The sequence below is a fragment of the Panicum virgatum genome, chromosome 5K (assembly GCF_016808335.1).
Source record: "Panicum virgatum strain AP13 chromosome 5K, P.virgatum_v5, whole genome shotgun sequence".
In the NCBI taxonomy this organism is placed as follows: Eukaryota; Viridiplantae; Streptophyta; class Magnoliopsida; order Poales; family Poaceae; genus Panicum; species Panicum virgatum.
The window spans coordinates 10,830,803-10,959,265 of record NC_053140.1 but is presented as its reverse complement, the minus strand read 5'-3'; the positions used below and the strand labels follow the sequence as shown (position 1 = coordinate 10,959,265).

Sequence of the window (128,463 nt, the reverse complement as noted above, 5' to 3'; positions counted from 1 at the left end):
GACAGAGATATTAGAAAAATAAGTGCCAAGGGAACGCTACATCGAGTCGAATTCATAGGCAACCAGGATTTTGTTTTTGAGGTGACGGTGCGAGACAAGGGGGGTGTGGGGATCGGCAATACTACAGTGACCATGGAATGTCAGCTGTGACTAGAAACAAATCAGTGTGTGTGCACATGCAACAAACCAGTGTTGTTACACCTTCCTTGTTCACATGTGTATGCTGCTCGTGGGAAGGCAGGAATTGAGGGGACATACGTGTCACCGTATTATCTTAAGGAGGCAGTGCTAGCCACTTGGAGTGGCGAACTTCATGGCTGGAGAGCGCTAGCTGACTTCACTAAGCCTCCGGCCAATGGGCCGGATTGGGTACCTGATCCGGACACAAAGATAATTCACCGTGGCCGTCGGAAGAGTCGTCGTATTATAAACAATATGGATGCTTCAGAGGCAAGAGGTGGTGAAAAAATTTGCTTGGCATGCGGTGTAAGGAGTGCGAAAGCTACCCGACACATAGGGTTGCTGGAGGGACGGCAGAAAGGCGTGTTCCACAACGCACCATTAAGAAGAAGTAGTTTCGGGCTCCTGCGTGTATCACTTTGAAGACTATGTGTTTTAAGTTTGCATCAGATATGTAATTTACAATTGAAATATATGTGTTCTTTGTTTGTACTATATGCGTACTTTATGTTTGGACCGTATGTGTACTTTATGGTTTGAACGTTTCAGTCCTTAATTGGTATATTGTAAGTGTTGTACGAATGCTTAATTATTCATATTCTATGTTGTATTGTCTCTAATTCATATGTCCTCGTTGTTGTACTATATTACATCGTTTATGATTACATATCCTTTGTTTTTGAAAATTAAGTATTTTCTTCAATAGCTTACATTTATTCACCACATGTGTTCTTGCTGTAGGTATGGCGAACCTTGAGTTGATCGATCCGGTGGTTGGCGCGAAGCACCATTCGCACTTGGTTGACGGACAACTACCTCCGCCGTTGAGGTTACGGACGCATGACGAGTGCTGGAGGCTAGACGCAAGTTGGCTGCCCAGGTTTGTAAACTACTGCCAATGAGTACTCATTTTCATCTGTATAGTTGTAAGTGATGACCTAATAGACTTGTTTTGTACAGGTTGAGCGCAACCGGGTTGCTACCGTTGTGCCGTTTGGTGGAGCCGACGAGGGCGGGCAGTCTTCGTTTTCCGGTTGATCGCGCACTGCTGTCAGCCTTAGTGGACCGATGGAGACCAGAGACTCACACGTTCCACTTGCCTGTTGGCGAGATGGCTGTGACACTGCAGGACGTGTCTATGCTGCTTGGTTTGCCACACGATGGCCGAGCCTTGGCAGCTCGGGCCATTGGGCCGCACTGGAGGCAGGAGATCTTGGAGCGGTTTGCTGGGGTTGTCGAGCCCGCCGAGGATGAGCCACCTCAGATGGAGTTTACTGAGATCCACGGGCCTATGAAGGTGTAGCGAAAATGGCCTCTCATGCCATATTTCAATATAATGTTTTGGCGGTTGATGACACACACAACACTTGGACTAATGTGATTGTTAAGATGACTATTCTCAGGCTTTTAGGTTCAAGTGATGACAAAGAGAAGAGAGGCGTAGCAAGGCCCGAAGGGCCACCCCTTCGGGGGTTCCGACGTAGGGCAAAATGAACTCACCGGTGCAATCACAGAGAAGGTCTGCGGGCTAGGGTTTAACACCGAATTAACCGACATTGAAGAAAATGTATACGTCGGTGCATTGGCAGATGAAGACCGAGGAAATTACATACACCGGTTGAACCGACGATGCACCGGTCAATTGCATCGGTTCAGTTGTCCAGAGAAGTGGTTTTTGGAGGAACGTGAAGAAGTTACACTCACCAGTTAAACCGACGCTAATATTACATACACCGGTTGATTACATCGGTTAAACCGGCGATACACCGGTTGATTGCTAACGGCTAGTTTTTCAATTAGCAGTTTACATACACCGGTTGAACCGATGATGGCTTTTGGGGTACGTCGGATTAACCGGCGTTACGCAGTTTTCTGGCAGCTTTTCTCCAACGGCTATATTTGCTTGTGCTGCCTATATATACCCCCAAGGCCGGGTTATTTGAAGGTGCTGAAGTTCAAGGAAGTATACAAGAGCTAAAGATCATCTCCAACCACCATAGAGCTTCATTGTACATCATATAGGCTTAAGCACACTTGTGAGAGTGCTTAGTGCTTGTTTAGGCTTAGTTCTTGAGAGAACTAGCTTGAGAGAAAGTCTTGCTGCGGCAAACAACTTGTGTACTCGTCGTGTGACCGTCCGACTTGGTGTGGAGTGGCAACGACACTTTGTGCGGGGAAGGAGGCCCCTACTTGGTGTTAAAGCTCCAAGATAGTGAAGACGGTGCCGTGGTGACGCTTGGAGATAGACGGTGGCGGTGACCTCGTCTTTGTGACTTGATGTCACTTAGCCTTTGCTTGTCGGGAGCCTTGGAGGCGTGGCAAGACGGTGATTAAGCGAAGAGACTCGGCATCACACTTGTTCTTTGTGAGCAAGTGGCCGTGGACGTAGGGAGGGACTTTGGTGTCCTAACCGAACCACGTTAAATCGTGTGTCTTGGTGTCTTCACGGGAGTTTGCATATCCTCTCCCTTACCGCTTTACTTACCACATTATGTTTCCGCATTTACTCTTTCTTACTTACCTTTACTTTCCTAGTTAGTTTGATTAGGATTGGCTATAGGTTGCAAGTCTTTTGGGGTAAGTAGAGGGTAGCATAGATAAATCTTAGTCATAACTAGCATGTGTAGGACGTGTTAGGTTTATCTTATGCAATTAGATTGAGCCCTAGGATAGAAAAGCGATTAGCGACCCTATTCACCCCCTCCCCCTCTAGGGTCGGACACCCCGGTGATCCTTACAGAAGGCTTGGCTCCTTCAGTTTCGACCGGAGGGTTGGCAAGCACCTCGAGGCGTATCTGTTGTGGCTCTTCGGATGGGTTATGTTCACTAGTTCTCACCAGGACAGCGTCGACAAGCACTTGGTTTGGTTTGCTCAGCAGATTGCCGACGCTCCAGAGGACGCAGTTCCTCAGTTCAGTTGGGGATCTGCCCTGCTCAGTGCTACGGAGAGAGCGTTGTGCGACGCGTGCACACGACGCTCGTCCACTGGTACGTTGGCTGGTTGTCCATTGTTGCTTATGTTGTGGTCGTTCGAGATGTTCGACATCGGACGGCCTCAGCTTTCCAGCTACGAGCCGTATGAGAACGCCATGTACCACCTAGACGCGGACGATGCGATCTACATCATCGATCGGCCGACCATGGGGACGCTCTGGACTAAAAGAAACGTAACTATATTTTATTTCATTTTCTTTATCTTAATTGTTTGTAGCTAAGTAAACTCTGCACATTTTAATTCTAATTACTGAAATGTCTGCAGTCTAGGTGGGCTACAAGCACTGGACCCTTGATGTATCCAGCTTTTGTCGCAGCTTTTGACCAGTTGACTGCGGACAGGGTTTGGTGGAACCCTTACACTGCAGCTTTGATGGCGGCACGCGCTCCACATAGTTTGTCCTTCTTGTGCTACCGTGACCAGCAGCACTGGTTCATGAAGAAGCCTTTGGTCTTCGATATTTTTGTGCGTGCACCGAGTGATGCAGTAGTTAGGTGTGAGGTAGGAGTTCCCACTTCCACGAGAGCAGATCGACAGAAGTTCGCACCTGTAAGTCTTTGAATTGGTTGTTATTTATCTACAAACGCACAATATAATATTTCACTGTTTGTTAATTTTGAGTAGTCTCACGAGAAAAGGTCAAGGAATTGCGTATGAGGCTTCTTGGGCGGCAAAGATGGAGACGTGGGGGAAGCAGTGGGATCGCGCTGCCGAGGAGGTCCACTAGACAGCATTACCGTACGACGCGTCCACCTACGCCGCGTACCTCAGATGGTACCACGGCGCCACACGCTGGCGGTGCTTCCCCGTCCCGGAAGACCCCGAGCCCCACCACGCAGAGATTACGGACACGTTTGCGACAGAGCCACCAACAGCTTTTCATGTTCTCGCAAGTGCTCGACAACTTTTCATTTAGAACTAATTGCGAACTGTGTCCTTCTTATGGTTCACTTATTACATCTTTTTAAAATTCATTTTGCAGCCGGATATATGCAGCGATGTGAGCGAGGAGTTGATTGCGTACGCAAAATGTCTCGAGGCCAACCCGCCTCGTGTAGCGAGGATGGAGTTGGCCAGTGGCCTACGTCGACTCGCACATCGCTGCATTCGGGGAGTACGTCGTGCTTCCTGCAGGGGCATGGCGGACGCGGCAGTTCAACAGCACAGGCCCAGTACCGCTCACACCGCCCACGCTGGTACGTCAACACACAACTCCTTCAGCTGGCGAGTATGCTGGGACCTCTATGCCGACTGGATCTGCTGGTACGTAAAATCATTTTGTGTTTCAATTATTTACAATTAATCGGATAATCGGATTCTGTGTCTGACGCAATTTGCTTGAACGAGCAGCTATACATGCAGCTTCAGGTAGCGAGCATAGTTTTTTCGCGGCCGATCTGGACATGTGGGCTGAAGTGGACCTCCTTGGTGGCGACGAGATTGCCGGAGCCCCCTTGCCGGCTCAGCCCCCGTGATCGCCACGCACACCGTAACAAGTTCACGTTTCCTACGGATCAGTTAGCAAAGAGGAAGCGGTAGGATTATATCTTTGTGACTTATCTACTAGTTAATTACAGTAGTATGTACCTGTATCATTAGGATTGTATGTGTTCATATGTTGTTGGGTTATGTGTGTGGCAGCTTTGGATTCGGTGTATGACATGACATTGCGTTGGCATTTAACCTATCCATTGAAATCACAACATTGCATAGGCTCGTACCATTAGGCCAGTGCATGGCTATCATCGCTAGGCCGGTGCAGGGAGCTCAGAGTTAGGCCGGTGCAGGGCTATCAGAGTTAAAAATTTGGAATAATTCGAACTACGCATGTGCCTATATATACATGCAACGCCTGCGATGCAACTTCAAAACCACAACTCAACTGAAGTAGATATGTCTGGAGGGTCTTCTAGTGCAAAGGGTTTCGGCCGCGGTAGCGGAAAGGGGGGCAGGAAGGGTCCTCCTATAGTGTGGGAGGACGGACCTACTGTTGGTCCAGAGTTCTTTGGTGAAGCTGTGTATGAGTTCCCAGTTGAGTGCAAGTCTGATTTCACCAAAGACAGCCCACTGAGGGGATATGATTATCGCAGGGAAGAGTGGCCAAAATATTTGCATGGTGAGGACTGCGTAATGCAGATGATGCATGAAGGATGGAGGACGTCGCTTCTATAGATGCCCGCGAGCATGGTAATTGCTATAACTCTTCGTTTCCACAAACTCTTTCTCATGTTTTCTAAAATTAACACGGGTTTATTTGTTTTAGTCTTCCGAGGCTCCGGAAGGCTGCAAATTTGCTAGATGGGTTGATCCTCCTATTCATTCACACGCGGAGTACATCTACTACCTCCAGAATCATATCTTTGATCTAGAAATGGCAGTGAGCACCGGTGATGTGGAAGATAACATTAACAGTGATGATACTGATTCACAGCAACAACTCTGCACTGATCTCTATTGCAAGTGCCCGTATCACAAGAACAATGGTCCTCCGCCTCCTTCTCCTCTCCCGCCGCCGCCGACAAGCATGAGAGGATACTATAGAGAAGGTGCAACTCAGTTTGCTAGGTGGGATCACTACTAAGTGCATTACCGCTTCCTATAACGACGTTAGATCATTTGTACTCATTTATATTTCCTAAGGCATGTTAGATTTAGTTATGACACCTCTCCCATTACATGCCACTGCAACGTTTGTGTTCTTTAAATTTCACAAGGCATGTTAGGTTTAGTTATGGCACCTCTGCCATTACATGCCACTACACCGGTTGTGTAATTTTAATTCCCTGTGACACGTTCAATTCAGTCGAGTATTCTAAAAACCATATAATGCAGTACCAAAAGATCTATAAATTCCCGACTCTAATTACAAAGTACAAATACTGATGAGATAGATAAACTTGCATCGGACTATTGCATCTCTACTACTACAGTAACATGACACAAAAGGCCTTTGCCCGAAATGGTAAACTTGATGAACGAAATGCAGTGGCATGTGCAACACGATAGTCTCGTGATGAAACTAAACCTAACATGCCTTAGGAAAAATAAAATGCTGGGACTACAACTCTTGTGATTTACTGAGTGCACCGAGAATATTTTCCCTTCCTAATTGCATCGGGTCCTGCTTCCTTTGCACGCCGTGCCCTCTCTTGCTTCCTCTCCTTATCCGCTTCCCGTTCCTCCGCCTCCTGACGCTCCACTTCCTGAATCCTTTTGTGGATCTCTTCTTGCTCTTTCTTGCGCTTCTCCTCTTTTCTCTTCCTTGTGCAATATTCGCTGCCACCTTTCCGTAGCCCACCTTGCTTGAAGTAGAACCCACTTCTTTACTTGCTGGGTCTGCTCCGTGTCTACCCACTGCATGAAATCACAAAGAGGGGGTGGACTCTATGTCCAACGCAAGTTAGATGTAACACCCCTGTGTTAATCGTCTCGCTAAGCATGAGTTAACTCGCTAATTGTGGGCTCAAATTCGTCGTTAACGCTAATCGCGTTCGCCTAGCAAACATCTAGTTAGCAGTGTTCGATCTCGTTTTTGTCCTTGTTCCGAGCTCCAAATCAACTTTCGCCCAAAACGAAAGTTGTAGATCTTCTTTTTCTCTACAACTTTTATTTTGGCCAAATTTCATGTTCCCATATGAAAATTTGAGTTTCAACTGGTCAAACTCGGGCAAAAATCATTTAAACGAAGAAACAGTGCATCTCCTGCTCGCACTGTGTCGCTCGCCGGCCATACCGGCGACTGTGCTCGTCGGCGCCGCTCCACGCGTCGGCAATCGCGCCCGACCTCGGCGTCGGCGTCCTTATCCTCGCGAACACCTCGAAGGTTCCTGTCCCGTCCCGTTCCTCCCTTCTCCTTCCTCGGGGCAGCGAGCGGAAGCGAGCAGACCTCGCCGTCGACGTTCCTCTGGCCGAGCTCGTCGCCCCGATCGATTTCCATGCACCCAGAGCTGCGCAACCTCGTCCTTCACCTCCTACGAACCTCCGCGAGCCCGTTGGAGCTCCACCACGGCCGAATCAGGCACCCCCGCCGCGGCCGCCATTGACGTTCGTCGCCGAGCTTCGACCTCTACGCCGAGCACCCTCTTCCGGCCATCCTCCGCTTCAAATTGGACCACGGTGAGCTCACCTACGACCTCCCCTCGCTCACCGGCCTGTTCTCCACCCGATTTCGCGGCCGCCGCCGTCGATTCGAAACCGCGCCGCCGCGGAACGCGCCGCCGCCTCTGCGCGCCCGCCGCCGGACCCCCCTGCGCGCCGCCGCTCACCGCTGACGCGCGCCCTAGGGCCGCCTAGCCTCCCTGGTGCTTGCGCCGCCCCACCCCTCGGCCGCCGCAAGCCGCCGCCGCCGGAACGCCGTGTGCCGCCGCCGCCATTGGCCGTGCGCCGCCGCTCGCCGCCGCAGAGCGCCTCTGCGCCTCCCCGCGAGCCACAGCCGCGCACCAGGGAGCCTTTCGGCATCCCTGAGCTCCGCACCGCCCGTCCGCTGCCGGCCGACCACGCCGCCGGCGGGGGAAGACCCGCGCCGCCCCGCCCCTGTCTCGGCCCCGCCGCGGGTCGCCTTGAGCGCGCGCCCCTGGGCCGTGCCGCGCGCGCCCCTGCGCCGCGCCATGTGCGCCCGCTCGGCCACGCCGCCCCGCGCCCCGGCCGCGGCTCGACCAGCCGCCGTCGCCGGCCGGCCTGTGCCGCGCCGCCGCGGGCCGCCGGCCTGCCGCGCCTAGACGAAACAGGGGAGGGGGGAGGGGCGATTGGGAGCTGGGCTCCCACTGACGTGTGGGGCCCGGCTGTCAGCGCCCCCCCCCCCTTTATCTTTTATGTTTTCTTTCAATTATTTCAGCTGATAATTCATAATTGTGTAGAAATTCACAGAAAAATGCGAAAAATGCCAAACAAATTTTGTTAGGTTTCTAAAATCAGGATCTTCAGAGGAAAAATACTTAATCATGCATTTTATCACTTTTTCTCTGATGAAAAATTCAATTTGTGTTTAACTTAGTTTATTTTGTACCACTTGTTTTGTTACTCTAAAAATTATGAAAAATTTGCAGTGGATTACTCATTTCATATATAGTCCACTGTAAAAGTTTCAGGGCCTGTTGCTATGCACTTTTAGGTAGATCTGTTTATACTTCGCTGGCTTGCTAGGGTTAGTTTTTTTTGTTTCGTGCATGCAAAGCAAATTCCTGTTAATCCATGCTAACCTAAGTCGTTTTAGTAGTTGTTTTCGAAGGAAACACTTCAGGCTAAATGTTTAAACCTTGTTTTCGCATCGTAAGCTCTTATGCATTGCTCTGTGTCCTATCTGTTGCATGACATATTTTATTCGTGTAGACGCCACGACCGACGCTGTCCACGAGCTAGTTGCTGAGCCGGTCCAGGAGCCACGAGCAGGAGAGCAGCAGGAGGTCGTCGTTGAGCACGCTCCAGCAGACTTTGTTAACCCCGCTGACCTGCAAGGCAAGCCCCGGAGCATAACCGTAATTTAAAATTATTCAATGTTTATTTAAGTATTGTGCATTTATGTTCTAGGAGTTGAATGGAACCATAGTATGCATGTTTTCCCTAGGTACCGTGGGCCTATACTAGTATGCAGGTGTCGATAGAAATGCTTTGCTAAATAGGATTTCGGTAGAAGTCGAGTGATTGCTGTCACTCGCAAGTTTAGGATCTTGATCCCTTAGCTTTGGCTTAGAAATACGTTGATGAGTAAAAAGAATTGGAGACCGGGCGGAAATGAGTTGGTTTATGTGAGAAAATGAACTCCCGCCTGTGTCGATTGAGGACCGTACCGTTGTTGGCCCTGATGACCGAGTTTGAACAGTACTAACCACATACCGGAAGTAGGAGGTAGTCGAAACCGGTAAGCTGTGTACCACATTACAGCGGTGATTTGAATTCCGCCATGCTACGCTGGGCGTGGGAGTTGGCGGGTGTTGGATAGGATGCCGCCTCCGGGTTCTCCGGGAGTTCACCGCGAGGGGCCCATCACCTGGGTTTTAGCAGGCGTAGTTCAGATGCCGTGGTAATGTGGAAACAGTTGACGCGCATGGCCCGGCGGGGTTTACATGTGTCGTGTGAGTTAGGTCCACCTTGCAAGGTTAAATCGGATCGATTCGCCGTCTCTCTCGGTTAAGAGAACCTTGGTCACTGCGTCACATCGTAGTAAGAAGTGGAATAAGTATTGAAAGGTAGCGATGGAATGCTTTACCTGTTGTTCTGAAGGTTTACTCTAATCTACCATGTGTGCTCTAGATGATTAGGCAAACTTAGTTAATACTTGAGATACTAAACGGAGCTAAAGTATTGAAAGTAAGGATTCACTTCTAGCAGCCTTTCAGCAAAAGAGCTCCAGAACCAAAAAGCCTTGCATGTCTAAGTAATGGGCTAAGTATACCCAGAGTCGGGTAAGCCTTGCTGAGTATTAGTATACTCAGGGTTGTTGTTGTAACCCTTCTGAGCAGGTTGTGTCCCGACGGACTTCGAGGAGATCTGTGCGTCCTGGATTGGACAGCCACTCCCTCCAGGTTGGACCGTCGAGTGGGCCCCGTCTTCCCCGTGAAGATTGGGCAGGTTGGCGTCACATCGGTGGGCAGGATGTGGAGCTCACCTTTTATCGTCGTCGTAGCTATCGTATTGTATTTCGAACTCAGTTTTAAACTTCCGCTGTGTGTTTGAACTCTGTTGTTTGTATTTAAACCTTTTATGTAAAACCTGTGTTGTAAATTAATTTGAAGATTTCTGTTGCTGGTAACACCTGTGCTCGTCTTCGTACGGGTCTAAGTGCAATTGTGATCCTGGAATACAGTAGTTTAATCGGGATTTTACCCGACAGCCTGTCAGGTTACACCGTTTTAAGTGCACAGTAACTTGATTAAGTATTAAGATGATGGTTAGTGCATTTAAGCCGGTTTAATTTGGACGGTGCTGCTACAGCTGGCATCAGAGCTCTAAATTGCACTGGGGTGATTACCTGGCAACGATTTCGGGTTTTCGAAAAGTTGACGCTAGATGCGCTAAGGAATAGAATAGATAGTTCGTATGCCCTAATTATGTTATATAAGTTAGGTGGCAACTAAGTATCTATTTTATTCCAGCACTTCCAGCCTTTACTTTTTGTTAAACCTTATTTCGGTAACGACGCACCTACGCTGAGGTAAGCAAGGTAAGCATTCTGGTAGTCCTTAGAATAGCCCACGTGTTTCATACGTGCGCGGGTCCCGTATGTTGAGCATACGAGGAGGTGATAAGGCTCGATTCAAACGAGCCTGTCGCTATCTGCCGCCTGATATGGAGTGCGGATTTCATGCCGTGTGATTGTGATCACGGCCATTTCGTAAGGCAATGTTACGAGATGTAAACCTGTCATGCGGTTGGCCATGACCGTGACCCTTGGGACACGTCTACCCTTGGATGTCCCGTAAGGCGAGTGTACGGGAAGTGAATACGTTGTTATGACGTATGTAGCGCTGCCCATTCAGCGTCGAACGTCTGGGTGCCATCTCTATAGTGGATGGTAATGTATGTGTGAATATGTGGAAAACTGCATATGCGTTACCCGTGTGGCGTAGGACACATGGGGGCCGTTCGTGTGTGCTGGCACGAAGGGTCCAGAAATGGATATTTATATCTGTCTCTGTGTTCTTCTGCAGGAAACTAACTTCGTAAGCGCGTTATAAAATCCTTGATCGTAGGAACGACTAGTCTATATATAGGGAGAGTACGTAATTGTGCCACCAATTGTTCTCGTATACCATATTTTGGTACTTGTTTGGGTGAGATACGCTAGAACGTGGCATGCATCTTGTATTCCTGAGTTGTGTGTTTGTTTTGTTACCTTCGGTTGCGCTTCACAAAAATTTATTTGGATCACCATGTTTTTACTATGTGTTCTTAAAAATTTATTTGTGTTGCGTTACCAAGTTAAACCTGTTTCTTTTGAAAACTGTCACTTACGTCAGCGCTATGTGTTCTTACAGATGGCTAGCTTCACGCACGTGATCGTGGACGCTGAGGGTTGGGCGCACTCCAGTGCCCTCCACACCGGCCACTTTCCTCGTCTGCTGTGGCAGATGCTCAGGGCGTTTGACTACACTGAGCCTCCACAGTACTCCGGACACGAGTCTAGCTTGCTGGGCACCGAGCGCTGTCAGATGGTTGTGAAGATTCCTGCTTGCCCCGCTCGCCTGGACTGGGACTCGTGGCAGCTCACTGTCTATGGTAGGAAGCTGGCAGACTCCTGGGAGATTGCAGCTAGGAGGGCCATTGAGGAGTTCTCAGAAAAGCATAATGCAGAGGTGATAGATACTCCTTACAGTGTGTTTCCTCTGAGGGATGAGACCACTCAGGCCTATGCAGATCGGGTTAACCGCAACCTGAACATCATGATGCCCGACTACAGCGTCAGGACAGCACTCTCGTTCAGCTACTCCTCAGCTTTGAGCAACATGTATGAGCAGCTTCGTGAGGAGAATGCGATATGCAGGAGCAAGGCTCGAGAGGCTCACCTCCATGAGCAGCACATGCTTGGTACCCAGGACAAGATCAAGACCCTGAAGGCCAAGTCTAGAGCAAGGAAGATCAGGATTCAGGAGTTGCAGGAGGAGTTAGAGAACAGGACTCAGATGGTGCAGCACCTTGAGGGGCAGCTTCAGCAGGCCCAGGAGTGGATTGAGGACGCCCAGGCTCAGGTGCAGGCAGCAGCAGAGATGGAGGCTGATGCAGCAGAGGAGGAGCCAGAAGAAGAAGAAGAGGAAGAGGACCCTGAGGAGATCGAGGGAGTGTCTGGAGTCGAGTCGGGACCTGGGACTCCGTGAGGACGTGGATGGATAGTGTTGATTCTCCCCTTGTAGTGTAGCCTTACTGTAGGATAGTTGGGTAGGATGACCAACATAGAGCTTTAGGCTAACCTTGGGTTGAGAATTCTTTTGTGGCTCAGTAGTTTGAGTCATGTAGGATAACCCCTCGCTAGTGTGGTGTGTAGCCGGGTCGTGTAAGACCCCGTAGGGGTGTGTTGTAGGGTCGTTTGTGAACCCTTCTCCCATGTTAGTTTGTTGCCGTAGCACGGCTTGGGTTGTACTGAACCTTGTTCCAGCTGAAGCAGCGTGGCTGCTTATTGTAAATTTTACTTCCGTAATGATCTTTTCTGTCAGTGTGTGAATTTTCAGATTTGAGTTGTGTTTGGATCGTCTTCAAATCTGAAACATTGTTGCGCGAGGTTCAGTTTTGCATACGTTAGAGCTACGTTGGACGAAACTTGTTGTGTTGATGCATTTTCAACCAAAGCAAGTAAATTTTAATTCCCTTGGTGAACCATCTCGCGAGAGAAATGATTCATGCCGTGTGTTCATATTATATATGCACATTCTTTACTTGCATGGATTAGTCCTGATAGCGAAATGGCTAACCAGGGGAATGATTATTTTTGCAGATGGGTGATAACCATGACAATGACAATCACGAGGCACTGCCCCAGCAACCTCCCTCGTTGGCTCAAGCTGTTGCAGCTCTTATCGCTGACCGCAACGAGCAGACGGAGTTGATAAGACAACTGGTGCAAGCCCAAGTCAATGCCGGCAGAGGTCGACATGCTCCCCCGCTAGCACCAGCAGAAACGGACTATGTCGGTTTTCTGGCCACCCAGCCACCTCTGTTCCATAAGGCCGATGATCCCCTTGAGGCTGATGCCTGGATTCGCACCATTGAGGATAAGTTCAGCATCCTCAATTGCACAGAGATGGACAAAGCCGCCTTTGCAGCGCAACAGCTGCGAGGACCTGCGAAAATATGGTGGGTCAATCACAAGGCTCTACTTCCCGCTGGTACACGTCTCACTTGGGATGAGTTTGTGGCAGCGTTTAAAGCTCACCACATCCCTACAAGCTTGATGAGGAGAAAGATGGCAGAGTTCCTAGCCCTGAAGCAAGGGAACAACACCGTGCTCCAATATGCTCAGGCCTTCAACCAGCTATCCCAGTATGGTGGTTTTCATGTGGACACTGATGAGAAGAAGCAAGATTGCTTCAGAAGGGGACTTAGCACAAAGCTTCAGGACAAGCTAGCCCTCACCACATGCAACAACTTTACCGATCTGGTTAATAAGGCCATCACGCAGGAAGATGCCACGCTGGCACACAAAGCTGACAAGAAGAGAAAAGCACCTGTTGGATCCTCCAGCAATGCGCCCCAGAGATATAAGCTGGTTCAGACAGGGAATCAGCAGGTTTCAAACCGTCCTCCACAGCAGGGCCGTTGGGTCGCTAGGCCACCCCAGCAACAGCAGCCGTGGGTACCTCGTTTCCCGACACAGCAGCAGAGGCCCCTAATGATACAAGCTCCACGCCCCACCAACTACCCTTGTTACAATTGTGGTAACCTGGGGCACTTTGCACGAGACTGCCGTCTGCCACCTCGGCAGAATATCTACAAGACTCCAGCACTGAGTCAAAGTTCCAGCCAGAAGGATCATAAAAAGAAGGTTGTACCTGCCAAGACTGGTCGTGTGAACTACACCACTTTGGAGGAAGTCCCGGAGGGCACTCAAGTGATGGCGGGTACGTTCTCCGTTAATCACTGCCCCGTTACTGTGCTATTTGATTCTGGAGCATCTCATAACTTTATCAGTGAAGCATGTGTGACACGACTTCACTTACAAGTAACATGCCTAGAGAAACCCTACGTTATTCAGACACCTGGCACCCGGTTAAATGCTGGCCAAGTAGTTCGAAATGTTCCCCTTACCTTGGGTGGGAAAAATTTTCCACTCACTCCCATTGTCCTTCCAAGTCAAGGGATAGATATCATACTTGGAATGAATTGGATGAAGAAGCATGGCGTTATCATCAATACCTCTTCTCGTATCCTTCAGTTCAACTCTTCCATGTATGGTTCTATGGAAATCCATCTTTCCCAGCATGCAATTCCAGCCACTGTCATATACCATCTTGAGGGAAAAATCCTAGAGGTAATTCCAGTGGTTTGTGAATACCCCGATGTGTTTCCGGAGGACTTGCCAGGCATGCCTCCCGATCGGGATATTGAGTTTGTCATTGAGTTACAACCTGGCACAGCGCCTATATCTCGAAGGCCATATCGAATGACTCCGAATGAGTTAGCTGAATTAAAAATCCAGTTACAAGAGTTGCTGGATAAAGGCTATATCCGACCGAGCACCTCACCTTGGGGTTGCCCGGCTCTGTTCGTAAAGAAGAAAGATCACGGACTGAGGCTATGTGTGGATTATCGACCGCTGAATGCAGTCACCATCAAAAACAAATATCCACTTCCTCGTATTGATATTCTTTTTGATCAACTAGCCGGAGCTAAGGTATTCTCAAAAATAGATCTGCGATCTGGCTATCATCAGATAAAAATCAGACCGGTGGACATACCAAAAACAGCTTTCTCTACTCGTTATGGTTTATATGAGTATTTGGTGATGTCTTTCGGATTAACCAATGCTCCCGCTTATTTCATGTACCTCATGAATTCGGTATTCATGCCGGAGTTAGACAAGTTCGTCGTGGTCTTCATTGATGACATCTTGATCTACTCCAAGAATGAGGAAGAACATGCCCAGCATCTTCATATAGTACTTCAGCGTCTGAGAGAGCACCAGCTTTATGCCAAATTCAGCAAGTGTGCCTTCTGGCTGAAGGAAGTACCATTCCTCGGTCACGTCATATCTGCTGAGGGCATCTCTGTGGATCCCAGTAAAGTACAGGATGTACTCGATTGGGAAGCTCCCACTTCAGTTCCTGAAATCCGCAGTTTCTTGGGCTTAGCTGGGTATTATCGCCGATTCATCCCAGAGTTCTCCAAAATTGCGAAGCCAATGACTGAACTTCTTAAGAAGGGTGTCAAATTCTATTGGAATGCTCAATGTGAGGAAGCTTTCCAGAAATTGAAAACACTTCTCACTTCTGCTCCAATCTTGGCCCAGCCTGATACTACAAAACCATTCGATGTCTACTGTGATGCCTCAGGCACAGGACTTGGCTGTGTTCTGATGCAGGAGAACCGAGTGATTGCTTATGCATCTCGATCGCTCAAGCGTCACGAAGAAAACTATCCCACTCATGATCTTGAATTAGCAGCTGTGGTCCATTCACTGAAGATCTGGCGACACTATCTCTTAGGTTCATTGTGCAACATCTATACCGATCACAAGAGCCTCAAATATCTGTTCACTCAAGCTGATTTGAACATGCGTCAAAGAAGATGGCTTGAGTTGATTAAAGATTATGAGCTCGAAGTGCATTATCATCCTGGCAAGGCAAATGTAGTTGCTGATGCGCTAAGTCGCAAAGCTCACTGTCATTGCATCTCAGCTATACCATTAAGCGAATCTCTTTGCTTTGAAATGGAAAAGCTGAACTTAAGTATTGTACCACATGGCACATTGGCTCATCTAGAGCTTACTCCTACTCTTCGTGATCTCATCATAGCGGCACAAAAGCAAGATAAAGGGGTGAAGGAAATTCAGAGAAGACTGTCAGAAGGAGACCCTAAAGTGAATTGCTTCCACCAGGATACTGAGAATGTACTATGGTTCAAGAACCGACTAGTGGTGCCTAAAAATTTTGAGCTTAGAAAACAGATCCTTGATGAAGCCCATACTTCACGACTATCAATTCATCCGGGTAGCAACAAGATGTACCAAGACCTGAAGCAACGATTTTGGTGGACTCGGATGAAAAGGGAAATAGCCAAGTATGTGTCGGAGTGTGATATCTGTCGGAGGGTTAAAGCCAGTCATCTCAGACCAGCTGGGACTCTCCAGCCCTTGAATATTCCAGAATGGAAATGGGAAGATATAAGTATGGATTTCATCGTCGGCTTACCTCGAACTCAAAAGGGTTATGACTCTATTTGGGTTGTGGTCGACAGGCTAACCAAATCAGCACATTTTCTTCCAGTCAGTACTCGTTATTCCACAAAAAGATATGCTGAGTTATATGTTGAGCATATCTTAAGCCTGCATGGTATACCCAAGACTATCATCTCTGATCGTGGTAGCCAATTCACTGCTCGCTTTTGGGAGCAATTGCATACTTGCTTAGGAACTCGGGTGATTCGCAGTTCTGCTTACCACCCTCAAACAGATGGCCAAACAGAGAGAATTAATCAGATTCTGGAAGATATGCTTCGTGCATGTGTCTTGACCTATCCACAGAAATGGGATCAATGTTTGCCATTAGCTGAATTTTCTTATAACAATAGTTATCAAGAAAGCATCAAAATGGCTCCATTTGAAGCCTTATACGGTCGTCGATGTCGTACACCTCTGAATTGGTCTGAAACTGGGGAAAGAACAATCTTTGGGCCCGACATGGTTCAAGAGGCCGAAGAACAAGTCCGCCTTATCCAAGCCAACTTAAAGATTGCACGGTCTCGACAGAAGAGCTATGCGGATAAAAGAAGGGATCCACTCGTCTTTAAAGTCGGTGATCACGTCTATCTGAAAGTATCACCATGGAAAGGCGTGCAAAGATTCGGAATAAAAGGGAAGTTAGCTCCCCGCTACATCGGTCCATATCAAATTGTAGAACGATGCGGTCCTGTGGCTTATCGGTTGGATCTTCCAGCGAATCTTTCTGCAGTTCATGACATCTTCCATGTGTCACAACTCAGACTGTGCCTTAGAATTCCGACGGAAGCTATTGAAAGTGACTCGATTCAATTAGAGTCTGATCTCACTTATTCTGAGCATCCTATCAAGATTATCGATCGCAAGGATCGAGTTACTCGTCGCACAACCAACCGATTCTACAAAGTTCAATGGAGTAATCACTCCGAAGATGAAGCTACTTGGGAGAAGGAGGAGTTCCTGAGATCCAAGTATCCGGAGTTTTTAAACGCTCATGCAGGTACTACATCTTCGAACCCTTTCCGCCTGTTTGAATTCTCTCATGCTTGAATCTCGGGACGAGATTCCTTTAAGGGGGGAAGGCTGTAACACCCCTGTGTTAATCGTCTCGCTAAGCATGAGTTAACTCGCTAATTGTGGACTCAAATTCATCGTTAACGCTAATCGCGTTCGCCTAGCAAACATCTAGTTAGCAGTGTTCGATCTCGTTTTTGTCCTTGTTCCGAGCTCCAAATCAACTTTCGCCCAAAACGAAAGTTGTAGATCTTCTTTTTCTCTACAACTTTTATTTTGGCCAAATTTCATGTTCCCATATGAAAATTTGAGTTTCAACTGGTCAAACTCGGGCAAAAATCATTTAAACGAAGAAACAGTGCATCTCCTGCTCGCACTGTGTCGCTCGCCGGCCATACCGGCGACTGTGCTCGTCGGCGCCGCTCCACGCGTCGGCAATCGCGCCCGACCTCGGCGTCGGCGTCCTTATCCTCGCGAACACCTCGAAGGTTCCTGTCCCGTCCCGTTCCTCCCTTCTCCTTCCTCGGGGCAGCGAGCGGAAGCGAGCAGACCTCGCCGTCGACGTTCCTCTGGCCGAGCTCGTCGCCCCGATCGATTTCCATGCACCCAGAGCTGCGCAACCTCGTCCTTCACCTCCTACGAACCTCCGCGAGCCCGTTGGAGCTCCACCACGGCCGAATCAGGCACCCCCGCCGCGGCCGCCATTGACGTTCGTCGCCGAGCTTCGACCTCTACGCCGAGCACCCTCTTCCGGCCATCCTCCGCTTCAAATTGGACCACGGTGAGCTCACCTACGACCTCCCCTCGCTCACCGGCCTGTTCTCCACCCGATTTCGCGGCCGCCGCCGTCGATTCGAAACCGCGCCGCCGCGGAACGCGCCGCCGCCTCTGCGCGCCCGCCGCCGGACCCCCCTGCGCGCCGCCGCTCACCGCTGACGCGCGCCCTAGGGCCGCCTAGCCTCCCTGGTGCTTGCGCCGCCCCACCCCTCGGCCGCCGCAAGCCGCCGCCGCCGGAACGCCGTGTGCCGCCGCCGCCATTGGCCGTGCGCCGCCGCTCGCCGCCGCAGAGCGCCTCTGCGCCTCCCCGCGAGCCACAGCCGCGCACCAGGGAGCCTTTCGGCATCCCTGAGCTCCGCACCGCCCGTCCGCTGCCGGCCGACCACGCCGCCGGCGGGGGAAGACCCGCGCCGCCCCGCCCCTGTCTCGGCCCCGCCGCGGGTCGCCTTGAGCGCGCGCCCCTGGGCCGTGCCGCGCGCGCCCCTGCGCCGCGCCATGTGCGCCCGCTCGGCCACGCCGCCCCGCGCCCCGGCCGCGGCTCGACCAGCCGCCGTCGCCGGCCGGCCTGTGCCGCGCCGCCGCGGGCCGCCTGCCTGCCGCGCCTAGACGAAACAGGGGAGGGGGGAGGGGCGATTGGGAGCTGGGCTCCCACTGACGTGTGGGGCCCGGCTGTCAGCGCCCCCCCCCTTTATCTTTTATGTTTTCTTTCAATTATTTCAGCTGATAATTCATAATTGTGTAGAAATTCACAGAAAAATGCGAAAAATGCCAAACAAATTTTGTTAGGTTTCTAAAATCAGGATCTTCAGAGGAAAAATACTTAATCATGCATTTTATCACTTTTTCTCTGATGAAAAATTCAATTTGTGTTTAACTTAGTTTATTTTGTACCACTTGTTTTGTTACTCTAAAAATTATGAAAAATTTGCAGTGGATTACTCATTTCATATATAGTCCACTGTAAAAGTTTCAGGGCCTGTTGCTATGCACTTTTAGGTAGATCTGTTTATACTTCGCTGGCTTGCTAGGGTTAGTTTTTTTTGTTTCGTGCATGCAAAGCAAATTCCTGTTAATCCATGCTAACCTAAGTCGTTTTAGTAGTTGTTTTCGAAGGAAACACTTCAGGCTAAATGTTTAAACCTTGTTTTCGCATCGTAAGCTCTTATGCATTGCTCTGTGTCCTATCTGTTGCATGACATATTTTATTCGTGTAGACGCCACGACCGACGCTGTCCACGAGCTAGTTGCTGAGCCGGTCCAGGAGCCACGAGCAGGAGAGCAGCAGGAGGTCGTCGTTGAGCACGCTCCAGCAGACTTTGTTAACCCCGCTGACCTGCAAGGCAAGCCCCGGAGCATAACCGTAATTTAAAATTATTCAATGTTTATTTAAGTATTGTGCATTTATGTTCTAGGAGTTGAATGGAACCATAGTATGCATGTTTTCCCTAGGTACCGTGGGCCTATACTAGTATGCAGGTGTCGATAGAAATGCTTTGCTAAATAGGATTTCGGTAGAAGTCGAGTGATTGCTGTCACTCGCAAGTTTAGGATCTTGATCCCTTAGCTTTGGCTTAGAAATACGTTGATGAGTAAAAAGAATTGGAGACCGGGCGGAAATGAGTTGGTTTATGTGAGAAAATGAACTCCCGCCTGTGTCGATTGAGGACCGTACCGTTGTTGGCCCTGATGACCGAGTTTGAACAGTACTAACCACATACCGGAAGTAGGAGGTAGTCGAAACCGGTAAGCTGTGTACCACATTACAGCGGTGATTTGAATTCCGCCATGCTACGCTGGGCGTGGGAGTTGGCGGGTGTTGGATAGGATGCCGCCTCCGGGTTCTCCGGGAGTTCACCGCGAGGGGCCCATCACCTGGGTTTTAGCAGGCGTAGTTCAGATGCCGTGGTAATGTGGAAACAGTTGACGCGCATGGCCCGGCGGGGTTTACATGTGTCGTGTGAGTTAGGTCCACCTTGCAAGGTTAAATCGGATCGATTCGCCGTCTCTCTCGGTTAAGAGAACCTTGGTCACTGCGTCACATCGTAGTAAGAAGTGGAATAAGTATTGAAAGGTAGCGATGGAATGCTTTACCTGTTGTTCTGAAGGTTTACTCTAATCTACCATGTGTGCTCTAGATGATTAGGCAAACTTAGTTAATACTTGAGATACTAAACGGAGCTAAAGTATTGAAAGTAAGGATTCACTTCTAGCAGCCTTTCAGCAAAAGAGCTCCAGAACCAAAAAGCCTTGCATGTCTAAGTAATGGGCTAAGTATACCCAGAGTCGGGTAAGCCTTGCTGAGTATTAGTATACTCAGGGTTGTTGTTGTAACCCTTCTGAGCAGGTTGTGTCCCGACGGACTTCGAGGAGATCTGTGCGTCCTGGATTGGACAGCCACTCCCTCCAGGTTGGACCGTCGAGTGGGCCCCGTCTTCCCCGTGAAGATTGGGCAGGTTGGCGTCACATCGGTGGGCAGGATGTGGAGCTCACCTTTTATCGTCGTCGTAGCTATCGTATTGTATTTCGAACTCAGTTTTAAACTTCCGCTGTGTGTTTGAACTCTGTTGTTTGTATTTAAACCTTTTATGTAAAACCTGTGTTGTAAATTAATTTGAAGATTTCTGTTGCTGGTAACACCTGTGCTCGTCTTCGTACGGGTCTAAGTGCAATTGTGATCCTGGAATACAGTAGTTTAATCGGGATTTTACCCGACAGCCTGTCAGGTTACACCGTTTTAAGTGCACAGTAACTTGATTAAGTATTAAGATGATGGTTAGTGCATTTAAGCCGGTTTAATTTGGACGGTGCTGCTACATTAGAGGCTGCTGTCAAATCCGTAACTACAAATATTACATTCATGTCGTACCTTAGGTCTATCCTGGCCGCGACGCTTCGACGGGTCGTGTGTGTAGTTCTCGCACATAAAAAACCTCATTCCGAAGAAGTCGCCCAAAACCTTTGACTTCATGAGCTTGCATAAGGAACCGCAGAAGCACATAGGCACCTGCATTCCTTTAGGCGCTGGTTCCCTCACCTTGTTCCATGGGATCTCGGTTGATCCTGAGGAAGACATCGTGCAGAGATGTGGTGGTTGTGCTGTGTGGCTGCGTGCTTCCGGGGACTGTCTTGTGGGGTGGAGGCTCTATCGTGCTGATATTTGTACAGAGTTTAGAGTGGTCATTGCATTGCCTGGCGTGAGAGCGGTGTAGTGCACGGCAGTGACTAGTCACGTCCACGAAAGTGGATTGGCAGTGAGCGCGGCAGTGCGAATCAATTAGTGGTCTCGTCCGTGCAAGACGTGCGAGCAGTAGTGCGCGGCAGTGACTAGTCACGTCCACAAAAGTGGTTGGGCAGCGAGCGGGGCAGTGCGAATCAATGATTGCTCTTGTTCGTGCATGGCGTGCGAGCGCAGCAGCGCGGATCAGTGACTTCTCACGTCCGAGCCTGGGCAATAAGAGCGTCGGTGCGAATTAGTGACTGCTGTTGTCCGTGCCTAGCGTGCTAGCGCAACAATGCCGAGCAATGAGTGGTCATGTCTTTGCCCGCACAACGAGCACCACTAAATCATCCAATGCTAAGTATCCGACAAGATACTGTTGATGTGAAACGTCACTGGTATTCCTACATGATAGACTCCGGCGTGCTTCAACTCATGACTCTGTCGCTCTTTGAAAGGACATCACTATATGGGAAGTCACTATTTACAATACTGTTTCGATATGATTACATCTTGAGGCCTTCTTTCGTGTAGTCATCTCGTGACTCTATCGTTATTTCAAAGGGCGATGCAGGGAGTGTTGCGTCTATAAAAGAGAGGATGCCGTTGTCGAGAGTAGAGACAATTTACCTTCCAACATATTGGAACCGTTATGAGCTCCTCATCTAGGGCAGCTTTGCGTCGGGAAATGGAGGCGCATTTAGGAGGCCCTCCTAACGATCCAACAAGATGTGTTACAGATTGCAAGGTCTGGCCTAAAGGTGTAGAGCCACCCTATTGCTACTGGCAGATGTGTTGTGTTCCCAACATATCTTGTGAGTACGAGACTTTTGACTAGAGGTATTGGTCTTGTAAGAATATTGAGGAAGTCCAAAAGGCAGGTGCAATATCACATGTATAGATGTTTTTTAATATGTTTGTCTAGTTTTTTTTTAAAATTTTTTCTAATAATTTTGTTTTGTTTTTTGTTTATGAATGCACGCATTTCAGGAGACAAATACTCAATTTTGTCATTTCCATGAGTGGATTGACACATTTATCAGTCATCATGATCAGGGATATGTGGCGTGGTTGAAGAAGGTGGATGATGATGTACGCAAGTCCGGCATTGACAAAGCAAAACGTGGCAATGGTAGTGGCCGTGAATGATGGATGTCGTAGTGGTCCGTTTCATTCTGATCAGTCCTACTGTCTTGAATAAATTACGTTCCTTCATAACTAATATGTTGCGTGTTTGTTTCGGAAGCCTCTTCTGGCTCCCTATGTAATATTTTTTCTGCGGCCTTTGTATGCGTACTTGTACTTCTAGAAGTTGTTCTCGTTCATAATAAAACCGTGCATCATTTGCTGAATAGCCGGTTGGAGCAAGACGGTAACACATAGCGCCGTTTCAGCAATAATGAAAATTAAGAAATATATTTTTGATCAACTGTCCAAAAAAATCGCAGTATAAAATAAATTCGTTTACTGGGAAGTTAAAATCTAAATTAGGGGACCCGTCGGCTCCCCAATAGCCGATAGGTCCTGTCGGCTTCCCAATAGCCAATAAGTATATTGGGCCGACTGGGGAGTCATATCGACTGGGTTGTCGGACAAAAAAGTCTAGTCGGCTTGTCAAAAGTCGACGGATCTACTCGGCGCCGACAGCCCCCCGTGGACGCGGTCAAAATGGCCTCGGGCGAGCCACGTTGGAAGTCGGCTATTGAATAGCTGATAAGTTGCTAATCAGCTACTCAATAGCCGACATTCACCTATTTTTACAATTTTTCTATTTCAGCATTTAATTCTGAGATTAACTATTAAAATAATATTATTTAAAAAAAAGTTCGTCCGAAGTGGAAACAAACATAAGGATGGATCTAAACATTCGAATTCTTAGAACAAATTTGATATTTTAAAATAGATATGTTTAAAATTTTATGCTAATCTTTTTTTATATTATAAAGCATATTATTACATATAAGAATAAAATTTTGTATAGATTTTTTTATGTATTATTTGCTCCCTACAATTAAAAAGGTGAAAAAAGATTCAAATCCATATCCGATCTGTATTCGAATTTTTATATCTATTATTTGAGAATATATATGATAAATTTGAGGTTTAGTTTTTATGAATCTTTACAAGATCAATGTTAAATACAAGGCTATGAATTTACATAGTAAATTCTATATCTTATTTGTCCATAATCGAAGAAAAATGACAAAAAATCTGACATTCGAATAAACATCCGAATCCATCCTTAAGTTACAAACACACCCTGTTCCGGCCGACTATGGCCCTATTTAGTTCCCACCCCGTAAATGAAAAAACCGTAAACGCATTAAAGTGAAAAGGAATCTTGCTAATTTGAAGTACTAAATGAAGTCTATATACAAAACTTTTTGCATGGTTGGGCTGTAAATCGCGAGACGAATCTAATGAGACTACTTAATCCATGATTTGCAACAGTGATGCTACAGTAACCATCCGCTAATTATTGATTAATCATGGATTAATTAGCATCATTAGATTCGTCTTGCGATTTACAACCTATCTGTGTAAAAAGTTTGTAAATAGACTTCATTTAGTACTTCAAATTGGCAAGATTCCACGCAAATTTTTTTTGCGTTTACATGTAAAACGCCTATCTCTTCTCCCATCCCCGCCCCCTCCTCTCTCTCTCTCGGTCTCGGCCTTTCCTAGCGGCGACGACAGGGCGAGTGGCGCCGCCCGCCAGTTCATCGCCGGGCGCTTCGCCGGCGACGAGTATCCGACAGGGGTATGCCCGCCCATTCCCTTCCCATCCCGTGCTTCTTCCCGAAATCGAACACCCAAAACCCTAACGTCTGGTATTTGCATTCGGATCTGACCATGTCCGCTACTGGCTACTGTGTCCGCCCCTGTCTTCAGTTCGCGAGATTGATCCGTCCAATTTTGTTTTGTTGGAATAGTAAAGTAAGTTCAAGGAAGCAAGGAAAAGGGGGAGTGCCATGGAGAAAGGGGACGTGCTAGTGGACCTCGACAAGCTTCCCATCAAGCGCCTCGAGGCCATCGACGAGGCTGGCAACGAGCACTATCCACCGTAAGCTGGCCTGCCAACCTCTCAGCTATTCCGCTCAAATCCACCTAGAATTGACTCGCTTTCCCATTACTCTGTGCTTGCCGGGGGTGTATGCTGCTGCAGGGATACCAGCAACGAGGAGCAGCGCCTTGCAGCCATCCGCCGGATTGACTTCTCCTGGGTCATCGAGAAGGATGCCAAGAAGGCCAAGAAAGCAGCTGAGGCCGACACCACTCAGCAGGCATGGCCGTGGCAGGGCCTCATGGAGAGCCTGCAGCAGGCGCAGCAGGAGCTCTCCGTTGTCATTGACCTCATTGGCACGGTTGATATATGCATACTCGCAAATTCCAATTTCAGTCTCTGTGAATGCCATGCAGGTAACTGTTTCTGACTATGCTTGAAATTATGCTGCAGGTTGAGGCAAATGATGCTGTGGCAGTCGCCTCGACAACGAAGCCAAAGCCGCAGCCTAACGAAATACTAGTTGACATGGCAGTCTCTGCTGCCACCAAGCTCCAGCGCCTTCGGGTATGCTCTCCATGCCATCTCTATCCCATGTAATTAGATAGCATGTTTCGACTTTTTCAAATAACAAACTAGAGTTGAAGGAACTGTAGTAGAGAATGTCTCTGTATTGACATTTGAAGATCTGCTGTTTATTATTGTGCTTACTGATGCAATTTTCATTTGTGCCTTTTGGGATCTCTCAGCATTTGTCAAGGTACTTCAAACAATCTGCCAAGACCATGGAGCAACAATTTCAGAAGGAGACTAGGTTCTATAATTCATTGATAAGGTACATACTGTTGTTGAATTTTTGAATCTAAAAACTCTTTAAAATTGAAGCTTTTGACATTTGTGCTGATGGATCCACAGACTGCAGCAGAACTGGAAAGTGAAGCGACAACGGGTTGTTGGGAGCGGTCCCGGAAGCGAGGGTTTCATGTTTGATCTAGTTGATAGTTATCAGTTAGACACAACAACAATGCCTCGAATATCCCCGTTATCTTTAGTTCCAATTGATCAAGATTCTTCAGGCACTTTATCTGTACAAATTCCACAGAAGTCTTTCCGTTCCTTGAGCCTTCAATTTTATGGAGATAGCACCAATAGTGCAGAAGGCAGTGCCAGCAAAAAGAAAGAAGGTACTTTAAGCAGCACTTCTTCTGAAGCTAAAATGTATGCTTTGGAGAATGATGATGTCAATAAGTCTGTTAAACAAGCACATTCCATCCTTCGTGACATCCACAAGACCATATTTGAGGAGCAGGTGGGTTAAATGCCTATGAGTTCTTGCATATTCCTCTTCTGGCTAACTGGAGCAGCATGGATAGAAAAGAATCATTGAATCTCCTTTGTGCTGTCTGGCTTTATTTATGTATCTGTACCATCATACTAAATATAGTACATATGTCATGTAGGTTTTTGATATGGTGATCCGCGAGACATTTACCCAATCTCAAGGCATCAATGTTACTGGAATGTGCGAAGATTTTCTCCAGTTAGCAATTGGCCAGGAGTGTTCTTTGTGTCTTTCACTTGTGCCCTCTGGACAGAATAGCGACTCAGAAACAGTAGGTAAGGAAGATCATAAGGACTCGGAGTATTCTGGAAATCTTGCAGTAGACACTGTGAATGGGAAGCATGATTCTTCAAACAAGGATTTGAGAGGATTTCCTAACCCAAAAAGTTTAGAAATTTACTTATTACATATGTTCCATGAGAACATTGTAAGAAAAATCAGGGAGAAATCACGTCTTGTTGTTCGCTACCAGAGTCCTGCTCAGGCTGCTCCTGAAGAATGTGGCCTGCTCGGTCATTTCTGCATGACAGTGTCTCACAAGATATTTTCTAATAAAGTACATTTGGAACTCGAGAGTGTGGTACGACTACTCTGCAGTTGTTAACTAGTAGTGACATAATTTGAGTTTAGACTGGCATTCTTTCTAACTTCCTTTCTCTAATGCAGGTTAGTAGGGTTCCTTATCTTCATCTCTGTTCTCTTCCTACGTGGCATTCTCGAACATCTTCCTGGTCTCTCTGCTTGAAAGTTCCTCAGCCTATCCTGGCTGCTGATCGAATCACAAAGCCTTCAGATAATAACGAGCCTAAATACAAATCGAGGTTGCAATTTAATACAAAGGTGATCTTGAAAGATGGCCAAATTAGTTTAATGGGAGAGGGCTCTCCAAGCATTGCTGGATCATTGACTGGGAAGCCATCAGATGGACGTTTAATAAATAGTTACAATTGTGACTTGGAAGACCTCCCAACGATGCTTCTGCAGCAGGTACATGTGTGGTAACAATCTTTTGGGTCATCCTTTTTTCTTTGTTGTAGATTGGTGTGATGAAATTATCCTGTAGAGTATCATTGGAATTATCTACTGTTGACGAGCTAAAAACAACAAATATTAATTCATTTGCCCATGAGTCTGGAGCAAACTCTGCCACATAACTCTATGCATAGTTATAGTAATTGAATCATGGCGCTTAAAATCTTACCTTGTGCCCCATCTGAAAATCGTTATCCATTGTCAGTATCATGCCATTCTCTGCAATCTATTTCCAGTGCTATTGTATACCTTATTTTGCAACAGTTTGATAACTTATTTTGTGTTGGCAGGTCGCCAGCCAAGTGATCCACTGGCTTCATGAAGAAGCGATGGTCCTCGGGATGAATGTGACCAGAGATTTCCTGTGCCTTTACTTTGATCTTGACCAAGGTGAAACGCTTTGCCTAGTGGCACATGTTGATCCGGATGATGCCTATGGGTGCATCTCCTGGTACCTCACCGTTGATCACCCGACGGAGGAGGGAAAGATGTCAGCTGATAATCCGGAGTTGGAGTTGGAGAAGCGTAGGTTTTTGGGGTCCCTTTCTCTGGAAGTTTTGTACTCTACCCTGATGGACCTGATAAAATTGTGCAGCACAGGTGTCCAGCACTAAGCAGATTTTTGCCCCTTGATCTACTTATGCTAATTAAGTGATGTGTATTCGTGTTGTATTTGAGCGCATGTAGAGCTTTGGCATTTTGTGCGCCTGATGTGTGCCTTTATTAAGTGATAGTGGCAATGTATTAGCCTTTTTTATGCTATACGTGGTATCAGTCAACTGGAAAATGAAGAGGAAAACGAAGAGCCCTTCGCGATGTGTTTTTCTTGATGCAGTTTTACCCAAAAATATACTTAACCCTAAGAAATTATCAATAATCAAGAATTTGCATAAATCGAATATAAATACAGGGAATTAAAATGCTACAATTATAACAAAGATACTCAAATGCCAACGGAATTCAGAAAAGACTTTCAAGTAAAAAATTAAAATTTCACAAAAGACTTTAAAGTGAGGCCAAAGTTTCAAGGATCTTTGATTCTTTGTCGCGTAAAAAGGCGAGAACAATTGAATATTTCCTTGGAATAACTACTATTTGGTAAAAGCGACAGCACACGTCCCCATCCCCACTCCCCCGTGTCCTTCGATTTCGATCGCTTTCCTCAATTTTTCTCGGCAGTTTCCTTCGCGTCCCCCAAAACCCAACCAAAACCCTCCCTCCCTCTCTCTCTCTCTCCGCCATCTCCATCCCCTCTCGCCGCTCCCGCTTCCCCCATGCCCTCGGCATCCGCCGCGGTCTCCCCGCCGAAACCCTAGCTCCGATTCCCTCAACGATGGCGGGCGTGGCGACGGCGCGCGACGTGGAGGAGGTCATCCAGAAGCTTCACTCCGACCGGGCCAGAGTCCGCGATGTGAGTACCCCTCGTCCCCTCCTCTTGCAGAAACAAACAACTGTTCCGGCCTGCTTTCCGGCTGAACGTTTCCGTCGTGTCCATCAGGAGGGGGTGAAGCTGCTGGGGACATGGCTGCAGGGCGACCGCGCCGCCTCGTTCTGTCGCCTCCTCGGCCGCAACACCGCCAGGGTCAAGCCCGGCCACGGCCACCTCACGGGAGGTCATCAGTTCGTGCATTTCGCTTCGCTTTTGTCGCATCATTACCACATGATCTCTCGCTTTTTTTTTTCTGATGATCGCTGGTGCTGTTTGTTTGCAGCCGCCACATGGCCACTCCTCATCCTGGCGCTCCTCAACTGCGTCAAGGAGGACATCTCGGGTAAGAAGCCTGGTGCCACCAAAAGCGCCGCTGCCCGGATGCTCCGTGTCACCATCCAGTGCGCTGAGGATGTCAAGCTATCAGGTTTGCTCTGATTTGAAGGGCTTCCCGTCTTCTGCAGTTCTGTATAATTTGCTGGTATTTTGCCATGCTGTGATTATTGAACTTCACCAACATGTGTTTGTAGTTCAATAGAGATGATGATATGTATTTTTATCTTCCCAGTTTTGTATAGTTTGTATGGTATGCTTGTATGTCAGTATGTGGTTATCTGAATTCTGGCATGTCACTATCACTTCAGATCAAAACCATTTCCTGACCATGCTTGAATGTCAGTTTTTCCGGATCATGGTATGATTTACACAACAAACACATGTATTTTCTTTTGGCCATGTTATGCATGAATTGTGTCAGATAATGTATCAGAAATGGCAGGTGATAAATTCTTGCTCTAGATGTATATTTTTCCACTTTCTAGCATCATGTTTCTGGGTTATCCAGACGCCTTATGTGCACACTTTCATTTTTTCAAATATCTTTAAAGAAAAATATATTCTGCATTTCATTAAAGAAGAGGTTACCTGTCATTGCAGGGCATTCCTTACTTTTGATCTCAGTTGCTAGGCAACTTTTCAGTCATGTATGGGAGGTCGTAAAAGATGGCCCCAGCTTTCAGTTAGAGTACAGTATGATTCTCAGACAACTTTTAGCTGTTAAGGAGTACCGATATCAGATGAAACCTCGAACATATATCAGTGAGTTTCCTTATCAAGGTGCTGTATGCTCATACAATAACACCCATTTATTTTATATATTTCCCACATGCTGCTCAGGTTTTGTAGCGCACTACATGAAGAAGGTCACTACTGTGCTTGATGCAAAATTCAGCAACCAGGCGAGCTCCAAGGATGAATCCTTCCGTTGTACATTAACACTTCATGTCCTACTCGAAAACCCGCCAGGCGATTACCCTGATATCATGAGGGATGAGGTTATTAACGGATTTAGTGCAATCTTCCCACATATTAGGCGAGTAGTCCTTGCCCAAGTTCTTTTATTACATCCCTTGACTTCCTAAGACGATGGCATGGTTGTTTGGTCGTACTGTCTCTTTTTACTTCCATATTGTGAATTACCATCTCTGGTCCAAAGTAGATTTTTGTCTTAGAATAGGGGCAGTCCAACTTTTAAAACTTTGGGCACCGAGGCACATATTAACAACTTCGTCACAGAAAACACTTAAGTATTGATTCTAATATTTTTTAGTTACTATTTTACACCTTAGGTGTAGCAGTTTATTCTACACCAATAGCTCGCCGGTTACTGAACTACTGAAAATTTGTTCAGTAATTCTGCTCAGTTTAATCTAGAAAACTTTATTATAGTCAAATATGTGCTTTGGAGACTGGTCATCCTAAACCACAAATAATCATACAGGAGTTAATATATAAATTGATTCTGTGAAATCAGGGACGAGGAGGGGAAACTGACCCGCAAACTTATTGAATGCATCAACACCTTTTTGCTGAAGGATGGCCCAAACCTGGGATACAAATGTGTGAAGATTCATAATGCAGTTCAAGAGTTTATATTTCGTTGTTGGCCGGTGACTCTTGATCAGGCTTTGAAGGTTCTGGTGACCTGACTTGCACTATTGTTACTTTGTTTGGATTGCAACTTTGTTACATCTTTGTGCTTCATCTATTTGATTGTAATTTCTGTTACAGAGTTTGTTCATTACCTACGCAAAAGTTCAGCTGAAGCTTGCCAGGGCTATTCCAGAGATTTTGGAGAAACTTGTTGACATCATCATTAAGGAACTGGACAAAAATGTTAACACCGGACCTGGTTTTCTGTGGTAGTGCAATTTTTTTTTGTTAACAGCACTTTATGATTTTGAATTCTTCATTGATCAAATTCAATTAATGCAGGTGTGAGGCACCTCGAGATGAGAAAGCTGTGTCGTTAAGATGCTTCCAAGAGGAATGGATGGATCTATCTGCTAGTGTTTTTTATCTGGTATGAATCTGCCCAACCCATCCCTGCACATGTGCACAGACCCCGCCACCTCCACCATGCAATCACTCACAAGTCACTAATCAGATTTGTGAGTCTTCTACTTAATAAATCATGTCATCCTTGCACGGTTACAATCAACGTGATACAAACATTTAGGTCCACAAATGCACACTGAAGACACCGAATAGGGAGAAAAGGTTGAAGACAGATCACATTCTGAACCTCATCATTGATGGCCTTTCGAAAGGATCTCTGTTTTGGTAAGTTAATTAGTCATCATCTATACCCCCTCAAATGAAAAGCATACTTTATCTGGTCACTTATGAAATATAAGGTGTGCCACCCTTAGTTTTCTTCCTTCGAGGCTTCAACCCTCGTACAGCTGTCCAAGAGCCACTTGTTATAAATGCCTCCTTTTCTATACTTCTCCAAGACTCTAAATTGTTGGTTCCTTCTTTGTGTGGTGGCTATAGCTTCTTCTGACGAAAACAACATACGATTTTCTCACATATATCTGTATAAACCAAATGCTTTGTTATTCCCTTCACGAAGCTGATGCAAGTCTCTCTTCCATGAAAAGAAAATCTTCCATCATGTATAAAGTCATTCTATTTCAGTGTTGCAACCTGAATCCTCCTTAGCTAAATCTTCAGCTCTATTATGCTCTAATAACTGCTAAAAGTTTGGTATTTTGGGGTAGTTTCGTCTATGCACACCACAACATTTGATGCGCTGTCTCTTAATTGGCTTGTGTGTTTTCCATTGTTAGCGCGCCCCACCTAGCCAACCCGACTATAAAACCCAGGTGTTATAGTGGGAGGGGTGGGGGCTTTTATCCATAGTCCATCATTCGCCCTACGGCGTGCGAGCCCGGCGTAGCCCGCAGCAGGTTCTAGTGCCCGGCGTAGCCCGCAGCAGGCCTCAGCACACGAGAGGCGCAGGGGAAATCGCGCAGCGGAAATGCGTGGCCGGGTGGGTTCGAACCAGGGACCTCGGCTCTGATACCATGTTAGCGCGCCCCACCTAGCCAACCCGACCATAAAACCCAGGTGTTATAGTGGGAGGGGTGGGGGCTTTTATCCATAGTCCATCATCCATGCTCCTTACAATTGATAACCTTGCTGCTAAAATGATATGTTATGTAATAGAACTTATCAAGAATTTTCGTGGTGCTTAAGTGGTGAGAACAACTCTTCCTCTTTATTCTCATGTTATTAGTTTTTTTTTTATGTTGGTTTCCCACAGGAGTGGCTCTGTTTGTTTTCTGATCCACAAGTATGGATATCGAGTGGACAAATCTTTGCTAATTAGTTGGTTTGAAGCAAGCTGCAAAGCTTTGAGAAGGTAACTTTACTTTCATAGTTTTTTTCCTTGCATGGTAATTTGCCATAGCTAGTAAAGTGAGTGCTTGCTTTGGTTCATTTTTTCTGATGCCTGCTTTTAGTAAATACTTCTGCTGTTACGATCTTGTGGTTTTCAGATGTATAGTTTAGGCATTGCATTCCAAATCATATGGCTGATATTAATGCTACAATGGTATAGAGAAAAATATACCAACTCATAAATGAGGCTATAAGTTCCAGTGTATGCATGGTTTTTCTTCTCTATCAAAGCTGAAGGAATATGAAGTTACACTTGTGTTATTTCTTCTGCTCAACACAGATGAAATGTGCTAACAGAACATGGCTAACATCTTTAAATTTTGAATTGAACAATAAATGGTGGATCTCTCTAAAATTCAATTATTTTTCATGTTTTCATTAGCTACTAGATTCCTGGAAGATGCTCATGTTAATTAGTTTATTTCTTCGTTGAAGACTTGTGTTTTACTATTTTGTAGTGATATATTCTGTCATTATGGTCGTTCTGCAACATATGATTCATTGACTGCTGTTATGTTTGTACAGTGTCTTGAGCCATGCAAATGCCATACGGTTTCAGGACTCGATACTCTGGCTTCTCAGGTTTGTTTTGTTTTGGTTGTATTGATACCTGGTTTAATCCTTTTTTGCTTTCCTTCGCCCCCTTTTCTGGGTGTGTGTCTGTTTTTTTTTTGTGTGTGTGTGTTGGGGTGGGGTGGGGGGTGGGGGGGGGTTTATGACTTACAGCATCTTGTGCTGTTTTATGTTGCCTAACGGATATGCATTTATGTACTTTTAAAATGTAAATGGAGACCAAGTAAAATGATCATCCGCTCCTGCAATATTTGCTTTTATGCCTCACTGTAATTTGTTAACTTGTCATTCATCTTAACAGGGCGCTCAAGGAGTTCTCCATGGTGCTCATGCTCAAACCTAGGGAGGAAGCACAATTTCATTTAACAAAAAGCGAGGTTAAAATTTCAAATCCACATTTTGTTTTGCATGTGCTTTTTGAACTTCAGGTTATTTTTGGTGTTTAGCTTATTCGTTTAAATTTTAACCATTAGTCAACTAGCTTAAGGATACGGAAGATCAATCTTCATCTTAGGTTGTCCCTTTATCACCTATATATACTAATTGCTATAAGCACACTCTTAAAAATTTCACCTCATCATTTGCAATCTTGTAAATGTACAAAAAAGAGAACATTCACAAAGTTGTAGTGGTCTGGGAATATCCTGTCATAGTCGGGCACCCGTATCAGCGATGCTGACGCCGCGAGATCAAGGAGTTCAGCACCAAGCCCAGTTCAAGTTGAGCATCTAGATGAGTTTGAGTCATTTGAGTCCAGATTGGTCTAGAGATAGGAGTTTCAAGTTTGAGTCTGTTAAGGATAGAAATCTGTGTTCGTTAGGAGATTGGATTGGAGATTTGAGTTTGTTAGATACTTTGGGGTCAAGTATGACTCTGTATTGGGGCTATATAATGCTCCTAAACTATTCATGTTAATCAAGAAAGAATTTACCGCCAAACATATTCCAAGCTTCGTCTTTGGGCGTGACTGCGTGAGTGCGTGACGCAACATGGCGCCACCCAAGTTCAAGCGTTCAGGTCAGCAACCTACATATACCCACCACTACATTCTACGACCAAGACACTACCCATCCACGATCCGCGTGACATATTCATTGAGTGATAGCAAGATTGTACACAATGCTATATAGGCTGGGATTTTTCTTCGTATATTTGTAGGGAGAACTGCTCCAAATATCTGTTCTTGAAAGGACCAATGCTTACTTAAGAGGTGCTACTTCTGAAGTTTAAGTGATATTGCTGATGCATTTTGATTCGCATGCACCTCATCTAGACTACAGTTATCTATATATCCCCTTGCCTTTGATTTTTGATCTAGCTGCAGGGGCGACGCTATGTTGGTCTTGCATGGTGCCCATGCACCAGGGTAAAAGATGAAAATACCTTTAACTAGACTAATTTTCACCATATATTCCTATAACAATTTATAAGTTACTTAAGGTGTGCCCCAGGGCTAATTTATATCTAGCTTCGCCTCTGTCTAGCTGGAAGAACAACTTTTGTTGCTTACAGCAGCACCATCTAACTTATGGAGATTGTGATAGGAACATATTATCCCTTTAATAATTATACATATCATGAATGGGGCCAGCCCTTTAATAATTTACCTGTTTATTGCAGATGTCAATTGTTGAAGGTTGCTGGCAAGACATATGGAATTCCCTTATTCATGCACTCCCTTTGTTTAGCAGCATTGTGCTAGTTGTGAGCACCTGCTATCTCTATATGGAACTTTTTCTTATATTGCTGTATTGCTCCTATATTTTTAACATTACTTAGTCTAACAAAATGTATGCAACTGTCCATAGGTTGTGGTGTTTATTGAAGAAGAATTATTGAACAAGCATTGAACTCTAATAAATTAAATTGGCAATTATATGAAAGTGTAATATGTCTCTTTTGAACTTTTCTGGTTATTGTATATTTGTATTCTATTTCCATCTCATCCATTTTCCACATTTTCAGGGTTCAAAACTCTCGAATGCAATGATGTCTTTGCTAGTCCCCATACTGGATGGACTGTTATGTATTAGTAGCATATGTACACTGATGTTGTCTCACTGCTTCTAGCAATGCAGTGAACTATCACTGTAATTTCTTGAATGCAATTAAATTTTACTGGTACTGCATTTGAATATTTGGGAATTTAGAAACTGAAAATTTGGCCACAATTGTATTACTTTAAACTGCACTTGGAGTTGTGATCTTTACCTGATTTACCCATGGTCCATTGCATTGTTTTCTTAAAGACCATTCAGGACTGCTTACTACGACGAGTTTATTTTCTGACGAGCTTACTTGATGTGACAAGTTGAATGTTTATAAGATTTCACGTGTTATGATGCTTCTAGAGCATCATTTTTGAGTTGCTGTTTGCCTAATTCTAGGCAGAACTCTGTTTCTTTTTTTCCGAAGAACTGAACTTCTTTATGTGCAAAATAGCAGTCTTTTGCTGTCTGTCCTATCTTACAAACACAATTCGTACCTCATTACAGCATGTGGCACTTATCTACTTCTACCCTTTGATTGAGACTGTACTTTTGTAGGCTGATGCAGCACTGATTTTGCTGGGTGGAATGATTGTGAGGGTTAGTTTCTCATCCTCAGTTATCAATTTACCATTCAACAGAAGCTCTAACTACCTGTGGATAAACTTGTAGCTAGCATTCTTCTTATTAATTGTTGGTGTATATGTGAGCCCATGTATAGAGGCTCATATATAGGATTTATATATCCCACCCTTCTAGGGTTTGAAGGAATACATCTCATTATTCTCTCCTACATGACATAATTAGCCTAGGGTTAGAGTTTACTCTCTCCTCCCTCCCCTCCCAGCCGCCGCCGCCGGCGCATGGCCGGCCGCCGGCACCGCCCCTCCCGGCGCCGCCCCTCCCCTCCCCTTCCTCCTTCCCTCCCCTTCCTCTCTCCCCTGCTGCTGGCCCTGCTCGCGACCCCGCGTGGACGCCGGCCGCCGCCTCCACCCCTGCTCTGGGCGCGTGGACGCCGGCCGCCGCGGCCTTGCCTGGCCCTGCCGCCGCCGCCGCCGCTACTGCGGGCGCGCGGGGGGCGCGGCCTCCTCTGTTCTGGGTGCCACCCAGCCGTCGCCGCCGGACGCCGCGACCCCCTCTTCCTCTGCTCCAGCCGCGCCGCCCTCCTGGCCCCTGCTTCTGCCCGCCCAGCCCCCGGCCGCCGCCGCCCCTGCTGGCGCGCGCGGGGGGGGGGGGGACTTCCTGGCGCCGGCCGCCGCTGCTAGCACCGCGAGCGCGCCGGTCCTCACGGTCGCCTTCCTGGCGCCGGTCGCTGCTGCTGCTGCGAGCGCGTGTGCGCCTGACCGTGAGCGCCTTGCTGCTCTGCCGCCGGCTGCTGAGCCTGGCCTTGGCGCGTGGCCGCCCTCCGCGCCGTGGCCATGCGCGGCCACCGACCCCGCGCCTGGACGGCCGCCGCTCCGCGCCGCAGGCTGCTCCGCGCCGTGATCATGCGCGACCTCCCCTGCTCCCGCCATGGGCGTGGGCGTGGGTGCGGCCCCTGCCGCCGCCGCCCAGGCTGCCGTTGCAGCCTGGCGTGCCCTGCAACGCGAGCTCGACGCGCTTACTGCTATCGAGCAGATCACTGTGGTTCGCTGCACGACCCCAGAGTTTACAGATGCCGCGGCTGCCCTGCCCGCGACCTCCCCTGCTCTGGGGTCCCCTGCGTCCGGTGGCGGTCGAGCGCCCGCCCGCGACCTCCCCTGCTCTGGGAACCGGCATCCCTGGCGGCGCCGCCGTCGCGCAGGCCGCCGTGCCCGCCGCATACGCCGAGCAGGCTCGCGCGGGCCGCCGCCTCCCTCGCCGCCGCGCAGGCCGCCGCGCACGCCCCTGCTGCCAGACTTACCGTGCACGCGCCCGCGCTCGCGACGGCCGCGGTGCCCGCGCCCCTGCACACGCCCGACCCCCTCCTTGGAGCTCTTCTCACCGGCCAGACCGGAGGTGGGGGAAGCCGATGGCGTCGTCGGCGGAGCGGACGTGGTGGTGGTGCTCGGGGCACTCCGGACCCGACTCCGGCTCCCACTCCTGCTATGCCCTGGCCATCTTTCAGCGCCCCATGGCCAGGGCGCATCCCGATGTGGCCGGTTCAGGGTCAAGGGGGGGGGGGCTCGTCCTCAGCCGGCGGTCATGCTCGCTGCTACTGCTCCCTTGTTCGCGCCGTTCTAGACCCTGCCCGTTCCACCCAGCCAGCAGCCGACTTGGCCTGGGGGTGGGACCAGGCCGCACTGGCGCAGTCCTTCAGCGCCATGGGTCGGACGCCGCCGGTCAGCACCGAGTGGATCGCCGACTCGGGTGCCTCCTTCCACACCACCCCACATGCCGGTATCCTCTCTTCTGTCCGACCCCCACACCCCTCTTGTCCTTCTTCCATCATGGTTGGTGACGGGTCTTGCCTTCTTGTCACCGCCGTGGGTTCTGCTCCTGGTTCTTTTCGTCTTCCCAATGTCCTTGTTGCTCCTCAGATGATTCATAACCTTCTTTCCATTCGTCAGTTTACAGCTGACAATTCTTGTTTCATCGAGTTTGACTCTTCTGGCCTCACTGTAAAGGATTCGGCCTCCCGGCGTCCGCTACTCCGGTGTGACAGCACGGGCCCCCTTTACACCCTTCGCCTTCCTTCTTCCACTGCACCACTCTCGCCTTCTTCTTCGCCCTGGCTGTCTTGGTCTGCCGCTTTTACCGCGACGCCATCTTCCACCACCTGGCACCGCCGTCTTGGTCACCCTGGCCGTGACGCTCTGGCTCAGCTCAGTCGTAGTGCCGATGTTCCTGGGACTAGGGCTCTTGCTGAGCACCTCTGCCATGCGTGCCAGCTCGGTCGTCATGTTCGGCTTTCTTTTTCTTTTTCTTCTTCGCATGCGACGCATGCCTTCGATCTTGTTCACTGTGACCTGTGGACTTCTCCTGTTCTTAGCCTCTCTGGTTATAAGTACTATCTGGTGGTGGTCGATGATTTCTCGCACTACTCTTGGACCTTTCTGTTGCGGGCCAAGTCTGAGACCTTCCCCACCTTTCTCCACTTCTTTGCCTGGGTGTCCACTCAGTTCGGCCTCACCGTTAAGGCCGTCCAGTGTGACAACGGGCGTGAGTTCGACAACTCCACTTCCTGTTCTTTCTTCCTCTCTCGGGGTGTTCAGCTGCGTATGCCTTGTCCGTATACCTCTCCTCAGAACGGCAAGGCTGAGCGGATGATTCGCACGACGAATGACATCATGCGCACTCTTCTGATCCAGGCCTCTCTGCCCCTGTGCTTCTGGGCCGAGAGCCTCAACACCGCCACCTACTTGCTTAACCGTCTTCCGTCCACTGCTTCTCCTGCTCCCACTCCACACCACGCCCTCTTCGGTACCCCTCCTCGATACGACCACCTTCGGGTCTTCGGGTGTGTGTTACCCTAACACCTCCGCCACCGCTTCTCACAAGCTGGCGTCCCGCTCGACTCGTTGTGTGTTCTTTGAGTACTTCCTTGACCACCAGAGGTACCGATGCTTTGACCTCACCTCTCGCCGCGTCCTGATCTCCCGACACGTCGTCTTTGACGAGTCGGATTTCCTCTACTCCACCTCCTCCACACCTTCTCCTGAACCCGAGTTGGAGTCTGTTTCCGACTGACCCGGTGGTTCAGCCACCGTTACCTGTCTGTCCTTTCCCTGCAGGTTTTCCCGGTGCACCGACACCGCTTCCGGTGACCCCTGCTGCACCACGCGCAGGCCCGGTGCCTGCAGTCGCGCCACGCGCGGCCTTGGTGCCCGTGGTCGCGCCACACGCGGCCCCCGGACTTCCTGTCGTGCCGTGCGCGGCCCCGGGGTCCCTGCTGCGCCACGCGCGGCCCCTGTGCCTCCTCCTGCACCTGCGCGGTACGCTCAGCCGGTGCAGGTGTACCAGCGTCGCTCGGCGCCGGCACCGGCGCCGCCACGGTACGCTCAGCCGGTGCAGGTGTACTGGCGTCGGTCGGCGCCGACAACGGCGCCGCCTTCGGCTCCTGAGGCTCCTGCGACGCCTACAACGGAGCCGTCGCTGCCGCCGCCTCTGCCGCCTCGCTCTCAAGCCGAGCCGGCGGTGTACCACCCGCCAGTCGCCCATCGGGATCCTCGACATGTCCATCCCATGGTGACTCGGCGGATGGCGTCTCCGGCCGCGACTCTCTCCGCCACCGAGGGAGAGCCGCGGGTCTCTCCGGTACCCTCTGTCCGCGACGCCTTGGCGGATCCTCACTGGCGTCGCGCGATGGAAGAGGAGTACGCGGCTCTCCTTGCTAACCAGACGTGGGACCTCGTGCCGCGTTCGTCGGGTGGCAATGTGGTCACTGGCAAGTGGATTTGGACTCACAAGCGTCGGGCTGACGACACACTGGAGCTCTACAAGGCTCGCTGGGTTCTCCGGGGTTTCACCCAGCGGCCTGGTGTGTATGATGAGACCTTCAGTCCAGTGGTGAAGCCCGCTACGGTGCGCACGGTCCTCTCGCTTGCGCTCTTTCGCTCCTGGCCTGTGCACCAGCTGGATGTGAAGAATGCGTTTCTTTATGGCACTGTCAGAGACAGTCTACTGCAGTCAGCCAGCGGGATTTGTGGACTCGAGTCGTCCGGATATGGTCTGCCGGCTCAACAAGTCCCTCTATGGTCTGAAGCAGGCTCCTCGGGCTTGGTACTCTCGGTTCGCCACGTTCTTGCTGACTTTGGGGTTCAACGAGGGCAAGGCTGACACTTCTCTATTCATCTATCGCCGTGGGGATGAGACTGCCTACCTGCTGCTCTATGTTGATATTGTGCTCACCACCTTCAGTCAGCAGTTGCTTGAGCGGGTCATCTACTCTCTGCAGCAGGAGTTTGCTATGAAGGATTTGGGTCAGCTCCACCACTTCTTGGGCGTCACTGTTGAGCCTCGCCCGTCTGGCCCATAGTCACAGGATTCGGGGTCGATGCCTCGTCCCTCGACCCGGGAACGCCGTTCCGATTCGAGGGTCGGGGTCGAAAAGGGTCAGTGTCCCATTTAAGGTTGGATCGTGTCCCGGTTTGAAAGGGGTCGCAGCCCCATTCCTAGCAGATTTAATTGGGATAAGGAGGTTAAGGACTGTGGATTGATATGGTTTTTGTTAGATAATGAGCTGAGTACGTGTAGCATGGTCTAAATGTACTCTTTTATACGTTTCTTATATGCTTGTGCAGATTCGTTTCTTCATTAGTAGCACATATATAGTTTTTGTCTTTATAAAGACACATCGATCCGAAGATATCGACCCCGATGAATCAGGGTCGTGTTCCACATAATAATTTATCGTTCCATAGATATATACCCCCTTCGTACCACAATTTTATAAAGTGACGACCCTCGACCCTCGACCCCGTTCCTCGACCCGGTCGACCTAGGGACTTTGTGACTATGGTCTGGCCTTCTCCTTCACCAGCGGCAGTACGCACTCGATATTCTGGAGCGGGCTAGAATGACTGATTGCAAGCCCTGCTCCACTCCTGTCGACACTCAGGCGAAGCTGTCTGCTGATCTGGGTGATCCGGTGGCTGTTCCTACTGCCTACCGGAGTCTGGCTGGCGCTTTGCAGTACCTCACCTTCACCAGACCGGACCTCACTTACGCTGTTCAGCAGGTCTGTCTCCATATGCATGATCCCCGGGAGTCACACCTTGCTGCGCTGAAGCGTCTCCTCCGCTACGTCCGTGGCACTGTGAACCTCGGCATGGTGCTTCACCGCTCGTCCTCTACTGAGCTAGTGGTCTACACCGACGCTGACTGGGCTGGCTGCCAGGACACTCGTCGCTCTACTTCCGGCTACGCTGTCTTCCTGGGCAGCAACCTGGTCTCCTGGTCGTCCAAGCGGCAGCCGGTTGTCTCCCGCTCCAGTGCTGAGGCGGAGTACCGGGCTGTCGCTAATGGTGTGGCGGAGGCGTCCTGGCTACGACAGCTCTTGGCGGAGCTTCACAGGCCGCTCGCCAAGAGCACGCTCGTCTACTGCGACAACGTCAGCGCCGTGTATCTCTCCACCAATCCCGTCCAGCATTAGCGGACGAAGCATGTGGAGATCAAACTACACTTCGTGCGCGACAGAGTCGCCATCGGCGATGTTCGGGTACTCCATGTCCCGACTACCTCCCAGTTTGCTGACATCTTCACCAAGAGACTGCCCTACTCGACATTCTCGGAGTTTCGCTCCAGCCTCAACGTAGCCGGTGGCTAGTTGTGGCGGGGGGGGGGGGGGGGTATTTGACCTTTGTACTGTACTTGTACTCTTTTCTTGTCCAGTTTTGAACACCGCTGCTCCGGTAGTTCAGACTGCGGGGGGTGTTGGCTTTCTTGTTGTCCAGTCTTGAACACCGCTGTGTCGGTAGTTCAGATTGTGGGGGGGTGTTGGTGTATATGTGAGCCCATGTATAGAGGCACATCTAGAGGCCCATGTATAGGATCTATATATCCCACCCTTCTAGGGTTTGGAGGAATACATCTCATTATTCTCTCCTACATTAATACATGCTGAACTGCAAGGTTCTGGATCTTTCAAAAAAAAAACTTGTAGTTAGCATTGATGTTTCAATATAGTAATATTATGTTCTTTTTCACTTCTTCCAGGACCAAGTTCATGCATCATTTCTATCAGAAGATACATGGAACCTGCAAATATTTAAACAGTTGCCATCACCGTATGCCTTCTTTCCTTTTTTTTGTAATTATTATCAATTGATTTAATCCTGACAATATCTTAGCTACAACTTTTCTAAGTTGGCACTTCATTTTTTATGCTTTTTTTGGAAGCTTTTTTTTATGCTTTTCATTGATTGGATTTTTATTATGACACATGTGCTGCTCTTTTCTTTTTTATTTTGATAGATGATGACTTGTTGAATAATACCCACTTTGTTATTGGGACTCCAAACTGAGTGCTTTAAGTCACTCTGAGATTATTGAAATTTTACACAAATACACAATATTTGAAGCTAATTAACTGTAGAATGGTGTGAACTTGCTGAACATACATACATAGATGTATTTTATGATCATTGATTTAGAGAAATGGTGGTCGCTATTGCTTACATGTTGACTACAATAGTAGTCAGTTCTTTGAACAACTGTTGTGCTGGTTAAGACATCTATGTAGATTCTAGAATTACCTTTTACATTTTGTAAGGATTGTTTAAAATGGCCTCCAATCACTACGATATGTAGTTATGTACATCTACTGAGTTGGGTTTATAGTTGGACAAGCAAATTTTCCTGTGTGTTGCTATGAGCGAAGGCCATATGTATATATTACGACATTATAATTCTAAATATGATTGTTGTAAAAGTTTGATATATTATAGGAAAAAGTTCAATTTACTCCCCTCAACTATAGCCAAAGTCTGGATATTCAGACTTTTTCCTTTTATTATATCTTTATATTTTCTTATTTTAGCCAGAGAGTTCATATAGCTGGAGTACAGCACGATCTACTCTAATTCTACTATCTGATATGAGTCTTGAGGATTTGGTTTCACAAATGGCTACACAAGAAACCGAGGTTTTGGGACTAAGATCATGGAGGAACATAGTCAAGGATGTCAAACAAAATGTACGGCCTACGGAAATAAATGCATACAGAGGTGACACTACTGGAGGCATGACATGTTCATAGTTGTGGCACGAACACGTTAGTACACATCGTGTGTGAAACATGGCAGCTACAACCCTCCAGGCTTGCTGTGCTCGTACGAGCCATGCAATTGGCGATGTATGTGTACGTGCTCAAGACTTCAAAGTTTTTGCGTGCACTTGCTGCATGCATACTCAGATGGATGAGTTCCGGTGGTGCAGCAGTAGCATGCAGCAGATGTAGGAGCAGCTTGGTTGCCTGCAGTCGGCGCGGCCTGGCTCGCGTACGACGCATGGCCCAAGGCACCACCAGATGCTGTTTGGTGCGAACCCAGCACGGGTAGTGGCTAGGCAGCTCCAGGGGCAGTGAACAGCAGGAGGAACCAGGGCTGTAGCCTTTTCATGGAAGCATGTAGCAAGTAGCAGACAGAACCATGTATAGTGACTCAAACAGTCAAAGACGGACGAAACATCCTGCAGTTTATTATTAGGGAACAGATTGACAACAGGAAGGAAGTAATGCTTGCCGAATATATCAGCTGTTTAGGCTGTCCAATTCAAGTATGCAACGGGGTATATTTTTATTTAGGGGAACTGAATGAGAATTTTTTCATCTCATAAGCCTGAAACTGAAAGTTGAATCCATCTACTTGCACTTATATATTAAGTGAAGTTTAAGGCTTTGAACCTACACTAAAATTACAAACATATTGTGATAGTGTTTGCTTGCACCAAGAGCAGAATGGATTGGCTGCAATTGTGGAGAAAAGTAACTTGGGCACCATTGAGTCCTTTCCACTCTTAGTTGAAGTCATCTTCATGGTGGCATAGTTCTGGCAATTCAATTATATATATATATTTTTGGGATATGTTCGGCATTTTGACCTAGACTTTTTTTCAATATTCTTTGCTTAAGTTGATGTTGTAGCATATAGTCATTTGTAATGTTCTGGCTTTGTGATATAAATTCTTAGAATGTCATGTTGGTTACTACAGAAGTTACGCTTACAGGCTTTATTGCTCCTTATTGGTGCTTTCAGGTCTGCATTGTATTTCATTGCTTGTTACTTCTCAAGGATAGGCTTTCAGGTATGTTTGCTATCTTATACTACTTCTGTTATTCTGTTGGGCCTCCGTGGTTGGGTGCTAAAAATTAGGCTAGTAGTTGTTAGCGTAATGTTGCTGCAACTGTTTTATTTGAAAGTATAAGTTGTCCTATACCTTACTCCTGTAATTAGGGTAAAGGCATCAGGACTGGACATGGGAGAATGTGCTGAGATCGTTTTTCCCAGTCCTGTAGTTTGTTTCAAAAGTAGTTTCAATTGATTTGGTTATGTAGTCGAATCAGCTGTCCCCAAGCGGATGTTTTATTTTTTTAATATTTTTGTTTACTGATTGCTCAGTGATCACATGCAACATGTTGCTGGTTATTTTGAGAGCGATCATCTGTGTAATTGTCATAGTTATTAATGACACTTATGCTGCAATTGATTATCCTCTGCACATTTTGCCAAAAATTAAACATGAGTAAAAGACGAGAATTCTAATCTTGAGTTTTATGTATTTCCATGCTTGCGAGACTACAATGTCGAAATGATTATTGTAAACCAGTACATAATAGCTAGTGCGATTATGTGCATTGATAACCAACTGAAAAAGTGTGTTTTAATGTGTATGGCGAGCTTGTAAACTTGTGAATGTGTTTGGAATGCGTTGGAGTGTGTCGTTTTGTACTCTTTGGTACACTTTCTTCTTGATGAAATGACACGCCACTCTCCTGTGTTGTTCAAGAAAACGGGCCAAATCAGCTTATTCGTTTGCTGTAGTTCTGATCACATTTCGCTGTTCCAACAGCAGTCACTTGTGATGTAGTTGCTATTTATCTTCTTTATTTCAAATACACAAAAAAAGAGTGATCCTTTTCTTTGATGTCTCGCTATGCAGGGTGACTTGTCCAGTTCGATCTTTATTCGGAAGAATCTGCTAAGATCAACTTTGGAGCTAGTACATTCAAAGGTCAGATTTATATTTGCAAGGGCGTATGTAACAAATTTTCTATCTTCTTAATGCAATAACATGCAGTTCAGCTGCGTGTTCTGAAAGGGGCGTACCCCGTGCAAAAGCTCCCACACTAGGTGTGGTCTGGGGAAGGGAATTTCTGGGCAGCCAACCTTGCACAATTCCTTTGGAATTCTGCAAAGAGGCTGGTTTGAATCCAGGACCTCCAGGCCACAAGTGGAGAGTCTCTACCACTGCGTATTAGAGGGGGTTTTGCCACATATATCCCCTAGAGTGTGGTACATGTTGTCTTTGGTGATAGATAAACGAACTTTGTGCCACAGTGGCACATTTAGGCAAGGGATAAAAAATGTATAAGTATCGCTTCAACTTGATTTTTCGACATTTATAAACAACGTATAAGCATCGTCACAACTTAATTGTGATTTAGCTTCTGCATCGAGGAAAAACACATATGGATGATGCTTTGAATTGTAGTTGCATTTCAGTTTGGGGCTTATTGTGATGTAGCTTCTGCATCGAGCAAAAACACATGGATCATGCTGTGAATTTTAGTCGCATTTCAGTTTGGGGCTTATTGTTCACTATATGCTGCCGTGATGATTATATTTTTGCTATTGTGAACCCAAACCTAGTAGGGTAGTGGACTTTTTTTTTTCTCGAACACGCAGGAGAGCTGCGTATCTTTCTATTAAGAAGAAGAGTGGCCAATTTACATCACCGATCACCCACCTTGGGCCAGAATGGGTGACGGTTCAACAAAACTCATAAAAGACTCTTACGGAAAAAGATAGAGGGTAGTGGACTTGAGGGAGTACGTTTCCACCTATTAAGGTTCAAATCCTAGTGGTGAACCCTTACAGACATGCTGGTGCTGGTAAAACACTTAACCCTGTATGCGAGTTTCTTGTGCGAGAAGGGCACACCTGGGTTTGTGAGTTTGCTGTAGCGGGCGCTGTTGGTGTATATTGAGCCCATGTATAGATGCCATCTAGTTGCCCATGTATAGGAACTATATATCCCACCTTTCTAGGATTTGGAGGAATACAAGCCATTATTCTCTCCATCATGGTATCATTAGCCTAGGGTTAGGGATCCCTCCTCTCTCCTCCCTCCCTTCCTCCCAGCCGCCGCCGCCGCCGGCAGCCATGGCCGGCCGCCGGCGCCCCCTCCTCTCTCCTCCTTCCCTCCCATTCCCTCCTCTTCCACTGCTTCAGCCTCCTCTGCGCTGGGCGCGCCTAGATCTGCGCCGCCGCCGCCTGCTCTGCTCCAGGCCGCCGCCGACGCCAACCCCTGGCGCGGCCCGGCCGCCGCCTTGGTGGCCGTGTAGCCGGCGCCGGACGATGCTGCGGCCGCCGCCGCCGTGGGGGGCCGCGGGATCCGCCACCGCGGGCGCTGCTGGCGCTGCAGACGCTGCCGCCGGCCCCCTGCTGCTCGAGCAGGGGCCTCCCGTGCCGCCCCAGCAGCTGCTCGACGACACCACCGCCCAAGGTCCCCTGCGCGCCGCCCAGCAGGGTCCCCTGCTGCCCGACGCCGCCGCTGCCGCCGCTGTTGGCGCGGGGGCTGCGGGGCCAGCAGTGCGACACTGCCGTCGATCCGGCCGCCCTGCGGGCCGTGGTGCAGTTGCTGCAGGCCGCGGGCGTCGATCCGGCCGCCCTGTAGGCCGCGGCGCAGCTGCTGCAGGATCCCGTCGCCGCCGCTGCGGCCCACTGCGCCGCTGTCGCTGCGGGCAAGCAGCCTGTCGCTGACGCCGCGCTTGATGCCGCGTGGACCGGGCTCGGGATGTCGCCCGCGGATGCGCCGCTCTCCGCGGGCTGCAGGCCGACACCGCTCTCGCCGCAGCCCTCCTCGCCGCCAAGTCGGAGGCTTTGGCGGCCCAGGAGCGGGTCCGCGTGGCTGCCCTCGCCTGGGAGCGCGAGCGCGCCGCGGCCGAAGCCTCCGCTCTCCGGATCGCCGAGGCGGAGCACTTCCTCTGCGTCTCCTTCGGCCGGCCCGTCGTCCTCGAGCCCGACGTCTCTTCCTCCCACCAGGCCCCGCCCGCTGGATCTGGAGCCCGGTACGACCCGACCGACCCCATGGTTGCCCAGCTCCACCTCCAGACTGCCGGTGTCCAGAACATCAGGGCCCTGGTCACCGTCCTCCTCGACCCGACGTCCTCCTCCTACGGACGCTGGCGGGACCAGGTCCTGCTCGCCTTCCGCCGCTACGCCCTCGACGACCACGTCCTCGACACGCCGATCGAGGCGCAGGACGTGGCGTGGCTGCGCCTCGACAGCGTCGCCATGTCCTGGATCGTCGGGACCATCTCCCTAGATCTTCAGGACCTCGTCAGGACCCACAGCGGCACCGCGCGACAGGCCTGGGTGGCGTCGAGGGGCAGTTCCTCGGCAACGCCGAGTTTCTGCGCCCTCCAGCTCGACGCCACCTTCCGTACCTTCGAGCTGGGGGACCTCTCCGTTGGGGAGTACTGCCGGCGGATGAAGGGCATGGCTGATGCTCTTCACGACCTCGGGGATCCGGTGTCCGATCGGGTCTTGGTGCTCAATGTCCTGCGGGGCCTGAGCAGCACCTATGACCACCTGAGGACCTGGATCACCCGCCAGAGGCCCTTCCCCTCTTTCCTGCAGGTCCGGGACGACCTCGCCCTCGAGGAGATTACCAGGGGTCTCGCACCCGGATCGTCCTCGTCCACCCCCACTGCGCTCGTCGCTGCTCCACCGGCTTCCTCCGCCGCTCCTACCACCTCTCTTTGGTGCTGCTCCCGCCGGGCCGACCAGAGGTGTGGGGAGGGGGGGGGGGGTGTGGACGTCGTCGACGGGGGGGGGGGGGGACGTGGCACTGGTGGCCCTGCTTCTGGGGGTACCGGTACCGGTGGGGGCCGTCGGGGCACGCCGACTCCGCCGACTCCGGCTCCGGCCCCTGCCCCTGGAGGTATGCCCTGGCCATCCTTCAGCAACCCATGGTCAGGGCGCATCTCGATGTGGCCTTTCCAGGGTCCGGCGGGGGGGGGGGGGGGGCTCGTCCTCCACACCAGCCGGCGGCCATGGTCACCGGCGCTGCTCCCCTCTTCGCGCCGTCGTGGACTCTGCCCGCTCAGGCCAGCCAGCAGCCGACCTGGCCTTGGGGGTGGGACTAGGCCGCACTGGCGCAGTCATTCAGCACCATGGGGCTGACACCGCCGGTCAGCACCGAATGGATCGCCGACTCGGGTGCCTCCTTCCACACCACCCCAGACGCCGGTATCCTCTCTTCTGTCCGACCCCCACACCCCTCTTGTCCTTTTTCCATCATGGTTGGTGATGGGTCTTGCCTTTCTGTCACCGTCGTGGATTCTGCTCCTCGTCTTCTTAATGTTCTTGTTGCTCCTCAGATGGTTCACAACCTTCTTTCCATCCGCCAGTTTACTGCTGACAACTCCTATTTTATCGAATTTGACTCTTCTGGTCTTACTGTGAAGGATTCGGCTTCCCGACGCCCGCTCCTCCGATGTGACAGCCCGATGTGACAGCCTGGGGCCCCTTTACACTCTTCGGCTTTCTGCTTCCGCTGCTCCGCCTTCGGTTTCTTCTTCTTCGTCTGCTGCTTTTGCCGTGACGCCTTCTTCCACCACCTGGCACCGCCGGCTTGGTCACTCCGGCCGCGACGTTTTGGCTCTGCTCAGTCATAGTACCGATGTTCCATGTACTAGGGCTCCTGCTGAGCACCTCTGTCATGCGTGCTAGTTAGGTCGTCATGTTAGACTTCAGTTTTCTTCGCATGCTGCGCATGTTTTTGATCTTACTCACTGTGACCTGTGGACATCCCCCGTACTCAGCATGTCTGGCTATAAATATTATCTGGTCGTGATGGATGATTTTTCAAATTACTCTTGGACTTTCCCTTTGCGTGCCAAGTCTGAGACCTTTCTCACTCTCCTCCACTTCTTTGCCTGGGTGTCCACTCAGTTCGGCCTCATCGTTAAGGCCGTCTAGTGTGACAACGGGCGGGAGTTCGATAACTCCACCTCCCGTTCCTTCTTCCTCTCGGGGTGTTCAGCTGCGTATGTCTTGTCCGTATACCTCTCATCAGAACGGCAAGGCTGAGCGGATGATTCCCATGACGAACGACGTCGTGCGCACCCTTCTGATCCAGGCCTATGCCCCCGCGCTTCTGGGCTGAGAGCCTCCACACCGCCACCTACCTGCTCAACCGCCTTCCGTCCACTGCTTATCCTGCTCCCACTCCACACCACGCTCTCTTCGGTACCCCTCCTCGGCATATCCATCCCATGGTAACTCGGCGGATGGCGTCTCAGGCCGCGACTCTCTCCGCCACCGAGAGAGAGCCGCGGGTCTCAACGGTACCCTTCTCTGTCCGCGACGCCTTGGCGGATCCTCATTGGCGTCGCGCGATGGAAGAGGAGTACGCGACTCTTCTTGCCAACCAGACGTGGGACCTCGTGCCGCGTCCGTTTGGTTGCAATGTGGTGACTGGCAAGTGGATCTGGACGCATAAGCGTCGGGCTGATGGCACATTGGAGCGCTACAAGGCTCGCTGGGTTCTCCGGGGGTTCACAAAACGGCTTGGTGTGGACTGATGAGACCTTCAGTCCAGTCGTGAAGCCCGCTACGGTGGGCACGGTCCTCTCACTTGCGCTCTCGCGCTCTTGGGCTGTGCACTAGCTAGACGTGAAGAATGCATTTCTTCACGGCACTTTGTCAGAGGCTGTCTACTGCTCTCAGCCAGCGGGATTTGTGGACTCGAGTCGTCCGGATATGGTCTGCCGGCTCAACAAGTCTCTATGGTCTGAAGCAGGCTCCTCGGGCTTGGTACTCTCGGTTCGTCACGTTCTTGCTGACATTGGGGTTCACCGAGGCCAAGTCTGACACGTCTCTCTTCATCTACCGCCGTGGGGATGAGACTGCCTATCTGCTGTTATATGTCGATGACATGTGCTCACAACCTCCAGTCAGCGATTGCTTCAGAATGTCATCTCCTCTCAGGTGAAGCTGTCTGCTGATCTGGGAGATCCGGTGGCTGATCCTACTGCCTACCGGAGTCTGGCCGGCGCTTTGCAGTACCTCACCTTCACCAGGCCGGACCTCACCTACGCGGTTCAGCAGGTCTGTCAACATATGCATGATCCCCGGGAGTTACACCTTGCTGCGCTGAAGCGTCTCCTCCGCTACGTCCGTGGCACTGTGGACCTCGGCCTGGTTCTTCACCGCTCGTCCTCTACTGAGCTGATTGTCTACACCGACGCTGACTGGGCTGGCTGTCCGGACACTCGTCGCTCCACTTCCGGCTATGCCGTCTTCCTCGGCGGCAATCTGGTCTCCTAGTCGTCCAAGCGGCAGCCGGTTGTCTCCCGCTCCATTGCCGAGGCGGAATACCGTACTGTCGTTAACGCCGTGGCGGAGGCGTCCTGGCTACGACAGCTCTTGGCGGAGCTCCACAGCCCGCTTGCTAAGAGCACGCTCGTCTACTGCGACAACGTCAGCGCCGTGTATCTCTCCACCAACCCCGTCCAGCATCAGTGGACGTCGGACAAAGCACGTGGTGATTGACTTGCACTTCGTGCGCGACAGTGTCGCAATCGGCGATGTTCGGGTACTCCGTGTCCAGACCACCTCACAGTTTGCTGACATCTTCACCAAGGGACTACTCTCCTCGACCTTCTCGGAGTTTCGCTCCAGCCTCAACGTAGCAGGTGGCTAGTTGTGGCTGCGGGGGGGGGGGGTATTTACCCTTTGTACTTTCTTCTTGTCCAGTCTTAACACCGCTGCGTCGGTAGTTCAGACTGCGGGGGGTATTAGCTTGTTGTCCAGTCTTGAACACCGCTGCGCCGGTAGTTCAGACTGCACGGGGGGGGGGGTGTTGGTGTATATTGAGCCCATATATAGAGGCCCATCTAGTGGCCCATGTATAGGAACTATATATCCCACCCTTCTAGGGTTTGGAGGAATACAAGCCATTATTCTCTCCATCAGGCGCGTATGCGTCCTTTCCTTGTAATTGCCCCAAAAAGGTTATAGTTTGCTATATGGATTAAGATTATGTTGAATAAAAGAGCTAAATGGACTTTAATTCACTTTTAGGACTCCATAATGTATTTGTGATTATGCTATGTACCACTATATCCATCTATAAACAGGTTGAATGGTTCACTTTTTTTTACAGGAATTCTCTCTCTTGAACGAGCAAAATGTTGTTCTCATTCCTGAAGCTATTTTCTCACTGTGTGCTGCTTTTGTGTCATCACCAATTAATTCATCAGATTCGTTACAACTATTTGGTGATTGTAAAATTAATTCTAAGGTATGCTATTAGTTAGTTGTCACAAGTTTTTTTTTTCCAGATCACATTGAGTATTTTTAAGCTTACGCTTTTGTTGACCTTGTGCGAATTTGATTGTCATAAAGTCTCTTGAGGACGAGACCTGGGTTCTCAAAGATGAGCTGCTCTACTCAGTTGAAGCTTTATCAAAAATCACTCTGGATAGTTCTGCCAAGGTGCTTTACTCTTTGTCCATTATTGTTTCCGAGTTACTCTGCTAGTAGTCACCCTGGATAGTTCTGCCAAGGTGCTTTACTCTTAGTCCGTTATGGTTTCCGAGTTACTCTGCTAGTAGTTCATTGAAACTTCATGATTGGTTATAACACTTTTCCTGGCGATGTAGTCTTTTATTTTCGTCCATTTGGTTTGAGCCTGAGGTTGAAGCTGTTAAGGCTATAAGTGTCATTGTACTAATCTAGGGTTTGGGGTCTCCTCTTGTATATATAGCCCTTTGGGCCTCTCTCAATATAGACATCTAGTTCAGTCCTCTTCTCTCTATTCCTAAAAGAAGCTTTTTCAGACAGATAGTTTTTCTCATATTTGTAACTAGAACTCTATATTCTTCCTCAATAAAATGATACGTAGCCCTCACAAGTTGATGTAAAATGAAGCATGCTTTGAGCTGCATGCCTTTTCTATATTTTTGCTGTACTTGTTGGGAGATGGAGGGTTCTTTCTCTTCTCATGGATTATGGTACACTTACGGACCACCTTCTTCACACAAAGGCCCATCAGACCTGAGACTAAACATGGCACTAATTACACATTGTGCAATTTAGCATGGAAGCAGTTGAACTGAAAGAGTTCATGTAACTATGCAGTGCTTATTTGTGGCATATTAGTTAAGCACTAGCATACTGGTGCATTCCATCTTAAATGCTTGTTATTTTGAATGGTTCAATAAAGTTTAGCAAGACTTGAACCCATGGTTCGTTGTCTCAGCAATTCAGACTTTGGTAGTTGTAGAAAGATTATCAATTCCATGACAGTTATTTCTGTTTTATTGTTTCCACCATAAAGTGACAGAATATGGTTAATTGGTAAACAGGTTATTTCTGATAAATGCCACCGCATACACCTTCCTGGGACTATCCAGCAACCAATGCTTCTTGAGCTCATAGACTTCATCAAAGGATTTGTGGCCTCAAACGATCATTTTGAGAAATTGGACTTATCTACTCTTGTATTTGTCTGTTCTCTTCTCTGCAATCTTATTCATTGTTCATTGTTGTCAAGGTATATGTTTAATTGTCATCTCTTCTTCTGCATTTATACGTTAATATGTCATTGGTACAATGCTTACATCTATAAGAAAATTTTGGACCAGATGACATTGAGTACCATAACTAATTTTGTTTTGCCTTGAGTACCAATATAGTTCTGCCTTTGAATTCATAATTTACTGTGTTAGGGATTTAATGCCCCATTGGTAGGATCTTGGGTTCGAACTCCATCCTTCCCATTTTCTATTCCTTTGCCCAAAGTCTTGGGCTCTTGGCCAGCCTTGGTTGAGTCCACGTGGCTCTCAGGCTGGTGAACTGGGTTGTTCAACAGGCTGCTTTGAATTCATAATTTACTGTGTTAGGGATATACCCATTGGTAGGATCTTGGGTTCAAACTCCATCCTTCCCATTTTCTATTCCTTTGCCCAAAGTCTTGGGCTCTTGGCCAGCCTTGGTTGAGTCCACGTGGCTCTCAGGCTGGTGAACTGGGTTGTTCAACAGGCTGGTTTCCAGTGGTTCCATGTAAAACTGGCACCAACCAGTTTATTCTAATTCACATGCGTGGCAGTGCCCTGATGGGCCCTTGTTTAACTGACGGCCTGGTCTGTTTTAGTGGCTCAAGCTATATCTTGAATATCATTTAGCACCCATGATTCTTGTAGTATTTATCTATCCTTATGCTTAACATCCTTTTGTTTTTCTGTGAGGTTTTTTCAGGGTCATGGGAGATAAATCTTCACTTCTGCAGGAAGTATTAAATTATATCACCAATATTATAAAATATATTGTGTCATTTGTTGTGAAAAAGAACGTTGAACTTTCTCATGGTGTTACTAACCTAAGTTCACCATTGGATACAATGGGCTCCACTTTATCCTCATTCAAGAGCTTTCTGTCTTCTCCGATATTTAATCTGTCTAGAGTTGATAATGGAGTTAGTTCTGTGGTTATCGAGGGTGTTACTGAATTACTCGATGAACTCTTGGTTGCAATTTCTCAGCTGTTTTCTCAACTCTCTAGTTTAGCTAACAATTTTGATGGAGAGAGTACCGGTAAAGTGTTGCCAATATCTTGTGTAAACTCAGAAGATCTAAATCCTATTGTTGATTGCAAAAGTAGTGTTGCTGATATGGATCTTGATGTGATGGACTCTGGTGAAGTAGAATCTGTCACTAGTGGGAGTGGAAATATGGGTAGCTTCTTACGGCCATTGGAGTGGAAGCTAGAACTAGTTAGAATTATTTCAACTTTTTTCTCGGTGTCATCGCTTCATACATGGGAAATCTTGTACAGCTTGGTGGAGAAAGAAAGTGATGTGAAGGTACACATTTCTAACATGCTTAATATGTTCTTTCACTGCAGTGCTATTTTGTAACATCTGGTTTCTTTTTTGCAGGTTCGTCAGGTCATCTTGCTTAATCTTTGCAGAAATATCCCTGGTCCATCTAAAACTGTATCTTCCATGGTACTGTCTCACGTATTTGTAACTATACCAAATTTTTAATTGTCTGGCTTATGAGTTTAATTTTAAAATGTTGATTTTGGTCATGCAGGTCCATCTTATAAATGATATGAGGGACAGATGTGCAAGTTCATTACTTAACTCTACAGAGTGTTTAGCCTGTGTACATGCTTTGCTAAGAACATTGGTAACTCTCCGTGATGGTGCGCAAAGTACTGATGGACAGCCTCAAGGATGCAAAGGGATTTTCAGTGAGGTTGGTATTTGACATGTGTTATAAGTAACTTGCCCTGTTGACTTTCTGCTAAACGTCACACTTTATTTGTTTGAGTCACATTTAATTTTGTAGCTTTCGTCTTGTACTATTTTATTTGAATCTTTAAGGTTTCATCAAGTGAATATCAGTTTTGTATGCTGCAAATTTTAATTTTTTATTGATGAGAATTTTAATTAGTTGAACCAAAATCTCTGAGACTAAGCCATTAGAAATGTAGCAGCCACAATAAATCATTGTCTTGAAACTGACCTTCATTTCTTTAATCATGAAATACTTTCTAATCAAGGAAGAGCAATTATTTATGGTACAATTTATTCACCTTTTCTTCCGATTATCTGTGAACTTCTTGGTAGGCGTTTTTAATTTTTACATGATGTATTTCTGTAGTACGGCACCATTCCTGATTTTTTTTTCTGGACCCTTGTTGGATTGATCTTTCTAGCCTGCAATTTTATTATTAAGCAGAGCTGCGTATCATTATATTAAGAAACACACACACACACACACACTAGTTATTTGTGTAAACTCAGACTACAAACTAAATGCGAAGTATATTAGAAGACAGCCAACCATGCTTGGCGAAAATTTCCATTGCCGCTGTGTCCAACACATGACATGCCCACTTCATTCTTTGTTTATCTCTCTCCTTCGGTAGGATGGACCAACACTGTGTCCAGCATGTAGCCATGAAAAGGGTATGCATATAAGAATATAATCCCTTTTTATCAACAAAAGCATGTTGTGTCTACTCAAACAAATGTAATTTTTTTCTTTTTGCCATACGTTTCAATCATCCGGCTGGTGTCCATGAGACCAGCCAGCTTAATTCGTTTGTAACCTTCATCTCTGAGTCCTAATATAATGTTAGGGATTCATTAGGTGGTTAGTAACTTGGTAGCACCTTAACCTATATAACAATTGAGATCCACTCGGGTTGCTGATATGTTCGTGTAGATTGTTTGAAGGAGTAGTCACCTTATTTGTTGTGTTATTTGATACTAAGATGTTTATTATTTGCGCAAAGCCTGCAATAGTTATCTATAAACATCATTGCAATATTATTTTCATGTTTGGTGCAATATGCATTTCTGTTTTTGTTAACTTCTAGATATGTTCATATCATCTGCAGAGCCAGGATATCCTATTAGACTTGGTAAATAAGGCTACAGAGATAGGTTCTGCAGATTGGTTTTCTCGAATCAAGCTCATTGATTGCATCTCATCCTTTATTTGCCTGTTCCCTGATGTTGCCCAGGTGATTTGTATTTTCTTTTGAAATGTACCCATATACTAGACTACTACTAATGTGTTTCCATTATTATGATTGCAGGATCTGATTGGGTGTTTGCTTGACATGCTGCATGATACCGATTACCGTGTCAGGTTGTATTTGGCCAGGGAAATCGTTGTGTTATTCCAAACGTGGGAAGGGCATAATGAATTATTCTATGATGTTTGGTAGGTATTTCCCAACTACTGTCTGATGGCCTTGAGTCAATTTTCTGAAATGGATTAAATAATTGATATGATGTCTTACTTTTTAGTTCATTATATGTCATCTTAAACATGTATTTTAGTTGTAGATATATAGCTTTTCATACAATAAATCATCACCAAAGCTAAAAAAAATTGCTAATACAGTTGGGATCACTCTATGAACTGATAGCAGATGGCTTTATAGTTTACCGCTATGCTACGTGGTTGGAGCATTGCTATTTTCCCCTGATACTATATTGCAGCTAATTCACTACTGCAACGGCAGTGTGGTTATCACCCCTCTTCGTCCCCAGTCTCTTTCTTCCTCTATCTTCTCTCACATGAAATGTACTGGCACCTAGGATAAAAGTCAAAGTCAATAGGGGAGGGGGATCCATCCACTTCATTTAGGGGAGAGGGGTGCGTATTTTTGTTAGTTACCAAAAAAAATTGATATTGTGCCATTGGGGATGGGATTGGCTATCTGCTGGAGGACTCTTATCCCTCAAATTTGCATGTTTTTTGGTATTTGGAATGGGATTGGCAATCTGCTGGAGATATTGTCATTATCTGCAATGAACATTGAACTGGGCTACGAATAGGTGTTACCTTGAATCCATTTTTTTTTAATACACAGGAGAGCTGTGTATCATTGGAAAAAAGTTTTTTGCAACCAACCCAGACTCTCTCTCTCTCTCTCTCTCTCTCTCTCTCTCTCTCTCTCTCTCTCTCTCTCTCGCTCGCTCGCTCGCTCGCTTGCTCTCTCATTAACACACACACACACTGCTGAAAAATAGAACCATGTATCCAGTATATTTTCCCATATTGATGAAGACTCCTATAGTAGGTTTATCCTACTTCCCTGTACAAGACTGATTTTCTTTATTTCCATGCCATGTCATTTTGTTCAATCAGTAATGAAAAGGTGATGATATTCCCTCCATCCCAAAATATAGCTACGCTTAGGTTTGTCCTTGGTCAATTCGTCCGGCGATATTATACGGTGCTGAATGTTGGCCTACAAAAAGGCGACATGTCCAGCAACTGAGTGTAGCAGAGATGCGGATGTTGCGGTCGTTTTGCGGGCACACAAGGAGGGATAGAGTCCGGAACGAAGTTATTCGGGATAGGGTCGGGGTGGCACCAATTGAGGAGAAACATATCCAGCATCGGCTGAGATGGTTTGGACATGTTCAACGAAGGCCTCCTGAGGCGCCGGTGCGTAATGGGGTTCTTGAGCGGGTCGATAATGTAAAGAGGGGTAGAGGTAGACCTAAACTGACGTGGGATGAGTCGGTTAAGAGAGACCTTAAGGATTGGAATATCTCTAAAGAGATAGCTTTGGATAGGAGCGCTTGGAGACTAGCTATCAATGTGCCTGAACTTTGAACTTATTTCTTTCGGGTTTCATCTCTAGCCTACCCCAACTTGCTTGGGAAAAAAAGCTATGTTGTTGTTGTTGTAGGTTTGTCCTTGGTCAAAATCTTTTAACTTTGACTATGAATTGCAAAAAAAAAAGGTCAGGAAGATCTACAGCATAAGAATGATGTTAGCAGATTCATCATGAAACCAGCTATCGCAATATCAATTGTTTCTATTTGAAATAAATTATTTTTAGAAATATTGTTGGTCAAAGTTAACAGTGTTTGACTTAGGACAAACGTAAATGTAGCTATATTCTGGGACGCAGGGAGTATTTGCTAATAACATTAATCATAGTTGACATCCAGAATTCCAGATATAGCACTGTAACTCTATAAGTGTGATTGCTGACTTACCATATCTTTTTTCTCAATATCAGCTCAAATATTGGTGCCAAGATGGTAGCATTCTCAGTTGACTCTCCAATTACAGCTAGAGAAGTCTTAGCTGTTGGACCACAATCTGTTCCTGTAATTGAAACTGCCCTCATTACTCTTGCTCATTTGTCTGTGTATAGTGAGGATGTTGAAGTTGAGGTACGTTCTTTTTGTGTGCAGCAGAATTATATGTTAGTCTGTCCTGTATGACTGTACAGATTGTTCTTTGGATAAAAATAAATGTTTCTTTTGTGTATCAACTGTTTTTAGTGTGTAAGGAAAGCATTAACAGTAACCCCTGTTTTTATATATAATGTTGTATTAGAACAGACATTAATGCGTGGTTTTTGTTGGCTATGTGCGGTCTCACCAAGTAACTGACATTAATTAGTATCAGAATCATTGGTTCCAGTTGTCTGTGATGCCTATTATATTCTGTATTCAGTTCATATTTGAGTTGTTCAACTGAGTTTTATGTCATTTCCCTTCTGACTTTGTAGAGCGTGTTCATGATTTCTGCTGCTGCTGCTATAGAGCCTTCTCAGAGGTATTTTCACAACTTATGAGCTGTAATTATGATGATGCACAATTTTTTAATGATAACTGGGAACTGCTTTGATGCTTCCTTTACTTTTATATGCTACTTTCTTTTCAGAGAATTAGCTTATGCTTTATTTGATTCCATCTCAAGAAAGCTTGGATATGCTTCACGGAGCAAGGTGACTGGACATGGACTCTGAAATAATTTGCTTATAGTTTTCTATAAGAGAATGACTTGCTGGAATTACAGTTCACATATTTGGTTACCTTTCTGGTATGCAGTATGTGGACCAAGTGATGGGTCCAATTCTTTTTAGGTGGGTTGCTTGCGAGATGAGTCTAGTTTCACTTGTTGAGGTAACTTTCTGTTTTAATGCTTTGGAATATGTTTCCAATGTCAGCATGGCTTCTAAATATGATTTTGAGGTCTATAGAGTTCTATAAATGATCCTCATTGTGACATGCACCAACCCTTAATCCTGTGAACTTTCTGAGTCTCTGACCATTTTTATGGAAAATTGATAATTATCCGTGGACCGGTTAGTAAATATATACGACACTGTAGGTGAAAAGAGTCAAAGCCTGTATACCCCTATCTAAGTACACTTATGAAGCACATACCCAAACAATAATGACTACCCTAGCCTTACACACAGCAAGCTAGATTTTTTTTTTCTTGAACACGCACTGCCTGCTAGATTCCTGTTCTTATTTTCTGTATTGACTGCAGTCTGATTTATCTATTTCGGAATTCTTGAAGTCATAAGTCACATTTTTTATTATCCACAAGCACATTTAGCTGTTCTACAAAACATTGCTCCCCACTCACATTTCCTGGCTGCACTTTTCTATCACCTCTGAATTGCATCGTTTTTCTTTTTTTGCTTGGTTTAAATTACTAACTTTTAGAATTGGGAGAACTAAGTTTTTTATGCTTGATGTCATGATGTTGTCCATAAGCTAGTGGTTTTTAGTTGTTACCATACTTAATATACATCATTGTTTTCAATTGTATTTCCCTATATTGTTGACTTAACTTTTACCTTTATTGGGGTTCTTGAGCGGGTCGATAATGTAAAGAGGGGTAGAGGTAGACCTAAACTGACTTGGGATGAGTCGGTTAAGAGAGACCTTAAGGATTGGAATATCTCTAAAGAGATAGCTTTGGATAGGAGCGCTTGGAGACTAGCTATCAATGTGCCTGAACCATGACCTTTATTTCTTTTGGGTTTCATCTCTAGCCTACCCCAACTTGCTTGGGAAAAAAGGCTATGTTGTTGTTGTTGTTGTTGTTGACTTAACTTTTACAGGTGCAAGAAATGTTTGGTTATAGTTCGTCTGAGCCAAAGAATTTCGTTGAACATTGTAGCTCATGGCTTCTGCCTTTCCTTATTCTAAGGGGTGATGCTGCTGACCTAAATTGGATATCGAAGGTGAATATTTACTGTTATTCTTGAAAGACTAGTTAGTACTGAGGTAGCTTCATCTTAAAATTACATGAAACACCTCTTTCCTGTTAAAGAATATTTCATAGACTATGTACGTCGTTTATTCATTCATATTTCTCTGAATAAGTTTCACCATGCTTTTTACAACTCCTGTGTTTAGGGTGCTGTCTCCTTGCTTTAATCCTATCTATCTATATATATTTGTTTCTCAGATTTTATCGCAACCTTTGTCTGTCATTATCAAGAGATACTTTGTTCCAATCTTCGGATTGTCCATTGCCGCCAGATGTGGCACAGGGCCAGAGAAGGACTTAGCAGAAACTGCCTTATGTGAATCACTTTTGCAGCTTGGGGAAATTTCTGAGCTTGAGCGTGATGATCTCATTAAAAAACATATGGTATGCTGCTTGAGTAGAACATCTTGTATTTTATCTTGTATATATCATGTCTTGAAAGTATTTTAACCACCCAAAAAATAGAGTTATATATGTTGCATCATATTTCTGTGACCCTGAAGTGGCACTATTCATGTTCCTTTTTTGATTATGGTGTTGTACTATTCCATGGATATGGTAGTAATTTAGTATTCAAAAGTAGTAAGTAGAACAGAACTTTTGGAATTGTTGAGGTCATTCTGGGCCTGCGAATCAGGATAGCCAAATCTTCATTGCTACTAGGATAAATTATCCTGGCCGCTGACAACTGTCGCCGTTGAAAATTACTGGCTAAAAGTGTAAAACAGAAGTTTCAAGAATGGATGATGTTTGCATTACCACAAAGGCATAAATTTTGCTCAATGCTGGTATATTCTTGAATCTTGATTCGCCGTTTTCATTTTTAATTATGATATGGTTGGCTTTCATACTGTCAGAACTTCCTGGTGTTTTTTTTATTATCTACAATTGTGTAAAGCTGTTTCAAGCTGATTTCTTATTGCACTCATTCTTCTATTTTTAGGTTTCAATTGTTGCCTTTTTGCTCTCAGTCTCATCATCTGCTCATGGGCCACAAGTCCCATATTTCTCCAAGGAGATTGTTGCCCTGTCAGTGAAAACAGTTGTTGATGGATTTGTGGATACCATGTACATCCTCATTCATTGGTCCTGTGCATTTCTAATAGCTACATTTTAATGCATACTGTAGTTTCATGATTGATTTCACTTTTCAGGGATGATGATTTGGCTAACACAGTTGTTATTGATAAAATTAATATATTCCGTGCCGACAGAGTATTTAAGGTATTCTGTTTTATTTCTTATCTTATTTCTCAATTCGGAGTCTCCAAGGGATAATGCATCTGTCTAGCCCCTAGCTTCTGCAATGTCTTTTATTTTCTGTAGTAAGTATAAGGTTTCCAAAAACTGGTATCATATATGCAGGTACCAATGCTGTTATTTAATCAATGAAATGGCAAAATATGAGAAAAATGAAATGGTAAAATATGAGAAAATTAAGTATAGAAAAATGAAATTAATATTTGTCTTACTAGTGTCCACCATAAAACCAGTGGTAAGAAGCCCTATTAATGCTTCCACTGGGTACTGGAATTTACCCCAAAACTGAATAGTAGGACCCTATTTACTGGTGGGAATGTGTGACAAGATTTAGACTTCATAGTTTAGTTGATGTTATGCTTGGTTACAAGACAACTTCCCATTGAGCAGTTAGCCAGTTACTTTGTGTTTCTTAAATATAATTGTTATCTTATTACATGGATGTATGTAGATGATTCTTTTGCAGTGTCTTGGCGGTGCCTTAAAATTATTTTTTTATCTGGTACAAAAAGGGGATATGGAAGAATCCTGCTTATAGATATGACCAGACTGTAGGCCTTGTTCAAAGCAAAGATTAGATGGAAATAGCTATACAGCAGACTATGACAGTAGTCCTGTGTGGGTCTGGTGTGAACCTCATCCCTACTTTGAACCTACCATACAGTTTGATTGTACAGTCTGGTCGTATGTTGCCCCACACAGTAACACTGTTTGTACAACTCTATCGTGTGTATAGTATTTCTGATATGTAATTGTCACAAAGGATAGATCATACTTTAATGATAAACTCAGATCAACATAATAATTGCTAGTTGCATATCCATTGTTATCCAATTTGTTTCTATACATATATTTTTGCCGGATTCATTGCTGTATTTGCATGTAATGACGGGAATGGAATTATTGCTCTATTCCTCCAACCCTAGATGGGTGGGTATATATAGATCCAACACATGAGCCTCTAGATGGGCCTCTATACACATGGGCTCAATATACTCCAACACCCCCCCGCAGTCTGAACTACCGGCGCAGCGGTGTTCAAGACTGGACAACAAGAAAGCTAACACCCCCCCGCAGTCTGAACAACCGACGCAGCGGTGTTCAAGACTGGACAAGATGAGAGTACAAGTGGAGCACAAAAAGGGCTAATACCCCCCGCAGCCACAACTAGCCACCGGCTACGTTGAGGCTGGATCGAAACTCCGAGAAGGTCGACGAGGGCAGCCCCTTCGTGAAGATGTCAGCAAACTGGGAGGTAGTCGGGACATGGAGTACCCGAACATCGCCGATGGCGACTCTGTCGCGCACGAAGTGTAGGTCGATCTCCACGTGCTTCGTCCGCTGATGCTGGACGGGGTTGGTGGAGAGATACACGGCGCTGACGTTGTCGCAGTAGACGAGCGTGCTCTTGGAGAGCGGGCTGTGGAGCTCCGCCAAGAGCTGTCGCAGCCAGGACGCCTCCGCCACGCCGTTAGCGACAGCCCGGTACTCTGCCTCGGCACTGGAGCGGGAGACAACCGGCTGCCGCTTGGAAGACCAGGAGACCAGGTTGCCGCCCAGGAAGACGGCGTAGCCAGAGGTGGAGCGACGAGTGTCCGGGCAGCCAGCCCAGTCAGCGTCGGTGTAGACCACCAGCTCAGCAGAGGACGAGCGGTGAAGTACCAGGCCGAGGTCCACAATGCCACGGACGTACCGGAGGAGACGCTTCAGCGCAGCAAGGTGTGACTCCCGGGGATCTTGCATGTGGAGACAGACCTGCTGAACAGCGTAGGTGAGGTCCGGCCTGGTGAAGGTGAGGTACTGCAAAGCGCCGGCCAGACTCCGGTAGGCTGTAGGGTCAGCCACCGGATCACCCAGATCAGCAGACAGCTTCGCCTGAGTGTCGACTGGAGTGGAGCAGGGCTTGCACTCAGTCATCCCAGCCCGCTCCAGAATATCGAGGGCGTACTGCCGCTGGTGCAGAAGGAGACCAGACGGGCAAGTCTCAACAGTGACGCCCAAGAAGTGGTGGAGCTGACCAAGATCCTTCATAGCGAACTCCCGCTGCAGAGAGGAGATGACACTCTGAAGCAACTGCTGACTGGAAGCTGTGAGCACAATGTCATCGACATATAGCAGCAGATATGCCGTCGCATCCCCACGGTGGTAGATGAAGAGAGACGTGTCAGACTTGGCCTCTGTGAACCCCAGTGTCATCAAGAACGTGGCGAACCGAGAGTACCAAGCCCGAGGAGCCTGCTTCAGTCCATAGAGAGACTTGTTGAGCCGGCAGACCATATCTGGACGACTCGAGTCCACAAATCCCGCTGGCTGAGAGCAGTAGACAGTCTCTGACAAGGTGCCGTGAAGAAACGCATTCTTCACGTCCAGCTGGTGCACAGGCCAAGTGCGCGAGAGCGCAAGCGAGAGGACCGTGCGCACCGTAGCGGGCTTCACGACCGGGCTGAAGGTCTCATCATAGTCCACACCAGGCCGCTGAGTGAACCCCCGGAGAACCCAGCGAGCCTTGTAGCGCTCCAGTGTGCCGTCAGCCCGACGCTTATGCGTCCAGATCCACTTGCCAGTCACCACATTGCAACCAGACGGACGCGGCACGAGGTCCCACGTCTGGTTGGCAAGAAGAGCCGCGTACTCCTCTTCCATCGCGCGACGCCAGTGAGGATCCGCCAAGGCGTCGCGGACAGAGGAGGGTACCGGAGAGACCCGCGGCTCTCCTTCGGTGGCGGAGAGAGTCGCGGCCTGGGACGCCATCCGCCGAGTCACCATGGGATGGATATGCCGAGGATCCCGATGGATGACCGGCGGGTGGTACACCTCCGGCTCGGCTCGAGAGGGAGCCGGAGGTGGCGGCGGCGGCGGCGGCGGTGTCGGCGTCGCAGGTGCCTCTGGAGCAGGAGGTGGCGCCGGTGTCGACGCCGAACGACGCCGGTACACCTGCACCGGCTCAGCGTACCGCTGCAGTGTCGGGGTCGGCGTCGAGCGGCGCCGGTACACCTGCACCGGCTGAGCGTACCGCGCAGGTGCAGGGGAAGGCACCAGGGCCGCGCGTGGCGCAGCGGGTGACACCGAGTCCGCGCGCGGCACGACCGGAGGTCCGGTGACCGCGCGTGGCGCGACCGCGGGCACCGGGGCCGCGCTCGGCACAGGAGGGATCACCGGAAACGGTGCCGGCGCGCCGGGAAAACCTGCAGGAAAAGGACAGACAGGTAACGGTGGCTGAACCACCGGGTCAGTCGGAAACAGAGACTCCAGCTCGGGGTCAGGAGAAGGTGTAGAGGAGGTGGAGTAGGGGAAATCCGACTCGTCGAAGACGACGTGTCGGGAGATCAGGACGCGGCGAGTGGTGAGGTCAAAGCATCGGTACCCCTTGTGGTCAGGGGAGTAACCGAGGAACACACAACGAGTCGAGCGGGGGCGCCAGCTTGTGAGGAGCGGTGGCGGAGGTGTTAGGGTAACACGCACACCCGAAGACCCGAAGGTGGTCGTAGCGAGGAGGGGTACCGAAAAGAGCGTGGTGTGGAGTGGGAGCAGGAGAAGCAGTGGACGGAAGGCGGTTGAGCAGGTAGGTGGCGGTGTGGAGGCTCTCAGCCCAGAAGCGCGGGGGCAGGGAAGCCTGGATCAGAAGGGTGCGCACGACGTCGTTCGTCGTGCGAATCATCCGCTCAGCCTTGCCGTTCTGAGGAGAGGTATACGGACAAGACATACGCAGCTGAACACCCCGAGACAGGAAGAAAGACCGGGAGGTGGAGTTATCGAACTCCCGCCCGTTGTCACACTGGACGGCCTTAACGGTGAGGCCGAACTGAGTGGACACCCAGGCAAAGAAGTGGAGGAGGGTGGGGAAGGTCTCAGACTTAGCGCGCAAAGGGAAAGTCCAAGAGTAATGAGAGAAATCATCAACAATGACCAGATAATATCTATAGCCAGACATGCTGAGTACAGGAGATGTCCACAGGTCACAGTGAATGAGATCAAAAGCATGCGCAGCATGCGAAGAAGAAACAGAAAACGGAAGTCTAACATGACGACCTAACTGGCACGCATGACAGAGGTGCTCAGCAGGAGCCCTAGTACATGGAACATCGGTACTACGGCGGAGCTGAGCCAAAACGTCGCGGCTGGGGTGACCAAGCCGGCGGTGCCAGGTGGTGGAAGAAGGCGTCACGGCAAAAGCAGAAGACGAAGAAGCCGAAGGCGAGGCAGCGGAAGCAGGAAGCCGAAGAGTGTAAAGGGGCCCCGGGCTGTCACATCGGAGAAGTGGACGCCGGGAAGCCGAATCCTTCACAGTAAGACCAGAAGAGTCAAATTCGATAGAACAGGAGTTGTCAGCAGTAAACTGGCGAATAGAAAGAAGGTTGTGAACCATTTGAGGAGCAACAAGAACATGAGGAAGACAAGGAGCAGAACCCACGGCGGTGACATGAAGGCAAGACCCATCACCAACCATGATAGAAGAAGGACAAGAAGGGTGTGGGGGTCGGACAGAAGAGAGGATACCAGCATCGGGAGTGGTGTGGAACGAGGCGCCCGAGTCGGCGATCCACTCGGTGCTGGTCGGCGGCGTCAGTCCCATGGTGCTGAAGGACTGCGCCAGAGCGGCCTGGTCCCACCCCCCAGGCCAGGTCGGCTGCTCGCTGGGCTGAGCGGGCGGGGTCCAGGAGGGCGCGAAGAGTGGAGCAGCGCCAGTGAACATGGCCGCCGGCTGGAGATGAGGACGAGGCCCCCCTCCCGGACCCTGGAACGGCCACATCGAGATGCGCCCTGACCATGGGTTGCTGAAGGATGGCCATGGCGTACCTCCAGCAGCAGGGGCGGGAGCGGGAGCGGGAGCCGGAGCCGGTGTCGGCACGCCGCCCCGACGGCCCCCACCGGTACCGGTGTTGCCAGAAGCAGGGCCACCAGTGCCACCACCACCACCCCGTCGCCGGCGACGTCCACGGCCCCCCCTCCTCCGGTTTGCCCAACGGGAGGAGGAACAGTGGAGGAGGTCGGTGGAGTAGCAACAAGCGCGGCGGGGGTGGGCGAGGACGATCCGGGCGCGAGACCCCTGGTGATCTCCTCGAGGGCGAGGTCGTCCCGGACCTGCAGGAAGGTGGGGAAGGGCCTCTGGCGGGCGATCCAGCCCTTCAGGTGGTCGTAGGTGCTGCTCAGTCCCCGTAGGACATTGAGCACCAAGACCCGATCGGACACTGGATCCCCGAGGTCGTGAAGAGCATCGGCCATGCTCTTCATCCGCCGGCAGTACTCACCGACGGAGAGGTCCCCCTGCACGAATGTGCGGAAGGTGGCGTCGAGCTGGAGGGCACGGTACTCGGCGTTGCCGAGGAACTGCCCCTCGAGCGCCACCCAGGCCTGCCGCGCGGTGCCGCCGTGTGTCCTGACGAGGTCCTGAAGATCCAGGGAGATGGTCCCGAAGATCCAGGACAGGGCGACGCTGTCGAGGCGCAGCCACGTCACGTCCCGCGCCTCGATCGGCGAGTCGACGAGGACGTGGTCGTCGAGGGCGTAGCGGCGAAGGGTGAGGAGGACCTGGTCCCGCCAGCGGCCGTAGGAGGAGGACGCGGGGTCGAGGAGGACGGAGACCAGCCCTGATGTTCTGGACTCCGGCCGCCTGGAGGTGGAGCTGGGCGACCATGGGGTCGGTCGGGTCGTACCGGACTCCAGATCCAGCGGGCGGCGCCTGGCGTGAGGAAGAGGCGCCTGGCTCGGTGTCGACGGGCAGCTGGCCGGAAGAGGCGCGGAGGAAACGCTCCGCCTCGGCGACCCGGAGAGCGGAGGCGTCGGCCACGGTGCGCTCGCGCTCCCAGGCGAGGGCAGCCACGCGGACCCGCTCCTGGGCCGCCGAAGCCTCCGACTTGGCGGCGAGGAGGGCCGCGGCGAGAGCGGCGTCGGCGGCGGGTTGTTTGCCCGCTGCGACAGCAGCGCGGTGGGCCACGACGACGGCGGCGGGATCCTGCAGCACCTGCGCCGCGGCCCGCAGGGCAGTCGGATCGACGCCCGCGGCCTGCAGTAGCTGTGCCGCGGCCCGCAGGACAGCCGGATCGACGGCGGCGGCGCACTGGGCGGCAGCGCGGGCGTTCTGGGCGTCAGCCACAGCTGCATCATCGTCGGCCGTGGGCCACTGCTGCACCTGCTGCAGGGGAGGGAACTGCTGGGCGGTGCTTGCGTCAGCGTTCAGTGGCTGCTGCAGGGGAGGCTGCAGCTGGGCAGTGCTCCCCCCCGCTGGCTGCTGCAAGGCAGGGCTCTTCCCCGCTGCCTGCTGCAGGGGAGGCTGCAGCTGGGCGGCGCTCCCCCCCTGCGCCCGCAGACCCCCCCGCACCTGGATCCGCGGCGGCGCCAGGCTGGGAGGAGACCAGGGCGGCGGCCGGCGGCTGGGAGGATACTGGGGCGGCGGCCGGCGACTGGGAGGCTACCGAGGAGGCGGCCGGTCGGGGCCCGGCACCCGCGCCCGCGCCAGCCGCTGCAGTAGCGGCGGCCACGGGCCGGATCTGCGGCCACGGGCCCCAGGCAGAGGATGCGGCGGCGCCAGCAGGGCTCAGCGCCTGCTGCGCGGCAGCAGAGGAAGGTGAGGTGAGGGGAGGGAAGGAGGAAGGGGAGAAGAGCGGCGCCGGCGGCCGGCGGCCGGCCATGCTGGCCGGCGGCGGCGAACAGGGAGCCGGCGGCGGCTGGAACAGAGGAGAGAGGAAAACCTAATCTAACTTGGTACCAGAGCCGAGGTCCTGGGTTCGATCCCTCCCGGCCACGCAATTTCCGCTGCGCGATTTCCCCTGCGTCTCTCGTGTGCTGAGACCTGCTGCGGGCTACGCCGGGCACTAGAACCTGCTGCGGGCTACGCCGGGCTCGCACGCCGTAGGGGGAATGTTGGACTGAGGATAAAAGCCCCCACCCCTCCCACTATAACACCTGGGTTTTATGGTCGGGTTGGCTAGGTGGGGCGTTCTAACTGCATGGTTTGCCTACATTGCGATTAGAATACTAAACACATTTTGTTCTCTCTTAAAAAAATGTATCTTTCATGATTTTTTAGCATTTATTGGTATATTTGTGGGTATATGGTATTTTCCTTACTATCCCATTTATTTATTCTCACGAACAGTGTTGCAGTAAATAATATGTTCTTGTGCATACCCTGCTGGTGCTCATGAAAACTACTACAAAGATAAATGCAAGCAATATATGTGGCGTTGTTCTGTGATTGTGACTAATTTCCATCTGTCCGCTTAATTTCATGCAGTTCCTACTGGCAATACATCAGCATGTTGCAGATGCTTGCCATCCCAGGCACATGTGTCATCGGCTTTGTGCAATTGAAGTTTTGATAGATGTACTTGGACACAGAGTGGTTCTTGAGAGCACTTGCTTGTGAGTGTTTCTTTATCTATTTCTTGTTTAAATATTTGTGCCAGTTGATTGTAAGATGTTTGCCGATTTGGCAGTTAGCACAACAACTATGCATTACCTGCCTAAACAAGCATGTGGCAGCTACCCTGGTAAAAGAATCAACAAATGCAAGCTCCCCTCCCTTTTTATGTTGTTCCTCTATAATGCTGGTCATGTTAACAGCCATCGGAAATACACTGTTCAGTGCTTTCTGCGGACAAGTAACATGTCGTATAACAGCATTTTTTATGTTCTAATTCCTATCTTAGTTCAACTTTATTTTCAGTGAGCTAGTGCCATCCTATGAGCTTTAGTTTAGTCACTTATTAGTGTTATTAAGTTAAATAAAACACCAAGAAGATCTTCTGTAAAAATATATTATCTTAGTGGGTCCTGCTCTTCTGTTTTCCTTTTCTTTGTTACAAGCAGATTAATATAAAAATATGTGCACTTATTAATTGCTGTATTGTAACTATGTGAAAGAGATAACTTTGGGTTCATCTAGTCTTATTTTCATCTGAACGTTCAAGATATTGTATGTTTGAACTGCAGCTATATTATTTGTATAGTGGGGAACTACATCCAGCGAAAACCATTGCAAGGCCAATGCTGTAATATCTTGTCTAAATTGTTGGCTTCTTTTGATGGAAATTCCTCTGCTGAAACTGTGGAAGTTCTTGGGAGGCAGCTTCAGGTGGATTTCAGAAACAGTTCTCTGATATCAAATCTATTTGATGAACTTCTGATTACTGGTGCTTCCATATGAACTGTTACAGGTTGTAGTTCCGAAGTTGATCGCTGCTTGCCTAACTAATGAAAAAGAAGAAAGAAGTGGTACTGCAGATTCATCAGGGCTTCTTTCTTTACTTCAGCACTTGACAGTGGATGCTGATCCTCTGCTTTATGATTACATAAGAGTATGCTCCATCTCCTCTATGTATCTAATTGCATTCTTACTCTTAGCTGTGTATTATTCTTTTCATTAGCTGCATGATCGTTTTTCTTATTGATTTATTTTGTTATCAATGGCCTTGCAGGAGTTAGAACCACTTCCTGATCTTGATTGCTTGAAAGATATACGAGAGTTTCACACTTCACTTTCTGCTTCCTATGCTTCAAAAGATCAATTCTTGAAGGTTTCTCTTGTTTTTATTTTCTTATTTTTGTTTCTAATATTCATTATGAGCTGATTTATTACTTCTGACATCCTCTAGTTTGTTAATAGGGCTCCTTATTTGCCACAGGAACTGTTCTTGTTGAGGTGATATTTACTTATTCGTCTCTGCATATAGTGCTTCTTAAAATGCGCTTCTCTGTCAACTCCTTATTATGTTTTTTCTTTGCCATTTTTCTAATATCACTTCTTTCACGTTGTTCTTGTACTCTCAGTCTTCGTATGTATCACAAGAAGTTATTGTTGGGAGATATCATCAGTAGAGCTGATCCTTCTGCTGCTGATATAGACATAGTTAGCTGCTGGTGCAGCGACCCAGATATCGTTTCTGCTGTATGGACTCTTGTTGACCTTTGTAGCTCATCTCCTGTAGCAAATGAAGCTTCTCCGGTGGTTGCTGATTTTATCTCTAGGGTGTGCTTTCAGTCTATCCTTTCTCATGCTGCATTATGTTGTTTATGTGCATTTTTCTCTTCTCAGTCATTTGATTTCATTAATGTTGATGCAGGCTGGCGTGTCTGATGCACATCAAGTAATATTCCATCTGCCAACCCTTACTCAAAAGCATCCTGTACAATTACATAGTGGTTCTACTTCCAAGGATGATAAATTGTCCTTAGACTATGGTATTTCTGATGGTATTTTGGTTGGCCTTCTGAAACTCTTGAAGACTTATTTATCTGATGAATCTGTAGAAATAATAGATGCTGCTTCACAAACATTGAGGGTATGTATCAAATTGTGCATTTCTTGTTAATTGTTGCGCAAAGTTCTGATGAATACTTTGCATCAGTGTCGCCGCAGCATTTGAGGCCTTCATACCACTTTAGAATGACCTTTTTCTTTCAGCTTGCACATAAAAATGTATCGAATCAAATGTTTGTTATGGTGATTTAATGTGCACCAAAACCACGTTGAGTAGTGTCATACAAAAAATTAGTATCCTGGAATGCCATGTACTCTAGGTACACAAACCCTCTTCTGATCAGCCTATTAGTTTTGAAAAAAAAATTCTATCCTTTGAGCATTTAATGTGTGTGTAGGAACTGAAACATTTTCTTTGTCAAACACGGAGGATAATTGTGTATCATTGCATTAGGAAGATAGAATTGTTTGTTGCAGCTATCCTTCCTGTTTCTAGATTTACATTCATGGCTATTTTAAATTTCATGAATGACCAGAGCCTATGTGCTATTCTCTGCTGGCTGCTAAAGCACCTTACCCATTGGTTCCAGTATGGCACTGGATTGAAACCTTGAGTACTCATTCATTTGGTATCTGAAATAAAGTTTTCATTACTGATATTCTATGCATGTGATCTTGCATGTGTAATCCTAAGCTGGGTCACACAGGTAGAATTGAAAAAAAAAGATGTTATGCCCTCGGGTCACTTTTGTGTTGGTTATAGGGGGCTTTACATGTTTTTCGAGTCCTAGGCTCGTGGGATGGCACCGACGCTGATGATCAGTAGAAACCAGGGTTGAGAAAACAGCTAGCTAGAAGGGCTGTAGCGTAACAAGATTAATTTATTCTTCTTGTTTTAATTCAAAGGGAGATATATGGCATAGTATTCTTCATTTTCTAGTACACTTATATGTTGATTTGCTTCATAGGACTAGTACTCCTAGTCTACTATCCCCGAAATTTCTACAATAGAGAAACCTGCTCCTCATGTTGCTCAGTTTGAACTTACGTGGGTGATGTTGGAATATAAGTGAATTGCCCACCTCTCCCCATCAGCTTAAGCTTTTGGGTTGAATTGGTTGGTGCATGCAACTCAATATGGTATCAAAGTCAGAGGTCTCGAGTTCGAATCCTGGTTAGCGCAACTTATATTCCAACACCCCCCCTCGTGTGGAGGCTCCCTCAGGCCTCAGAGGTGGAATATGCGCAATTAAATAAAATAATTGCTGCTTGCTCCTATTGATACCAGGACTCGAACTCGAGACTTCTGGCTTTGATACCATATTGAGTTGCATGCACCAACCAATTCAACCCAAAAGCTTAAGCTGATGGGGAGAGGTGAGAATTCACTTATATTCCAACACATGAACATGTTGAACGCCTTGTTGCTCATGTTTTAAGTTGATCTGCTCTTCACTGTTGGTTCTCCTTTGGTGATGTCGATCCCATTTAGGAATCAACTAGAGACAAATCAAGTGAACTAATAACTGTCAAGAAATTATCATTCATTGACCAATCCTAATTCCTACCATCCTAGCCTTCAATCCTATATTCTTGTTTTGCGCAAAGAAACTACTGAGGAAATGTTTAAATGCTCTTACTTTTAAAATATACTTGGAAAGGTTTCCAGTTCCTCTGCCTGTTATTTTTTTTTGGATGGAGCAGAATCATTATGTTTCACAAAGTACCTTTGTATTTTAGAATTTTAAATTGCAGGAAGAAGGGCTTCTTTTTTGGTTCTAGACATCAGTGGTATCACTATCCTGCAATTCCTTTAATATCATTTTTTATGCACAGGGAATTCTGTCAACAGCAAAGGGGCTCAATGCTCTGCAGAGCCTTGATTCTCTTGATAGGTCTTTACTGATGGTATGCATGAATTGCTGTATCTCATTTGTTTTGTTAATTGCATTCTTTTCCTTTAATCTTGCCTCTGCTCCAAAATTATTGCACATGTAGGTTCATTCTAGAGGTGTAAACTTCCAGATAGTTGAACAGACTATATTGGGCATGGATAAGTATTGCGGTGGTGAGTGATAATTTTGAAGTGTGATATGTTGGTGCTTTGTGTTTCGATTTCCTGAGTGACCTTAATTTTGCTACAATACAATTGTATGCATGATATAAAAGTGTGCTATCTTTGTTTCGCTACACTACGGAAAAGTAGCCTCCTAAATGCATGTTTGAAGATCTACGTCAGATGTACCAAAATAAAATATCCACCCATATATTGAGAATTGAAATTTGTTGAGAATATCTTGTAAAGAAAAGTTTTGACTGATTGCTATTTAAGTCAAGGTAAAATATATTCTGCATTTTCCACTGGAGATTGGAGGACTATAGTTGGTTACAGGTTGCACAAGGAGTTTATAATTATGAAAAAAAAATGCAATTTGTACTCTGCTGATCTCCATAGACAACAGATATTTATAATCAAAGTGCTCTCAATTCGGCTATTGATACACACACAAAACCCTAGAAGGGTGGGTAATATAGTAGCTATACATGGGCTCACATATACACCAACACCCCTTGCAGTCTGAACTACCGGCGCAACGGTGTTCAAAGACTGGACAACAAGAAAGCCAACACCCCCCCCCCCCCCCCGCAGTCTGAACAACCGGCACAGCGGTGATCAAGACTGGACAACGAGAAAGTACACACAGGGCAAATACCCCCCGCAACCCTGGTTATTAAAACAACGTTTAAACGTCGTGAAAACGACGTTTTCACGAGAAAACGTTCTTGTGAAATCGACGTTTAAACGTTAAAACGTCCGTTTAAACGATAAAACGTCCATCGTTTCGTTAAAATCTACCCTCTATTCGTTTCGTCGTTTTATCGTTTTAATAACCCTGGCCGCAGCCACAACTAGCCACCGGCTACGTTGTTGAGGCTGGAGCGAAACTCCGCGAAAGTCGAGGAGGGAAGACCCTTTTTTTTTATAAAGCGGGCCTGTATTTAAAGGTTAAGGAGTACATACAAGTACACGTACAGATACACCGTACAAGGATACAGAGAACAGTTGTCCCATACAAAATGCGAACACGCCCCTAGAAAGAACTGAAAATCCAAACAAGTCCCTGGACCTGAAGCTTCGTGAGGCCGATTCCACCGACGCCGGAGGCTGACGCCGCCGCCGCCCGCAGACCCGGCCGTCTCCTTCAAACCCAAACCGGAGGGAGCTTCATCGCACGCAGGCTTTAACTTGAGCCGGAGAAGACACTCTAAGCCGGAGCTCGGGATGAGCAAGAGCTGAACGCACCGTCGGCCGGGGTAGCGCCCCAAGCTCCAACCGGCACGGATCTATGCTCGCCTCCTCTCAACTGTAGCTGGACTCGAGAGTTCGGGAGGAGTCGCGCACTCCACGAGAAGATGTCGTCAAACTGGGAGGTGGTTGGGACATGGAGAACCCGAACATCGCCGATAGCTACCCTGTCGCGCACGAAGTGCAAGTCGATCTCCACATGCTTCGTCTGCTGATGCTGGATGGGGTTGGTGGAGAGATACACGGCGCTGACGTTGTCGCAGTAGACGAGCGTGCTCTTGACGAGCGGGCTGTAGAGCTCCGCCACGCCGTTAGCAACAGCCCGGTACTCCGCCTCAGCGCTGGAGCGGGAGACAACGGGCTGCCGCTTGGATGACCAGGAGACATGGTTGCCGCCCAGGAAGACGCGCGTAGCCGGAAGTGGAGCGGCGAGTGTCCGGACAACCAGCCCAGTCAGTATCGGTGTAGACCACCAGCTCAGCTGTGGGAGAACGGTGAAGAACCATGCCGAAGGCAACAGTGCCACGGACGTAGAGGAGACGCTTCAGCGCAGCAAGGTGTGACTCCCGGGGATCATGCATGTGAAGACAGACCTGCTGAACAGCGTAGGTGAGATCCGGTCTGGTGAAGGTGAGGTACTGCAAGGCACCGGCAAGACTCCGATAGGCAGTAGGATCAGTCACGGGATCACCCATATCAGCAGACAGCTTCGCCTGAGTGTCGACTGGAGTGGAGTAGGGCTTGCAATCAAACATCCCAGCCCGCTCTAGGATATCAAGAGCATACGGCCGCTGGTGAAAGAGAAGGCCAGAAGTACGAGGCTCAACAGTAACACCCAAGAAGTGGTGGAGCTGATCAAGATCCTTCATAGCAAACTCCTGTTGCAGGGAGGAGATGACGCGCTGAAGCATTGCTGACTGGAGGCTGTGAGCACAATGTCATCAACATAAAGCAGCAGGTAGCCAGTCTTATCTCCACGGCAGTAGATGAAGAGAGAAGTGTCAGACTTGGTCTCGGTGAACCCCAATGTCAATAAGAATGTGGCAAACCGAGAGTACCAAGTCCGAGGAGTCTACTTCAGACCATAGAGAGACTTGTTGAGCCGACAGACCATGTCCGGACGACTGGAGTCCACAAATCCCGCTGGCTGAGAGCAGTAGACTGTCTCTGACAGAGTGCCATGAAGAAACACATTCTTCACATCCAGCTGGTGCACAGGCCAAGAGTGAGAGAGCGCAAGCGACATGACCGTGCGCACAGTAGCAGGTTTCACCACTGGACTGAAGATCTTATCATAGTCCACACCAAGCCGCTGGGTGAAACCCCAGAGAACCCAGCGAGACTTGTAGCGCTCCAGTGTGCCATCAGCCCGACGCTTATGAGTCCAGATCCACTTGCCAGTGACCACATTGCAACCAGACGGACGTGGCACGAGGTTCCAAGTCTGGTTGGCAAGAAGAGCCGCGTACTCCTCTTCCATCGCGCGACGCCAGTTAGGATCTGCCAAGGCGTCGCCGACAGAGGAGGGTACCGGAGAGACCCGCGGCTCTCCCTCGGTGGCGGAGAGAGTCGCGGCCTGAGACGTCATCCGTCGAGTCACCATGGGATCGATATACCGAGGATCCCGATGGATGACTTGTGGGTGGTACACCGCCGGGTCGACTCGAGAGCGAGTCGGTGGAGGAGGCGGCGGCGGCGGCTCTGGTGTAGATGGCGGCGGCGACGACTCCGGTGTAGGCGCCGCAGGAGCCTCCGGAGTCGGAGGCGGTGCCGGCGCCGAACGACGCTGGTACACCTGCACCGGCTGAGCGTACCGCGCAGGTGCAGGAGGAGGCACCGGGGCCACGCGTGGCGCTGCAGGAGACATCGGGTTCGCGCGCGGCACGACCGGAGGTCCGGGGGCCGCGCGTGGCGCGACCGTGGGCATTGGGGCCGCACTCGGCGCAGCAGGGATTACCAGAAGCGGTGCTAGTGTACCGGGAAAACCTGCAGGGAAAGGACAGATAGGTAAAGGTGGCTGAACCACCGGGTCAGTCGAAAACAGGGACTCCAACTCGGGGTCAGGAGAAGGGGTAGAGGAGGTGGAGTAGGGGAAATCCGACTCGTCAAACACGACGTGTCGGGAGATGAGGACCCGGCGAGAGGTGAGGTCAAAGCATCGGTACCCCTTGTGGTCAAGAGAGAAACCAAGAAACACACAACGAGTCGAGCGGAGCGCCAGCTTGTGAGGAGCAGTGGCGGAGATGTTTGGATAACATGCACACCCGAAGACCCGAAGGTGGTCGTAGCGAGGAGGTTTATCGAAGAGAGCGTAGTGTGGAGTGGGAGCAAGAGAAGCAGTGGACGGAAGACAGTTAAGCAAGTAGGTGGTTGTGTGGAGGCTCTCAGTCCAGAAGCGGGGAGGCAGAGAGGCCTGGATCAGAAGGGTGCGCATGACGTGGTTCGTTGTGCGAATTATCCGCTCAGCCTTGCCGTTCTGGGGAGAGGTATACGAACAGGACATACGCAGCTGAACACCCCGAGAGAGGAAGATGGAACGGGAGGTGGAGTTATCGAACTCACGCCCGTTATCACACTGGACGGCCTTAACGGTGAGGCCGAACTGAGTGGACACCCAGACAAATAATTGGAGGAGGGTGGGGAAGGTCTCAGACTTGGCGCGCAAAGGAAAAGTCCAAGAGTAATGAGAAAAATCATCAACCACCACCAAATAGTATTTATATCCAGAAATGCTGAGTACAGGAGAGGTCTACAGGTCACAGTGGACAAGATCAAATGCATGCGCAGCATGCGAAGAAGAAGAAAAATAAAGTCTAACACGACGATCTAACTGGCACGCATGACAGAGGTGCTCAGCAGGAGCCCTAGTACATGGAACATCGGTACTGCGATTGAGCTGAGCCAAAATGTCGCGGCTGGGGTGACCAAGCCGGCGGTGCCAGGTGGTGGAAGACGGCGTCGCGGCGAAAGCAGCAGACGAAGAAGAAGATGAAGGCAGAGCAACGGAAGCAGGAAGACGAAGGGTGTAAAGGGGCCCTGAGCTGTCACATCGGAGGAGCGGACGTCGGGAAGCCGAATCCTTCACAATAAGACCAGAAGAGTCAAATTCGATGGAACATGAATTATCAACAGTAAACTGGCGAATGGAAAGAAGGTTGTGAACCATCTGAGAAGCAACAAGAAGTCAAGAACATTAGGAAGACGAAAAGTGCCAAGAGCAGAACCCACGGCGGTGACAGGAAGGCAAGACCTATCACCAACCATGATGGAAGAAGGACAAGAAGGGTGTGGGGGTCGGACAGAAGAGAGGATACCGGCATCTGGGGTGGTGTGGAAGGACGCACCCGAGTCGACGATCCACTTGGTACTGACCGGCGGCGTCAGCCCCATGGTGCTGAAGGACTGCGACAGAGCGGCCTGGTCCTACCCCCCTGGCCAGGTCGGCTGCTGGCTGGGCTGAGTGGGCGGGGTCCAGGACGGCACGAACAGGGGAGCAACACCGGTGAACATGGCCGCCGGCTGGAGCTGAGGACGAGCCCCCACGACCCTAGAACGGCCACATCGAGATGCGCCCTGACCATGGGTTGCTGAAGGATAGCCAGAGCGTATCTCCAGGGGCTGGGGGAGGAGCGAGAGTCGGAGCCGGCGCGCCCCGACGGCCCCTACCAGCACCGCCACCGGCACCAGAGCCCCCAGAAGCAGGGCCACCAGTGCCACCACCACCCCGTCCTCCCCCCAACGCCGAAGACGTCCACAACCCCCCCCCCCCCACCTCCGGTCTGCCCGGTGGGAGAAGCACCAAGGAGCGAGGTGGCAGGAGCGGTGGAGGAAGCCGGTGGAGCAGCAACGAGCACGGTGGGGGTGGACGAGGACGATCCGGGCGCGAGACCTCTGGTGATCTCCTCGAGAACGAGGTCGTCCCGGACCTGCAGGAAGGAGGGGAAGGGCCTCTAGCGGGTGATCCATGTCTTCAGGTGGTCATAGGTGCTGCTCAGACCCCGTAGGACATTGAGCACCAAGACCCGATCAGACACCGGACACTCGAGGTCGTGAAGACCATCAGCCATGCCCTTCATCCTCCTGCAAAACTCACCAACGGAGAGGTCCCCCTGCTCGAAGGTGCGAAAGGTGGCGTCTAGCTAGAGAGCGCGGAACTTGGCGTTGCCGAGGAACTGCCCCTCGACCGCCAGCCAGGCCTGTCGCGCGGTGCCGCCGTGGGTCCTGACGATGTCCTGAAGATCTAGGGAGATGGTCCCAAAGATCCAGGACATGGCGATGCTGTCGAGGCGCAGCCAACACCACGTCCCACGCCTCGATCGGCGTGTCGAGGAGGCCGTGGTCGTCGAGGCGTAGCGGCGGAGGGCGAGGAGGACCTGGTCCCGCCAGCGTCCGTAGGAGGAGGACGTGGGGTCGAGGAGGACAGTGACCAGAGCCCTGATGTTCTGGACGCCGGCGGCCTAAAGGTGGAGCTGGGCGACCATGGGGTCGGTCGGGTCGTGCCGGGGTCCAGATCCAGAGGGCGGGGCTTGGTGGGAGGAGGAGGCGCCGTGCTCGGGAACGACGGGCTGCTGGTCGGAGGAGGCACGGAGGTAGTGCTCCGCTTCGGCGACCCGAAGAGCGAGAGCATCGGCCGTGGCGCGCTCGCGCTCCCAAGCGAGGGCAGCCACGCGGACCCGCTCCTGGGCCGCCGAAGCCTCGGACTTGGCGGTGAGGAGGGCCGCGGCGAGAGCGGCGTTGGCCTGCTGCCCACGGAGTGCTGCGGCGGCGAGCGGCGCATCCGCGGGGGGCATCCCGAGACAAGCCACGCGTGCGCGGGAGCTTCGGGAAGCGGCTGCTTGCCCGCGGCGACGGCGGCGCGATGGGCGGCTGCAGCGGTGGCGGCGTCCCCCCGTGCTAGCCGCAGCGGCATCGGAGGCGTCGGGCACCTGCGCGGGCGGCGTCACCTGCAGGGGGTCCTGCACGGGCGGGGGCGGAGGCAGGGGACCCTGCGGCAGCCCGGCGGCTGGGGCGCGCCAGGCCGGAGAGGACCAGGCGGCGGCTGGGGCGCGCCAGGCCGGAGAGGACCAGGCGGCGGCAGCAGATGGCCAGGCGCTCGGCGTAGGGGCGGCGGCCACAGAGGAAGAGGAGGGGTGGGGAGGGAAGGAGAGAGGAGGAGGCGGCGGCGGTGGCGGCGGCGGTGGCTGGAGAGGGAGGAGGAGAGAGAGACTATGATACAATGTAGGAGAAAATAATTGTGTGTATTTCTCCAAACCCTAGAAGGGTGGGTAATATAGTAGCTATACATGGGGCTCTTGATGGGCCTCTATACATGGGCTCACATATACACCAACAGAACGAGCTGTCCCTCCTGCACTATTTAGAAATTTGTTTCTCTATATAATATGCAGAATTTGGGTCTTGATACTTTGTATTAAGTAAACTTTGATTTTCTAGTACATCAATGAAGAGACCTATGTTAACGTGCATCAGATATATCTTTTGAAAATTGGCAATTTTTACTGGTGGAGGGAATTTGTGTTATCAAGCCATTAATTCCAGATTAATATTAAGTTAAATTGCTTTTCGTTTTCGGTTCTGTAGTTTCACTTGAAGATTCAGACATGTGGCAAACTGATGGTCGAACTTACAAGCAATGGTTGTGCACCCTAGTGAGCTCACTCATTTGCCACTGCGATGACATCATCTTGAGGTATCACGAAAGTGATCACAACACTGACCAAAGCTTAAATATTGTACTCTTCAATAAAACCGTAAGATGTGTCCTTTATTGACATCTATATTCTTCTTATAGACTTTGCAGGAGTCTTGTTTTTCTCAAAGTTAAGGCTGCTGAGCTTTTGTTTGCAAGCACTCTTGTGAACATCGCTGGCAATGTTGATTCCAATGCTGCCATCTGCAGACTAATTTCAACCAAGGTTTGTTAGAGTCCCAAAACACTCCCTCTGTCAACAAATACACTCTGTCCTGATTGACTAGATTAAAAGCTAAATTCAGGCCTTAAGTCCAGAATCCCTTATATTTGTGGACAAAATTTGAACCCTAGAATCCCTTATATTTGTGGATGGAAGGAGTATTTGTTAATTAAGGGTTAATCTCAATCAATTAATGATCTGGAATGTTCTGTAGGTTGAGGAAATAATTTTTTCTGACTCCAATGATTCGCTGAAGTCAATCCATCTGTTTTTGGATGCACTGAATGTCATTAGATCCTTTTATGTTGCTGAAAAATCCAGAACTTGCCCTTCTAGTACTCTCAAGGTATGCTGTTATTGTTGATTTCTAATGATGTGATATGATTCATTGTACATTTGTGTTGCATATCGGTGTTGCATATAACGTTTCACAGTGAATCAGTTGCTAAAGTGATCTATTTCTTGTACCACAATCAAATGCAAAGTTGTAGATGCCCTCAAAAAAAAAAAGTAAAGTCGCAGGTTCATTTAAAACTTAATATGAAATTGATATGAGCATCAACAACAACAAGATATCATTGCTTGTACTTCTGACATGTTTACACAAAGGAGGAACTGATGGAGCCCTGTCACTCTAATATGAAACTCTGCTGTGGTACTAGGAACTGATGGAGCACTGTCACTCTAATATGAAACTCTTCTGTGATACTTTCTTGTTATGACCTTTTGAGATTTGACTATTTTCTAGGAGAACCCTTTTGATTCTTTTTGGTATATTCAGCGCTTTCTAATGACCCTCTGTTAGGAAAGGGGCATATGTAGCCTTTTTACATCATACAGAGACCGGGAAATATTTTTAATGATATTATTATCAGTTTTCACTACCTTAGCCTAGATGTTTATTTGCCAATTTACCTCAACAACATTCTGAGCTTGGGATACTTGTTTCTCTTGGTTTCACCTTTTGAAATCATTTTGATCTTCACAGGATGGTAGATCCGTTAGATCAAAAAGTCGATCGCCAGCAACAACTCCGTCATCGTCATGGAAAAAGGCAAGCATTCTGCTCACGATTTATCTTTTTATTCCAGTAATGAGCATAGCACATTTAATTAAGATTTCTGCGCATGTTCTCCACAATCATGCAAGGGTGTGGGCCATCCATGTTTTAAGGGATGTACTCCATCCCAAAAAATGAGTCATCATAGGAATTCTAGGACAAATTAATAAAAAGGTAAAATGACCATATTTGCCCCTATTAACCTATATTAACCTATATTTGGTACTAATTGATTCTTGCATGCACATGCACTTTCTAAATTCGGTAAGATGACTTGTTTTTTGGGACAAATTTTGAATCCTGGAATTACTTGTTTTTTTGGGACGGAGGAGGGAGTAGGTACCGAGTTCTAAACCTCTATTTCTTAGTATATATGATTTCTGCTTTATTGGCTCAACAAAAACCGCTGAGACCCAATCCAAACTGACCTGAACTATTTCCTGCATGGAACTAAACTGACCCAAACTATTTCCTATTGTCAGCCCGTTTGCACCAAACCGAAGCTGAACTATGGGAAGCCTGAACCAAAAATACCGGTCTGCCACTGAACCATTATCAGGTTGAGCGGCAAGGAAGAGAAAATGCATCGAGTCGTTTATTAGACAAGTTATCCTGTTGTGTTGTTTCTTTCAATGTTGTTACAGGGGTCCACCGCAGCAATGTCTGATATTCCAAAAATTAATCTTATGAGACTTGTCTCATGCATATATAAGGCTAGACCTCTGACTGGTGGCATAAAATACTTATTCCGTTCTCAAATAGTTTTAGAATGCATGAAGTCAATAGATATTTGATACCCAAGTACAAAAAAATTATGATTTGGGACATGATTTTTTTTAAATACGCAGGAGAGCTGTGTATCATTGAATTAAGGAGAAAAAAACTCGGCGTGCGGGGGGAAGAAACCCCCAAGCATTGAATAAGAGAAGACCTCTCACACAGGTCGAGAAAACTCCCGAACCCCTCCCCCACCCTTACACGGGGACGCCGATACCCGTGTGAGTGCGTGCTGGGACCTTCCTTTCGTGCATTGGCGTGAAGGCATGCGAGGGGATTTTTTTTACCCCAGCCTGAAATTTGCTCCCACCAGGAGTCGAACCTAGGACCTGAGGAGTGCTATCGAGGCAACCTAACCAATCCGGCTAGGCACCTGTGTCGGCGAGAATAATAGATGTATTCCTCCAAACCCTAGAAGGGTGGGATATATAGATCCTATACATGAGCCTCTATACATGGGCTCACATATACACCAACACCCCCTCGCAGTCTGAACTACCGGCACAGCGGTGTTCAAGACTGGACAAGAAGAGAGTACAAAGGGCAAATAGCCCCCCCCCCCCCCGCGCAGCCACAACTAGCCACCTGCTACGTTAATGCTGGAGCGAAACTCGGAGAAGGTCGAGGAGGGTAGTCCCTTGGTGAAGATGTCGGCAAACTGGGAGTTAGTCGGGACATGGAGTACCCGAACATCGCCGATGGCGACCTTGTCGCGCACGAAGTGCAGGTCCATCTCCACATGCTTCGTCTGCTTATGCTGGACGGGGTTGGTGGAGAGGTACACGGCGCTGACGTTGTCGCAGTAGACGAGCGTGCTCTTGGCGAGCGGGCTGTGGAGCTCCGCCAAGAGCTGTCGTAGCCAGGATGCCTCCGCCACGCCGTTAGTGACAGCACGGTACTCCGCCTCGGCACTGGAGCGGGAGACAATCGGCTGCCGCTTGGACGACCAGGAGACCAGGTTGCCGCCCAGGAAGATGGCGTAGCCGGAAGTGGAGCGGCAAGTGTCCGGACAGCCAACCCAGTCAACGTCGGTGTAGACCACCAGCTCAGCAGAGGACGAGTGGTGAAGAACCAGGCCGAGGTCCACAGTGCCACGGACGTAGCGGAGGAGACGCTTCAGCGCAACAAGGTGTGACTCCCGGGGATCATGCATATGGAGACAGACCTGTTGAACAGCGTAGGTGAGGTCCGGCCTGGTGAAAGGTGAGGTACTGCAAAGCGCCGGCCAGATTCCGGTAGGCAGTAGGATCAGCCATCGGATCTCCCAGATCAGCAGACAGCTTCACCTGAGTGTCGACAGGAGTGGAGCAGGGCTTGCAATCTGTTATTCCAGCCCGCTCTAGAATATCAAGTGCGTACTGCCGCCGGTGAAGGAGAAGACCAGACGGGCGAGGCTCAACAGTGACGCCCAAGAAGTGGTGGAGCTGAACAAGATTCTTCATAGCAAACTCCTGCTGCAGAGACGAGATGGCATTCTGAAGCAACTGTTGACCGGAGGCTGTGAGCACAATGTCGTCGACAGAGCAGCAGATAGTCAGTCTCATCCCCACGGCGGTAGATGAAGAGGGACGTGTCAGACTGGGCCTCGGTGAACCCCAATGTCAGCAAGAACTTGGCGAACCGAGAATACCAATCCTGCGGAGCCTGCTTCAGACCATAGAGAGACTTGTTGAGCCGGCAGACCATGTCCGGGCGACTGGAGTCCACAAATCCCGCCGGCTGAGAACAGTAGACTGTCTCTGACAGAGTGCCGTGAAGAAAGGCATTTTTCACATCCAGCTGGTGCACAGGCCAAGAGCGAGAAAGCGCAAGCGAGAGGACCGTGGGCACAGTAGCAGGCTTCACCACTGGACTGAAGGTCTCATCATAGTCCACACCAGGCCGCTGGGTGAACCCCGAAGAACCTAGCGAGCCTTGTAGCGCTCCAGTGTGCCGTCAGCCCGACACTTATGCGTCCAGATCCACCTTCCAGTCACCACATTGCAACCAGAAGGATGCGACACGAGGTCCCACGTCTGGTTTGCGTGAAGAGCCGTGTACTCCTCTTCCATCGCGCGACGCCAGTGAGGATCCACCAAGGCGTCGCGGACAGAGGAGGGTACCGGAGAGACCCGCGGCTCTCCCTCGGTGGCGGAGAGAGTCGCGGCCTGAGACGCCATCCGCCGAGTCACCATGGGATGGATATGTCGAGGATCCCGATGGATGACTGGGGGGTGGTACACTGCCGGCTCGGCTCGAGAGGGAGCCGGTGGAGGTGGCAGCGGCGACGGCTCCGGTGTAGGCGTCGCAGGAGCCTCCGGAGCCGGAGGCGGCGCCGAACGATGCCGGTACACCCGCACTGGCTGAGCGTACCGCGGCGGCGCCGGTGTCGGCGCCGAACGACACCGGTACACCTGCACCGGCTGAGCGTACCGCGCAGGTGCAGGGTAAGGGACCGGGGCCGCGCGTGGCGCAGCTGGAGACACCGGGTCCGCGCGGCACAACCGGAGGTCCGGGGGCCGCGCGTGGCGCGACCGCCGGCACCGGGGCCGCGCTTGGCGCAGCCGGGATCACCGGAAGCGGTGTCGGTGTACCGGGAAAACCTGCAGGGAAAGGACAGACAGGTAACGGTGGCTGAACCACCGGGTCAGTCGCAAACAGTGAATCCAATTCGGGATCAGGAAAAGGTATGGAGGAGTACGGGAAATCCGACTCGTCAAAGACGACGTGTCGGGAGATCAGAACATGGCGAGAGGTGAGGTCAAAGCATCGGTACCCCTTGTGGTCAGGGGAGTACCCAAGGAACACACAACGAGTCGAGCGGGGCGCCAGTTTGTGAGAAGCGGTGGTGGAGGTGTTGGGGTAACACGCACACCCGAAGACCCGAAGGTGGTCGTAGCTGGGAGGGGTACCGAACAGAGCGTGGTGTGGAGTGGGAGTAGGAGAAGCAGTGGACGGAAGACGGTTGAGCAAGTAGGTGGCGGTGTGGAGGCTCTCAGCCCAGAAGCGCCGGGGCAGAGAGGCCTGGATCTGGAGGGTGCGCACGACGTCGTTCGTCGTGCGAATCATCCGCTCAGCTTTACCGTTCTGAGGAGAGGTATACGGACAAGACATGCGCAGCTGAACACCCCGATAGAGAAAGAAGAAACGGGAGGTGGAGTTATCGAACTCATGCCCGTTGTCGCACTGGACGGCCTTAACGGTGAGGCCGAACTAAGTGGACAACCAGACAAAGAAGTGGAGAAGGGTGGGGAAGGTCTCAGACTTGGCGCGCGAAGGAAAAGACCAAGAATAATGAGAGAAATCATCCACCACGACCAGATAATATTTATAACCAGACATGCTGAGTACCGGAGATGTCCACAGGTCACAGTGAATAAGATCAAAAGCATGCGCAGCATCTGAAGAAGAAATGAAGTCTAACATGACGACCTAATTGACACACATGACAGAGGTGCTCAGCAGGAGCCCTAGTACATGGAACATCGGTACTACGACTGAGCTGAGACAAAATGTCGTGGCCGGGATGTCCAAGCCGACGGTGCCAGGTGGTGGAAGAAGGCGTCACGGCAAAAGCAGCTGACGGATAAGAAGTCGAAGGCGGAGCAGCGGAAGCAGGAAGCCGAAGAGTGTAGAGGGGCCTCGGGCTGTCACATCAGAGGAGCGGACGCCGGGAAGCCGAATCCTTCACAGTAAGACAAGAAGAGTCAAATTCAATAGAACAAGAGTTATCAGTAGTAAACTGGCGAATGAAAAGAAGGTTGTGAACCATCTGAGGTGCAACAAGAACATTAGGAAGGCGAAAAGAACCAGGAGCAGAACCCACGGTGGTGACGGGAAGAGAAAACCCATCACCAACCATGATGGAAGGACAAGAGGGGTGGGGGTCGGACAGAAGAGAGGATATCGGCATCAGGGGTGGTGTGGATGGAGGCACCCGAGTCGACGGTCCACTCGGTGCTGACCGGCGGCGTCAGTCCCATGATGCTGAAGGACTGCGCCAGAGCGGTCTGGTCCCACCCCCCAGGCTAGGTCAGCTGCTGGCTGAGCTGAGTGGGCGGGGTCTAGGACGGTGCGTAGAAGGGAGCAGCACCGGTGAACATGGCCGCCGGATGGAGTTGAGGACGAGGCCCCCCTCCCGGGCCTTGGAACGGCCACATCGAAATGCGCCCTGACCATGGGTTGCTGAAGGATGGCCAGGGCATACCTCCAGGGGTAGACGCAGGAGCGGGAGCCGGAGTCGGCACGCCCCGACGGCCCCACTGGCACCAGAACCCCAGAAGCAGGGCCTCCAGTGCCGCCACCCCCCACCTCCGGTCTGCCCGGCAGGAGGAGCACCAAGGAGCGAGGTGGCAGGAGCAGCGGTGGAGCAGCGACGAGCGCGCTAGGGGTGGGCGAGGACGATCCGGGCGCGAGACCCCTGGTGATCTCCTCGAGAGCGAGGTCGTCCCGGACCTGCAGGAAGGAGGGGAAGGGCCTCTGGCGGGTGATCCAGGTTTTCAGGTGGTCATAGGTGCTGCTCAGGCCCCGCATGACATTGAGCACCAAGACCCGGTCGGACATCGGACACCCGAGGTCGTGAAGAGCATCGGCCATGTCCTTCATCCGCCGGCAGAACTCACCAACGGAGAGGTCCCCCTGCTCGAAGGTGCTGGAGGTGACGTCGAGCCGGACGGCGCGGAACTCGGCGTTGCCGAGGAACTGCCCCTCGAGCGCCACCAAAGCCTGTCGCGCGGTACCGCCGTGGGTCCTGACGAGGTCCTGAAGATTTAGGGAGATGGTCCCAAAGATTCAGGACATGACGACGCTGTCGAGACAGCCACACCACGTCCCGCACCTCGATCGGCGTGTCGAGGAGGACGTGGTCGTCGAGGGCGTAGCGGCAGAGGGCGAGCAGAACCTGGTCCCGCCAGCGTCCGTAGGAGGAGGACGTGGGGTCGAGGAGGACGGTGACCAGGGCCCTGACGTTCTGGACGCCGTCGGCCTGGAGGTGGAGCTGGGCGACCATAGGGTCGATCGGGTCATGCCGGGGTCCAGATCCAGCGGGCGGGGTCTGGTGGGAGGAAGAGGCGCCGTGGTCGGAGTCGACGGGCTGCTGGCCGGAGGAGGCACGAAAGAAGTGCTCCGCTTCGGCGACCCGGAGAGCGAGGGCGTCGGCCGTGGCGCGCTCGCGCTCCCAAGCGAGGGCAGCCACGCGGACCCACTCCTGGGCTGCCGAAGCCTCCGACTTGGCGAGGAGTGCCGCGGCGAGAGCAACGTCGGCCTGCTGCCCTCGGAGGGCGGCGGCGACGAGCGGCGCATCCGCGGGCGACATCCCGAGGCCAGACCACGCGGGATCGGCGATGGCGGCGTCGGCGGCGGCCTACTTGCCCGCAGCGACCGCGGTGCGGTGGGCCGCATCGGCGACGGGATCGGCGGTGGCGGCCAGCGGCAGGGGGGCCTGCGCAGCCCCCGCGCCCCCAGCGCCCGCGGCCCCTACGCCGGCGGAGGCGGCGCCTGCAGCAGGGTCCCCGCGGCCCCATGCCCCCTGCGGCTGCCGCGCCCGGATCCTTCATAGCAAGGGCGGCGGCCGGGCCAGGGCGCCAGGTGGCAGAGGGGGCTGGGACCACGGCTCCCCCTCCCATGGCGCTTCCCGCGCGTGCGCCGGCGGAGTCGGTGGCGGGCAGGGGCCCCCGACAGCCCCAGACGGCGGCGGCGGCAGCAGGAACAGAGGAAGAGAGGGCGGCGCTCGGAGCAGAGGAAGGGAGGGGAGGGAAGGAGGAGAGGGGAAGGGAGGAGGAGGCCGGCGGCGGCGGCTGAGAGATGGGAGGGAGAGAGAGAAGAGAAAACCTTAAGCTAATGATACCATGTAGAAGAGAATAATGGATGTATTCCTCCAAATCCTAGAAGGGTGGGATATATAGATCATATACATGGGCCTCTATACATGGGCTCACATATACACCAACAAACTGTTTGCTGAATTAAGGAGAAGAAATGATCTAAGTACGAACCCATACCTCACCTTGGATCAGAGTGGGGAATGGGGGTAAAAATATAAACGTAAACTGTTACAGAGACAGAGCTAGACTAGGACCTGACCGGGAACACTTAACCTAAAAATGTTGCTCACCCTAGACCTAGGGCACCAAGACCCTTAGCTCCCCCAGCAATCCACAAATGGGCTTCATCCTTGAAATTGGTGCTTGTAGATTTATCATGGATATGCTTGTTTGACCATTTGCTTGTCATAGAGAGAAAAAAGGTCATGAGAAGTGAGTGCCAAACATGTAAATTGGAGGCTATATTGATGTAAACAACTAGTTGCTTCTGCTTTTGTTGAACATCCCAAACGACTAGTAAAAGAGATCAGAGGCAAAATCCTTATATGGTGCTTACACGTTGGGAGTTGTAGCAGTGCGCTTGTCATGATGCTGTCAGAAGAAGTGTGCTCAGCGTCATGCGTAGACAGAGGTGGAGAAGATGAGAGGTTAGCGCCATGTATAGCCACATGAACAGTAGATCTGCTGCTTCTGTCACTGCTAATGGGATCCTATTACCTTTCGTGAGTTCATAGCACGAACTTTTGCATTAATTGGTACATGCATGTGCTATATTCCTGTGTCAATTGACGGATGTAAACTAATTTTTTTTTCTTTGTAGCTCTGGTGATATAATTGTAGTTAGGAAGATTTTCTGCATCCAATATTCATTTTCTGACATGTTTATTCTCTAGGTGTACTGGCTTTCAGTTGATTATCTTGTTGCTGCCAGAGCTGCTAGTGTAAGTATCCCTTTTCAGCTATTATCAATTTTTATCTGCCTTTGGTTTTTGTTTATGCCGTTCTCAACAGATTATAGCTCATCACATGTCTATATACTTTCCATTGAATTTATTTTTTTTTCAAGTCTGACTCATTTCTAGTGTGAATAGAAAAAGTATGATTGTGTTGACGGTGGCTTCTGAATCTTCGCAGAGATGCTCATGTGACTTCACTGCACTGATGTATGTTGAACTTTGGTGTGAGGAACAATTCAACAGGCTGGCAATAGGACCTCCAGATTTTTCACATGAAGAGTCGGTGAGCCCTCTTTTTCATGTCTCCATTGTTTAAGATTTATGTGTTTGATTTAGCTCTGTCATTTTATCACTTGTTGATTTATAGTTTTCACTGTTTTCAGCTGCCACCACATGTTGGTTTGTTGATTGCTGCATTTACTCGCATAAATGAACCCGACAGCATTTATGGGATCACACTAGCCAATGAGGTTATCTTTGGACTTTTGTTTTGTTAAATTTTCATATTTATTCATGAGCCCTGGTCATGCTTAAGGTGGCTATGAACATTTCTGCTGGCGCGTTTTCTGTTATAACCTTTCATGTATCCCCTACAATTTTGAATATTTGCACCCTGCAAAGCTAGGATGCTTCTTGTTTTAAGTAACTTTTATTTCTAAACTTTCATCAGATATGTTTTATGAATAAAAATTATGTATTTAAGACTTGGCTGTTATTTTTTCTGTCTCATAGCAGATAACATCTCAGATCATAAGATATGAGCACGAAGGTGAATGGAGTAGTGCTCTTGAATATTATGATTTACTCGTAAGGTCATCGCCAATGGAGCATCCTGGCAATTTAACGGGTTCGCTGATGACTGGACCATCTGCTTTTAGAGCTGAAGATAAGATGCTGAACTGGAAAATGCACAAAGGTCTGATGAGATCCTTGCAGAAAACTGGATGTAGTCATGTGCTTGATGTCTACTGTGAAGGTTTAACACACCAAAAAGGGTCTCTTCAACAAGATGCAGAATTTATTGATATACAAGTTAGTATAGCATGTCTCGCACGGCATAGTTACATTATATTACCATTTTTTTATTAATTTGTTCCATGTTTTATCATCTACCGTGCAGTATGAAGCTGCTTGGAGGGCAGGAAACTGGGATTTCTCTTTTTTCATTCCATATTCATCTCGTTCTTCAACTCGCACCCAAAGTTATTGTCTCTTCAATGAAAATTTACACAGGTTCATAATTTTCATTAACACTTTATTTGAAATCAACATTCTTTACACTTTTGAGCTGAAACAAGGGCATAAGTACCTGTAGCATTGTGTCGATTTTAAAGTTCTATTAACTTATTATTGATCAAGCCAATGGACCTTCTAGAATAAAATTAACTGAGGACTTTAAGTGGCAGTTAATTGACATTCCAGACAGGCTTGAGGACCAAGTACAATTTTTATAATACTAGAAAATATTCATATTTTTGGTGTCAATATCATCCTCATCATAAAAAATCACACTATTCTTCTGTTGAATATTTGTAGGCATTAAGCTTTAAGCGTTACTCTCCGGAAGCTATATCATAAATTGCATAGCTGTTTCTTATCTATATAATTTTCTTTTGAAACTCATTCATTATTTCATATCTCTAGGAAATTGTTCTTGAAGCATGCACAAAGAAATGTGATTATTTATTTCTGGGTTACAAGAAAAGTTATATGTTAATTTATTAAATTTCTGCAGTCTAGTTTTGTGAGGACAGAAGCTTACTAAGTCCTAAAAATACAGTAGCGAAAGCTAATTTTATTTAGTCTCAACAATCTACTTCTGTGAGGACCAAAACTGGCTGGGCTAGGCAAATGCCGTTAATGTTCTTCATTTTTTATTACGCCTAGAAACCTGCTAGGTAACTTCAAATATTGTGGGCTTATTTGGTAAATGCGGTCGAAAAAAACTTATTTGGTAAATGCTTCAGTTGCTTAAGATCTCTGGAGAAAGGTGATTCTGAGGAGTTCCATGAGAAACTATCTCGAGCTAAGATGGTACTGTTCACAACTTCTTCTGTGGCCATAAGTTGAAATTGTTGTGAATGTTATTTTAAAATATTTACTTTATCCCCTGCTAGGATCTTGTGTTGGCTTTGTCAAATACTAGCAAGGAAAGCACAAAGTACATACATTCTACCATCCTTAAGTTACAGGTTAGACCTTATTTCGTGATGGTCTACATGTTGTTGGATCACACAGGAGCATTATGCCTGACATTGTTTTTCCCAGATGCTTGATCATGTTACCATGGTTTGGGACCTACGTTGGAACCTTTGTAATCGAATGTCAGAATCATTTCCAAAAACCAAGAAAATTTCTCCTGTTTCTACTGTCCCTACAGGGATGCAGGTCTTGCTAACATCTCTCTTGGACAGTTCTATCATTCTGTTTCAGATGTATGCAAGTCAGTTTATATTAGCACTTCAGATGATGAGTTCAGGAACTTTGGAATAGGGGCATAGATTCAGTTGAACTTAGAAGTTTGTTCCCATTAGCTGCTTCATTTGTACCTTCAAGATACTGTTTATTTGGCCAAACTTAAGCACCTTGTAGAAACAAATAAATTGTATAACTACAAAGAAATAGTCTTTACTGTAGGAGGGAAATAATGGATATATTCCTCCAAACCCTATATGGGTGGGTATATATAGTCCTATAGATGGGCCTCTATACATGGGCTCAAAATACTACAACACCCCCCCCCTCCGAAGTCTGAACTACCGGCGCAGCGGTGTTCAAGACTGGACAAGAAAACCAACACAACACCCCCCCGCAGTCTGAACTACCGTCGCAGCGGCGTTCAAGACTGGACAGGAAGCAAGTACAAAGGGCAAATACCCCCCAGCAGCCACAACTAGCCACCTGCTACGTTGAGGCTGGAGCGAAACTCCGAGAAGATCGAAGAGAGTAGTCCCTTGGTGAAGATATCGGCAAACTGGGAGGTGGTCGGGACATGGAGTACCCGAACATTGCCGATGGCGACCCTGTCGCGCACTAAGTGTAGGTCGATCTCCACATGCTTCGTCCGCTGCTTCGTCCGCTGATACTGGACGGGGTTGGTGGAGAGATACACGGCGCTGACGTTGTCGCAGTAGACGAGCGTGCTCTTGGCGAGCGGGCTGTGGAGCTCCGGCAAGAGCTGTCGTAGCCACGGCGCCTCCGCCACGCCGTTAGCGACAGCCCGGTACTCCGCCTCGGCACTGGAGCGGGAGACAACTGGCTGGCGCTTGGACGACCAGGAGCCCAAGTTGCCGCCCAGGAAGACGGCGTAGCCGTAAGTGGAGCGGCGAGTGTCCGGGCAGCCAGCCCAGTCGGCGTCGATGTAGACAACCAGCTCAGCTGAGGACGAGCGGTGAAGCACCAGGCCGAGGTCCACAGTGCCACGGACGTAGCGGAGGAGACGCATCAGCGCAGCAAGGTGTGACTCCCGGGGATCTTGCATATGGAGACAGACCTGCTTAACAGCGTAGGTGAGGTCCGGCCTGGTGAAGGTGAGGTACTGCAACGCGCCGGCCAGACTCCGGTAGGCAGTAGGATCAGCCACCGGATCACCCAGATCAGCAGACAGCTTCGCCTGAGTGTCGACAGGAGTGGAGCAGGGCTAGCAATCAGTCATCCCAGCCCGCTCCAGAATATCCAGTGCGTACTGCCGCTAGTGAAGGAGAAGACCAGACGGGCGAGGCTCAACAGTGACGCCCAAGAAGTGGTGGAGCTGACCCAGATCCTTCATAGTAAACTCATGCTGCAGAGAGGACACTCTGAAGCAACTGCTGACTGGAGGCTGTGAGCATAATGTCATCGACATAAAGCAGCAGATATGTAGCCTCATCCCCATGGCGGTAGATGAAGAGAGATGTGTCAGACTTGGCCTCGGTGAATCCCAATGTCAGCAAGAACGTGGCGAACCGAGAATACCAAACCTAAGGAGCCTGCTTCAGACCATAGAGACTTGTTGAGCCGGCAGACCATATCCGGACGACTCGAGTCCACAAATCCCGCTGGTTGAGAGCAGTAGACAGTCTCTGACAGAGTGCCGTGAAGAAAAGCATTCTTCACGTCCAGCTGGTGCACAGGCCAAGAATGCGAGAGCGCAAGCGAGAGGACCGTGCGCACAGTAGCAGGTTTCACCACTAGATTGAAGATCTCATCATAGTCCACACCAGGCCGCTGAGTGAACCCCCGGAGAACCCAGCGAGCCTTGTAGCGCTCCAGTGTGCCATCAGCCCGACGATTATACGTCCAGATCCACTTGGCAGTCACCACATTGCAACCAAACGGACGCGGCACGAGGTCCCACGTCTGGTTGGCAAGAAAAGCCGTGTACTCCTCTTCCATCGCGCGACGCCAGTGAGGATCCGCTAAGGCGTCGCGGACAGAGGAGGGTATCGGAGAGACCCGCGGCTCTCACTCGATGGCGGAGAGAGTCGCAGCCTGAGACGCCATCCGCCGAGTCACCATGGGATGGATATGCTGAGGATCCCGATGTATGACTGGCGGGTGGTACACCGCCGGCTCGGTTTGGGAGCGAGTCGGCGGCGGCGGTGGCTCCGGTGTAGGCGCCGCAGGAGCCTCCGGAGCAGGAGGCGGCGCCGGTGTCGGCGCCGAGCGATGCCGGTACACCCGCACCGGCTGAGCGTACCGCGCAAGTGCAGGGGAAGGCACCGGGGGGCGCGTGGCGCATGGGAAGACACCGGGTCCGCGCTCGGCACAGCAGGGATCACCGGAAGCGGTGCCGGTGCGCCGGGAAAACCTGCAGGGAAATGCAGGGAAAGGACAGACAGGTAACGGTGGCTGAACCACCGGGTCAGTTGAAAACAGTGAATCCAACTCGGGGTCAGGAGAAGGCGTAGAGGAGGTGGAGTAGGGGAAATCCGACTCATCAAAGACGACGTGTCGGGAGATCAAAACGCGGCGAAAGGTGAGGTCGAAGCATCGGTACCCCTTATGATCAGGGGAGTACCCAAGGAACACACAACGAGTCGAGCGGGGCGCCAGCTTGTGAGAAGCGGTGGCGGAGGTGTTAGGGTAACACGCACACTCGAAGACCCGAAGGTGGTCGTAGCGAGGAGGGGTACCGAAAAGAGCGTGGTGTGAAGTGGGAGCAGGAGAAGCAGTTGACGGAAGACGGTTGAGCAAGTAGGTGGCGGTGTGGAGGCTCTCAGCCCAGAAGCGCGAGGGCAGAGAGGCCTGGATCAAAAGGGTGCGCACGACGTCATTCGTCGTGCGAATCATCCGCTCAGCCTTGCCGTTCTGAGGAGAGGTATACGGACAAGACATACACAGCTGAACATCCCGAGAGAGAAAGAAGGAACGGGAGGTGGAGTTATCGAACTCACGCCCGTTGTCGCACTGGACGGACTTAATGGTGAGGCCGAACTGAGTGGACACCCAGGCAAAGAAGTGGAGAAGGGTGGGAATGGTCTCAGACTTGGCGCGCAAAGGGAAAGTCCAAGAGTAATGAGAAAAATCATCAACAATGACCAGATAATATTTATAGCCAGACATGCTGAGAACAGGTGGTGGAAGATGGCGTCACGGCAAAATCAGCAGGCGAAGATGAAGTCGAAAGTGGAGCAGTGGAAGCAGGAAGCCGAAGAGTGTAAAGGGGCCCCGGGCTGTCACATCTGAGGAGCGGACGCCGGAAAGCCGAATCCGTCACAGTATGACCAGAAGAGTCAAATTCGATAGAACAGGAATTGTCAGCAGTAAACTGGCGAATGGAAAGAGGTTATGAACCATCTGAGAAGCAACAAGAACATTAGGAAGACGAGGAGCTAAACCCACGGCGGTGACAGAAAGGCATGACCCATCACCAACCATGATGGAGGAAGGGCAAGAGAGGTGTGGGGGTCGGACGGAAGAGAGGATACCGGCATCAGGAGTGGTGTAGAAGGAGACACCCGAGTCGGCGATCCACTCGGTGCTGACCGGCGGCGTCAGTCCCTTGGTGCTAAAGGACTGTGACAGAGCGGCCTGGTCCCACCCCCCAGGCCAGGTCGGTTGCTGGCTGGGCTGAGCGGGCGGGGTCCAGGACAGCGCGAAAAAGGGAGCAGCACCGGTGAACGTGGCCGCTGGCTGGAGCTGAGGACGAGGCCCCCCTCCCGGACTCTGGAACGGCCACATCGAGATGCGCCCTGACCATGGGTTGCTAAAGGATGGCCAGGGCGTACCTCCAGGGACAGGGGCAGGAGCGGGAGCGGGAGTCGCCGCGCCCCGACGGCCCCCATCGGTACCCCCAGGAGCAAGGCCACCAGTACCACCAACACCCCTGTCCCCCCCCCGCCCACCTCCGGTCTGCGAGGCGGGAGCAGCACCAAGGAGCGAGGTGGCAGGAGCGGCGGAGGAGCAGCGACGAGCGCGGTGGGGGTGGGGGTGGGCGAGGACGATCCGGACGCGAGACTCCTGGTGATCTCCTCGAGGGCGAGGTCGTCCCGGACCTGCAGGAAGGAGGGGAAGGGCCTCTGGCAGGTGATCCAGGTCTTCAGGTGGTCATAGATGCTGCTCAGGCTCCGCAGGACATTGAGCACCAAGACCCGATCGGACACCGGATCCCCGAGGTCGTGAAGAGCATCAGTCATGCCCTTCATCCGCCGGCAGTACTCACCAACGGAGAGATCCCCTTGCTCGAAGGTGCGGAAGGTGGCGCCGAGCTGGAGGGCGCGGAACTCGGCGTTGCCGAGGAACTGCCCCTCGAGCGCCACCCAGGCCTGTCGTGCGGTGCCGCCGTGGGTCCTGACGAGGTCCTGAAGATCTAGGGAGATGGTTCCGAAGATTCAGGACATGGCGACGCTGTCGAGGCGCAGCCACATCACGTCCTGCGCCTCGATCGGCGTGTCGAGGAGGACGTGGTCGTCGAGGGCATAGCGGCGGAGGGCGAGCAGGACCTGGTCCCGCCAGCGTCCGTAGGAGGAGGACGTCGGTCGAGGAGGACGGTGACCAGGGCCCTGATGTTCTGGACACCGGCGGCCTGGAGGTGGAGCTGGGCGACCATGGGGTCGGTCGACTCGTACCGGGCTCTAGATCCAGCGGGCGGGGCCTGGTGGGAGGAAGAGGCGCCGGGCTCGGGGACGACGGGTTGGCCAGAGGAGACGCGGAGGAAGTGCTCCGCCTTGGTGACCCGGAGAGCGGATGCGTTGGTCGTGTCGCACTCGCGCTCCCAGGCGAGGGCAGCCACGCGGACCCGCTCCTGGGCGCCGAAGCCTCCAACCTGGCGGCGAGGAGGGCCGCGGCGAGAGCAGCGTCGGCCTGCTGCCCGCGGAGGGCGGCGGCGGCGAGCGGCGCATCCGCGGGCGACATCCCCAGCCCGGTCCACGCGGGATCGGGCGCGGCGTCGGCGGCGGGCTGCTTGCCCGCGGCGACGGCGGCGCGGTGGGCTGCAGCGGCGGCGGGATCGGCAGCCGGCGGCATCCGTGGGAGCAGCAGGGCGGCGAGATCGGCGGCCGCACCCCCTGGAGCAGCACCTGCGACCTGCAGGATGGCCGGATCGGCGCCCGCGGCGGCGGCGGCGGCCAGGGGGCCCTGCATGGGCGGCCGCACGGGCAGCTCCAGGATAGGTGGCTGCACGGGCGGCTCCAGGACGGGCGGCGGGTGCACGTGCCGCGGCTCTAAGACGGGCGGCGGGCCCTGCACGAGCCGCAGGGCGCCCCCGGCGGCTGCGCCCGCGGCCTCCGCGGCGGCAGCACTTGCTCCGGCGCAGGCTCAACGGCAGCCAGCGCGACGGCCAGAGCGCGCCAAGCGGCGGCGCCAGCAGAGGAGGCGGCCGGAGCAGAGGAGGTAGACAGGGGAGGGAAAGAGGAAGGGGAGAGGAGGGGGCGCCTGCGGCTGGCGGCCGGCCATGGCTGCCGGCGGCGGCGGCGGCGGCTGGGAGGTGGGGAGGGAGGAGAGGAGAGGGATACCTAACCCTAGGCTAATGATACCATGTAGGAGGGAAATAATGGATGTATTCCTCTAAACCCTAGATGGGTGGGTATATATAGTCCTATACATGGGCCTCTAGATGGGCCTCTATACATGGGCTCAAAATACTCCAACATTTACTCTAATACTTCTACTAGTTGTTTTTATTTTCCTGGTTGGCTGATTTCATAAAGAATTTTGCTATGTAGCTGGAGTTGCTGGACAAAGAGTGGAACTTCATTGTGTTCCAAACAGAACATAACCTTGATCTTTTCGAACCTTTCTTAGCATTCAGGCGTGCCCTCCTTAAGGTTTTAGGTTGCGAAGAACATCTTGTAACACATTTATTTCAATCTGCTTCTGCACTCCGGAAGGTAGTCTCATTGTTGTCAATTGTGGCCACTGTTTCACACTATACTTCTTACTTCAGTCTCCATTATGATTCTTTTTCCTGGATACAGGGATTAAGGTTTTCTTTGGCAGCGGCTGCTTTATATGAACTGAAAGAACATTGTTTTCACCAAGATGGGGGCACCATGCCAAATACTTTTTTCCTTTCTAGGGTACAGACTTTACCATTCAGTCATCAAACTGCTGGTTCTGTAACATCACTATTTGAATTGTCCCGCGTCCATAGTCATACAGTTGTCTATCTTTTCCATCTTGAAAAGAAAAGCAGGATTGTGCAATAATTCTATTTCTAGCATTGTGATAAGTATTTTGATAGTAATAATATATTTTATTTTCAATATTTTACCAGAATATAAGGCATGCATGCAGTTCAGTTCCATTTTTCTATTTTCTCCTTATTCATTTCATTCTCCACCCAAAGATTTTATACATGATCACCCACACATTCTATCATCTCTTGTATTTCCCAAGCACTTGTAAAGAAATACCTCCTTGTGAGTGGTTGTAGTCTGTGATCTATTGCTGTTCATATTATCATTTCAAAGGGAAAAAAATCAGTGTTTGTATTCTGATAACCCGACATTTGTTTGCTGTTCAGCTTGAAGAGGCTAAACTGCTGAGAGCTCAAGGGCAGCATGATATGGCTATTAGTCTTGGGAAATACATACTGCAGAAGCATTCTGACAAGAAAGACATATCAGATGTCTATCGACTAGTTGGCAAGTGGTTGGCTGAAACAAGATCGAGCAAGTAACTATTGACATTTCATGGTTCACATTTGGTCTTTGTCTTAAAACTGTTTTCCAGTTTTTTCATGCTTAATAAGATGAATGTTCTTGATATACTCTGTAGCTCGAGAACTATCATTGAGGACTATTTAAGACCTTCTGTGGATCTTACTGAATTTAAGACGAGCACGGACAAAAGATACATGTCCAGGCAGTGTCGAACACATTTCCATATGGCACATTATACATATAGTTTATTCAAAAGCTATGAAGAAAGACTTTCATCTAATGAGTGGCAAGCAGCTCTGCGACTAAGGAAATACAAGGTAACCTATTGAGAATGACAATCCGTCAATATTTGACTTGAAACTGTATTACTGTTAACACAGGTTCTACTTAATACAGACTAGGGAGTTGGAGACACTGATTAAAAGACTGAAAAGTTCATCTAAGGCAAGTAGCTGGTCATAACTTTTAAGGTCCTTCGAATTCCAATCCTTCTGTTCGTGATAAGTCACATGCTTTTTTGATTGTTCAGGGTGTAAAGACTGATTACTCAGTAAAAATCCAAGAGTTGCAGAAACAACTTGCACTAGACAGAGAAGAAGCAGAGAAGATTCAGGTGTGTGCATAGGTTTACCCGTGCTTCAACATGCGTACCAAATTAACACTTCCATGACCAATAATAAATACAATCCACGGCCCTTTTTCTGTGTTTACCTGATCGATATCCAACTTTAAGGCTTCCCTTCCAGTTTAGAGTAACAGATGCAGCCACAATCCATGCTTCATGTATAATTTAGGCCCAGTTTTGATGAAAAGTAATTTTGGAGTCTTGAGGAACACCATAGGTTTGTAAAAATACCATGGTATGGAATACTTTGAGGAGTTTGGTTACAATAGATTTTATAGTCTTGCAAAGTCCAGTATCTTCGGTACCATGATGTTTTGAAGCCCTGTTGCCTCTCTAGTGCTTTTCGATCTCATGTGTGTTGTTCGTTCAGCTAGAAGCCTTGATTGATGTCATGAGATACATATCTGCTGTCACGTGGTGGGATATTGGATGGAGGAACTTGACGAAGGGAGTAGTTGTGCGAGGTTGGAGGTGAGGACCCGGGCCTCGGCGTTTGGGCACTGTCGGCAAGGTCGAGCCCGCAGATGGAGGAAGGAGATGGGAAGCAGGGATTGGGGGAGCTAGACTTAATTCATTGCTTAGAGTTCTCCCGAGTACACCAATCCCTATTTAAGCTAAACAATATCTTACTTCCTAATTAAACACAGTGATTACAAGGAAACTAATCCCCTGCATTGAGCGCCTCTGCATCCTTCCTTTCCTTCTTCTTCCGCCTTTGATAGTACCCTCCCATCATAACATCTGCACTAACCACTTCCTTGGTATTTAATAATGATGACTTTGTAGAGGATCTTGAGGATATTTTCTCACAAATTTATTAGAAAGCTCGATCATCAATTGTAGAAGTGTAACTATAGTTCTATTGCTCTATGACACATCTCTTAACTGAAATAGCTAGTGCACATGAACGCAGAATATTAATGGGTCTACGAATTTTTTTTAATATGGAAAACATATATTAAAACACTGACTGCCAAACATATTGTTGTTTTCGCAATACTGCAAAATACTGTGGCATTTTGTGCATGATGTTTCAAGGACCGTGTGAGTTTGCTTGTGTGGGTTGGTTTTGCTTCTCTTGAGGACTCTTTTACCCCCTTTTCTTCTTAGTACAAAGATACACAGCTCTCCTGCATGCTCGAAGAAAAAGAATGGATTGTGGTTTCCAGAAATAGTTTTTGAAGACTATAACATCCAAATAGGCCCTTAGTTGCCATGTCCAAAGTTAAATGGCAAAAATTTTGTGCTGCCAATTGGGAATAATTGTTCCATTTATGGTTTCTGTTGGTGTATATGTGAGTCCATGTATAGATGCCCATCTAGAGGCCTATGTATAGGATCTATATATCCCACCCTTCTAGGGTTTGGAGGAATACAAGTCATTATTCTCTCCATCATGGTATCATTAGCCTAGGGTTAGGAATCCCTCTCCTCTCCTCCCTCCCCACCTCCCAGCCGCCGCAGCTGCCGGCAGCCATGGCCGGCCGCCGGCACCCCCTCCTCTCTCTTCCTTTCCTCCCCTTCATTCTTCGACCACCTAGCACAGCCGGCTTGGACACCCCGGCCGCGACGTTTTGGCTCAGCTCAGTCGTAGTACCGATGTTCCATGTACTAGGGCTCCTGCTGAGCACCTCTGTCATGCGTGCCAGTTAGGTCGTCATGTTAGACTTCCTTTTTCTTCTTCTTCTTCGCATGCTGCGCATGCTTTTGATCTGATTCACTGTGATCTGTGGACATCTCCTGTACTCAGCATGTCTGGCTATAAATATTATCTGGTCGTGGTGGATGATTTCTCTCATTACTCTTGGACTTTTCCTTTGCGCGCCAAGTCTGAGACCTTCCCCACCCTCCTCCCGTTCCTTCTTTCTCTCTCGGGGTGTTCAGCTGCGTATGTCTTGTCCGTATACCTCTCCTCAGAACGGCAAGGCTGAGCGGATGATTCGCACGACGAACGACGTCGTGCGCACCCTTCTGATCCAGGCCTCTTTACCCTCGCGCTTCTGGGCTGAGAGCCTTCACACCGCCACCTACTTGCTTAACCGTCTTCCGTCCACTGCTTCTCCTGCTCCCACTCCACACCACGCTCTTTTCGGTACCCCTCGCTACGACCACATTCGGGTCTTCGGGTGTGCGTGTTACCCTAACACCTCCGCCACCGCTTCTCACAAGCTGGCGCCCCGCTCGACTCGTTGTGTGTTCCTTGGGTACTCCCCTGATCATAAGGGGTACCGATGCTTCGACCTCACCTTTCGCCGCGTTTTGATCTCCCGACACGTCGTCTTTGATGAGTCGGATTTCCCCTACTCCACCTCCTCCACACCTTCTCCAGACCCCGAGTTGGCGTCTCTGTTTCCGACTGACCCGGTGGTTCAGCCACCGTTACCTGTCTGTCCTTTCCCTGCAGGTTTTTCCGGCGCACCAGCACCGTTTCCGGTGATCCCTGCTGCGCCGAGTGCGGCCCCGGTGCCCGCGGTCGCGCCACGCGCGGCCCTTGGACCTCCGGTCGTAACGCGCGCGGACCCGGTGTCTCCTGCTGCGCCACATGCGGCCCCGGTGCCGTCCCCTGCACCTGCGCGGTACGCTCAGCCGGTGCAGGTGTACCGGTGTCGTTCGGCGCCGACATCGGCGCCGCCGCGGTACGCTGAGCCGGTGCAGGTGTACCGGCGTCGTTCGGTGCCGACACCGGCGCCGCCTCCGGCTCCGGAGGCTCCTGCAACGCCTACATCGGCGTTGTCGCCACCTCCACCGGCTCCCTCTCGAGCCGAGCCGGCGGTGTACCACCCGCCTGTCGTCCATCGAGATCCTCGGCATATCCATCCCATGGTGACTCGGCGGATGGCGTCTCAGGCCGCGACTCTCTCCGCCACCGAGGGAGAGCTGCGGGTCTCTCCGGTACCCTCCTTTGTCCGCGACGCCTTGGCGGATCCTCACTGGCGTCGCGCGATGGAAGAGGAGTACACGGCTCTTCTTGCCAACCAGACGTGGGACCTCGTGCCGCGTCCGGCTGGTTGCAATGTGGTAACTAGCAAGTGGATCTGGACACATAAGCGTCGGGCTGATGGCACAGTGGAGCGCTATAAGGTTCGCTGGGTTCTCCAGGGTTCACTCAGCGACCTAGTGTGGACTATGACGAGACCTTCAGCCCAGTGGTGAAGCCTGCTACTGTGCGCACGGTCCTCTCGCTTGTGCTCTCGCGCTCTTGGCCTGTGCACCAGCTGGACGTGAAGAATGCGTTTCTTCACGGCACTCTGTCAGAGACTGTCTACTGCTCTCAGCCAGCGGGATTTGTGGACTCGAGTCGTCCGGATATGGTCTGCCGACTCAACAAGTATCTCTATGGTCTGAAGCAGACTCCTCGGGCTTGGTACTCTCGATTCGCCACGTTCTTGCTGACATTGGGGTTAACCGAGGCCAAGTCTGACACGTCTCTCTTCATCTGCCGCCGTGGTGATGAGACTGCATATCTGCTGCTCTATGTCGATGACATTGTGCTCACAGCCTCCAGTCAGCAGTTGCTTCAGAGTGTCATCTCCTCTCTGCAGCAGTAGTTTGCTATGAAGGATGTGGGTCAGCTCCACCACTTATTGGGCGTCACTGTTGAGCCTCGCCCGTCTGGTCTTCTCCTTGGCCAGCGGCAGTACGCACTCGATATTCTGGAGGGGGCTGGGATGACTGATTACAAGCCCTGCTCTACTCCTGTCGACACTCAGGCGAAGCTGTCTATTGATCTGGGTGATCCGGTGGCTGATCCTACTGCCTACCGGAGTCTGGCCGGCGCTTTGCAGTATTTCACTTTCACCAGGCCGGACCTCAACTACGCTGTTCAGCAGGTCTGTCTCCATATGCATGATCCCCGGGAGTCACACCTTGCTGCGCTGAAGCGTCTCCTCCGCTACGTCTGTGGCACTGTGGACCTCGGCCTGGTGCTTCACCGCTCGTCCTCTGCTGAACTGGTGGTCTACACCGACGCTGACTGGGCTGGCTGTCCGGACACTCGTCGCTCCACTTCCGGCTACGCCGTCTTCCTGGGCGGCAACCTGGTCTCCTGGTTGTCCAAGCGGCTGCCGGTTGTCTCCCGCTCCAGTGCCGAGGCGGAGTACCGGGCTGTCGCTAACGGCTTGGCGGAGGCGTCCTGGCTATGACAGCTCTTGGCGGAGCTTCACAGCCCGCTCGCCAAGAGCACGCTCGTCTACTGCGACAACGTCAGCGCCGTGTATCTCTCCACCAACCCCGTCCAGCGTCAGCAGACGAAGCATGTGGAGATCGACCTACACTTCGTGCGCGATAGAGTCGCCATCGGCGATGTTCGGATACTCCATGTCCCGACTACCTCCCAGTTTGCTGACATCTTCACCAAGGGATTGCCCTCCTCGACCTTCTCGGAGTTTCGCTCCAGCCTCAACGTAGCCGGTGGCTAGTTGTGGCTGCGGGGGGTATTTGCCCTTTGTACTCTATTTGTACTCTCTTCTTGTCCTGTCTTGAACACCGCTGCGCCGGTAGTTCAGACTGCGGGGGGTGTTGGTTTTCTTGTTTTCCAGTCTTGAATATCGCTGCGCCGGTAGTTCAGACTGCGGAGGGGTGCTTGTGTATATGTGAGCCCATGTATAGAGGCTCATGTATAGGATCTATATATCCCACCCTTCTAGGGTTTGGAGGAATACAATCCATTATTTTCTCCATCAGTTTCTTTTCGAGAAGTGCATAATTTCACAATTCTAAAAATTTATACAAAACCATAGATATATCATATGTTATGTTGTTCGCACATGCCAAATTCTACTGTCACTTAACTCCAGGCTATGTACCAGAAAATACAATGCACTTCTGCGATGACCAGGGGTTGAGCCCGGCCACTAGGGAAGATCGAGGGACGAGGTCGTTGCCCCACATGCTCTAACGCTTGACAGAAAGGGAGGAACTAGATTGACATTTTGATTGATGTTTCAATTACACAGCCTTTATATTTATAGTCTGATAGGAAGGAGGAACTAGATTGACATTTTGCTTGATGTTTCAATTACACAGCCTTTATATTTATAGGATGATGGCTTTTGCCCCACACTCAAGAAACAACCAATCGGCTATCTAGTAGACTCTTGAAACAACCTAATCTTAACTATCTTCCTTTGCCTTGTTAGATGTACATGTACCTTTTGTAGTTTCCCCATTGTATAAGGGTTTTTTTTGCATATTTCCTAATGCCTGTACATGTATATATTTGGGCCTAGAGCCCTCATATTGAATACAAGTGCTATTCCTAACATGGTATCAGCTTCAACTCAAATGAACCTAACAGCCTAACTTATCTGGACGACCAGACTTGCTCCATCAACCTGAACTGGTGCTGGACTCCTTATTCTTCTTTCTGCGACGCACGAACCGCTTGCCCCACATAACACTTCTGACATTTAATTAATTGTATTTTCAGTTATCTGCAGTGCAGTGTTGGAACTTTTCTTGATACCATTAGCATAACATTACAAGTACCACATGAATGGAAATCTATTGGTATTTTGTGGAACATTGCATTATGCAGTTTTTATGAATGAGGTGTAGCCATGTAGTTTCCATTCGGGCACCAAATTCTCGCTCGCTTCTGTATTTAGATGTCAAATAATCTGAACACTGAATATCGAAGAAGAAACCAATTACATAACTTAAACTATTGGAGTATATTGAGCCCATGTATAGAGGCACATCTAGAGGCCCATGTATAGGATCTATATATCCCACCCTTCTAGAGTTTGGAGGAATACAAGCCATTATTCTCTCCATCATAGTATCATTAGCCTAGCCTCCTCCTCTCCTCCCTACCTCCACCAGCCGCCGCCGGCGGCCATGGCCGGCCACCGGCCGCCGGTGCCTCCTCCCCTCTCCTTCTTCCCTTCTCTCCCCTCTGTTGCTGGCGCCGACGCGGCCTCTGCCTCTGGCGCGGCCGTCACCTGGCCTGCCTCTGCCGCGGGGCGCTCCCCTGCCTCTGGCGCTGCTAGAACCGCTGGATCCGCCACCTCCGGCGCCGGATTCGCCTCTGGCGCCGCCGGATCCGGCTTCCCCCGCGCTCCAGCCGCTGCTGGATCCACCGCCGCCGCATGGCCCCTGCCAGCTTGGCGCGGCCCGGCCGCCGCACTGAACCTTATTGTTTAGTTGTGTACATGTTAAATGCTCCACAGAATCTCCCAATTAATATTAATCTTTTGTCATTATTATTTCCAATTTGCCTTTTTGATCTTTTGCTAAACATGGATTCTCTTGTTAGGATGACCGGGACAATTTCTTAAATCTAGCACTTCAAGGGTACCAACGTTCCCTTGTTGTTGGTGGCAAATACGACCTACAAGTGGTATGTTTTTTGTATCCAGATATTGATACATCCCATGCTAATCATTACTATTCATTTTTTTTCTTCTGTATCATCCAAACTATATTTTCGCTGGAAATTAAATTTTATTTGACTTTACCTGAGCACTTGCTCTTCAGGTTTTCCGGCTGGTCTCGCTGTGGTTTAGTCTTTCTTCAAGGGATCAAGTTGTGAAAGCAATGATGAAAACGACAAAAGAGGTAATTTTTAAGTTCCATTTCTTTATTACATTTGAATTTGTACTTCTTTCAGCTTCATTAAAAAGAAAGTCACATTCTCGTTGTATAGGTCCAATCCTACAAATTCATACCATTAGTTTACCAAATTGCTTCGAGACTTGGAAGCTCCAATTCTCAAGGGTCAACAAACTTCCAGGTACTTGTATGGTTTATAATTCATTTTGTGGTTTAATGAATCTCTCAAGTAACACTGTTGTTTCTGTAGCAGATTGCATTAGCTTCTCTTCTGAAGAAAATGGCTATTGATCACCCATATCATACAATATTTCAGGTACCTTAGTTGCAGACCTTACATGTATATGGAAGAAATGATCACTAAATATTGCTCCCTCGGTTTCACAGTGACTATAATATTGCTAGTAGTGTCAAACTGTCAATAACTAGGCTATCTGCTAGCAACAAATATAGTTACCGTAGAAATACTTTTATCTCAAAATTATGCGTCGAGTATGTTGTTCTGTTTATGTGAGATAAGAGTCGCTACTGTCCTAGCTCCTACTACCATCAGGAAGTATTGTGCAAGTGGGGTTTCGCTTTTGTAATATCTGTGAACGCTCACCATAAGATCGTGAGGATATGAGGATCCATAATGTCGAAGTGATAAAATGTGATACGAATACAGTAAGTAATATGGATTCGCGAAATGTGAATGTGACGCTGTTATAAGTTTTCATTTGCAATGAGGACTACTGAGAAAAAAAGCCCATTCATAAGCTTGAGTTCCATCCATTGTATTTTTGTGGGACAGGATATATGTGCGCAGACTGAAATTTTCAGAGTGCACATCACGATTTAGATCTAACAGATTACGCCAGTTATTGTAGTGTGAAGCAACTGCAGTATGTCTTAAATTAATCTCAGTTACCATTTTTTAGAACTTAGAACTAACTGTTTTGTTGTGCCTCGATCTTGTTTGATTTATTGGTTTTCAGCTTTTGGCTCTGGCAAATGGTGATCGTGTTAAAGACAAGCAAAGGAGTAGAAGTTCTTTCATTGTAGATATGGAGAAGAAGCTTGCTGCTGAAAATCTGTTAAAGGAGCTATCTTCCTGTCATGGAGCTTTGATTTTTCAGGTTCCATTCTTATTCTATTGAAACTTTGACAAGTCCTTATCGCTGAAATGAGGCAAGTATTTGTTGTTACCTGACATTCTTCATGATGTTCATTTGCGCATCTTGTAGATGAAACAAATGGTAGAGGTCTACATTAAGTTGGCTGAACTGGAGACCAAGAAGGAAGTCAGTTCTCTTTTCAAACAGGAACTTAAAAACTTTATCCATATTCATTGTGTTAACATATTATTTTTCATCCAACTATTGTCAGGACACTAACAAAAGAATTTCGCTGCCTAGGGAGGCCCGAAGCATTTGTCAGCTTGAACTTGTAAGATTACCTTTTATGAAATATGCTTTTGTGAACTTGTTTTGCATCCATAACCATTGGAGCATTTGACTTTACAACAGCAAACCCTTTAGTCCCACGCAAGTCAGGGTAGCCTCATATAAAACCAAACGGGAGCTACATGCACCAAAAGATAGTAATCATAAAAGACATAATCGGACATTATAGTAATTAAAAAACTCGATCCAATATATATAAACCATCTCAAGCGATTTCAGAAAAGTTTCTGTTCAATCAGTGGAAATATTTTACTTTGTCTACTTTGCACTCCCTAAATCTACTTATGTTGGGTGTGTCTTTCCTCTTAAAATGGCCCAAATGCTATGTTAGTATATTTGGTAGTATAGGAAATATCTCGGGAAGTTGTCTTGCAAGTCTTAAAAAACTCGGCCGGGTGGGGAAAGACCGCCCCACCGGTATGAACTTAAGAAGAAGCCTCGGCTTCTCCGACTGAGAAAATCCCCGAACCCTGGCCTCGCCTTGACACTGGGAGACATAACCCCTGGGAACTGTGCCTAGGCCATGTAAGGGTCCTCAGGCCGACCTGGGCCGTCTCACAACCAGTGCTTTGGCACACGGGGCTAGCGAGGGGATTTTTTTACCCTCAGCCTGAAATTCGCTCCCACGGGGAGTCGAACTCAGGACCTGAGGGATGCTGCCGGAGTGACTAACCAACTGGGCTAGCATCCTTTGGCTTGTCTTGCAAGTCTTATACTCTATATATTCGTCTTTGAGGCTCAATTCAAATCTTCCAACACAATCTGTCCTTACAAGCACTCTGGTTTTTGAAAACTGTACAGCGGGGGAAGCCCCCGCTCAAGCACTCTGGTTTAACTCACTGGGCCAACTCACGTGCATGCATGCTTATGTAAAGCACAGGGGCATTTTTAACCAAAAACACAATTTACAGTGGGAATCAAAGCACGTCTAACCATTCTGGACAACTCAAGCATAAAATACGACCAACATAAGTGGACGGAGCGAGTATAAACTAAGAAGACAATTTTCTTTACCTGAAAACAAATTGTGGGTGCATAACTTACACAAAGACAATAAATTGAGCATGTCTTCATTATTTTTGTTCTTTACTTATAGGACTCATAACCCATTTCAAATTATTACAGTCTGCATCTGTCTTTCGTCTTCTCTTTGTCTTCATCAGGTTCCCGTTGTGACTGCTACAGTTCCAGTCGACCCTTGTTGTCGGTATGAAGTAGGTTCCTTTCCACATTTCAGCGGGTTGGCCGACTCTATTATGTAAGTTGGGTTTTTATGTTTTGCACATTACTTGAGTTGGGTTTTATGTTTTACACATGACTTGCTCATTGCTTCTGATGAGTTGGGTTTTGTTGACTGTTGGCATTCTAATGGCAGGATAATGAATGGAATTAATGCTCCCAAAGTTATAGAATGTTTTGGCTCAGACGGTAACAAATACCGCCAACTTGCAAAATCTGGAAATGACGACCTGCGACAGGATGCTGTATGTTCTTCTCTTTCATTTTTAATCATGAGATTTCTTCAATATGTGTTTGGTATAAAGATTATTTTGGCATATTTAATTAATGATGTTTTATTAGATTCTCATACAAATCAATGATTTAGTCACATCAAGTTCACTTAGCCTTCTCTGCGATGTCATGTAATCTGATAAAGTTCCCTTAAAGAATGTTGTCTGATAATGTCAAGTGAGTTGAATTGGCAGGAAAGAATCTCAGTGAGTTGCTGATTGAGAATTTATTTTGTACAGCAGATATTTTGGGATGACTGAGTAACGCCAATGTTAAATTGCAGGTCATGGAGCAATTTTTCAGTTTGGTAAATACTTTCTTGCAAAATCACAGAGATACTTCTCAAAGGAGATTGAGAATCCGTACATATAAGGTAGGAGTGAATGCTATAAATTTTGTAAAGTCCTCACTTTTCTAATCATGTTTTTTAATATTTTTGTCTGTCATAAATTCATAATTGCTTAGTGATCCATTGAAATGATGACTGTTGCAATTCCGGAATTCCCAAAATGTTATGTAATTCTAGTAAATTGTGAGAACTTTATATTAGATGTATATAGCTGCATTGGTATTGTACACGTCATGTAACTGACTGACTTGTACCCCAAGCCTATACGGCTCATATATATATGAGGTCACCCCCCATCTAGGGGGTGTGGTGTTTGCAAACCTAATCATAACTCTCTACATGGTATCACGAATCTGGGCCTCCTCCTAGCCGGCTGTGCGCCCCCTCCTTCCGCTGCCCTAACCCTAGCCTGCACGTGGGACTCCACCCACGCGCAGCCACCTCCTGGTGTCGCCCCCTACCCCTGCAGGCGACGCCTCCTCCCACACCACACCACACTTTAATCTAGGAGTACTTGTGAATGACTCATCACTAGTGCATGGCTTGTTCTTTTTTATGAAATGTAAGTACGGGAGAGACATACATAAGTGACTATATCAAGGAAATTAAGGATTAGATTATAATTCAAAAGAGAATCCATTTGATCACATATACCTCTGACCCAAAAAGGATGTCTTAAAATGTCAGGTAGAAAGCTTGCTTGGTACATGATAATACCTATGTGCTTCTAACTGATTCGTGGTTGAATTGAAATAAGGTTGCAGAAGTAATAAAATTATTATGTTCGAAAAGATAGAACTCGGCGCATCGCTATCTTCTATAGTACATTGAACTGTAGGCCCCCTCCATGGTAGTGTAATAAGGCCTATTATATCTGGAACTTCATTGTTCTGAACTTGGAACATATTCATATTCACACTATATAAAGCACAAAACTTCTACAGATTCCCCTTAATTGCAGGACAAAGTATCAAAAGAATTTCATTCAAACAATAATGTTTTTTTTGCACCTTATGGAATGTATGATGGTACCTAATTAATTTTCTTCTATGGTTATGTGGAATTAAAGTTGGATAGATGCTTTGGTAGGTATTCTTTTTTGTCAATCATACTTCAAATTTTTTGAATTTTCAGGATACCTGATGTTTTGTACCTGCTTAGCCTTCTAGATAGTCCTAAACAATTAATAGATTTTTTTGCTCCTCAAATTCTGAGCCGTAAACAACCATTATTAGCATAGTATTTGTTTATTTTTAACACTTTTTAGTCTTATGTTTTATTAGCAGCCCCATCCCCCTGACTAGATTTTTTTTAAAAAAAAAACATCCCCCTTTTTGTCAAACCATGGGCTTTATCATAGCAAAATTGGTCTCCAACACCACCATGGCTGGAGCGGCAAGGATTGGACCACTCCATCAGCCCCAAATGGGCGACCACGCCAAGGCCCTTGACGTGGCCAAACGTGTGACCGCACCAAGGCCCTTGGAATTGCAATGTTGCCACAAAGGCCGCAAAAGTATTATTCCAAAATTGTTATTTTTGGAGGAGTTGAATAAACTCCACAACACTGTTTTCTTTTATATATATATATATATATATATATATATATATATATATATATATATATCTTCTGCAATTTTAACCCTCTTGAGTTCTGGTATGCTTTATTTCCATTTATTTTCTAACTTCCTGATATATACTTAGCACATTGCTAAGCACTCACTAGCAACACATTTCTAGCCTGTTTAGAATAATCACATTATAAATATATAATGGCACCTTTTGGTGACCGTGTCAGGTACTTGTAATCTTGGTAAAGCCTTATTAATCAAACTGAACCATATAGCCATGCTCGTTTTGTGAGATATGACAAATTTTTAACTACTTGCTCCTGTATCTTAGGTTGTTCCTTTTACCCCAAGTGCTGGTGTTGTTGAATGGGTAAATGGCACGGTTCCACTCGGTGACTATCTGTTGGGGAGGTCTCTTTTTACATGAATCTCAGTTCTAGCATGTAAATTGTATTCTGAGCACTTGGTATTTATTTGCCATTTTTTGGGTTTATACAGTACTAGAATCAGTGGAGCACATGGACGATATGGAACTGGGGATTGGACATATCTTCAATGCAGAGAGTACTTGATGAGTGTATGTTCAAATGTCGTGGAGTTTTTTTAATTCTATTTTTTCTAATAGATCGTGGTGAATGTACACCTAATTTGAAGGATTTATATTTTATAGGAGAAGGACAAAAGGAGGGCATTTCTTAAAATCTGCAACAACTTTAGGTCTTTTCTTGATTTCTACTTCCATTTTCCATTAATCTGACATGTACACATATGCAATATGGGAACATGAAAAGCTTATCTTGTGTTTCCCTTACATTTCTTTTCCCCTCTTTCCTACAAATAACTAGGCCTGTAATGCACCACTTCTTTCTCGAGAGATTCTTGCTGCCTGCTGATTGGTTCCAAAGTAGACTTGCTTACACGAGAAGTGTGGCAGCAAGCTCAATGGTAATTTCTTTAGTTGTCAAAATGCAATTCACATCATTGTCTCGGATAACTACTAAGAATACTGCATGTTGCCTATTATTTTCATGTGTTCAGGTAGGATACATCGTGGGACTTGGGGATCGCCATTCCATGAATATTCTAATTGACCAAGACACAGCCGAGGTTGTACACATTGATCTTGGTGTTGCATTTGAACAGGGTCTCATGCTTAAAACACCTGAACGGGTATGTAGTGAACCATAACCATTACATTTGTATATTCTGAGCCTCTGTGAGTAATGATTGCTAGTTCTTCCTATGTGAAACCCTGTTCTTTTTTTCGCTCTGCTCGTAGGTTCCATTTCGACTGACAAGGGACATTATAGATGGCATGGGCATTACTGGTGTTGAAGGTGTGTTTAGAAGATGCTGTGAGAAAACTCTCTCGGTCATGAGGGCAAATAAGGAAGCGTTGCTCACTATTATTGAAGTATGTATATTACTACCAAATGTTTTTCGTAATTTTAAGGGTGTTCAATACTTTAGCTCCTCCTAAGACTGGGTTGGATATATCAGGTTTTTATTCATGATCCTCTATATAAATGGGCACTCTCACCACTGAAAGCTTTACAGCGTCAAAAGGTAAGTAAATTTGCTTAACTTGTTTTCATAAAGCTCTGTTCAGCTGGAATTTGCCGGTCTGACTGTTAGGACTTCTTTTTTCCTCGAACATGCTAGAGAGTTGCGTATCATTTCATTACAAAAGAAGAGTTGGGATAACCTTTCACAAATTACAAGTGCACCCATGACTAATATTAAACGACCTTGACCTTGGGCCAAAATCACCCACCAGGCACTTGGGCAGTCAAGTAAGGAAGTCCTTGAGCCCTAGCCATGCTCCACCACTGCATCTCCTCTCTAGCTAATAACAGGGCACCTGCTAAATTAGGAGAGGTGGCAGGCACCATAAAAAACACACCGGTTACAGTGTTTCCATAGAATCCACGCCCCCAGGATGATGATGGAGTTGAGGCCTTGCTGCACCTGGCCGTTGACCATGGTGCTTGCTCTGCTCCACCAGTCCTCAATGGAGAGTTGTCCTGGTTGAGGCCTTGAGGCCTGGAGGCTAACCTTCTGCAGCAGCTGCCTGTTAGGACTTAAGATAGGTAACCAGTACAATCAATAGCAGGCATTATTAGGGGCGTGTAACTTTTTTCTAATCAAATGAACTGTTGAAAGCTAAGAAAATTCAAAGATCTGAAACCTAATAAAACAATAACAGCAACAGTGCTTTTTTATCCCAAGTTTTTTTGTGCCACTGATATTTGCATACACTGGTCTTTGACCACGCTGTTGAACACAGATATTCTGTCAGTAGAGATTAGAATCCTCCTGCAAGGCAACCCATTAAACTAGTATGCATTTTTTGCAGGAAACAGATGATACTGACTCATGTTTGGATGACTCTCAAGAGGCTTACGAGGGCAACAAGGATGCAGCTCGTGCTATACTCCGTGTTAAACAGAAGCTGGATGGGTACGAAGATGGTGAGATGAGAAGCGTGCAGGGCCAGGTAACCATCTTGGTGATGCCAAAGCCTTAAGATCTTTATACTTTTGCCAATGCAAAATTACATTCATCTTTATGTTTGCCTTTTAGGTCCAACAACTCATACAGGATGCAGTAGATGTCGATCGGTTGTGCCAAATGTTTCCTGGTTGGGGACCTTGGTTGTAAGCTCCATGAAAATGGATGTAAATTTTGATCAAAGGCAAGAGCAATTTTATGACTTGGACTGTTTTTCCGCTTAACCCCTTGGACCCTCCTTCGCAACTTCCTATGGGGGACGACTTTGCTGCCTTCGGTGCCTGAGCATTGTTGGGAAGGGAAGCATGGCATCTGGATGGTCGATGGGTACACCACTGCCGATAGCCGTTTGAACTTTGAAGGCCTGTGCTGACGAGGACACGACATCTGGTGGTGATCCAAGTCAGTTGGACAAGCATGCTTAGCAAATAGACCACGGTCTCGATTTTTTTCTAAACTTAATTAGTTTAAGATCTCTAGTTTGAAAGCCATAGGGATAGGCGCTGCATCACTTGTACATACTACCATATTGCAGCTTATGCTTGTAACTGTTGGTACTATCATGGTATAGAAGTACTTCAGTAGGTCAGTACCATTATGGCATTATAGAGAGTTATGGGCCATAATTATTTAACATGGTCTTTTTTCAAATATATTCAAAGTGGTCTTGAATATGCACTGCTTGTCTGGAAAGCAACACAAGGTCACCTCGTTCAATTTTAATCATGGCTAGAAGTGTTTGTTGGTTACAGTTGTGTAGAAATGAATTCATGCTACATGAACATCAAAAATCGAAATATTTGAACATATGGATGAACAGTTTAATTGCTGGAACTGCAGTAAGCGTTGGGTTGCAAGAAAATGGCATCAGATTCAGTTGCTAAATTAGCTCCACAAGTGCTACTCAGCTACAACTCCTGAAAACAGTGTCCAGGTAACACCTTGCATTGGAGGCATTTCCTGGAGCAGCTGATGCCTGATGGCCTGATGGGCGTCATCCATGTCAACAGCTCGCAGGCCGGTGTGGCGGGTGTGCTCTGCCACTCTGCAGCATGGGAGATCGCATAGGAGCTCGGGGGGGAGCTATGCAGTGGTGGCGCGGCTCGTCTTCTTCATCGCGGGCGCCTTACGTGGCCTAGGTGCGCCGTGGCTCCTCCCAGGCTGGCAGAGGAGAGGAGAGGAGCAGCCGAGCAGGGCCCTTGAGGCGTGGAGCTTCGCTGCTGGAGCCTGGCACAATCCCTCACTCTAGCTATCGGCATGGGCGAATCAAGTGACTTGTCCCTGCACACCTCTGGCCACGGACGATCCACATCGAAGATGGTCTCTGGAACAACACAAAGGTGCCGTGGCCATTTCCCCCTCACGCCCCCAAACCCTCTCACGAATCTGGAAGCGTAAATGTGCAGCTTCTCCACCAATAGATGAGGCAGGGGAAGCAATCGTGCTGGCGACCGAGAACAACCATGAAGCCGCTCGGGAGGGAGGGATGGTGAGGAAGAAAGAGCTCGCACTGCCGAGCGAGAATGCTGGGTGCCCTGCTGCCCGCGCCGTGGTATTGATCGTAGATAGGAACTAAAGTTTTCGGGTGACGTGGTCCAATGCTTGCTGGAGAATGTTTGCTAATTTCGTCACGTAGAGATACCGATGTTAATGAACGAGCAGAAGATGGTGGCAGGCTGGCCGGCAGCGATAAAACTTACTATTCCGCGTCAAAGTAAGAGGCCGTTTGGATCGGACTAAATTTTAGTCAAAAAAGCTATCCAACTAACCAAGTTATCCGGCTTTCCAAATTGGCCCCTCGTTAGCCAAACTTGGCTAGCCAGTCCTGGCTAGCCAAATTGGCTCGCCGAGTATGGACCCCACACACAGAGGGAGAGTTGAATATAGTTGTTGGAGTCTAAAGTGTATGAAGTAGAAAGTCTGTTGGAGTGAGATACTCAACATAGAGTGAAATCTTTATGGAGAGACAAATAGAGAGTCGGATAAAGAGTTGAAAATGGAGGGTCTCTTGGAGATACTAGTCGGATATTTGATAGCATTAGAAGTATTAAATACAGACTAATTAAAAAATAATTACATAAATGGAGACTAATTCGCAAGATGAATCCATTAACCTTAATTAGTTCATAATTTGCACACGTTGTGCTACAGTAAAGATGTGCTAGTGATTGTTTAATAGATTTAGCTCTAGATTATACAATTATAGTTTTATAATTAGCTCATATTTAGTTCTTCTAATTGGTGCATAAAGATAGGAACTAAAGTTTAGTTAGGGGATACAGATACCCCTAATTCTATTTTCACACAAAAAAAAGTTCCTTATGGTGGAAACTGTCCACCACGGTTCGAGTCCTCGACTCGACACTGGTGCTCGTATTTTCCTAAATTTATTCTAGGATTTAATTGGCGATACTCTTTCATTGGTAGGGGGCGTGCTCGTCGATAGCGAGGTGCTAGTGGGGACTTCGTCAATCTCGAGGATGTGCCGGCTCAGTCTCTTAGGAGGTGCTCATAGGGGTAGAGTTGCGTGCGTGTATTTATAGGGATAAGTGTGCATGCATTTATGAGCGTCTGCGTTCGTAATGCATTTCAAAAAAAACTATTGGAATAAAAAATATTTTATATATTAATAAAAAGAAAGCATTTATTTACAAGTAAACAAAGAGATAAAAAGAGACTATGAAACATTGTCTAGCCACGTCTCGGTACTAAGGGAGTACTTCTTATTCGCTCTATGCATAACCATTGCAAATTCATAAACAACGTAGCTTTGGTACTCTGAACTGAGGAATGTATTCCTTTGAATATAAATTATAAAATTATTTCGTGAGGTTCAAATGCTACACACCATAATGATGATTGACTCTGTGAAGAATGGAGCTGAGATGTTTGAGATGCTCAAGAGTCTCAAAATGAGACTAGATTGGCAAAATATCCAGATTAATAGGGTTTCAACATTGGCTGGCATATGGGCATCGTAAAAACAGTTGCTCAATTGTTTCATTAGTAGAGCTAGTGCATAAAGCACAACTGTAATCATCGAGATTCATATTATGTCTTATTCAGCAGCTAAGAGAAGATTTATAGGCATAAGCCTCTTTCGAGAAATAAAACGTATTTCCCATATGTATGTCCATATGACATTATATCGTTGGTCAAAGAATCAACCTAATCTTGAAGAAGATGGAGTTGAGTATAAGCTTCCGTTGAGAGGTGAAGGGAAAGAGATTGTGAACCCTCTAAATTGATGCAGCTTTCATCAAAGAAATATTCTTTTCTTTTGCAAACGAGAACAACTCTGAATAGACAAGCTTAGGAACAATGTCATTCTATAAGTCTTCCTATAAGAAAATTGATTTACCATCTCCTCGTATGACAGTTGTTATCTCTTATATTAATAAGCATAACAATATCTCTTTGCTAGAAAGATCCTTTCTTTGATAATTTTTTATTAAAGAATATCATTATAAACATAACACCAAACAATCCTTCCTTCTTAGGAACACATACCGTCTACTAAGTTTTGTGGTTTCTTACATGCCAGATCAGCAACTCTAAGAGATGTTTTCTATATATTTATCTAGTTGATTGATTATAAGTATATATGATCTATACTGTTTTTCAAAAAAAAAGGCTTAAAAATCCACATTTATGAAATATACTAGCACAGTGACCGTGCGTTGCTACAGGTTATATAAATTTTACCCGAACCTACATGAGACCACTAATTTTGTGTTTTTTCACTCCGTGTACAAGCTGTGTCGTGACCGCGTGAGGTATTGATTGTTTGGGTTCCAATTGATTTATCCAAGTTTCAATTAGAGTTTCCGATTAGGATTAGAATTACGAACAAACAGCAAGTCATCAAGCCGGGGCCTTTGGCATGGAAGATGGTGACTCATACGACCGGTGTGCTGTAGCTTTGCACCCAATCATCATTAAGAATTAAAAACGAACTTCTACAAGATTTTATTATATTCATTGCATCATCACAACGAACTATCGTTCGATCTTTGCGAGAACAGCCCGCTAAAAGGCTAATGAGAACAGCCTCCTGCTACCGCCGCTTCCCATGTCGCTGCCGCTCATGTTGCCATTGCCCGCGTTGCCAGCGCGCCCGCCGCTGCTGGGCGGCTCCTTCGTGGGTAGCTGGTGCCGGCACACGGGACATGAGCTGTGCATCTCTAGCCACAGCACGATGCACGGGCGTGGAGCCGGTGCATTCACGGTATATATATCCCGGGCCTGGGCGCCTTGCCGCCGACCGTGACCTCATCCAGCAAGCACCCAGAACATCGACAGCGTGGTAATGGCCTCCTTCCTGGCCAGCGGAAAGGATAACGTGCGTGGAGGGAAAAAATAAAAGACAAACGGTCTGCGGGCCGTGGAGGAGGCTATGGTCAATCGGCCCACAAAATAAAATGCAGCTCAAACTCAAAACGGACCAGAGAAATAATCTTTGCTTGCGGGATGGAAAATTTTCGTACCGATCAACACCATATTCCGTATTATTATACTATTCTCGTTTTCTGAAAAACATAAAAATTATCATTTACAATTAATTTTATAATCATTTTATACCATATTTGATTTTAATAATTTTATAAATAGACCCGACCGCTTTGGTTTCCGTATTGTATTGCTACCGACCGTTCCTGTCTTCCTGTCGTTTTCATTGATCGTTTTCATCGCTGCAGGTAAAGATAATCGGAGGAGCACTAACCTGCCGAAGTTCCGATCCAGCGGCTGTTGCGACGCGCAACACGGGATGACGATTTTTTTTTTTTTGCGGGGAGGGATGACGACACTCTCGGGTGGAAGGGCACTTCATTTTCTTTTTCCATAAAACCCCTGGCCTCTAACAGAAATTGCGCAAACAAAACAAACACCCTCCAGCTCCTTCCTTTGTCCCGAATCGAATCGAAGGCTCCCGAGACCTAGCGCGATGTCCGCCATGGAGACCGACATCAACGCGCCGCCGCCGCCCGCCCCCGCCGGCGAGGGATCCTCCGCGGCCGGCCCGTCCTCATCCTCCTCCCGCAAGCCCAACAAGCGCTTCGAGATCAAGAAGTGGAACGCCGTCGCGCTCTGGGCATGGGGTTCGCACGCGCGCTCATCCCTCCACCCTGGATTTCCTTCCTGTAGATTGGACCAATCTGATATGCTGTTTCTCCCCCTTTACTCCCCTGCAGATATCGTCGTCGATAACTGCGCCATCTGCCGCAACCACATCATGGATCTATGTAAGTTCTGGGGGTCCTTCGGCACCGCGTTAGTAAGGGTTAGGGTTCTATGGGTTTGAGCTTGTTCGTTCATTGGTGCAGGCATCGAGTGCCAGGCGAACCAGGCCAGCGCCACCAGCGAGGAGTGCACTGTCGCTTGGGGTACGAATCCGATCTCCTATGCCCCTTCTTTTTATTTTGCTTATGTTTGTTTCCACTTAATATAGAATACAAACAGAAAAGGGAGTATAGAGCACTGTTTGCCTGCATGGCCGTTTCGCCCGTTTACACGGGTAACGCCACGCGATGGCTATAGCCGTATTTGTTTAATTAATGACTCTTTAACCTGTTTAATTTAAATAGCATTTAGTCCAAATAAATAGGTAAACAATAGGTGACCTACTGTTTAGCATTTACCATTTATTGTTTAGGCTTACACTGGTGTAGAGGATTGGCTCATTACATAAATATAAAAGACATGGAAATAGCCATAGCGTCTTATCCTTACGCCTCTTCATGTGGGAAGAATTAGCAATGAATTATAGATTACACATAGTACTACTTGCATGTCTCATTGTGGTAAGTTTTGGGACCTAGTATGCATGGTTTAAAAAGCATCGCCTTGGCGTCCATGCGCTAAATTGCTCCCAAGTCGAACTACGCACTTTCCGCTTGCCGTACGGGAAGAAACTGAGGGAAAGAGATAAGGGCGGGAGGTAGAGAAGAGAGGGGGGAGGGCACCTTCTAGAGGCTAGAGCTGCCGGAGCTCGCACCTTTCCTGCCCTGTGAGATCCTGCCGGTGCATCCAGCCGCAGCGGACCAAATCCCTGCCGAATCGCGGGTACGCGAGCGCAGCCCAACCAGTGACACCATGCATCTCTGTCCGTTGCTCCTCACATCCCCTCCAGCAGCTCGATTGGAGCCCAGCTGTCCGCCAGATTGAGCAGTACTGCTCCACCCTTCCTCCTTGCCGTTCGCCTGCTTCAAATCACCTTCCCGCAGGCCCTCAATTCTGACCTCTGTTCCTGCAGGCCCCCTCCCTTCCCGCTAGGCATTAGAGACTAGTTTATGGCTAATTAGCTTTTGGGAGATGAGACATTAAACATTTTAGGTTTGCTATCTTACTGCTAGTAGTCTAGTACTTATTATGCTTAATATTTCTGGATACTTATGCCTAGTATTTGTAATATTAAGGTCCTATTAGCTTCTGAATTTTAGTGGCATTATATTTTATATAAGATGTTTGTATGGCATCGCCTAGGTGTCCGCCTTACTCGCCTAGGTGTCCGCGGAAGGGCTCGCTCCCCTCCCCTCCCCTTACCGCCTTTTAAACCATGCAACTATGATTACGGTATTGCTCTAGCTGAGTAATCTCATTGAACAAATTGGTTTCAACTCCTTTTAACTGCAGATGATTAATGCTCTTTCCAACAAGTCTACTATGTGAACTCGGTTACTTTATTTTGGTTCACTGTGCAAATCAATAAATTAGTTCCATAGTCATACTGAAGTAATGCTAGTAATTTGACAAATCTCAAAATTGCAATCCCAATTGCCTCTTTAGAAATGTAAAGCTTGTATTATTTGAAATGCTGAAAATGTATGACACTAGGAAAACAAATATAGCTGTGAACTCTTATTTAATTATAAATCTTAGATAAGTGGTTGATGTGTTGCTTAACCTCATTAGGCTTTTTTTATTATACCTGATCTGGCTTTTATCTGTAAATTACTGTTGCTTAATGTAACATGCTCAGCTTACTTGAAACGCTGCAAATGTTATGACACTAGGTAGCATGACATAGTGGTAAAGTATTATGGCATATCTGTTGAAATTTTGATTTAGTTGGGAACTTTCAAATTTAAGTATAATCTTGGATAAGTGATAGATATTGCATAACCTCCCAGTATCAGGCCTTTATCTTGAAATTACCTTTTGCAGCGAAATAAAAGTGATCCTTATTAACAATTTCTTGCAACACACATGGCTTAATTAAACATGCACACTCGATCTGTCAATCTTTGTGCGCATGTACTGCTCTCCTGTCTGAACTAAGGCTGTTGCAAGCCCGTCACAATATCCATGTCAGCACGTTTGTGCTTTGCCCTTGCCTCTGCTCATATGTTTGAATATTCCGCTTGAGCTCCTGTTCATTGAACTTTTCTCTGTGTAGCTCTGATCTTAGAAACTTATCTCACCCATGTCCACAGTTGGAAATGAATTATTGGAACATTCGACATGGTTCCTACTCAGTAATGACAAGCGAAGTTAACCCATGGTTTTCCATTATGTGATGATATTTGGCTTAGTTTATTCTTCAGATTCATTAGGTATTTAGGTCTAATAAGGTATGTTTTGCATGCTGCAGGTGTCTGTAATCACGCTTTTCACTTCCACTGCATCAGCAGGTGGCTTAAGACTCGACAAGTGTGCCCATTAGGTAGCTGCAGCTCCTTCTGTGTATGATTTGATCTTGTAACTCAATTCTTTTGAGCATCGCATACTGACAAACCACACTATCTTGCACAGACAACAGTGAGTGGGAGTTCCAGAAATATGGCCACTAGAGCCTGGGTCACCCGAATGTGCCGTTGGAGCTTGTTTCTGGCTACTGCTGCTGCAATCCAAGTGTTTTGTCTGGCAAACAGCTCGTTCTTTTGCCGATTTCAATGCTTGCACCTATCGCCCGTCAATTATGGCTGGTAGTTCGTTCATCCTGGGCTTGTATTTGGATGATTCATTGAGGACCATATTATAGTAGTCCCTTCTTATCAATGTTATGTGGATCTTCATAAGTGAGCTTGAATTGTGCTGTGGTACCATTTCTAAAGTCTGGTGCTTTTACATGCTTCTGCCTCTTCCTTAAAATCCATGTACTGTATACCGTATCTTCGAATGAAGTGGATTGGCTAACTTTCGGCTGATTGTGTTAGTGTTAGCGGAGGTACCAGATTCTGGTGGAATGGTAGTTATCGAATGCCGCCCAGATGTACTAGATTTCAAAAACTCATCTTTCGAATTTTAATAATCGATTAGTTGAGTTATATATATGTTTTGTATGAAGCTTGTTTATCTATATATCCATATCTCATAATTATTTTAGTACAGTTGATATAATGTAAGAGATTTGTGGTCACATTAAACGTTTGTAAATAAGACATACCAATAGGCATTTCGTAGAGCTTTTTAACGGTGAAAGCAAACTTCTAAAGACTTCTCTTGATACTAATACGCCTTGTGAAAAAGAAAATGGAGTAAAGATGGAAAGGTGTAGAGTTGAGGTTGAGCGTCGTGAAAGGGTGCCTAGTCGGATTGGACCTCATTAGCACTCCTTAGGTCCGGAGTTCGACTCTCGGTGGGAGCAAATTTCAGACTGAGGTTAAAAAAATCTCCTCGTCTGCCTACACACCAAAGCCATGGAAACAAAGTCCCGGTTCACTCCGGCCCGCTCTTATACAGGTTACGGTATGGGTTACGGCGCCCCTATGTAAAAGGGGCAGGAGTTCAGAGGTTTTCTCGACCCGGCCCGCTCTCACACGGGTTACGGTGCCCCTATGTAAGGGTGGGGCAGGAAATCAGAGGTTTTTTCAACTTGCGTGAGAGGTCTTCTTATGTTAATGCCCGGGGGCGGCTTGCCCCTCGCATGTCTAAGTTTTTTTAGGTTGAGCGTCGGGGCTATTCTGTGCACGTCATACTGCACCAAAGGGGCGCATCTGATTCCGGCCAGACTTTCCACACTTCAGGCATCAAAATTTATAAGGAACACATGCAATTTATTCATGCGAAGGCATGATTTACATTCCGGAGGGGAGCTAGATGGCCACTAATGCTTGATCTAGCTCCAGAACGACAAAATGACCATGGAAACCAGGAGCACTGGGCACGTCGCCTACCAGCCCACACTTCATATCTTAGAGCTCCCACGGTACACCATGATCACAGCAACCACTAGGCATGCGTATGTATTATCTACTTATGCAAGGACAGGGCTCCGGCCAGATGATGGCTGTAGGCTCGCTGCATATCTCCTCGCCCACAGATCATAATGAACGATCTCCTCAAGCGATGGCCTCGTTACCAGCTCGTTCCTATGGGCGTCACATGTAAGCTCCACCACCTTGAAGATGTCAAGGTAGCTAATCCTGCAAATCAAGTGAAACGGGGGAAATAAGTTAGTTGTATGCATATGTAAACCAACGATAGCAAATATTTGTTCTTGAATGCTGAATGCAGCAGCAGAATTTCTCCTATTTGAACCAATTTCGTAAAAGTAAAGCCGTGAACTTTAAATCATGATCAAGTACTCCTTTTATTAGATTCCACCTAATGGAGAATGCATGTAGATCAATATCTTTTCAATTTTCACACAGAGAAACCCATCTCTATGACTGACATTTTATCTCAATGCCAATCCATCATAAATGGCTATAGCACTATAGGTTGGCAATAGCAACAACAGGTGGCCCACTGTTACAATGGTTTAGATAAAGATTGATTCTATAAAGTTATTCTAATCTCTAATGTAGGTTCAAGAGGTGCTTGAGAATAATAGCTTTAAGAACATACATTCTCCTTCCAACTCACATTTTTTTTAAAAAGTAAAGTGCAGCAGATGTCTGGACTTTGGTTGGCCCAAATTTTTTTTTCCAATTGCAGCAATCAACATAACATATCTTGCCTTATAAATGCAGAATATTTCTCAAGCCAAATCAAAAGATGGCAATAAACATGCAATGCTTATCTGGAAGAAAGCAGACAAAAGTTGACAATATGCAGAAAGTATCATACTTTTCATCAATGAACAACTCCACAGCCTTCTCGTTAGCAGCACTCAGGACACCTGTCATGGTGCCCCCAGCCCGCCCAGCTGCATAGGCGAGGTCCATGGAAGGGTATTTTACATTGTCAGGAGCTTTGAACGTCAGTGAACCCAACCTGCATTAGCCAATTGGAAATCAAATCTGGGTGCCCAAAAATTGTTAACATGGCCTGCTTACAATCAATAGCAATTTAACTGATTGTTTGTAGTTCCCTTAATTTCTCAACCATTACTTGTTTCATCATCCTTAAAGAAGCATATTCTTGTTTCGCAACCTGACCATGGATATTACTAGTAACCAGATGTAGGTTAGTCAACCAGTTCAAATCATATAATCATTGGAAACTATTGCAGTAAGTTTAGGTCAACGTCCAAGCTAGATGAGTTATGTGAAAATTCAGCTAAGTAAATTCACATATTTACTTTCTGTGGCTGTCATAATATTTGCTGGTTATAGATCCATTCTAAACTTCTACAAAGCCAAGCTTCTCATGGTGGACCACTTAGAGCATTGAACTCCAGGAGTAGTTGTCCCGACCGAGGTTCAAAGCAAGGCACATTCTTAGAATGAAGCCCGATAGGAGTCTCCCCGTGGTCGAGTTTTTTTTTTTAACTCACAAACGCACACACCAACAGCAGACTCCGACGTCCCCTGACCCACACACATCCACCAAGTTTGACCATCATATATGGGTGGCTTATGAGAAGATCCAATACTTTAATCAAGAAAAATAGGACTCAAGTTCTTGGAGATCATTTCCAAATAAAAGTATCAGCTGTATTGCAAAGAGCAAAGGCGTTGTGAAGATGTCATACTTGCAAAGATCCAGACGGGGCCAGGTGACCTCAGAGCAAAAGATTCTATCTGGCCAAGATAAGGTGTACAAGATTGGTATCCGCATATCTGGCCATCCCAGTTGAGCTAGGACAGATGAGTCCTGCGAAAATAGAAATTCATGAATGCTAAAGAAACAATTTTAAGCCATGCGTAAAGCCATTACAGAAACATATGCACCATAATGATCTGAAACAATCATAAACTTGAGATTATGCTCAGATGCTGGCATGCGAGGATACAGGGGTAGGAAGCACTACATCTGAGCAGAATACCTAAACATTTGCTTTTTAGTAAAGCTTTATAACAAATCTCACCTGGGTTTCAATCATAGAGTGTATGATAGACTGTGGGTGAATCACAATCTCAATGTCATCGTATTCAGCGCCAAATAAATAATGTGCTTCAATAACTTCTAAGCCCTAAAAGAATCAGGTTGTCACTTTAGTGTTTAATAGGAGAAAAGACAGGTTCAGTAAAGTTTTCAAAAAAAATTATGATGTAGCTCTAAGACACCTTGTTGAATAAAGTTGCAGAATCTACTGTGATCTTCTTCCCCATACTCCAGTTTGGATGCTTTAATGCGTCAGCGACTTTTACATCTTGCAATTTGTCAACTGGCCAGTCTCTGTAATGATCAATTGATATGAGATGGATTTGTATGTTTCCAGAAGTACATAAACACATATGGGAATGCACTTGCCTGAAAGCACCGCCTGATGCAGTTAGAATAATGCGACGAAGTGCTCCTTCAGGCAAACCTTGTATACACTGGCACAAGAGAAGCAGACTCCAATAAGCAAAGAACGTCATAAGAACATAAAATGCAACTCCACACTGAGAGAGATAACATCACCATTGCATTATAGTTTGTTTAAACATCCAAAGCAAGTACATGTGTTTCCCAATCTCACACCACATATATGCATATAGTAATGAAAATACAGCTGCAACAACAAGTAATCGTTTTGTGATATACCTGAAATATTGCAGAGTGCTCAGAATCAGCAGGAAGAATTTTCACTTTGTGTTTGTGTGCAAGGGGAAGCACGAAAGGGCCACCTGCAATAAGCGTCTCTTTGTTTGCCAACGCTATGTCTTTACCAGCTTCAATTGCAGCAACCGTAGGCTAAGAGAACAAACGATACAGAGTTAAGGAGTCAGACACATTTACTGACAATTTAGCTTGCTATCTTTTATTTTGGCACTCTACACTTGTTCACATATACCCAAAACAGAAAAACGAAATTGTAATGATAATTAAAAAAAACAAAACAATACAGAAATGTAAATATTATATTAAGATATTTGGCAATCTGAAAGTAAAAGTAAAACCATCTAGTTATGATTCCTCCACTCCTCTTGATACTGCAGTATAATAAATATAGGGGGCCATGGAACTTGGTGGGCATGGAACTTGGTTCCCGAACAATAGAAATATGACAGGCAATAGGATAATGACATATAAACCACTACCAATTGAATTGTTGCATCAAATCTGGGATGCCAAAGATACTTGCCGATGTTTGGCAACAAAGTAACGCTCTATCTTCATATTCTATATGATACTGTGGTAATTTTACCTGTACAGCTTTCTAATACCTTATAACTCTGTATAACTATATCAACCCAAAATAGTTCAGATATCTGGACAAATTGTTAGTAGACACTTTTTAATTTCAAAAGAAGTTAACTTGCCATGAGTCATCCAATTCAAGCTTATACCCAAGAAATATTCATGCAACCAAATGACATCAGAGTAGTTTTCTCTTTTTTTACAATTTTTTTCCTATTGCAGAGCTTAGTGCAAATAAATAACAATAGATTCTTGGAATACCCAACATAAAGGAAAGCACAAAGATAAATATACTAAATAGAAAGGACATTACCTTCAGCCCTGCACACCCAACTATCCCTGTGACAACTGTAACTGCATCTGGGTGTCGAGCGACCTATTATTCAAGGGTTGAATATTTGAGAATCTTCAAGACCAAACCTCTGGTTATTCGCAGATATAGGATAACTAGAAATGCCTTACCTCTATGATGCCTTGCTCCCCAGGAATAATTTCTGGCTTCTCTTCACAATCAGCTACGGCTTCTTTCAGCTCATCAACTAATGATTCGTTTCTTACAGAAACCAGTTTTGGTTTGAATGTTTTGACCTGTAAAACAGTAAATCACATTCAGAACCAGAATACTCAAACGAGTTCATAATTCTGTCTTACAAGTTGCTCAAATGAGCACAAAATTTTCTCCTTCAAGTTTGATAAAAGACGAGGTGAAAAGGGAAGAATCTGCTCAGAAGGTCACTGTACCTGATCAGCTAGAAGTGTCACATTGGAGCCAGCAGCAAGAGCAACAACTCGGAATTTATCAGGATTCTCCGCAACAATGTCCAATGTCTTTCCATTATGCAAAAGATGGAATATTAGTGCTGCAGAATCTCACTGTCCCTAGTCATAGCTATCATTAGGTACATGTAGAATGTGTTCACTAATTCCAAAATAAATTGTTATTAGCAACACAGGTTCATTAGACTTGAAACCTAAATAAAGCCCTCAAGTTGCAGAAAGAAGAGAAATTTATTACATCAAACTACTACAAATGGTCTGAAGGGAAAATTCTAAAGTAACATGCAAAAATAATAATCCTACTGGTTTCACACAGAAGCATGGGCACCAATTCACCAAAGTTTTGATGTATCAATTTGTTGTGGACTCGTTTGTGGGTCGCAAGTACGAGAGAAGAAGGAAGAAGGGCGCGGGGCAGGCACTGCACCGGCCTTGCAGGATGGGGCACAGCAACCGCACGGCTCCTCTACTTCAGGCCCAAGCAACGTGTGATCTGGGCATGTAATTTTAATTAGGGAATTAATCTTATTTAATTAGGAAGTTGAGATACTTTAGGAGATTGTAATCTTACGGCCTCTATATAATGGGGCCGGCTTCATCAATGAAAGCAAGCAGAATTAGAGTCCAATTCCCAGAGCCTCCAACGTGAGGGCGGGTTACCCTAATTCAGCTATCCCCCCACATCACAATTACCAACATATTTGCAGAGCAACCAGAAGATTGTTATGGACTAACAAATTTCATCTGTAAGTCTTCAGTTAATCTCTTTACCTGTGTTCCTATGGAACCAGTTGATCCAACAATCGAGATAGGCTTCGGGCCATCCCATGACCTCTGGCCAGGCTCAGCAACAGCTCGCCCAGGCCATGCTGGTGGTGGAGCCTGTTGCATAGAACAGCATGTCCTTCTCAGAGAAATTGCTCTTTTGCCCTTCCTTTGAAATGTAAAATCCACTACAATGGGACAGATCAAAGTAAGAGTGTAAGACTACAAAACAACATTAATAACCAGAATTCACACTAGAAGTAAGTATCTACAACCAAGAAAGACCGTTGCAAAACAAGCGCGACTGGAATATGCACCTAACTTTGACCGATTTATCTTCCAGTTGGACATACTGCTCGTGTGCTCATTCATGTAAACATCAATTCCATGTGTAGCAGCCTAGTTAGCCTATCAGTGTGTGTGACACAGCATTGCTACTACCTACGGATCATATCAAATCACTAGAAAGTATAAACTGAACTGGAATCTATGGAGAATATATTCTAAGAACATTAGATATTCCAACTGCTGAAGTAACAAAGGGCAAGTTGAGGCCCAGATATTTCAGAATTTAATGCACCCAGGTGACCATGAAAGAAGCGATTCCAGACACACATAAGAAGCGATTCTCGACCAAGAAAAGGTCGTATAACATTCTGGAAATTTCAGCCTTGGAACCCGTGTTGGAGAAAATTCTGACTGTTGTCTCAAAGTAAGGTAAAAGAATTATAACTTTTTTTCTCAGATAACCGAAAATTCTGCCTTTTAGGATGTCAAAATCATAACAGTTAGAATCAAAGTTTGCAACTTTACAATGACTATACCCTCCAAAGTTCGCAGTTCCCATGCACTCTATACGGAGACGGGCCCCAAAAATAACTCCAAATAAGAAAATCACGAACCATACTAATCCAACCCAATCAACGCAAGCTCATATATAGTCACCAAAACTTCTGCACCGCTATTAGTGTTTTCTAATCGCAGATGACGCATAGACGCCAAGGAGGGTATAGACCATTGAAGTGAACCATGAACAACAGGACGGCAAAAAGACTAGTCTTTGCTCACCTACACTAAAAATTTCTCTCTCTACCATTGCAATCCTCTTGGAACCCAAAAAATATCTGTTTGAGTCAATCGGAATGGATCAAGAAAGCATCAAAATGTCCGGAAAACACGGGATAGCAAAGGCGAGGGCATCAGGCCGGAAAAGCAAGAAGATAAGCTCATGCAACGATTGGGGAAGAGGAGGCACCGAAAGAGGCAAAGATCCAACCTTTGTGCTGGCCGAAAGTACCCCTGTTGGAGTCGAGGAAGGAGACGGCGCTGAGCTCCCCCGGGAACGACGCCTTGAGTGCAGCCATCCCGGCCGGCTTCTTGGCGAGGCTGCGGTAATGGCTGCGGGGTGAGTGGGGAGAGGAGAGGGAGGGGAGCTGTGGTGCCGTGGTGGTGGGAGATGGAGCTGAGATATATAAACAGGAGGGAGAAATGTGTGGAGATAAGACGAGGTGGGAATCTGAGAGTCCTATGGGTGCCACCGCAACCGGCCGATGCTCGCTCTCTCCCTCTTGCTCTCCATGTGTTTTTGTATTTGCTTGCTTTGTGAGCTGCGAATAGTGTGGACAAAATAGTGGGCTGGTGGTAGTGGCTAGTTGCCTAGGCCCCTACCGTCTCACCACTCAAGGCTCTGTGACACTGGGATAACTGAGTCGTCAAAAACTACACTTTTGGAGTCTTCTACTTTCCTTGTGCTTACGCTGATGGTAGATCCCAGAATTTAAATTCTAGCGTATTAGACGTCAAAAGACTCTTCTTGGATTACTTAGTGTATATGCCATATATATAAATTAATTGTATCAGTAGATATACAGTCAAACTATTTTGACCTAACATTTATTTTAAGAACATTTAGATCGGCGTATATAGAGATATTATGGGCAGACTGCTGCATCATAGCACTTCCCCAATTCTTGTTTCGTTCCGTTTGCATCAACATATCTCTAGCATACGTTTTCAATCATTCTTGTTTTTGTATTTGCATCTTTGATTTTGATTAATTTATACGACGCAGCAAAACGGGGACAGAGGAATTGTATAGAGACTTTCTTATAGACAAGAAAAACAAGAAGTTTCCCTTAAGGGATACAAAGTGGTTATTTATATCCCAACTTCAGGCATCATGTGGCTCTTTGTGATATTATCGACAGCCTAATCCGCTTCAGCATTAACTAGATCTGTTTGTCTCCTTTCTTTTTTTTAGCAAACATACATGTATTAGCCGTAAAGACACCATATGTACACGTGCAGGTACATTCTAGTAGAACACAGAGGATAGCTGTACCACCAGACTATTTGCAGAAAGACTTTTGAAAAATACTAAAATTACAATCAGGATTTTGGAACCTTTGCACTCTGGACTCCACCGCCGTCTGCCACCAACCCCAAATCAACCAGAGCTCCATCACTTCAAAATTTCAAAAGAGTCGCAGAAGATGCTTATCGTCATGGATGAGTTCAAGCCAGGGGCAGACCCAGGGCCCGGCGACCCTGGGCACCGGCCCGGGCTCCAAGTGAGAGTATGTACCATGCGTACAGTTGAGCTAGGCAAAAAAAATACCCCTCGGCAAGGCCTATACGCAACTTGCCGAGGCACGGAACAAGGGCCGCTCTGCCAACTGCAACTTGTGCCCAGGCTCTACCCAATCTCTGGGTCTGCCACTGGTCGAAGCTAGCACTGGAGATCCAGGGACACCCCTGAGCTCTGCACTACTACAAAAACTGATTAACCGATACGCTTTAAAACCCGCCTCGGTTAATGCCTGCGATTAACTCAGGCGGTCATTTTTTATTAACCGAGGCGGTTGAAAAAAACCGCCTCGCAAAATCTATTAACTAAGACGGACATTTTAAAGGAACTGCCTCGGTTAATAGTCCTATTTTCTGAGGTGGACAACTTATAAACGTCTGTCTCGATTAACAGACAGGCCCATTCGAGGCCCATATCAGCCCAGTTGTTGAGAGAAAGTATATAATGAAGGAAACCCTAACTCTCTTCTCATTTTCCAAGCCGCACCTCTCTTTCCTCTATCCACACTTGAGCTCGACACCATCCCTCAGGTCGCCAGCCGTGCCCCCTCCCTCTGCTAGACGCGCCACCTCCCTCCACTGGCGCCCCTACACCGCACGGCGTGGCCGTGGCCGAGGAGGCGGCGGCGGGCGCGGATCCGACGGCCCGCGGCGCCGGCGAGGCTGAGGAGGAGGCGGCGGGCGCGGATCCGGCGGCGTGCGCGAAGCCGGCGGCCTGCGGCGCCGGCGAGGCCAAGGAGGCAGTGGCGAGCCCGGATCTAGTGGCGCAAGGCGCGGGGAAGCGGGGATCCGGCGGTGCACGGCATCGACGGCGCGGGGACGCGGCGGCAACGGCGGCGGACGACGGTGGCAGGCTCAGGCGCGTCAGGGCTGGATCCGGGGCGAGGGGTGGCAGCGCGGCCGAGGTGGAGGGCGGTGGCGGCGCGGCCGAGGTGCAGGGCGGGGCCTAGGCGGTGGATCGGCGGCGAGCAGCGAGCGGTGATGACGAATGTGGATGGGCTCGGCGGGCCCGTGGATAGGCTCGGCGGGCCCATCTGTATTTTTTTATTTTTCCTGTTCGATTAACGGAGGCGGGCGGTACAACCGCCTCCGAAGCTCACTGATTAACTGAGGCCTTTCATTGGAGGTGGTTGCCTCTGCCCGCCTCGAAAAATGAAAAATGCCTGCCTCAGAAAAAAATCTGTAGTAGTGCTGGAGGCCATGAAGGTAGATCAGCGGCGCCGACTGTTAGAAGACTGGATCTGCTCCACCTTCCTAGCTTCCATGAGGTCCAAAGCTACCTCTCTATCCACCAAACAAAAGCCCAGCGAACTCACCTCCCTTTCGAGCTTACGAGCCGTTGGTGAACACCTCTTGTACACGAGCTCCACGCCAGGAGCACCACTTCCACGAGCTTGCCGATGACGCCGGAGACGCCACAGGGGCGAGGATAAGCCCGAGAGGTCTTATTCCATGTCAGCACTGCCGCATCGCCACTGATGCTAGGAAACCTAACCCAAGACGTACTAGGACCTAAAACTCTACAACATGCACCCTCGGGCCATTGAAGGCGGAAGAGACTTTCATCTCCACCAACGGCGACCGAATCGCCTTTTCTCCCTGCTCTCAACGGTAGCTA

At 48.2% G+C, this 128,463-nt stretch overlaps 4 protein-coding genes across 13 annotated transcripts; 3 read left to right on the top strand and 1 right to left on the bottom strand.

Annotated features, from left to right (window-relative positions):
* Nucleotides 1-23,652: 23,652 nt before the first annotated feature.
* Nucleotides 23,653-27,222, top strand: LOC120706263 (mediator of RNA polymerase II transcription subunit 17-like). Of its 3 annotated transcripts, none has more exons than XM_039990865.1 (9): nt 23,653-23,806; nt 23,979-24,109; nt 24,212-24,410; nt 24,503-24,616; nt 24,799-24,884; nt 24,965-25,358; nt 25,510-25,971; nt 26,058-26,378; nt 26,714-27,222. In XM_039990865.1, exons 2-9 carry the CDS (start codon nt 24,018-24,020, stop codon nt 27,035-27,037), a joined length of 1,992 nt encoding a protein of 663 aa, XP_039846799.1. In that variant the 5' UTR covers nt 23,653-23,806; nt 23,979-24,017; the 3' UTR covers nt 27,038-27,222. The 3 variants fall into 3 exon arrangements, with proteins under 3 accessions (XP_039846799.1, XP_039846800.1, XP_039846801.1); XM_039990866.1 differs by having other exon boundaries at nt 23,984-24,109; nt 26,714-27,185; XM_039990867.1 differs by having other exon boundaries at nt 23,671-23,806; nt 23,938-24,109; nt 26,714-27,131.
* A 397-nt stretch (nt 27,223-27,619) lies between these two features.
* Nucleotides 27,620-110,957, top strand: LOC120706262 (serine/threonine-protein kinase ATM). 8 transcript variants are annotated; one of them, XM_039990861.1, is made up of 79 exons: nt 27,622-27,834; nt 27,922-28,036; nt 28,136-28,279; nt 28,789-28,950; nt 29,029-29,224; nt 29,666-29,825; nt 29,923-30,053; nt 30,127-30,214; nt 30,371-30,474; nt 31,460-31,558; nt 32,122-32,178; nt 32,471-32,546; nt 33,790-33,873; nt 34,716-34,757; nt 40,773-40,843; nt 42,812-42,860; nt 43,716-43,787; nt 49,950-50,087; nt 50,192-50,281; nt 51,154-51,341; nt 52,046-52,649; nt 52,725-52,793; nt 52,882-53,046; nt 54,197-54,322; nt 54,398-54,525; nt 56,345-56,501; nt 56,843-56,889; nt 56,998-57,061; nt 57,165-57,239; nt 58,193-58,315; nt 58,543-58,728; nt 59,288-59,412; nt 59,499-59,568; nt 66,839-66,966; nt 67,537-67,678; nt 67,761-67,901; nt 68,022-68,120; nt 68,229-68,245; nt 68,374-68,572; nt 68,667-68,885; nt 70,640-70,711; nt 70,802-70,871; nt 77,691-77,799; nt 77,902-78,025; nt 78,237-78,368; nt 79,011-79,076; nt 86,554-86,601; nt 86,795-86,899; nt 87,000-87,086; nt 87,352-87,648; nt 87,737-87,849; nt 88,584-88,650; nt 88,734-88,808; nt 88,885-89,004; nt 94,761-94,925; nt 95,013-95,114; nt 95,561-95,712; nt 95,815-96,016; nt 96,096-96,143; nt 96,229-96,312; nt 102,581-102,664; nt 102,802-102,882; nt 102,971-103,057; nt 103,130-103,192; nt 103,854-103,994; nt 104,103-104,159; nt 104,245-104,304; nt 105,485-105,579; nt 105,697-105,805; nt 106,117-106,206; nt 108,085-108,164; nt 108,252-108,330; nt 108,424-108,470; nt 108,599-108,698; nt 108,792-108,923; nt 109,033-109,167; nt 109,254-109,319; nt 110,110-110,250; nt 110,337-110,957. In XM_039990861.1, exons 1-79 carry the CDS (start codon nt 27,757-27,759, stop codon nt 110,412-110,414), a joined length of 8,991 nt encoding a protein of 2,996 aa, XP_039846795.1. In that variant the 5' UTR covers nt 27,622-27,756; the 3' UTR covers nt 110,415-110,957. The 8 variants fall into 8 exon arrangements, 7 of the variants coding, with proteins under 7 accessions (XP_039846796.1, XP_039846797.1, XP_039846795.1 ...); XM_039990860.1 differs by having other exon boundaries at nt 68,199-68,245; XM_039990859.1 differs by having other exon boundaries at nt 29,923-30,050; nt 68,210-68,572.
* Nucleotides 110,958-115,122: 4,165 nt separating this feature from the next.
* Nucleotides 115,123-118,531, top strand: LOC120706260 (RING-box protein 1-like). The gene is made up of 5 exons (XM_039990855.1): nt 115,123-115,363; nt 115,457-115,507; nt 115,589-115,648; nt 117,856-117,927; nt 118,017-118,531. Exons 1-5 carry the CDS (start codon nt 115,210-115,212, stop codon nt 118,052-118,054), a joined length of 375 nt encoding a protein of 124 aa, XP_039846789.1. The 5' UTR covers nt 115,123-115,209; the 3' UTR covers nt 118,055-118,531.
* A 673-nt stretch (nt 118,532-119,204) lies between these two features.
* Nucleotides 119,205-125,973, bottom strand: LOC120706259 (1-deoxy-D-xylulose 5-phosphate reductoisomerase, chloroplastic). Its single transcript, XM_039990854.1, has 12 exons — nt 125,536-125,973; nt 124,266-124,447; nt 123,459-123,545; nt 123,180-123,305; nt 123,031-123,093; nt 122,121-122,270; nt 121,845-121,912; nt 121,658-121,769; nt 121,459-121,563; nt 121,123-121,244; nt 120,276-120,422; nt 119,205-119,629 (listed from the first exon to the last, which is right to left on the bottom strand). The coding sequence occupies exons 1-12, from the start codon at nt 125,621-125,623 to the stop codon at nt 119,461-119,463; spliced, it is 1,419 nt and encodes a 472-aa protein (XP_039846788.1). The 5' UTR covers nt 125,624-125,973; the 3' UTR covers nt 119,205-119,460.
* Between the last annotated feature and the right edge of the window lie 2,490 nt (nt 125,974-128,463).

Coding starts and splice junctions, on each gene's coding strand:
- LOC120706262 (XM_039990858.1), top strand. CDS start 27,757: ATGGCGGGCGTGGCGACGGCGCGCGACGTGGAGGAGGTCATCCAGAAG. Junction 57,062..57,164: donor GATATGCTTCACGGAGCAAG/GTGACTGGACAT, acceptor TCTGGTATGCAG/TATGTGGACCAAGTGATGGG. Junction 70,872..77,690: donor CATGGATAAGTATTGCGGTG/GTGAGTGATAAT, acceptor TCGGTTCTGTAG/TTTCACTTGAAGATTCAGAC.
- LOC120706260 (XM_039990855.1), top strand. CDS start 115,210: ATGTCCGCCATGGAGACCGACATCAACGCGCCGCCGCCGCCCGCCCCC. Junction 115,364..115,456: donor CGTCGCGCTCTGGGCATGGG/GTTCGCACGCGC, acceptor ACTCCCCTGCAG/ATATCGTCGTCGATAACTGC. Junction 115,508..115,588: donor CAACCACATCATGGATCTAT/GTAAGTTCTGGG, acceptor TCATTGGTGCAG/GCATCGAGTGCCAGGCGAAC.
- LOC120706263 (XM_039990865.1), top strand. CDS start 24,018: ATGGAGAAAGGGGACGTGCTAGTGGACCTCGACAAGCTTCCCATCAAG. Junction 24,110..24,211: donor GGCAACGAGCACTATCCACC/GTAAGCTGGCCT, acceptor ATGCTGCTGCAG/GGATACCAGCAACGAGGAGC. Junction 24,617..24,798: donor CCAAGCTCCAGCGCCTTCGG/GTATGCTCTCCA, acceptor GGGATCTCTCAG/CATTTGTCAAGGTACTTCAA.
- LOC120706259 (XM_039990854.1), bottom strand. CDS start 125,623: ATGGCTGCACTCAAGGCGTCGTTCCCGGGGGAGCTCAGCGCCGTCTCC. Junction 121,913..122,120: donor AGCACTCTGCAATATTTCAG/GTATATCACAAA, acceptor CTCTTGTGCCAG/TGTATACAAGGTTTGCCTGA. Junction 119,630..120,275: donor GAGTTGTTCATTGATGAAAA/GTATGATACTTT, acceptor CTTGATTTGCAG/GATTAGCTACCTTGACATCT.